Genomic DNA, 140,280 nt, shown 5'->3' with positions numbered 1-140,280 from the left:
ACTTGCACAACTAGTGGCTGACTAAATACTTTTTTGCCCCACTATATATATATATATATATATATAAAAATTGCAGCCATAATCTGCAATAAAAAATGATATATAGCTCTAGTAATATGGGTCACTGAAGGTTTTTAGAAATGTTTGCATTTTTTTTATTTATAAATTGAAATACCATTTACATAAGTATTAGGACCTTTTACTCAGTACTTTATTGAAGCACCTTTGGCAGCGATTACGGAGTCAAGTCTTCTTAGGTATGACGCTACAAGCTTGGCACACCTGTATTTGGGGAGTTTCTCCCATTCCTCTCTGCAGATCCTCTTAAGCTCTGTTAGGTTGGATGTGGAATATTGCTGCACAATATTGGGTACAAGTACAGGCTCGGGCTGGGCCACTCAAGGACCTTCAGAGAATTGTCCTGAAGCCACTCCTGCATTGTCTTGGCTGTGTGCTTAGGGTCATTGTCCTGTTGGAAGGTGAAGCTTCACCCCAGTCAGAGGTCCTGAGCAGGTTTTCATCAAGGATCTCTGCTCTGTTTATCTTCCCTTCGATCCTGACTAGTCTCCCAGTCCCTGCTGCTGACAAAAATCCCCACAGCATGATGCGGCCACCACCATGCCTGATTTGTGGAGTGCTGCAGAGATGCTTGTCCTTCCATCTCCACAGGGGAACTTGAGGTCTGTCACAGTGACCATCAGGTTCTTGGTCACCTCCCTTTTGGTGATTCCAAACATTTTCCATTTAAGAATGGAGGCCAATGTATTCTTGGGGACCTTCCATGCTGCAGACTTTTTTTGGGTAGCCTTCCCCAGATCTGTGCCTGGACACAATCATGTCTCGGTGCTCTACGGACAATTCCTTCGACCTCATGGCTTGTTTTTTTCCTCAGACCTGCACTGTCAACTGTGGGACCTTACAGATAGGTGTGTGCACCTTTATAAATCATGTCCAATAAATTGAGTTTACCACAGGTGTCTCCAAGTTGTAGAAACATCAAGCATGATCTAAATGGTTCTCTGATCCATGTCCCTACTTTTTTTAAAGGTATCTGTGGCCAACAGATGCATATCTGTATTTCCAGTCATGTGTAATCAATAGACTAGGGCCTAATTTATTTATTTAAATTGACTTATTTCCATATGAACTGTAACTCTGTCAAATCTTAAATTGTTGCGTGTATTTTAATACAGACTAACTCAAAACAATCTTTCAAAATGACAAATTCCCCAAGGGATCAAAAACATGTGCAGCTGCTCCGTTTGCTCAGGCACCTATGACTATGTCGACAATGCACCTTTTAAAAGGCAATGTTCCTGATATTTGAAGAGATCGCATTGACGGTAAATGCAGCAGATGTCATCTCAAAGGTATATTACCAAGAGCAATGTGCTTCTCTACAAGGTCCCTTGGAATGAATCCCTGACTTTAGTCCAAAACTGGCAGGAGATTTAACACTGCGTCAAAATAAGCATGTGGTCACCCAATTAGCATCGATTCTTGAAGTCGGGTAAACCAATCACAGAGACTGTTCTATCTCCAGAAGACAGTTCTGTGAAAGAGTACATTTTATTCCTCCCTGGTTCTATAAACTAAGGCACAAACACAAATTGACGTCCACAAAATGACAGAGTACTCAGAACCTTCGATATCTAAGGTGTTTAATGATGAAGCACTATGATCTTGGTTTACATAGTAGAATGCAGAGGGTGAGGTCCTTCAGACAGTGACTAGATCAGACACAGCAGATAACTTAAAAATAGAGCCATCGGGCTAGGTATAGAGGACCAGTCAGTCAAAGGACAGAGCAGCTAAGGATCCTGTCACTAACTGTCCCGTCACTAACGTAAAGGGAAGCAGCAGGGCAGGACTTCGCCTTCAGTTGACTGACCATAGAGGATTAGAGCAGAGACACAGCAGGTGTCAGGAACGTAGGCTGTATTAGTCAAGAGAGAACCAGCAGGTCAGAAGCAGCCAGGACCAGGGAGGTGATTATAGTTTGAGTTGTATAGAAAAATTGCAATTTTGTTTGTATATTATTTAGTTTCGGTTTTAGCTTTAGAGAGAGATAGAAAGCATGCGTGAGAGGCTAGGAGAGGGGGGGGGGGGTTAAGGTCTTGCCACTGGGGGGCAGTAATACAAAAGGAGATGGTCATTAGGTTGTTTAAATTATAAATGTGGTGCCAAAAATATAGTAGAAGGAAACCCTGTTGCACATGTTTACACCAATCCAATACTTTTCAACTTTAGTAGTACATTTAGATGTTTTCCTGATAACTAGTGATACACAAGCTAGGCCTATTTGAAATATCACCATCTTCTGGCAGCATTTACCCCCAAGATTCAGTAGCTTGAATCCCCCCTAAACCTTGAAAACCCAATTACATTTATGCAGAACATTAGGGGGAAAAACTCAAACTCATCATTCATGATGGCTTTTATTTTTAAGTCGTTTTGGAGTCAAGTATAGTTTTAATTTTTCAAACGGGTTTGTTAATTATATTTATTTCAATTTACTAAATCCTTTTTTCCCTGATTAGTTTTACTTTACTATATTAACCTTGAGAGAGAGGGGATGCATTAATAGAAGACACCAGGTGTTCCAACGACCTGTATTAGGACTCCTTTATTCCTACAGTCCTCTTGCTGTGTACCTGCCAGCTAGGGCTCGGGTATAGACGTCAACACACACCGATTAGATATAGTACCTTACTAGCCTCAGGCTCCCTCCACTACTTCCATGCCTCTGGTTATATCCTCCTCTCCATTTCTCATCACTCTCTCCCTCCTACATCACTTTGATCGGCAGTCCTCGGTAAGTGTGGTTGTTGTTGACAGGTAAAGCAGGGCATTATGTTCCAATGTAGGACCAGGAAGTCTCAGACCACTGGCCCCGCCTTCTGTCCGTCATCCTGGCTTCCTGATTGGTGGAGACAGGGGCTAGTAAGGCACGTGATTGGTGTGGCTACCTCCTCCATCTGTTAAGATACAGGAAATAGAGCGATTACTCTACTGACCACGAGAGAGATCGTGTGAGGTAGTGACCGTGAGAGAGGGACTTACATTCTGAGACACTTGTCTTTTCCTCCACTGACTACTCTCTGGCCATCAGGACTCCAGTCTACTGCAAACACCTGTGAGTGAGAGTGACAAACATGTGCATCTTCAATATGTACCCATCGTTTTTCTTTAGTTAATTTAACTATATGTCACAAGTAAAAGCCTTGGGTAGCAAGTTGATACAATTCCACGTCTGGAAGGTTATAACCACCCTCAGTTTTAGGAAATAAAATAAAAACATTTTAAAAAACTTCCCTTTTTAGTCTACACATTTTATCTGCCCATATAAAGTCTTATGACCAAGAATACTTTTTTAAAGGATCTACTCGGTGGGGTAATTGTTATTACCAAAAAAGTTGGGAGCCATGCAATTCTGAGTTATAATTTTTCTTACTGCCATTATTTCATAGATTTTAGAGTATTCTGAATTTTTTTTTTGCCAGGGGGGCATTGTGTTTTCAATATTGGTCAGGTATAACAGAAAACCTGTTAAATTTGTTTATATTCATGTTTACCAACACCTGTTACCTTTGGGTCCTGTCTAATTCTTTCTGCAAGTGGTTCATTTGCCAGTGCAAACAGGAGGGGGGAGAGGGTACATCCCTGTCATGTGCCGTTTAAAAAGGCAATCTATTGGTTTTTAAAACAATAACACTTAACAGAATTCCCAGTCAAATCCGATTGCATGGTATGACGAGTAGGGAGCAATGAAGTTCTAACACAGTCACACAATAGCTTGAATTTTGTACCGAAGTTGAAAATCACGTCGACTGTTGTTCCTTTAATTTGTTATGTGCATACGCGACTCAACAAAAAAAACAACCTAGCAAGTGATCACAGTTCTTTCCCTTAGTTACGGGTCTCACGCAATTTCGATCCGACTGCACCCAAGATCCCATTAGGCTTACAGAAATGATTGCCTATAAAAACATATCTAACTGATGGGATACACAAACAAAACTGTAGCAAAGCTACATTCCTTGCCAAATCACAACATTTGAATCACAAATACAAAATGGATTGGTTGATTAAAGTAGTGTTCCAACCATGAGCTGCAGCTTTGGAATAAATTAGTCTCATCTATTTTGTGTTTTTTTCCCAAACTGCTATAGTGTGCCATTTAGAGTAGGTTCCAACCCCCCACCCCCTAAACAGGTTCCAGAATGAAATATGAAACCAAAAACATTTGATGAAGAAAAATTGCATATACTAGTCTAGGTGTCTACTTTGTTTCATGTTTAACAAAAGCCTGCCCACCAAGTATTTGTTGAATTTTTCCCCTTCATAATGATGATTGGGATCCGTTAATGGTAGTTTTGTGATAAATGCACTGTGATAAAACATTTTAAATACTAAAATCGGTTAGTTTTTTCCCCTTTTAACGTTAAGGAATCAAAGTTTGTTTAAACCTTCACACCCCTATTTTACACCCTCTCACAAAGCAACTGTCTTGATTATGCAAAAGTTATTGATATTGCTCTTCACAAGTCCTCATTCTTAAGGGCTAGGCGATATTACCAACAATTTTTTTAAATATATATATATATATATATATATATATATATATATATATATATATATATATATATATATATATATATATATATATATATATATATATATATATATATATATTACTTGTAGGCGATTCACACAGAAGCTGTCATCATGCCAAAGGGTGGCTACTTTGAAGAATCACAAATACACATATTCTGATTTGTTAAAAACAATTTTTTAAATGGTTACTACATTATTTCATAGTTTATGCCTTCACTATTACAGTAACAGTAAAAATAAAGAAAAAAACCTTAGTTGTCCACACTTGACTGATACATCCACTTTTAAAAAGTTCCCTAAATAAGCTTAGTTGTACAATTAATTAAAAGCTAAAATACACTGCATTTCAAACCGTCAGCAATAATCTAATATATCCAGGGCTTGTGAAATTACACCTAGGCTAAATATAAGCCTTTCACAACCATAAGACCTACTAATAATTTAATTATATCAAAATAGTTTATCCTACTTTTTTGCAATAACGCCTGATCTGGGTTACAAAGTTGGTCAATGAAAATACCCTTTGTGACAAATTTAACCAGAACCATGCATAATGCACATTCACGAATGACTACCTTCTTGTAGCAGGGATAGAAAAGTAGGTCTCATTAACAATCTCTCAAGCACAAGACCACTTGCTAGTGAGCAGCCAGCTCATCTTTATATTTCAAGTTTAGCCAACTTGGATCTATTTGCAAGCTAACAATTGACAGTTGAATTGTTATGAAAAAAAAAAACTTCTGTCCGTCTCCCAACTATTTGAACAGCATGCTAGCCTGTCCACTTTGTTGTCCTCCACGATGAAAATCAGGGAGGGGACTGTGGATTGGTCTCCATCCGTAAGTACGTTAGTCACACACAATATCTCAGACACCACTGGCCCGTTTGTGACAAAACTTGGGTGAACGATGTGTCTTGCCATAGATATCTGGCATTTACACTGATTGGCCCAGGTGGGGCTCTGCATCATTCGTGGGGGACGACAGTTTACTGTTGCCTTGCTCAGATGTTAAATCAAGTGACCTACCTTATTTCTCAGAATGAGAATGAGTTGCCAATTCCTTATATAAAATTGTGTTTTATGCTTATTGTACATTTATAAAAACAGACTAGATAGCTAGTATAAGTCTTTGGTACATGGTACTGTAATGCTAGGCATACATTTTCCAGAATCACTGTTCATTGATACTCCCGTTTTAGTAGTGTCTGCTCTGGGCACAATTTGAAGAGTTGAGACATAAAAAGGGTATTGTTAGAAAAGTTTAAGGTCTCTCCTATTACAGTAAAATATTGTTTTTGTGTGTTTCGGTGAACATCGGAACGATTGTTGGAACAAACCTCAAATGCAAACAGCAAGTTGAAATCGCTTGTCAGAGAGGAAGAAGTGATCACTCATGTTGTTATGACCACTTCCGGAGGACGTCCTCCAACCAATCAAAGCTTTTGCAGTATGAACTGACACGTTGTCCATCCAATTGTAGAATTAGGATCAGAGAATTAACCTATTGAGCTGTATTGGGATTGTGCCACAGAGCGTTATGGGGTTTCTATGCATTGAGAAGTTTGGTGACATTGTTGGATAGAGACATACGCAATCACATTATTACACAACGATTTTACTCCTTGCTTGGACTGACTCATTCTTAGCTCTTTTGTCTAACTGTGTAGTGTGTTGTGTTATTGGTGGTCTTCCCAGTCAAATCCCGTTCTGCACTGGTCAAGCCTCTGAACACCTCAACTCATGCCTCATACCCTCATTCAATCACTGCTGTGATCCCTTTCCAACACTTAGTAGCCCTCTCGTTCCCATTCCCCATAATATGGTACTAGAAATGTCTATTAAACGCTTTAGGTTCAAATAACTAGTCTGCCGGTTTTTGAAACGCACTTTGACATCTCCGTGCGTTACGCGCCTATTCCGTGGGTCTCCCATCCTCCCCAATTTTTCAAGTCACCAGCCTCCACTGGTCTACTGATTTAATCAAAGTGTTGACAATGGAGTTGTCGACAGCTGCTTTCTGTGAAGCAAAGACCATGATTAACACCTGCTTCATTCTTCAATCATGTCTGTATTGCAGATAGCTGTGGAAGTCAACAGACTCTTACAAGATTCTTTAAGAAGAAATTAGTGGGTCAGTTGTTAAGTATTTTGTTTAAATAAATAACATACTGCAATTCACAAAGAGTTGCAAACACTTGTTGAAATTCTTTCACTCATTTAACTGATGGAGGTTCCATCACTTCTCTTAACACGTGTGGACCCAGAACTTAATTGAGCAGCTCTTCTTTTAATTTTAGAGCCCCATTTGTGGAAAACACCATCCCTCCCTCTCACCTCATCTGCGTGTCCAGGTAGATCAGTGTGTAGTTTGCCAGTCTTGATGTCCCAGACCTTCAGAGTGGAGTCACTGGAACCACTGACCATCAGTCTACTGTCTGCTGACCACGCCACCTGGTACACTGCTGCTACATGACCACGCAGGGACTGTAGGTACCTACACACACACACACAGTTAGAGTCCCACCCGGTGGAGAGCAGAACTACTACATACAGAGACAGTGTTTATGTAAGTTTACATATTGTACCAATGTTTTTATTCTCTGTAAACAGAACTGGTGCTTAGTGAATCAAATGTTCAGTGTGAATCAGAATAGAACAGAGATCTGGACTCTGTCATTATGCAAGCACAGTCGATAGAACATGGTGCTGGCAGCCCCAAGGCTTGTCGGCAAATTCCCGCTGGGGCCATCCGTATGTCAAAAAAAATATGCATGCATGTCCAAGTCGCCTTGGATAAAAGCGTCTGCTAAATGGCATGCATTATCGATTAGAATTCCCCCACTACTATACATACTTCCTAGCGCAGTTCCCCCACTACTATACATACTACCTAGCGCAGTTCCCCCACTACTATACATACTTCCTAGCGCAGTTCCCCCACTACTATACATACTTCCTAGCGCAGTTCCCCCACTACTATACATACTTCCTAGCGCAGTTCCCCCACTACTATACATACTTCCTAGCGCAGTTCCCCCACTACTATACATACTTCCTAGCGCAGTTCCCCCACTACTATACATACTTCCTAGCGCAGTTCCCCCACTACTATACATACTTCCTAGCGCAGTTCCCCCACTACCATACATACTACCTAGCGCAGTTCCACCACTACCATACATACTACCTAGCGCAGTTCCCCCACTACCATACATACTACCTAGCGCAGTTCCCCCACTACCATACATACTACCTAGCGCAGTTCCCCCACTACTATACATACTACCTAGCGCAGTTCCCCCACTACTATACATACTGCCTAGCGCAGTTCCCCCACTACTATACATACTTCCTAGCGCAGTTCCCCCACTACCATACATACTACCTAGCGCAGTTCCCCCACTACCATACATACTACCTAGCGCAGTTCCCCCACTACTATACATACTACCTAGCGCAGTTCCCCCACTACTATACATACTGCCTAGCGCAGTTCCCCCACTACTATACATACTTCCTAGCGCAGTTCCACCACTACTATACATACTACCTAGCGCAGTTCCCCCACTACTATACATACTGCCTAGCGCAGTTCCCCCACTACTATACATACTTCCTAGCGCAGTTCCACCACTACTATACATACTGCCTAGCGCAGTTCCCCCACTACTATACATACTTCCTAGCGCAGTTCCACCACTACTATACATACTGCCTAGCGCAGTTCCCCCACTACTATACATACTACCTAGCGCAGTTCCACCACTACTATACATACTACCTAGCGCAGTTCCACCACTACTATACATACTTCCTAGCGCAGTTCCCCCACTACTATACATACTACCTAGCGCAGTTCCACCACTACTATACATACTTCCTAGCGCAGTTCCCCCACTACTATACATACTTCCTAGCGCAGTTCCCCCACTACTATACATACTACCTAGCGCAGTTCCACCACTACTATACATACTACCTAGCGCAGTTCCACCACTACTATACATACTTCCTAGCGCAGTTCCACCACTACTATACATACTTCCTAGCGCAGTTCCACCACTACTATACATACTACCTAGCGCAGTTCCCCCACTACTATACATACTTCCTAGCGCAGTTCCACCACTACTATACATACTACCTAGCGCAGTTCCACCACTACTATACATACTACCTAGCGCAGTTCCCCCACTACTATACATACTTCCTAGCGCAGTTCCACCACTACTATACATACTGCCTAGCGCAGTTCCCCCACTACTATACATACTTCCTAGCGCAGTTCCACCACTACTATACATACTACCTAGCGCAGTTCCACCACTACTATACATACTGCCTAGCGCAGTTCCCCCACTACTATACATACTTCCTAGCGCAGTTCCACCACTACTATACATACTGCCTAGCGCAGTTCCCCCACTACTATACATACTTCCTAGCGCAGTTCCACCACTACTATACATACTTCCTAGCGCAGTTCCACCACTACTATACATACTACCTAGCGCAGTTCCACCACTACTATACATACTTCCTAGCGCAGTTCCCCCACTACTATACATACTACCTAGCACAGTTCCACCACTACTATACATACTACCTAGCACAGTTCCCCCACTACTATACATACTACCTAGCGCAGTTCCACCACTACTATACATACTACCTAGCGCAGTTCCACCACTACTATACATACTACCTAGCGCAGTTCCACCACTACTATACATACTTCCTAGCGCAGTTCCCCCACTACTATACATACTACCTAGCGCAGTTCCACCACTACTATACATACTACCTAGCGCAGTTCCACCACTACTATACATACTACCTAGCGCAGTTCCACCACTACTATACATACTACCTAGCGCAGTTCCACCACTACTATACATACTACCTAGCGCAGTTCCACCACTACTATACATACTTCCTAGCGCAGTTCCCCCACTACTATACATACTACCTAGCGCAGTTCCACCACTACTATACATACTACCTAGCGCAGTTCCACCACTACTATACATACTACCTAGCGCAGTTCCACCACTACTATACATACTACCTAGCGCAGTTCCACCACTACTATACATACTACCTAGCGCAGTTCCACCACTACTATACATACTTCCTAGCGCAGTTCCCCCACAACTATACATACTTCCTAGCGCAGTTCCCCCACTACTATACATACTACCTAGCGCAGTTCCACCACTACTATACATACTTCCTAGCGCAGTTCCACCACTACTATACATACTTCCTAGCGCAGTTCCCCCACTACTATACATACTACCTAGCGCAGTTCCACCACTACTAGACATACTACCTAGTGCAGTTCCCCCACTACTATACATACTACCTAGCGCAGTTCCACCACTACTATACATACTTTCCGGTGCGTCCGTCCCAGATCTTGATGGACTTGTCGAAGGAAGCAGAGGCAAGGAGGCGTGTGTCGGGGGAGAACAGGACCTCGTTGATCAGAGCGCTGTGACCCGTCAGTCTCGCCAGAGGCTTCTTATCCTCTGCTGGGTTCCAGAGGAACAAGGTGAAGTCATCAGAGCCCGACACAAGACGCTCCGGGGCCTCACCCTACACAAAGGGTAAGAGGTTCAGTGGACCCCAGGACCCCCTTGGTGGCAGCTAATGGGGATCCTAATAAATACACAGCAGAGACAGGAGACACTCACCCTGACTTTGTTGTATCTCTGCAAGGCTTTCTCTTTGAGTTCCTCAACTGTGGAGAGAACAGAGGTGTCAAAACTATGTTCAATATCACTACACCAAGAGTTGGGCAGAGACAGAGGTGTACGTATAAAGTCAGAAAGAGCAAATAGAGAGGCACAGAGGAAGGAGAGAGAGGCACAGAGGACAGGTGTACGTACATGTGCCAGTCTGGTCCTGGGGGTTGATGGTAGCGTCGGCGGGTTCAAAGGCGCCAGTCCGTAGCACATAGTCAGTACTGAGAGCCAGGGTGTTGACCCAGTGAGCATGGCCTTGAAGAGTCCTGCACTGGACCCCCTGAGGAGGGGGAAGAGGCGAGGGGTCAGATGAAGTAGAATGTCTGCCTCCCAAATGGTATCTTATTCCCTATATAGTGCACTACTTTTGACCAGGGTCTCACACACACACACACACACACTTACGTCTTTAGCTCTCCAGACTTTAATGGTCCTGTCCTGTGATGATGTGTATAGCAGTCCGTCTCCTCCCCACTTCACACAGGTAACAGACTGGGTGTGCCCCGTCAGGATCCTCTCACAGCGCCCCAACACAACGTCCCAAACCCTCACCGCCCCGTCCTTACTGCTGCTAGCCAGGTAACGGCACTCTGGGTTACTGAGAAGAGAGCGCACAAGATAGTTATATTAGAGAGAAAGGAGAAAAGAGAGCGAGATGAAAAGATAAATAGAAGAGTAAATCTTACAGGTGTAGAGGTTCCCAGGAGATCCATGTGATCCACTTGGTGTGTCCTGTCAGGGTCTTCCCCATCTGCTGTCCTGTCACTGGGTCCCATATACAGATCTACACAGAGAGACACTGGTTAACACACACACCTGAGACTGGGTCCCAGATACAGATCTGAGGAGAAACAGTGAGTGTGTGTGTCAATTCCAATGTCATTTCAATTCTGGAGTTGAAGCAAGAAGTGGAAAAATTACTTAGTATTTAAGATTGCTGCAATTCTATTTGGGGAATTGAATTATAATTTAGACTGTCTCAATTGGAATTGAAAAAGAAAGCCATCCTTGGAATGGAATTAGAATTTTAAAACTTGAAGTGTATTATAATTGTGCAAATTCCAAATTACTGGAGTTAATGCATTTAGCATTGAAATGGAATGAAACTTTGTTCTAAATCAAATAATTATATACATGAATGTGTATACATTATTTGTTACGTTTTCTAATGAGGAATTGACGTGCAATATATTTCCAGTTAGATCATTTTTTGTCCAATTAAAGTGATAGTTCAACTAAATTACACATTGGTTTCCTTACCCTTAAGCAGTCTGAACTATGCCATTGTCATTTTGTCATTTGGGTGAACTATCCCTTAAAGGGTAGGAAGCATGAGTTTTTACTCACCAAAGTAACAGTGTGGTCAAAGACAGTTGTAGTCACAATCTGGTTACATATAACTACAAACAGTTACGTTACGTTTTTTTATACATATTTATTAACTTATCTGCGAACATCTTCTAAACTACCCACAATGCAGCATTCTTCAACATCATATGGAACCCAATATACTGCCGTTACAAGAGCCATGCTCTACTGAGCTACAGAAGACTACAACATGTTGCATTGCTTACTTTTAACTTGGAACAATTCTGGTGTCAGGGGGCTGATTAACATGTTTCCCTGCATGCCGTTTGACTGGTCCATTATTTACAATTCTTTGTGTCGGTGTAGATTGATCGGTCTTTATATTATGCCGCACAAATATATATATGTATATTTTTAAATCTACTCCAATCCGTCAGCGGTTGGATTTACTGCACCCGTTGTTGAGATGGTGGAGCCAGTTCATATGGTTTAGGTTGTCTGGTCAACTTGCAATCAGTCGGAATGCAAAAGGTGGGCGATGAACGATCCTAAATACTGCAAATTCAACAATTGGTTGGATTTCAATGGGAAATAAACACCACCATTAAGGTTATCATGCATCTTCTGGTATTTGAATAAACTTACAATTGCATATTAATTTATGCAGCCCTTGATAAGAGGCTGGACATGCAAGTGAAGGCTACAAGGTTGATAAGAATTGAAGGCAACAACCATCACTAACAAAACAGTCATGATTGGTAATTCCAGTGTTCACTCTAAAGGCACACTGGGATATGCAAATATCTGCATATATCCCAGAGTGCCTGTTAGTGAACGTTGGAATCACCACTCATGACTGTGTTTGCTTGTGATGGTTGTTGCATTCAATTCTTATCAACCTTGTAGCCTTCAACAAATGAGCGCCTAAGCGAATATAGTATCCTTAAAAATACAACCCTTTGTGAAAATACATTACATATCACAAGGCTATACCGCAACAGTCTAGTTTTACACTAACACAGATACTGAAACAAACTATTTTTTTTTTTTTTTTTTTTTTAATCAACCTGCAATAAAGTATGCTGGAAAATATGATAATGATGGGTGTGGTTTTGAGTGTAACTTTACTTCTAAAGTAAAAAGACAATCACACTCAACTCAGTTATTAACACCTAGGGGTTATTTTACAACACTGAATGTTAATTTAACTCCTGAACGAATAAACCTCTCATCCATTTTTATTGGATTTCTGCTTTCATGAAAGGTGGAGATGGGAATTGAACCCTGGTCTCCGGTGGGGAAGCACTCATTTGCTTGTTGCTGGGAGTGTTGCACACATGACCACAGCTGGCTGCTGTGAACAAGCCTCTTATTTTTATCATGAATCTGGTTGTAAACTATGCATTTAAGCAATTAACATGTTTAAAAGGGTATATTACATAAATGGTTGTTTGAATAAAATAAATAAAAAGTGTAGCAAATGTGTTTTAGGCGTTGCCCATTCTCAAAAAATGGTTTAGCGATTGTAATAATTTATAGAGCATGGAGCTTTGTTCCCACACTGTGACAAATACATTGGGGAAAAAGCAGTATAACGAATACAGTAGCCTTTGCCGTGTGGAATAGAGTATTTCATGCTGTTCATATTAAACAGCTTTCATTTATCTAGAATAATGAATTAGGAATTGTATTTTTGAATAATTAGAATTCCAGATTAGTTGAATTAACTCAATTTAAGAACTACTCAAGAACTACTCAATTTAAGAATTTTGAATTGATGGGTTTTCTAGGGAGAGGGAACATAATTTGTGGAATTGACCCCAACCCTGGTGTAAGTGTGTCTCACCTGGCTGTTCTTGCAGCCAGAAGCCAGCTTCCTTCCGTCAGGTGACCAGGAAATAGTCAGCACCCAGTGGGAGTGGCCTAAAGGAGGAGAGGAGACAGTGAGTGTTCACAAGGGTCAGGTCGATCAATTCTACACATTGCTCTCTGTGTGTATGATGGCCCGATTATTTGAATATTCGAACGGACGTTAGTATTCGATTACCTGACAGAGTATTCATTTAAAAATAAATTATATGCTGTACAGGTATTCACAACCCTGACTTAGGACTTGGTTCCTAAGTCTCAGGACTTAAGACCCAGTTCACGAGCTCTATGGCTTCTTCTACATGTCGCCAGTCTTTAGGCATTGTTTCAGGCTTTTACTTAGGGAGATACAGCACTTTCAATGAGTGGACAGTGGACATTTCCAGCACCTGCTGGTTAGTCTGGCTAAAACACTTTTTTTGCTGTGGTATAGTTTTCGGTATCGTCATACTAAACCTGGTATCGAAGTAAAAATTCTGGTACGGTAACAACACTAGTGCGTGTACCTCTGGAGGTATGTTGTGGTGTCTCGGTGGTCAGGTCCCAGAACCTCACTGTAGTGTCTCCAGAACCACTGGCCAGGTACCTGAGGAACACACATTACAGCTAGCCCAGCGTGTGTGTATATATCTCTGTGTGTGTGTGTGTGTGTGTGTGTGTGTGTGTATACTTACTTCCCAGTAGGGCTGAATGCAGCAGAGATGACAGCCTCTGTGTGTCCCTGTAGTGAGGAGGTACAGCGAGCAACAGCCCTGACCCTGAACACCGCCTGGGGTTGGTACACTACGGGCAGAACCGTCTCAGTCTCCACCCCCAGGGCCTTCACACACACCCTCAGGCTCTCCACCACCTCCGCCTCGCCACGCACAAAAAACGCCAATGGTACCGGCTCCTCCTGGAGTGATATGGGAGAAGCGGCATTAGTCAAATCTAATGGGGATCCAAATAAACTATCACAACAGCCCAGGACAGAGTAGGGGGAAGGGAGTAAGAGGCAGGGTTAGAGAGATGGAAGTTAAGTGTGGATCATGGGGCTGTCCTTGGAGATTTAAAGCAATATGTTGCAGTGTGTGAGCGTTGTGTGTACCTTCTGTAGCAGTGCATTGCAGACCAGCTGTAGTTTGTCAGGTGTGATGTCCAGCGGGACATCAAAGGGAGAACCCAGCGGCTCCCCCGCTTCATCCTGAAACTGGATCAACAGCCGTTCCACATCACTGGACATCCTTTCTGCTCGGGGTTGGAGCTAGGGCTGGGACGACACGAAGCAGACCAAACTCATTGGACGGTAAAAAAAATTATACATGTCAAATAGCTTGTAGCATTGCATGGTATACCAACACTTCTGTACTTTTCCCCATACTAGACCATGAAAAACAGTCCAGTACTAGAATTTGTTACTTTCGGTACTTCTATCAAATGTGTCTCATGGATCAACTCGCATACTCATGTCTATCAGCGCAGCCGAGGTCCGTCCCCCTTATAGCGTGAGACAGGCACTGTGCCCTGCTCCAGTTACCCATTGCTAGCCTTCCCTGCACTGGGAGTCTGGGCTGCATCATAACTTCTGTGCAGCATGACTGGGGAGCTAACACACTAATCATGTCTACACGACATGTAAAACATTTTGAAACTCAATAACGAGGGATGCGTAAAATTGACAGTTCAGGTTCATGAGTCTGCGTTTAAAAAGCTGTAGTGTAGTCTACCCTAACAGACAAACACGCCATAATAAGGGGCCACATAACATTATATCTGAAAAGGGTAATTGATACAGGCTATACAAGCAACCTACTGTAATTTCATATTATGAGACAAAACACCCCCACAGCAACAAAAGACTAGCCAACCCCATACACGCAAGACTGGCCCAAAGATACTGTATCCCTGTGACACCGGTCCCATAAATGGCCTAAACTAGGATATTCTACACACACACACAACAGACCGAAGACTGAACACATCCAGTCATTAGAAAACAGCAGGCAGGCCAGGGAGAGAAAAGGGGCAGGCAGAACCGTGGGCATACACTACCGGTCAAAAGTTAAAACACCTACCCATTCAAGGGTTTCTCTTATTTTTACTATTTTCTACATTGTAGAACAATAGCGAAGACATCAAAACTATGAAATAGCACATATGGAATCAGGTAGTAAACAACAACAAAAAAAAGTGTTAAGTGAAAATATATTTAACATTTGAGATTCTTCAAATAGCCACCCTTGGCCCTGACAGCTTTGCACACTCTTGGCATTCGCTCAACCATATTCCTGAAATGCATTTCAATTGACAGGTGTGCCTTGTTAAAATAATTTATTTCCTTCTTAATGCGTTTGAGCCAATCAGTTGTGTTGTGACATGGTAGAGGTGGTATACATAAGATAGCCCTATTTGGTAAAAGACCAAGTCCATATTGTGGCAAGAACAGCTCAAATAAGCAAGGAGAAACGGTCCATCAATACTTCAAGACATGAAGGTCAGTCAAAATGGAACATTTCAAGAACTTAGAATGTTCCTTCCAGTGCAATCGCAAAAACCATCAAGCGCTATGATAAAACTGGCTCTCATGAGGACCGCCACAAGAATGGAAAAGCAGAGTTACCTCTGCTGCATAGGATACGTTCATTAGTTACCAGCCTCAAATTGCAGCCCAAATAAACACTTCACAGATTTCAAGACATCTCAACAGCAACTGTTCAGAGGAGACTGCGTTTATCAGGCCTTCATGGTCAAATTGCTACAAAGAAACCATTACTAGAGGACACCAATAAGAAGAGACTTGCTTGGGCCAAGAAACAAGCAATGGACATTAGACCGGTAGAAATGTGTCCTTTGGTCTGGAGACCAAATTTGAGATTTTTGGTTCCAACTGCCATGTCTTTGAGAGCCGGTGTGGGTGAACGGATGATCTCTGCATGTGTATTTCCCACCGTAAAGCATGGAGGTGTGATGGTGCTTTGCTGGTGACACGGTTTGTGATTTATTTAGAATTCAAGGCACACTTAACCAGCATGGCTACCACAATACACCATCCCATCTGGTTTGGGTTTAGTGGGACTATCATGTACCTGTCACCTGCAAAACAATTTAAATACCTGCCGACTTCAGTTAGTATGTATGCAACATGTGCACACATTTGCTCATGGACGAAGGCACGAGCACAATACAGAAGTACGTGCACACTAAGTGAAGTCAGCAGGCTTTTACATGGCTTTACGCACGTGTAACCGTTGTGAAATGGATAGCTAGTTAGCGGGGTGCGCGCTAATAGCGTTTCAATCGAGACCTTGAAGTTGTTGTTTCCCATACTCTGCAAGGGCCGAGGCTTTTGTGAAGCGCTAAGTAACGATGCTTCGAGGGTGTCAAATGTGTGCTGAGGGTACCTGGTTCGAGCCCAGCTAGGGGCGAGGAGAAGGACGAAAGCAATAATGTTACATGCACCAGGTAATATACATGTATTCTTCAGCACCGAACTCTAGAAAGTGGGTTAAACATTAAGTTACTTTTCTGTGGATTTTTTTGTCTCAAATTTCCTACATGTGAAGGCCAGACACCACAGACAACCGGTAGAGTAAGATCAAACGTAAATGTAAACATTCTGGCTTGGAAAAAACTTTTTCGAATTTGCAGTGTAGCTATCCCAAATAATTATGTATTAGAACCTGATTAATCAGACTAGGCGCTCGTAATCCACTAAAGTATGTGAAGCAACAGGGAGAGATGGCTTCCCATCTAACGTTATGCCAACAAACTAACGTAAATAATGATAATAATAGGAGAAGTCAATCAATTATCATATATTTGGTTCAAACAGTAGCCAGGCTAACATGATAGCTTGTTTCCCAGACATGTTATTGTGGCTAACTATGCCGGTTCTTGTCATTTGTTTCGGTTCCTCCAACAATCACATCCTCCTAACAGCAGCCGACAACTCAACCTTAAAACCAAACGATTTTACAACATCGAATCCGTAACGTTAAACACAAATAGATAAATACCTTTTCAGTGTTCCAACAACTTCTGAAATGCACGTGTGTAGGAAGTTCACGCAGCAGCAACGGAAGCTTCTCATACGTCACTAAAATGCGACTGACTTGGTTAGAAGTGAAAGGGAGAGGCTCCCGCTGGATAACAGAAGTCTGTGGCTTTATCGTACACATTCATGAACAAATATTAGCTTTAGGGTCTTAATTGAATTTTAGGTATAAGCTTAGTGTGGTTGAGGATAAGGTTAGGTTTCAAATCAGATTTTAAGAAGATAAATTGTAGAAAAAGGCGGGGTTTATGACTTTTGTGGCTGTGTTAACTAGTGACGACCGAAATGGAGAGGCTATACCAAAGAGTATCTATTATATTGACAAGATAGAACTGTCAGTCGACTAATTGTCCACAAAAGGCAGGCGGGAGGAGGCGAGATCAGGTGGGAACATTCTAGCCAATGAGTGGCTAGATTTGCGCGTGAACAGACAATTCCGATATAAAACGGTTTTAGTCAAAATCGCCAGAATGCCACGTGCGTCCATTTATAGCACTACATTTGTAGCCAGTAGATGTGGTGGGTACAATCACCGAGGAAGCCAAGCAAGTAAGAAGCCAGATTAAGTTGTTTACTTATAAACAATTCATTCATACACCACCATGATATACAATAAGGCAGTGACAACAAAAAGACAAGTCACATAGTGGCAGAATAAATTCATCTACACATACTTTTGTCAGGTGAAGTCCACAAAGGAAATATTGCATGAAACAAAACATTACATAACCTGCAGAATGGTCAAGGATGTAAATGTTTTCAACAGTTTACTAAAGAACTACTGATTTAGAACCACAGAGTTACGAAGTTACTGCAAGTCAGAACAAAGACAACTGGAGCACTGCCTCCACTATTCCAGCACCATATCAAGAAGGCTATATAGAGATAGATTACAAAAAGAATTACGTTCAATCAATGTTGCTCAATATTATGTTATGTATTATGTTTGTTTAAAACAAAAAATGTTGACTCACCCTACTTGTAGACTTGTTGAACGCCAATGCCATCCTCCTTGTTGGCAAAACGTTCTGACTATGGCTCGGTCATACAGTACACTTTTTTATTTTTGTTGTCATGGGCTACCGAGCTAAAATGCTAGCCTAAAATTCCTTGCATGGGCAACAATGAACCACAGAACCAGCAAAGTTATCTAGCTAACAAGTTAACACGAGCCTACTAGGCGACATATTGAACAATGGTCTCAGGCCAGTGGCACAACATATTAATTTATGGTTCGATCATAATCATTGGCGTATACAGAGAAAGTGAAAACCACAAATCCCCATCCATGGCTTAGGAAAGGGACAATTTAGCAAGCTAGCTAGTGCAGGACATCAACACAAGCAGACCAGAAACAGACGTTTTTCTGAAAATTAGTTTTTGCTTAGGATGCGATTTGATTGGTCTGAAGCCACATCCAAACTGGCCTCCCTTCAGCTGGGATTTGCTGCACCAAGACAACACACAGGGTGGCAGGTAGCCTAGTGGTTAGAGCGTTGGACGAATCCCTGAGCTGACAAGGTAAAAATCTGTTGTTCTGCTCCTGAACAAGGCAGTTAACCCATTTTTCCTAGGCTGTCATTGAAAATAAGAATTTGTTCTTAACTGACTTGCCTAGTTAAATAAAGGTAAAATAAAGAAGTTGAGCTCAGCTCAATGCTTATTGGCCAATTATTTTATAAAGAAAAATTGTATCAAGGGATGCCAAATTCTTGCTGGCATCAGTCAATCAAATGCTACATTGGCAACATGTTATACTTTTGGTCCAGGCAGCATCAGATACAATGGCTACACATACTGAGACAGAGGGGCGCAATTTCCCTCGTTCGGATGATTTCTCCAATGAGTATTGTTTACCCAACTTTTTGGAGAGCAGGTAGGTATTTTGTTCAGTTCAGCACCGAGGTAAAATTAGTTTTATACTGGATGTTCGGTTCTCTCTCATCAATAGCTATTGAACCAAGCATGCCATGAAAATGGTATATTCTGATTTGGGGGAGGATGGAGAACAATCAACACTTTTTTATTTAGGTTTTAATCTTACAAAAAATCTAAAAGAAAGTGTGTATTGTTCTCCATCCTTCCCTGATTCAAAATATACGCATTTTATTGTCATGGCATTCTTGAAGAGGAAGGGGCCCTGATGGGAGCCCGAATTGCTCTCAATACCTAGGTTTCCAACCAATGTCAACAGATTTAATAGAAATATTCTAAAATCTGCATAAAAACATGCACATTTTCCCACCAGAGATGTGTTTAGATCAAATCAACTTTTTTAGGATAAAAGGATGTGCGTGATGATGTAGAGTACATAAAAATACAATTTGCAGTTAAACTCCCATGTACCGAATAAAAACTACAAGTTAAATGGGTTTCCTTCACATTTTCAACTCTACTGATGGTTTTCCCACAAAAAAAGTGCGTTATTTAGCTCGTGAACCCACACTGGTATTGGCATGTGCTCTCTAGCCTGCTATAAAAAAAAGAGTCGCACACTCTATATGTAAAATGCATGCGGAAAATATTCAGACCCCTTGACTTTTTCCACATTTTGTTACGTTACAGCTTTATTCTAAAATTGTTTATAAATAGTTCCCCCCCCCCCCCAAAAGTTCCCGGTTGTCGTACTAAATTTGCCAAAATACGAAGTGGACACTATTTCCATACTTTAAAGGCCCATAATGCAATTCTACTGAAAATGGGCGTGGCTTCACAATGTTTTCAGATTTGAAGAAAAGGGTGGAAAATATGCAGCCGAAATCCGACGAGAGCAGATACAAATTCATTGCTTTAACTAATTATGACAAATGTTAAGAAAATGTTGAGCAATGTAATAAAGTAATGACTTTTCAAACAAGTTACATTACACGTTATGTTGGCTGACAGCTACGCTATCCTTATAAACCGCATAGCATTACAGCAGTATGTACCGGTATGTTAGCTAACGTTAGTTGGCTACTCGAACTTGCCAGGTAGTATTAACTATCTGCTATCTAACTAACTACTCAATGTTTATTGACTTGATTATTCACATCATTCGTAGCTAAGTGGTATAGTCGTTGTGTGTTTCAATGGACATTGTTCATTCGGTCTATCTGCTCCGATTTCAGAGCACTCTCTCACAGAACAACTGATGAATTTACAAATGCTCAACACCCGTTGAATATGGCCGGTGTCAGTAAACATGTGCAAAAAAAAAGCGTAATTAAATTGTTGCCAGCAGCACAGTTACAGTCACCAACGCTCTGGATATCATGAAAACAGCCTAACCAGCTCTGCTAGGCCGTGTAAAATGGTCAGAGTGAGGTGTTCTCTCATTTGTGTCTGGAAGTAGCTTGTGCGCTTGACTGCTGTTGAACACTTGGATCAACCCTACTCCTCGACCAAAGAGTCTGAATGCTCCGAGAGCGAATCACACTGAATTTACAAATTATGATCCAACAGAGCGCACTCTGGCACTCTAGAATGAATTTACGAACACACCCAAAATCGTAAAATGTTTAGCTAATCATTTGTTATGCTAACAAGCTAGCAAGAGGTTGCATAGCAACAGCATCAACTTCCGGTAGACAGGCAAAGCTCTAGTATGCTCAACTGAAACGATACGGTTAATTTACAGTATACTAAAATTATCTAATAGTAAGTAGTAAATACTCATTAAGTATGTAGTATATAGTATGTTAGTATGGGTATTCGAACACAGTTAAGATAAGCATTGAACTACAGAAATTCAGCCATGGCAATATATTCAATAGATATTCTGCCGGTTAAAGAAACTGGGGCATTAGTCCATATACTGAGGTCGGATTGAATTGATTTGTTGTTCTGTTATAGTTTCTGGCAATGGTTTTATCTAAGGAAGGAAATAATCTATTCCCAAATATTTCAAATGGGAAATTAATGGGATTCCATAAGTAGAGATGGAGTCCTCCGGCAGAAGGGCTGATTTGGTTAGATTTATTTTATAACTTGGAGCTTCATTTGTCTTTTATCTTCAAAGCTTTTGGGAGGGATTGAGATGCATTGTTTCGATAAAGTAACATATCGTCAGAATATAATGAGATGACGTGATCCGTAGAATTTAGAGATATCGGTGTCATTTCTTTCGATTGTCGAATTGCCTGGGCCAGGGGTTCCATAGATAGTAAAATCTAGATATAGAACTGCCCAAGGAGCTTTAGTTTCTGATTAAGTATGTACGATATTTAATAGACGGAGGTTATCTGAGGATAATAGTTTAACAAACTGCTTTGGTCCAGATGTATCAATTTAGGTAAGTAAGTTTTGAGACAGGACAACAACATTTGAGAAAACAGTTTAATATCTGTGTTAATTAAATATAGGGGTGATAATGAGAGCATTGGCTGGCATCCTTATCTTTTTTTAATAAAAAGCTAAATTAGTGCTGTATTTTTTTCCTAACTTGACCTATTTAACTAGGCAAGTCAGTTAAAACTTCTTAGGGCTGCAATCCCGTTAACGGGATTGATATGACAACAGCCAGTGAAAGTGCAGAGCACCAAATTCAAACAACAGAAATCTCATAATTAAAATTCCTCAAACATACATGTATTTTATACAATTTTAAAGGTAATCTAGTTGTTAATCCCACCAAAGTGTCCGATTTCGAATAGGCTTTACAGCAAAAGCACCACAAACTATTATGTAAGGTCACCACCAAGTCACAGAAAAATTCAGCCATTTTTCCAGCCAAAGAAAGTAGTCACAAAAAGCACAAATAGAGATAAAATTAATCCCTAACCTTTGATGATCTTCCTCAGATGACACTCATAGGACTTAATGTACATGTATGTTTTGTTCGATAAAGTGCAGAATTATATAAAAAAATCTCTGTATACATTGGCGCGTTATGTTCACTAGTTCCAAAAACATCCGGTGATATTGCAGAGAGCCACATCATTTTACATAAATAATTATAAATGTCAATGAAAATACTAGTGTTAGACATGGAAATATAGATACATTTCTCCTTAATGCAACCGCTGTGTCAGATTTCAAAAAAGCTTTACGGAAAAGCAATCCATGCAATAATCTGAGAACGGCACTCAGAAAACAAATAGAGATATCCGCCATGTTGAAGTCAACAGAAATCAGAAATAACATTATAAATATTCACTTACCTTTGACGATCTTCATCAGAATGCACTCCCAGGAATCCCAGTTCCACATTAAATGTTTGATTTGTTCGATAATGTCCATCATTTATGTCCAAAGAGCTACTTTTGTTAGCACGTTTGGTAAACAAATCCAAAGTCATGAAGCGCGTTCCCTAGTTGCAGACGAAATGTAAAAAAGTTCCATTACTGTCCGTAGAAACATGTCAAACGATGTATGGAATCAATCTTTAGGATGTTTTTAACATAAAACTTCAATAATATTCTAGCCGGAGAATTCCTATGTCTGTAGAAAAGCAATGGAACGAGAGCTAACTCTCTCATAAAAATCGACCAACCTCAGATTTCCCACTTTCTGTTTGGATTTCTTCTCAGGTTTTTGCCTGCCATATGAGTTCTGTTATACTCAGACATCATCCAAACAGTTTTAGAAACTTCATAGTGTTTTCTATCCAATACTAATAATAATATGCATATATTAGCAACTGGGACTGAGGAGCAGGCAGTTTACTCTGGGCATCTCTGGGCACCTTTTCATCCAAGCTACTCAATACTCCCCCTTTAGCCAAAATAAGTTATTAAGAACAAATTCTTATTTACAATGACGGCCTACCGGGAACAGTTAACTGCCTTGTTTAGGGGCAGAACAACTGATTTTTACCTTGTCAGCTCGGGGATTTGATCCTGCAAACTTTTCGGTTACTGGCCCAACACTAACCACTAGGCTACCTGCCGTATTTACAGCCCTTTCAAATGAACCTTTATGAACAGCTGTGTTAATAATTTCAAGTAATAGTGGACCCAATTGGTTCCAACATTTTAAATAGACCTCATTAGGAATATTGTCACAACCAGGTGATTTGCCTTTATTCATGTTATCCAATGCCCTTGAGTTCATGGAGAGAGAGTTGGGCTCCCAGCAAGCCGGCTTCCTCACTTGAGAGAAGACAAGTTAATATATCTTTTAAAAATTGATCTGGCTTGGTGTGGATTTACAATCAGATGTGTACAATTCTTTATAGAAACGGGATAATCTTTGGTTGATTCATTTAGGTTCTGATAGTAATTCACCTGATTCAGATTCAATAGTTGCAATATCTGCTAATTGATCCTTACTGCTAAGCGTGTTAGCCAGTAGTTGACTGGGTCGATTTCCATGGAAGCCATGGAAGTCTAATTCGATGGATGGCAAGTTCTGCTCTCTGTCTTATCAATAGATTTAGTTCTGTCTTGACTACCTGGTCTCAAAAAAGTGTTTATTGAGAATGCTCTAACATCGTTAATACCTTTTCCCATTCTGATATCTAATTGTGATTTATTCAGCCCAGATGCAAATGCAGTTGCATTGTTTTTAATAAAACATTTAATGGCGTCCCATGAAATCCGAGGATCATTGACAAAAATGTTGCTAATCATTATCAATTAATTAAATTCAGTTTCAAATTGTTCACATAAAGTAGGATTTTGTAGTGAGGAAATATTAAAGCACCATCTTGTGGCCCTTTTCAGGGGATTCTGAAATGTGTATTTGGCAGTATTTTGCATGATCTGCTCATATTTCTATTATCTTGATTAAAGAAAACAGAGGAGTAGATAATAGTACGAAATCGATTTGGGAGAATGTTTTTTGCCTGTTTGAATAGAAAGTGTAGTCTTTTGCTTCAGGGTTATGAACTCGCCAGGCATCGATGAGGTTGTAATCAGAGAGTATACTGTATGTTCGAGAGCCTTGGTTGCCTGTGGATTGTTGGGCTTATTGGATTTGTCCCGCATGTCCAGAATGACATTCATATCTGTCTCAATAACCAGTTGGAATTTAATTCATTCTAAATATGCTGTTCAAAGAAACGCAGGATCATATACATTTGGCGCATACACATTAACAAAGGCAATTGTCTTTCCATTAAGGAAAGTGATTCTGCCTTCTCGGTCTTCGCCTTTACCAAGGATGGTGATTTTGTTTCTTATGTATCATTATGATTACACCCTTAGTTTTGTTTGGGGCTCATGAAAAAGCAGCCAGTTTGTACAAATGGTTCTTTATTTTCTTGCTAGCATAACGGCGAGTGGCATTATATGTGAGATCTCTTAACCAGCATATTTAGGGTCTTTAGGTATAATAATAATAACATTTAAGTTAGCCGACTTGACGAGTAAGAGTGGGTAATGAAAAAACTATTATGAGAATGAAAACATAAAGAAGATATGACAGATATGCAAGCCTTAATACCTAAAGAGTCAGAAATAGGATAGCTGTAGGATCCATATACAGTGCATTCGAAAGTATTCAGACCCCTTGACTTTTTTCACATTTTATTATGTTACAGCCTTAATCTAAAATGGATGAAATAAAAAATCTGAAATCTACACTCAATATCCCGTAATGACAAAGCTAAAAAATAAAAGGTTTTTTGAAATGTTTGCAAATGTATTAAAAATTAAAAACAGAAATACCTTATGTGCATAAGTATTCAGCTCAAGTGCATCCTGTTTCAATTGATCATCCTTGAGTTTCTACAACATGATTAGGGTCCACCTGTGGTAAATTTAATTGATTGGACATGATTTGGAAAAGGCACACACACACCTGTCTAAAGTCCCACAGTTGACAATGCACGTCAGAGCAAAAACCAAGCCATGAGGTCGAAGGAACTGTCCGCGTTGAGACAGGATTGTGTCGAGGCACAGATCGGGAGAAGGGTACCAAAACATTTCTGCAGTATTGAAGGTCCGCAAGAACACAGTGGCCTCCATCATTCTTAAATTGATGAAGTTTAGAACCATCAAGACTCTTCCTGGAGCTGGCTGTCCATCCAAACCGAGAGATTGGGGGAGAAGGGAATTGGTCAGGGAGGTGACCAACATCCTTGTATACCATGGTTTATATTTGTACCTATGTTAGAAAATGTTTTAAACAAAAATACAGTTTAAAAGTCACACACAATATATAAATGTATAAACCATAGCAAAGGTTTATACAAAGATTTTAAAAAATGTAAATTTTATAACACATTTCATTCAATTCTACTCATTTTGCCATGGGGAACGGAGAACGTTTTTCTGTTTTAAGGCAAGTTTTCTGCAGTTCTACACACTTTGCCATGGGGTGGACAGAAGTTATTGCAGTTGTAAAGGGCAATTCCACCACTTTTCAATCTCATAGTCACAATCTCTGCTGCAAAACCCCCTGAAAAATCAGAATAAAATATTTGTAAAATATTGGGTGAATGTCAGTGACTGAAAAACAAGAGAAAAACTGCTGATGCACAACCACATTTTCAAACACCTTGTGTATTCTGCTATTCTAACAGTTGAGACCCCAACTGAGCCCTAGCTGCCGGGGTCCTGCTTTATGCCTGGAGCCGGCCCTGGACAATGTAAATGAGGCTAATCATTATACCAGATTTTGTACATTCCTTGTATGAAAATTGTTTAGTGCAAATCCATCTGGAAACAGGAGATGATGAGATCCTTAGCATACGCACAACTACCAGTACAAAGTTCAATGTCAGATACTTTTCTCCCAGAAGGCCTGAATGGCACTGTGCCACTGTGATAAATGAACATGGTTTGCATAAGACTACTACAACAATTTAAAATGTGTTTAAATTGTAAAATTAAATACAAATAATTGGACTATAAGAAATACATTGTATTTAATGGGTCAAGGCAAAGCAGAGATAACACACACACACACAATACTTTTCATTTCACACATACAACATAGTACAGAATGTTTACAATATCATAAACAATAGTCTTTTGCATGTTGTTCCAAATTACATTTCATTTATTAATGTGTACATAAATACATTACTGTGAAACTGTTTCTGTTTGATCAGCAGTTATTGATACACCCTTCATCCGGTTCAATGGGGCACTCTTGTCATGAAGACAAAGTGAAAGGTGCTCTCTACTCAAATGGCACAGCATCATCATTCAGATTCACAGCATATGACAACCATTTAGTCTACCTGAGGGATGTCTCCTTTTCATATCTGGAAAAGGTAGAAGCCGACTCTGCTGCAGCATTGCTCATCTTCACTGTGGGAATCCAGTCAACATGTGTGTCCTGATAGAGGTCAGCTAGTGAACCTACAGTACACAAACAACTGAAAAGCACACCTGATGTTAGAATATCACTTCTTCGGGTCACCTGTACCATCAGGGCTCTTAATTGTTCGGTTGTGTTTAATTAATTCAGGTGTTTTAGTGGCATATAAAGATTTGACCGATTGTTAGATTAAACACATCCGATTGTCCTATTCCGTTGAGGCCTTTGCCCTATGCTGTAATATCCGTACATTTTCCCTCCACTTTGTGAAACCAGTTTTTATTTTTGTATTTGTTTTTACAATGTCCTCCAGGCTGGATGGATGTCATTTATTGTACAATGTGCGTCTCCCCTTTTCAAAGGCATCGCTTTTAATGGTTGCATTCAAGACAAGGTTCTTGTTATTGATCTGTTTGTCGGTGTCAGCAGAATTGGCTACCCTGTGAGTTGTGATGTTAAAAAAGATTCTGCTAATGTCTCCAGCCATATAATGTGGAATAGAATTGCATGAAATGTGTTTATCAAAGGCCACATTTTTTTTTATCTCTGTGCACATGAAAGAGAAGTAATGTCTCTGGTATAGCCTCTAGGCCTATGCTACTATGAGCTCAGCCATACACAGTGATTAGATTGAGCTTTAATAGCCTAGATTATGACTATCCAATCCACCCATCACGTTAGGATTAACAGGCTTGCAGTAGTCTGCAAATGCGATGATAGATGCATGCAATGCTTTATTTATGAAGATGCATTCTTATGGTGAAAAAAATAGCCTCCCCAAAACTTAACCCACCTACCACCTATGAGAGAGACGCATGCTAATAGCTAGACTTCAAGCATCTAGCAAGCTAATGTTGACTAATTTAGTCTTGTTAACACTTGGCTAGCATGACAGCTAAACTCGAAATTGATCTGATTTACCAGTGATGAAATGATTGGAGCTGACTCTGTACTGACGGCTGTCAGTACAATATTATTTTGCTTTTCTGACCATTCATGCATCTTATCTCCTTGGTGTTTCATGATTTCACCATCTGGAAAGGCTGCTGGATGTTATAGGCACGATGTGTCAATAATAAAGGGGGCTCTTGTTTTTTTTACTGACTGGTTCTCAGCTATGTCTCTCACTCAAACACCCACATGGACTGTCACACACAACCTCTGAGTGCCACCCCCTTCCAATACAATGGTTTGATTTTCAAATCCAAACAATGTGAGGTCTCCCCCCCAGGAAAGAGTCAATCAAAGCTCAGTCCATTTCTGCGCGAATATTGCAGTAAAAATGGACTCCTGTTCAGACTAGTGTGTCACAGCTCTCCCTTGCTGTGTACCACGTCACGTAGCCCAGGCTGTAAAAGTAGTGCCATATTTGGAAAAGGGTGTAATATGAGATTTATATTATGTTGTTTTGATCAGGATGGTGGATGTGGGAGGTCAAAGGTCAAAGTGGAGGAAGTGGACCCACCATTTTGAGAGTTTCGTAAACATCATTTTCCTGGTGGCTCTCAGTGATTTATGACCAGGTTCTCTATGAGTGGGCCAACATGGTGAGCTCTTTCTCCCCGGTCACATAAAGTCACAGAATGATTTTGGGTACTGTAAAAACCCACTACTGGTACACAATTGTAGGCCTACGTTTACAATGAAACATTTGTACATACACTGTAAATATAATTGTTACATTAGCTTCATAATTAAGAAAATACAGACATTGTTTCTCTTTATGGAGTAGTAGAAGGCAGTTTAATATGTCATGACTACACAGAGACACATCTTATAGAGATCAATTACATACATATGTTTAGACATATAGTCGGTATAGATTAGCGTAAATGATTTAAGGACATTTGAAGGACCTGTTTGAGGACAGTTATAACATAAAGAAAGATGATTGGTCCAGCCGTTATGTTGCTGTAAATACACAGTGAACATAAACCAATGATATCACTGCCCAGGGAAGAGTGGTCAACACATCATTAATAAACTACACTCTTTATAGTCATAATACATATACTAGGCACAGTAGTCCATAGCGACAGTCCTATATGTCGACTAGTGGTATCAGACATGCATACATACATACATACATATATACATGGTCATGCAAACACACACACACACAAAGAAACAAATTATACAATGTCATTTTGAACATCCACTTGAACATAAGTTCTGCAATTTTTGTTTCATTCTTTAGACACACAAAGAAACAGCATCCTGGAGTCATCCTGATAGAGCAATGTTACAGACTGATAAGATAAAACACAGCATATTTCAAGGAAACTATTCATTGTAGTGTAGCTTTTTGCATGAATCCATTGTGCACTTTTGTGTGATGAGAGTACGGTACAGCTTTTGATTAAGATGTTGATTGTTTCAACACTGATACAACAAAAATGTCTATGGGGACGGCACTTGGTACTATCCCTGATTTGGAACCCCAATCACAAGCACACACCGTAACCAATCTCTCACACACACACACACAAACCATATTGTATTGTACTTTTACAGGACCTTCAGAAAGTATTCAGACCCCTTGACTTTTTCCACATTATGTTGTGTTACAGCCTGAATTTAAAATGGATTAAATTGAGATTTGTTGTCACTGGCCTACACACAATACCTCATAATGTCAAAGTGGAATGATGCATTTTCTAAAGTTTTACAAATGAATTCAAAATGTCTTGAGTCAATAACCCCTTTCAAGCCTAAAATAAGTTTGGGAGTAAAAATGTGCCTAACAAGTCACATAAGTTGCATGGACTCTGTCTGCAATAACAGTGTTTAACATGATTTTTGAATGATTACCTCATCTCTGTACCCCACACATACAATTATCTGTAAAGTCCATCAGTCGAGCAGTGAATTACAAACACAGATTCAACCACAAAGACCAGGGAGTGTCACGCCCTGGCCTTAGTTATCTTTGTTTTCTTTATTATTTTGGTAAGGTCAGGGTGTGACATGGGGGTTTATGTGTTTTGCCTGGTCTAGGGTTTTTTGTATGTTTATGGGGCTGTATCCTTTCTAGGTAGTTTGTAGGTCTATGGTTGCCTAGATTGGTTCTCAATTAGAGGCAGCTGTCTATCGTTTTCTCTGATTGGGAACCGTATTTAGGCAGCTATGGGTATTTTGTGGGTGATTGTCTTCTGTCTTTGTGTCTATGCACCAGATAGGACTGTTTCGGTTTTCACATTTGTTGTTTGGTATTTTGTAGTGTTCTCATTTATTGTCCTTATTAAAACATGTTGAACACTAACCAGGCTGCATTTTGGTCCTCCTCTCCTTCAACGGAAGAAAACCGTTACAGGGAGGTTTTCCAATGCCTCACAAAGAAGGGCACCTATTGGTAGATAGGTAAAAAACAAACAATGAATATCCCTTTGAGCATGGTGAAGTTATTAATTACACTTTGGATGGTGAATCAGTCACTATAATGATACAGGCATCCTTCTTAACTCAGTTGCCTGGGATGAAGGAAACCGCTCAGTGATTTCAACATAAGGCCAATGGTGACTCTAAATAAGTTACAGAATTTAAAACTTCTCAGGGCTAGGCGTCCCGTCAGCGGGACACCTGTCGACAACTTCCGGTGAAATTGGAGGGCGCGCAATTCAAATAAATAATCATAAAAAGTATTCTTGTTAATCTAACTGCATTGTCCGATTTACAATAGGCTTTAGAGCGAAAGCATGCCATGCGATTGTTTAAGGACAGCGCCACATCAAAATATTTTTCAACCAGCACAGGCTTCGTAAAAGAACAAATAGCAATTAAATATTCACTTACTTTTTTGAAAATCTTCCTCTGATTTGTAATCCCAAGGGTCCCAGCTACAACATGCATGGTTGTTTTGTTAGATAAAATCCTTCTTTATATCCCAAAAAGTCGGTTTAGTTGGCGCCATCGATTTGAGTAAACCACTCGTTCAACAGAAAGGAATCCAAAAAGCTATCGCTAAACTTTGTTAAAATAAGTCAAAATACTTTTCTACTCAATCTTCAGGTACCCTAAAATGTAATTAGACTATAATATTTCATACGGAAAGAAGTATGTTCAATAGAAAAGCTAAGCAAGTGCGCGTCCTCTTCGCCGCACACGCACAGACTGATTTCCAACTCTGACTACCTGTACCAAAACTCAAAATTCTTCCATGTTTGGGAAGAAACAAGCCTGGAACCTTGAACAAAGACTGAGCTGGAATTGCATAGGATCCATAGCTTTCCATTGAAAGAGCATGGGCTCTCAAAAAACAATATTTTCCGGTTGGTTTTTCTTTGGATTTTCTCCTACCATATCAATTGTGTTATAGTCTCATACATCATTTTAACATTTCTACAAACTGCAAAGTGTTTTCTATCCAATGGTACCAATTATAAGCGTATCCTGGCTTCTGGGCCTGAGTAACAGGCAGTTTACTTTGGGCATGTCAGTCAGACAGGAAGGGGAGAAAAATAGACCCTAGCCTGCGATATAGGCATCCTTCTTAACTCAGTTGCCGGAGATGAAGGAAACCGCTCAGGGATTTCACCATGAGGCCAATGGTGACTTTAAAATAGTTACAGAATTGAATAGCTGTAATAGGAGAAAACTGAGGATGGATCAACAACATCATAGTTACTCTAGAATACTAACCTAATTGACAGAGTCAAAAGAAATAAGCCTGTACAGAATAAAACATATTCCAAAACATGCATCCTGTTTGCAACACTACACTAAAGTAATACTGCAAAGAATGTGCCAAAGCAATGTAACTTTTTGTCCTGAATACAAAGTGTTATGTTTGGTGCAAATACAGCATATTACTGAGTACCACTCTCTATATTTTCAAGCATAGTTGTGACTGCATCATGTTATGGGTATGCTTCTAATCGTTAAGGACTGGGGGGCTAGGCACAGGCAAAATCCTAGAGGAAAACCTGGTTCATTCGGCTTTCCACCAGACACTGGGAGAATAATTCACGTTTCAGCAGGACAATAACCTAAAACACAAAGCCAAATCTACACTGGAGTTGCTAACCAAGAAGATAATGGTTGTGTAGCAATGATCAACAACCAATTTGACAGAGCTTGAATTTTTGAAAGATTAATGGGCAATCGAGGTGTGCAAAGCTCTTAGAGACTTACCCGGGAAGGACTCAGTCCAGACGCAGTAATTTCTGCCAAAGGTGATTGTAACATATATTGACTAGTGTGTGTGTGTGTGTGTGTGTGTGTGTGTGTGTGTGTGTGTGTGTGTGTGTGTGTGTGTGTGTGTGTGTGTGTGTGTGTGTGTGTGTGTGTGTGTGTGTGTGTGTGTGAATAGTTATGTAAATGAGATATTTCTGTATTTCATATTCAATAAATTTGCAAACATTTCTAAGAACATATTTCTACTTTGTCATTAATGGGTATTGTGTGCAGATAGGTGAATTCAGGCTGTAGCACAACAAAATGTGGAATAAGTCAAGGGGTATGAATACTTTCTGAATGCACTGTATGTATTGTAGTGGTGTAATGTGTACGCTGGGAGTCGGGAAGCAAGTTCAGGGAGTGTATTAAAAAAAATAATTGAACATAGACCAAAACAAGAAAACCAGGTAGCCTACAGCCATGAACACTTGAACAGAAACAATATCGCCTGGGGAAAGAACCAAAGGGAGTGACAGATATAGGGAAGGTAATCAGGCAGATGATGGAGTCCAGGTGAGTCTGATGAGGCGCTGGTGCGCTTAACGATGGTGACAGGTGTGCGTAATAATGAGCTGCTTGGTGACTTCGAGCACCGGAGAGGGAGTATGCGTGACAAGCGGTGCTGTGTGGCTTAGATAGTACACACATGTCACTAGCAACACCAGAGTAGTGGGTTCGATTCCCACTTGGTTCATGACTCACTGTCGTCACTTTGGAATAAACACCTGCTACGTAAGTGGTATGTATTACAGCATTGGCCAATCCAATTTCAGTAAAGCAGTGTGAAAAGACCCCAGCAACTTTATTTTGGATGCATGCATTACATGCAAGTACATCTCTGATCTTGTCAATATCAGACTTTGTTTCAACTTGCTGTGAAGTAAAATCACAATAGTTATGATAATTCATTACAGTAAATCATAATTTTATATATTTATGCAAACATCGATTCTCATTAAATGGTTCAAAATATGTTGTAGACAAACCCGTTTAAAATGTATAGGTTTACCAAAGGTTAAGTGATTATTGATTAAGAGAGGTCAGATTAAGTTATAGTAAAATGTATTTTAACAAATGAGAAGACAATCATATCAGAAATGATGTGAGCATTGCGAAAAGCAATTACTTTATATTAACGTGTATTGCAATGTGAAACATGTGTTTCTAGATAAAACACTCATTAAGTTTGGTTAAAGTGACTATGATTTGATGTGTTGTACTCAGTCAATTGAAGATGTACTTAGAGGTTTGTAACAACTGCCTTTTTGATGATCTGTTTTGAGTTTTGTGGTAAGCGTTGTGAAAAAGTACCACATACTTTTTTCAAATGGTACCAAAGCAGTTGAAAAAAACAACAACAATGTCAACGTTTAGTCGCTGCCACATTAGATTTACTGGTGAGAGCGACAGAATGTAACGCATGAATAGTTGTCTTTTTTTAGAGAGGGATTCATTCCCTGACTAACCCAAAAAGATTATCATGGACCCGTGAACCATTAGCATCTCTGCTATGTTATTCCTATTTTAAGTCGCGCATGTGATTATATTACCTTCCTGCAGTAGGGCAGCTAAACCTAACCAGATGTTTGTGTGTTTTGGGGTAGGTGTTTTTCATCTCACACTGTCTTCTAATGCTATGAGGTTGAGGCAATTACATCTGATGTCAGGGTCGTCTTCTCCCCTTCATTTCTCCCCATGACTCTGTTCACCGGATCCTTGACGGGATGGCAACAAGGTATAGGGGTCAGACGAAGAGTGTCAACATCTTTGATGCCCTATTTCAACTGGCCAGCTTTATTGTACTTCCCATTCTTTGTCTTGTGTTGTGTGTTTCTAATGGGCTCTTCTTCTTCGGTAATGCAATGAGCTTCCACTTGGGGGAAGTATCTGTAAAATAATGGAGCCTGACTGTTACAGACGGGGAAAGGGAAACGTCTGCACAGGTTCCACTGTCCTGTTTTAAGCAGTTATAGGCTAAGCTAATTTGCTAACATCTGTAACAGTGTCAATGCTCTTGTAACATAAACAGCTTTGTGGTCGAATGCACAATGCATGTTCACAGACCTCAACCGGCTGCAATCAGTCGTTTGTGTGGATGGATTCAGAGATAGATCATCTGTAAGCGCCTGCTGGAGAAGGCAATTAACTGTAGAGTCCACCAGGGAGTTGATGTGAAATGGGGAGCATTCATCCACTGTTTAAAAAAAAAATGCACCACGGGGACATGCTTGCTCATATCCAGCCAAGAAGCTATTTATCGTCAGCGTTCTAATTGGTTATTCATGAAGATGGCCGCAATCTCTCTCTGACATGTTTTTATAGAGACACACAGCTTTTTCCCAGCCTCATTAAGATTCTGCATGACTCGATCATTCTGATTGCCTTTGACACCAACATGATTAAGGTTGTAAAAAAGAGTATGCAAATTAAATGGTACGATCTTGGTAATCAGAGAATTGGCCAGAAATCAGGGTGAAATATGCAGAGCTGTGGCCAAAGCTGAGAATCTAATAAATATTTTTTTAGTTGCCCTAACATTTTTAGCTGCCCCAATAACTGCCCCAAACCTTTACTGATAAGAACATAAACTTGGTCCAAAATGTGTCTAGAAAAGGCATATTTCATAGTTCTAGTAAATGCTACTCTTTCAGCATGCTGTGAGCAAATGGGAGTAGAAGAGAGGGGGCAGGCAGGCAGGCAGAATTTTGCAGCCTTCTGAACTGAAAGGCTTTTGCTTGGGCCCGTTAACAGTAAGTTTCAGCCTGTGTTTGTGGCTAGTGACCTGCTACTTCATTCCAGCATGCATCACTAACCCCTCTGAGGGATAAAGAGAGTGAAAGACTTGCACAGATGGAGAGAAGAGGAATGAAAGAGAGGAAGAGATTATCTATAGCCCCATTTATACCTGCCGCTAACATGCGTCCTGATATTGTCCTGATCTTGTTCTTATCTTGTCTGTTAACAAAATAAGATATGACCTGTCTAAAATTGTGGGCACAGTCAGAATGTGGACAAGATCAGGACAAAGGACACACCAGGTTTAAACGGGGCTTTAGAGCAGGAGAGAGAAACATAATATGGTTATAATACTGTAGAGGATGGTAAGGAGAGTGAGACGTAATCAGTGACCAAGAACATTCGACTGAAACCTCTCATCAACTGGTCATGACCCTGCAACCAGTGGTCAGAGGGGTTCACGCGCACGCATGCACACGCACGCATATACACAGCCATACACACACACACAAACAAACACACACACACACACACACACACACACACACACACACTCCCTCCCTGCTCTATTCCAGTGCTGTTAGCTATAATTGGTGAACCATTAGTTACTTATTAGCAGAGAGAGTGGGTGGTGTAATTATTAAAGTAGCCAAGCATGGAATGTGGTCTGTAGCAACCAACTGAGATAGTGTCGCAAAGTGCCCCTGTCTTTTAAGAAGGTGCGTTAGCATAATGGAAAATTACTACTTTCACTCTACTACTCCAACAAGAAATGTCAAAGCTGTTAGATGAGATACATGCAGCAGTGGTGTTTTAGAGCCTCACAAAAAGCTAAATACACACTATGAACATTGCAACAGTACATAACTCTCATCCAATCCAAACAGACACGTTCAACCTGTTCTTCTAATGGATTATGCTCATCCAGTACAGTGCAGTATGTCTGCTGGTTTTGAGTAAATGATTATGGACATACTCTATTTAGAGTGAGCCATCACAAATGTGTTTTCCCCCTTTACCCTCTTTTCAAAGTGACGCTATGTAATGATGTTGTGTGTGTGACATCACATCCTCTTAAAATATTTTTGGGGGGTTAGACGTCAACCTTGGGCCTAAATGCTTTATTTAATAAAGAAGAAACGGCCACGTTTAACAGTATACAACACGAAGACACAGACAGCCAATCCATGTCAGGCTAACCTCCTGTAGCTATTGTGTTTATTTGGTGGCTTGTGGCCTCAGAGAAAAACAGCCCACATGGCTTACATTGACTGCAGACAAGAGGAATGACTGGCTTTCACATCCGCTTTTGATTAGACTCCTTCTCTGGGTTGGTCCTTTTTAAGTCAACATTAGAGTAAAAGGGGCCAGGTTTGGGTTTGGAGAGGGTTCAGCGAGGACTACAAATCACTGCAACTGATGTTGCTATAATAGATAGGCCCATGGGGGGCCATGGAACTAGCTAGGGCTTCAACCAGGATTCCTGGAAAAGCAGGGAACTTGTTGAACGTTCCTGGAATATTGCAACCCTAGGTCTAGCTATCATACTGTACATCCCAGTGTTGCAGTTGAGGATGCTTAATAAAGTTTATCATATTTACCTAATTCCATGTAGTTACTCTAGCCTATTTCATTGTGGTAATAAGAATGTAATTACTCAATATCACTTCTAGATACTTAACGTTATGGCAGTTAAATGGCACTCAACACCTCCCACAAGTGAATGCATTGCAATCAAATAGCATCCAGTTTAGTACTCATTCAGAAGATAGGACTGTTGTGGAAAAAAAAGATGAGGATGGAGTTGGTTGTTTGTCAGTGTGACCTCAAGTCTTAAAGGCCCACTGCAGTCCAAAATGTTATTGTCCTGTGTTATATATATATATATATATATATATTCACACTATGAGGTTGGAATAATACTCTGAAATTCTGAACATTTTGATAATGGCCTTTTAGTGTAAGAGCTGTTTGAAAAGACGGCCTGAAATTTCAGCCTGTTTTGGTGGGATGTTTTAGCCTGCCTGGTGACATCATTAATTGTCCAATAAGAAAAGAGTTCCAAACCTCTCTGCCAATAACAGCTAGTTTTCAGTTTTCAAATTCAGTCCTAGCTAAATTCTTGTTTGAGAAATACTCTTTGCTAAGAAGCGATTTTTGTTTATTTTTGACCATTATAATTAAAAACAATCATAGTAAGGTACATTGTTACCCAGAAATGATTTGATATTAAGATACAAATGGCTACATTGAACCTTTTTAAAGGTTTAAAACATGCAAGCAAAGGAAAGGACTTAAGCTCAATTATTTATATATATATACTAGATGACAGAAAGGGTGCGATGTTTTGAAGCCACCGGGCCTCCATCTTGACACTCCCCCACCTTCGTAAAAAATATTTTGTAAGCTATAGAAATGCAATTGTAAATATCTACATGAGTTTTTGCCACATATATTCTATTACAGACACCTACCTTCATGCATACTTTTACATTGCATTATGTGAGCTAAAAAATATATAAAACACTTCCTTAAAGTATAATTTTGTGAAAGTACTAATGTTACTGTCCCCACTGCAAAACAAAAAAAAAATGCCTTCAAAGCCTCTCATTGGCAAATTCATTGCATCAGAAATCCAGGGTTTATATACATCAGTGGTTAAGCCATAAGAAGGTAAATAAACTCACTGCACATGTATGCTTTGCGGGGGTGAATGATGTCTCTCCAAGCACCACTGGATACGTTTACAGTGATTCAGGTTTCACAGCACCTTAATGGTCTATCTTTTAAATGATACTGGACTGTCTTTTTATGAAATGAACACTGACTGTCACATTTGAGTGTTAATAAGTAGGCGAATTGTAGAAGAAACACACAGTTCACATTAAAAAGTGAACATTCAGTTGGAATACTTCTGTCTTAACGGTCCATAGTTTATAATGCACACTATTGTTTTGCTCTAGACACGTGCACAACGTACGTACACGTAAACACCCACATACACGCAGATGCACACAGACATCTTCTCTCTTCCCGTTTTCCCTCTCTCTCTCTCTCTCTCTCTCACACACGCACACACAGCTCTGTCTCTCTGCTGCCTTTGATGTTTCCCCTCATGCACTGTGGGTCCCATTTGATCGACAACATGAGAAATCTGGAGCGTCGCTCCATCTCACACACCTGTTTCCAATTCAGACTGCAGACAGAGACATTCGATTATTTCTCACAATCAGTTTTCGTTCCGATTCAGCCGCTATTAGTCATGTCTGGAGAGGGATAGTTTACCTGTGTGTTAAATATGATGGATTGATTCTAAAATGATTCAAGAACAATAATTAGTACAACTGTATGATTTCTGTCTGCAATTTGGACACCTAGCTTGCTTAAAAAGTTGATTTCAAATAGGTTCAATATGTTTGGGACTCCATGACATGAGTAATGTCTGGCTGTTAAGTTTATTTAAGCTGTGGAAAATACTAAGTATTTCATGTATGATGGTTGTCAGGATGGTGGGGTTAGTTTTAAAGCTGTCATGGTTGAAAAGACTGAAGAATCATATCATGTGATGCAGTCACATGGTGGAGGTGAGACTGTGTGCCGTCATTCAAATTTTTATCAAAGCCTCTATATCAGGACATACATTTTCTACATGAATGACATCTCAATCAATCTCAGTTCATCCCAAAAATCACACCTAGATGCTGACCCCCTCATGATTTTTTGGTACATATTTTTTTTTTTTAAAGCAAGAGGGAGAATCAACCTCTTACAAAATGTGTGAATTTTTATTTGGCTTTGAAAAAAACAAGAATACACTCATTGTTGTTCTACAATACATGTGAAGTCAAACAAATCACCAAGCATTGCATAGCGTAGTGAAAATAAAGCAGAAGTATTTCAGTGACCGACCGCTTTGCTGCCAAATCGCTGAAACACTTCATTGTGTCTAATTGTTTGGGGGACAGAACATGCACAAAGGCAATTAAGAATGCTATGCAGAGGCAGCACTTCCACAGGGCCAAGAGTATTGAGGCTAAATCACAACATACATTATGCAGTTAACAGATTGTTGCTACATAAAACCTGATTTGTGTGAATTATCAAATGTAAAAATGATAATAATCTGAGGATAAACTTTCCCTACACCATTTACATAAGTATATGTAATGAATACTACACTTATACTGTAGTTCCATGGTCACATAAATATTTGTAACATAATTCTATTGTTTGACATACATGTATCCTAGAAGCACAGTATTGACACAACTGTGATTGTTTTATCAAAAGAGGTTGAAGTACAATTCTGTTTATGAAGTAAGGTATTGTTTCCAATAGTATATCGATACATTTTTTCCCAATGTTACTCTACTATTATTTTAAGTGACATAAAATTCAGAATAAGTTATTGAAAATATGAAATAAAAATAACAGCTTGGTGAAAGTTAAATATAATACATTTTAAAATATTTAAATGCTCTTTTATCAAAATACTCTAATACACACGCATTGAAAGGCAACATTTCATATTCATGTGCAGGAAATTGATGGAATAAGATATATTATAATAAAAAGCATAACAAACATTATAAACACACACACATCATTCAGCTTACTTCATACAAAATAATTGGTCACTGCTCAACCAGCCGAAGTACTTCGAGCAACATCAGTACTTGTCATCCAAAAAAAATCAATGAATCAACAAAGTATCAGTCATAAGATACAAACAACATTAACATAACAAAAATGTTAACATTAGACAAAACACAACCTTCCATTTCAAAAAAGTTCCTCTACCTTGGAAGCACCTGTGACGTTAAGTGAGGTTCCAAATTTGCTCTGTAATTTGAAATTGTGCGAAACCATGTTTGTTTCTAAAACGTGTTGACAAAATGTGACAGAGTCAACAACAAAAAAGGTCCTCGTTTTGGATCACAACGCCACCCAGAGGATGGATATGTTAGTGCCTCCCTTGTGGGTGATCTGGTTAACACGACCACGTACGCAGTCCAGTGTCACATAGATGGCTGTACCATTTTGGACCTGGAAGGAGGCCCTCAGGCCCACGTTGGCCCACTCGCTGCCCTCAGGCATGTGCCCAGAAATCTGCTGGGACACGGGTGTAGCCTGTCCACCCTCCCCGCTGCCCCCCTGCCGGTGCAGAGTGAGCTTCACCACGTTACACGAATGGATCAGCTTCAGGTTGAGGGCCACGTTAGCTGTCCCATCCCCCCAGAAGACAAAGTTCTTTTGGGCGTTGGGTTCCCCAGAATGGGCCAGGCGCACTTGGTCTGATTCTGGGCTAACCTGCTGGAAGAGGAGGGCTTTGTTGCGGACGACTCCAGAGGGAAGGCCTGTCCTGGACACTGTGGCAGTCAGGGCAGAGGAGACAGCTGAGGGGATCCAGATGAGGCTCAGTATACTGATCCCAGTACTGTCTCCAAAGTAGCGGATATTACACTGGGATGGGGATAGGATCTCGAAACTAAGCGAGTGCCCACTATCCACCCTGACAGCCCCAGAAAGGGTGATGGATGTGTCCCTGTAGTTGACGCCCGACTTGAATGCCTGCATCAATTCCTGGTTGGTCCCGTTGCGGTTGGCGTAGGCCACCAGAGAGAAGCCCTCTCGGATGCAGGTGTGGCCCATGGAGTACAGCGCTTGCTGTAGGACAAATTTAACCACGCCACTCTCTGTGAAGCGCACCCCGCGGCTGTCGTGGGTCAACCCCACCATGTAAGGGTCAGAGACGGAGGTGATGCGGAAGGTTGGACGGTAGTTGGTCTGGTAGTGGGCTGACATTGACATCTGTGCGGTCATGGCCACGGCTCCAGTATCGTGGGACAGCCAGAGCATGCTGAAGGAAGGCCCGTTGAGTTCGTAGACATGAAGGTCCTTGCTCTGGTTGCAATGCTGGTTGGGACTCTTCAGGAACAGAGTCAGCATGTGGTTGGGCTCGACCTCTGCGATGCCACTAACACTAACTCCCTGGAAGTACTTCCCGTCTGGCTGCTCAATGCGGACCCCACTGAGGTCGTGGCCCTCCTCCTCTTGACTGCTGTTGAGCCGCATGCCCACCTGGAGGAAGTTCCTGCAATTGTGCTTTAGGGCAAAGTTATGGTCCAGCCACATCAAGCCGTGCTGCTGGAAGGATAGCCGGCCGGCGTGGTTGGACAGCAAGTCGCTGACTTCTTTGCTCTGGACATTGAGCTGGAGGCCAGGGAAGATGTGGCTGCCAGGGGCCATGGCTGGGGGCAAGGTCACGGTGGCACCCCAGGACTGGGACATCAGGTTGTCTGTGAAGGGTCCACAGACAGAATCACTGGTGGCTGTACAGTGGATTGCAATGGGTTCTCCATTGCAGTCAGAACAAGCCTGGCACTCCGGAAGCTCCTGGTTGTAGAAGTAGTCATGGCCACATACTCCAGCAGCAGCCTCCCTTTCCGACATGCCCAGGCACCTGAACCCTCCTGCTCAGCATCAAACAACAACAAAGAGTTGGGAGAAGGAGATCAGAAATATGAGCATGTGCCAAATTGCTTGATACTCTTAGTTGACTATTCAGTAAAAGGACTTCTGGAACCAGGATGGATATCATGTATAATTACAAATTAGAAATGTTATAAGCCTTACCTGGAGTGTTAAGGCACTTCACTCCCTGTCCACATAGGTTTGGTAATTCAAGGCATTCGTCTCTGTCCTGGCATATTCTGTCTGCATTGGGAGAGCACTGGGAGACCAGGAAGAAACCCGGTGGGCACATGGTACACTTCTCACACTGCGGCGGCTCCCTCTGGAAGTCACAGTAATCCTCCGGTCCACACGGGTTGCCACACCCCAGCAGGGGGTGCGGAAGGTGGGCTTCCCCGACCACATCCATCAACTTAGCATCTACATCCATGTGCATGTCCTTGCGAACGGCATAGGACTTCTGCAGGTGGCTCCGAGCCTGGCTCTGGAGGCCTGCCAGGTGGCTCTCGAAGTAGCTCTGGAGCTCCCCTTGGAGGCCTTGGAAGGACACCTGTTTGACAGTGTCAGAGAGCAGGCCATACTGTGCCTTGACCACGTCCATCTGCTCGTACATGCGGCGCTGCTGCTCCAGGATCTCCCGCTGCTGGGCCAACAGCGCCCCCTGCTGTTCGGCTAGCTTTTGCTGCAGGTCGCGTATGATCGTCTGCTGAGCCTGAAGGGCCTCTACCAGCTTCTCCTGCCCCTTAGCCAGTTGGAGGTGTAAGATGAGGGCATCCTCTGAAGGCACCTCATTCTCCCCTGTGAGATGGAATAGGGCAGGGTTTAACGTGTGGAGTAGTCAGAGATAGGATGTGGGACTATGTATAGCTAGCTATTAAACTGGAATCAAGTACTTATAATGTGCTCCTGTGCTCTAAGATGATTAGACTTCAAAACAGTTCAGCAAATCATTACTGAAATTGTGGTTAATGCTAAGTTAAATCTACTGTGAAATTATGATCATACAGTACATCACTTTTTGAGATTAAATACTTTTAAAAAAAATTGTTAAACTACTTTGGCACAAAATCTAAAAGTCCAGCATCAAGTAATGGAAGTTTCCTAGGCAGGCTTTTTATAGACATCAAAGCATGAAGTTTTCTTGACTGCCAAACATTTTTCTAGTTCAATTGGACTGCAGTCAATGCATGTATAATCTTGGGTCTCAAACACAAGAAGATGGTAGCAATGATGCCTAATGTTGCGTGTCAAATTAATCCCAAATAAATGTAAAGTAATTATAGGAATATTGTGTGATTTCCATGTCATTTCTAAACAAAAATCTATGTAGCCTACAAGACAAATAATCGCGATGAAAACCACTTGTTCTGGAATGAGACTACTTTGCTTATTTTGCATATGCATTGTGTAAAGGGGTTCCAAATTACGCACACATCCACGGAGTTCAATCTGGCACGAGTTGGAACCCCTTTTACACACTATGTATCTTCCCTTGTCTGTCAATTACATTCTTCTCAATAGACAGCCTACACTGTAAAGGTGTTACTGTGGATTTGACAGTAGATTACAGGCAGCTCGTGGCAAGTAAAACTCTGTATTTCATATTACAGTACACCTAATGTAATATAAATACGGCATCAAAGCAAGTACTGTGTAATTACACGAAGTACAATACCAAACAATGTACTGTATTATACTGTAAAAAGCATGTTGGCTGCTAGGTAAAGTGTTTACACATTATAGTACATTAATTCATATTTGGGTATTTATATCACTTGCACTTCTAGAGGTCTTACCAAAGGCTTCCAAACTGGCATCGACTACAGGGCAAAACAGTAGTGATGTTACGTTGAATGCTGGAGCTCCGAGGCATGCATTGAAATTGCGAAGCAGTGTGCCGATGACTGTATCACTTCATCAGAAGCATGTGATCAATGATGTCTGAAGCTTTGCTGAACAACCACCTAATTGGTTTGGTATTTATTTGGCAGAAGATAAAGGCTACACTACGCTCAAGCTATGGGACATCGTCTATAGTAATTTGGCAGCTCTAAATTATTTTGACCAGCAGGTGCCACTAGTGTATACTGTGTTGATCAAAGCCTTGAATGATGAACTGATTTTCAACACAATTGGATGGAAAATCTCAATGCGTCAGGAAGCTTTGTACTCCCATCACTACAAAACAGACCAAAAGGACATGGTAAAGGTTTAATAGTTGCTGCCCATCCAAATTGATGGGGCACTATAACCACAGAGTACAGCATTCTCACTCAAGGGTGCTACAAATATAGCCTACTACAAGCCCAACCCTCAAAATATGTTAATGAACCAAAAACAACAATACCATGCACCCACTAGTGGTCAAACGGTTATTAGCGCACCAAAGATATGGTATGGTATTATATTCTGTGGGGTGGAATGACAGTACCATACGAAATACCTCAATGTTTTGCTATGCCCAAAATATTTTCCCACAATGCACCATAATGTACAGTATGATGCAGTAAAATGTTTTAGAGTATTTGACTGTTTATAATACCCCAAATGACCATAATGTACAGTTTTCTGTTACTGTGTAGTATTTTAAGGCATTATAACACTTTTAATAATATATTTCATATTACAATTGATGTGTGGGTATATACTAACCTGGTTTAATGTCACATGTGAGCTGCACTCCCAAAGGCGCACTGCCAAGTTCAGATGCAGGATATCCAAACTCTGGAAATTCTCCCAGAAACTGAGCAGCTCTGTCCGGCATATGGACAGGGAAAGGCTGGCTGGAAGCTGCGGCATCATCAGCCAGACAGCCCTCTCCCACACAATCTTTTGGACGGGGCTTTGGCCGTATCCTTAGTGGTAATTTACATTCGATTCCTTTGCAGTCTCTGGTGTCGTTAAAAGCGTGGAGTTGTTTCTGAGGAGTAACGCAATCCGCTCCAGTACACCCTGAACCGAAAACTTCAGACGTTTGCATCCTTGCGCTTTCTCTAACGCTGTCAATGTGCCTACCGCGCTGTGGTTGAACAACATACGTGTCTGTTGTGTCTCCTCTTGACTGAGAGCTGTGGTACACATGGTGCTGGCTGGGGACTGCCTGTCCCGATCTGCCCTGTGTTGTTGGATTATATTGCCGCGGTGGTCTGGATGATCTACCCCCCAGGCATTGGGCTCCGACGCACGGTCTGGGATCCCCAGTCTCGCCACCGTGGCAGTGAGTCCCCCGGCATATCTCTGCGACACCTCTTACTGTGTCATGTAGTGATAACGAGTACACCAATAACAACAGCACTGTTCTGGACAATGCCATTTTGCATTTGTTTATCTCCCTGGAGAAAATGAAAACGATTTAAATTTCAGCACACCAGTGCGCAAAAATGTCACATTTTGGATAGATATCCTTATTTGATTAAATTAGATTTGGTTTAGTCTGGATTCCCCCGTGTGTATTTTCTTGTTTAACTATAACAGTTAAAGTAGGCTACCTGAAATCCAAATATGACAAAGTAAACTCCAACAGACAAAACAATAGGGAACATTACCTGTGGCTCTGGTATTTGGTGTGGATGCCCTTTTTGAATGTCGTCAATAAGATAAGAAAACAATTTGAAACGTGCATCGCTCCCCTCACTCCATGTCTGACCCACTCTGAAGGCTTCTGGAATAGAATGCTAGTATGTGACATTCCAAAGACTTAATTAGCATCAGGTTTCCAGAGCCGCAAATTAACCCTTCCCCTTCCTATTCTTCCTTCCTATCGGGACACACTAAAAACAAATGGTTCTATATAGTGCCAAATACGGGTTATTGGGCTTGTAAGAATAGCAGAATCGTTTCTGGTACTTTACACTCTTCAAATCAAATCCAGCTTCATTATATAGCACATTTCAGACATGGAATGCAAGCAATGTGCTTTACAGAAAGAAAAACAACAACAAAAAACTTTGACAATAAAAACTGAAATATTTACTACACAACAAACAAATGGATATAAAACAAAAATAATAACGCAAACTGAATGAAGGAAAAACAAAGCTAAAAATGTGTGTTTCAAGATCTCTTTTAAATATGTCCACAGTTTCTGCCCCCCTCAGGTTCTCTAGAAGGCTATTCCAGGGGCATAGTAACTAAAGCCTGTCTCTCCATGCCTCTTGGTCCTTGACTTTGGGATAGTTAAAAGGCCAGTGCCAGAAGACCTGAGGGACCTACTGGGTACATAACTTAAAAGCATGTCTGACATGTATTGGGGAGCACAATCATGGATTGATTTAAAAACCAATAGAAGCATCATTCTAAAACTCAGGCAGCCAGTGCAGAGACATTAAAACCGGTGTAATATGTGCTCTCCTTCTGGTCTTGGTCAGTACCCGTGCTGCAGCATTCTGTATGTTTTGCAGTTGACTAATGGCTTTCGTGGGTAGACCAGCTAGGAGAGCATTACAGTAGTCAAGCCTGCTTGTAATAAAAGCATGGATGAGTCTCTCTGGATCAGCCTAAGAGAGAATTAGTGGTGACTCGAGGAAACCTGGAGATCCTCAAGGAACCCATGGAGGTCCTCAAGGAACCATTGCTAGTCAATGGTTCATGTTTGCACCTTTGGTTAGTTGAGGGGTTTTTGAGGAACCTTTTAATGGTTCAATGTAGCAATGGGTTATTGGCGGAACCCTGGAGTTTAGGTGTGGCTTAGTAGGGGCGTGGCTTTAAGATATATATTTGTTTTTGGCAACCTGTTAGAGTCAAAATCATTGCTGTTAATCTGTTCAGTTGTATTATTTTATCAATGAGAAGTAGTGCTCTTCAAATGGACCTAGATTTTTTTTGTCTTGTTCATTTAAAATAATGAATCCTATGACTAATTTTGTTAATTTGAGTCAGTAATCCTTAGAACACACAGGACCCCCTAACGGCCAACGATGGACTGAAATCTTGACAGAGTCATGATTCTACAAGTTTCTCGTTCACATGTTGTTCACCAGCTTTTTGGAGCTGTCATTGGTGACTGGGGCTTGTAGACGTGTGCTTTAAACAACGTACATTTGTTGATTGCTAGGCATATAAGTATGATTATTTCTTGATACATTTGAAACCTATCCAAATGGTATTTGTCACATGCGCCGAATACAACAGGTGTAGACATTACAGTGAAACGCTTACTTATAAGCCCTTAAGAAAAACATGTTAATTAACTAAAAAATAGATAGGGAAAAAATTTAAAATAAAAGTAACAAATCATTTAACAGCAGCAGTAAAATAACAATTGTGAGGCTATATACCAGGGGTACCGGTATAGAGTCAATGTGCGGGGCACCGGTTCGTCAAGGTAATTGAGGTAATATGTACAGCTGAAGTCGGAAGTTTACATACACCTTAGCAAAATACTTTTAAACTCATTTTTTTCACAATTCCTGACATTTAATCCTAATAAAAATTCCCTGTCTTAGGTCAGTTAGGATCACCACTTTGTTTTAAGAATGTGAAATTTCATAATAATAGTAGAGAGAATGGTTTCTTTCAGCTTTTATTTCTTTCATCACATTCTCAGTGGGTCAGAAGTTTACATACACTCAATTAGTATTTGGTAGCATTGCCTTTAAATTGTTTAAGTTGGGTCAAACGTTTCCGATAGCCTCCCAGAAGCTTCCCACAATAAGTTGGGTGAGTTTTGGCCCATTCATCCTGACAGAGCTGGTGTAACTGAGTCAAGTTTGTAGGCCTCCTTGCTTTCACACGCTTTTCCAGTTCTGCCCACAATTTTTCTATAGAATTGAGGTCAGGGCTTTGTGATGGCCACTCCAATACCTTGACCTTGTTGTCCTTAAGCCATTTTGCTACAACTTTGGAAGTATGCTTGGGGTCATTGTCAATTTGGAAGACCTATTTGCGACCAAGCTTTAACCTCCTGACTGATGTCTTGAGAAGTTGCTTCAATATATCCACATAATTTTCCTGCCTCATGATGCCATCTATTTTGTGAAGTGCACCAGTCCCTCCTGCAGCAAAGCACCCACACAACATGATGCTGCCACCCCCGTGCTTCACGGTTGGGATGGTGTTCTTCGGCTTGCAAGCCTCCCCCTTTTTCCTTCTTTTAATTACGGTCTTGGAGCAGTGGCTTCTTCATTGCTGAGCGTCCTTTCAGGTTATGTCAATATAGGACTCGTTTTACTGTGGATATACACTGCTCAAAAAAATAAATGGAACACTAAAATAACACGTCCTAGATCTGAATGAATGAAATATCCTTATTAAATACTTTTTTCTTTACATAGTTGAATGTAAATGATGTCAATTAGCCCATCAGAAACTTCTAAAGCCATGACATAATTTTCTGGAATTCTCCAAGCTGTTCAAAGGTGCAGACAACTTAATGTATGTAAACATCTGACCCACTGGAATTGTGATACAGTGAATTGTCTGTAAACAATTGTTGGAAAAATGACTTGTGTCATGCACAAAGTAGATGTCCTAACCGACTTCCAAAAACTATAGTTTGTTCACAAGAAATTTGTGGAGTGGTTGAAAAACAAGTTTTAATGGCTCCAACCTAAGTGTATGTAAACTTCCAACTTCAGCTGTATATATTGTTTTTTCTCACAATGTAGTGCAGATATTTTGTCTGCATTAGTTCTTCATTTGTTGATGAGTATTTTGACAGTTTTGGTGAAAACTGTTATTATTAAACTTCTGTACACGCGACCATGCATTGATAATAAACAGAGGGCACTATGCATAAATATTGAAGGAACTTTTTAATTTGCAGTATACATACTTAAGATGATGAACAGGAATGACATTTACGCTGACAGCTGACCAGAAATAACCATCTGAAAGCCACGCCTCCAATCTGATAGGCTGCCACCTGTACAATATATTATTAAAAACTTTCACAATTGAACCCCTCCCATCACAAAAAGATTCTGGTTTTAACCTTTACACAGGGGTTCTTCGAAGATCCTGTTCAGAGGGGTTCCTCAAGGAACCTTTTCAACTGGAAAGGTTCCGCCAGTGTGGCTGAACCATTACTTCTAAGAACATGAAGAGGTTCTAAATGGAACTTGTAAGGTTCTATAAAGAACCATAAAAAAATATTTTCTATAGCACCAAAAAAAAGGGTTCCGCTATGGTTACATCCATTTTTGGGGCTATATAAAACCCTTTTTTATGGTTCTTGATAGAACCTTTAAGGAGAATGGTTCTATAAAGAAGCTTTCTCAATCTCAATCTCAATCTCTCAATTTGTAGAACCCTGTGTTACAGGGTGTTTTTTTTCTGGTTTAATAGTCATATTATGTTGTTCAAATTTCATTGATTTTATTATTGTGTTTATCAACAAGTTGAATCATGTGTAGCTTTGGAACGACTGGGTCGAGGAAAGGAAAGACTGGAAAGAATGAGGAAAGACTAAAGAAATACTGACTTAATTAATCATCCTCAAGCGAGTAGATAAAATGGAATGACACTCTCACTCAGAGTTGCACAAAAAGAGCTGTGAAAAAAACACCCCCCAAAATATTCGATTGATGTTTTAACTGCAAAGAACTCAGTTTTTTGGGTCAGTATGGTTCCACATTGAACCATCATTTTTGATTATCCTTTGATGTCACTTTTTAAATTTAATTTTACCCCATTTTCTCCCTAATTTCATGGTATCCAATTGTTAGTAATTGTTAGACTATCTTGTCTCATCGCTACAACGGGCTCAGGAGAGACGAAGGTCATGTGTCCCCCGAAACACAACCCGCACTGCTTCTTAACACAGCGCTCATCCAACCCGAAAGCCAGCCGCACCAATGTATTGGAGGAAACACCGTGCACCTGGCAACCATGCACTGCGGCCGGCCCGCCACAGGAGTCACTGGTGTGCCATGAGACAAGACTTACCGGCCAACATTGATTTTGTTAAAAATAATGTACTAGCTATTATGCAAATACATAACGAAGAGGAAATTAAATGTCTGAGCCTTTACCAACATCAATTTATAGCCAAGGCTACTAACTCTTATTGCACAGTTCCATAGAAGCTGAAAGTATTTCTAGAACAGCTTACCCTTTATTGACTGGCATGTCTCATTTGTCCTGAATGAACTCTCTGATGACCTTGTCATCAACAGTGTTGTCCGAGGTGTCAGTAGGTTTTTGCTCTGGACATCTTTATTGTTGAGACAGCTGTTGCCCTTCCAATGTCTGTCACGTCAAACTCACCATGTCTAGGGTGGTGACTAGGGTAGTCAGGAAATGTCTATCTTTTGTTGAGGAGACCTTAGGTGAAAGTCAGGAATGTGAAACATTAATATTGGACTTTCTCCCAATCTCATTAGTTAATTAGACTACAACTCTTGGGACTGGCTTGCATATCATGTAGTCATTAATATCTGATTTGAGGGAATATTTGAGACATTTTGTAGTACTGCCTATCAATAATTTTTACATAACCTTTACTTAACTAGGCAAGTCAGTTAAGAACAAATTCTTATTTACAACAAAGGCCAATCCCGGACGACGCTGGGCCAATTGTGCGCCACCCAATCACATCCGGGTGTGATACAGCCTGGATTTGAACCAGTGATGCCTCTTGCCTTAGACCACTGCGCCACTCGGGAGCACCCTAATAAAGACATACAGTACACACAGCTATAAATATATATTATTTGAGTGTTGTTTGCTCTTTTGATTGCTAATGAAATCTTGTTAGAATAGCTATTTTCCACATAAACTCAGCAAAAAAAGAAACGCCCCCTTTTCAGGACCCTGTCTTTCAAAGATAATTAGTAAAAGTCCAAATAACTTCACAGATCTTCATTGTAAAGGGTTTAAACACTGTCTTCCATGCTTGTTCAATGAAACATAAACAATTAATGAACATGCACCTGTGGAACGGTCGTTAAGACACTAACAGCTTACAGACGGTAGGCAATTAAGGTCACAGTTATGAAAACTTAGGACACTAAAGAGGTCTTTCTACTGACTCTGAAAAACACCAAAAGAAAGATGCCCAGGGTCCCTGCTCATCTGTGTGAACATGCCTTAGGCATGCTGCAAGGAGGCATGAGGACTGTAGATGTGGCCAGGGCATTCAATTGTAATGTCCGTACTGTGAGACGCCTAAGACAGAGCTACAGGGAGACAGAACGGACAGTTGATCGTCCTCGCAGTGGCAGACCACGTGTAACAACACCTGCACAGGATCGGTACATCCGAACATCATACCTGCAGGACAGGTATACGCTGGCAACAACAACTGCCTGAGTTGCACCGGAAACACACAATCCCTCCATCAGTGCTCAGACTGTCCGCAATAGGCTGAGAGAGCCTGGACTGAGGGCTTGTAGGCCTGTTGTAAGGCAGGTCCTCACCAGACTTCACCGGCAACAAAGTCTCCTATGGGCACAAATCCACCGTCGCTGTACCAGACAGGACTAGCAAAATGTGCTCTTCACTGACGAGTTGCGGTTTTGTCTCACCAGGGGTGATGGTTGGATTTGCGTTTATCGTCGAAGGAATGAGCGTTACACTGAAGCCTGTACTCTGGAGCAGGATCGATTTGGAGGTGGTGGGTCCATCATGGTTTGGGGCGGTGTGTCACAGCAACATTGGACTGAGCTTGTTGCCATTGCAGGCATTCTCAATGCTGTGTGTTACAGGGAAGACTCCTCTTCCCTCATGTGGTACCCTTCCTGCAGGCTCATCCTGACATGACCCTCCAGCATGACAATGCCACCTGCCATACTGCTGGTTCTGTGTGTGGTTTCCAGCAAGACAGGAATGTCAGTGTTCTGCCATGGCCAGCGAAGAGCCCAGACCTCAATCCCATTGAGCACGTCTGGGACCTGTTGGATCAGAGGGTAAGGGCAAGGGCCATTCCCCCCCAAAATGTCCTGGAACTTGCAGGTTTCTTGGTGGAAGAGTGGAGTGACACCTCACAGCAAGAGGTTTGTGGGGCGGCAGGGTAGCCTAGTGGTTAGAGCGTTGGACTCCTACCCAGAAGGGTGCAAGTTCAAATCCCCAAGGTGCAAATCTGTCATTTTGCCCCTGAACAGGCAGTTAACCTAGGCTACCCTGCCTAGGTTCCTAGGCTGTCATTGCAAATTAGAATTTGTTTTTAACTGACTTGCCTAGGTAAATAAATAAAGAACTGGCAACTCTGGTGCAGTCCATGTGGAGGAGCTGCACTGCTGTACTTAATGCAGCTGGTACGGACTGTTACACCAGATACGAACTGTTACTTTTGATTTTGACCCCCCCTCCCTTTGTTCAGGGACACATTCTTCAATTTCTGTTATTCACATGTCTGTGGAACTTGTTCAGTTTATGTCTCAGTTGTTGAATCTTGTTATGTTCATACAAATATTTACACATGTTAAGTTTGCTGAAAATAAAAGCAGTTGAAAGTGAGAGGACGTTTCTTTTTTTGCTGAGTTGAGTTATTTTGCCACAACACGATGAAAGGAAAAAATAGTCAGTCAATAGAGCAAAGTGATCAAAACCCTCAATGTTTCTGCCCTGACACTTTTAAACTTCTGCTCCTGCTGCTCCCCAATAAATGTACTCCTGTAAACATTTTAAGTGTTCAGACTTATCAGTCTTAAGAAAGGTTCAAGGTTGGTGGCATTGCCTACCCTCACACCACCCACCAAGTTCAGTAGCAATTAATATGAGACCAAAGGAAAGCTAATGTTACCACGCAGTAGAGGGCGCTACTGTACACCTGGAAAACATATTTGTGTATGCATAACTTGATAAAACACTGACCTGGGTCTTTGTGTTGAATTACATTTTTACAGACACTTTATTGTATTTCAATGAATGTTTCAGGGTTTTCGAACTGCTTTTACGATTATCACACAGCACTTTGGTTTGGAAGGGCATTACTTGGAAAGCCAATGTGAGGTGTGGACTAGCACATAGCTTAAGAGAAATAACACGCCGGAGACATAATAATAATGGTTTTAAAGTATGCCATCTTACCTTGCCTTTCATGTACGCCACAACCCTCACACCTTACCATCTGGCCTTTTGCAGTTATTTGAAACCTGGCATGGATTTTCACAACCGCTTTCCTGTACTGAAGGCAAGACTGATCTTTGTCAAAGAGAGCTTTGTCAACGTCCATTTTTCTATTCAAACTGCCATTTCACTGTATCAAATACTGCCTCCATTAAATGTGTGTTTAAGTTTGCTGTTGAAGCTGCACAGGCAATGGTCAGAAGTTAAGTTGTTTCATCTTCTTACATCACAGAAGCGTTATCTCAAACGTCTTCCTATTAGTCAGCTATGGATAAACAGAGTCAATGGTGCGGAAAGCCTGCTATTGTCAAGTGCTTTTAAATAGATCCTTAAAGCAATAGGTGAAACAACGCCAGCCACCCCAGGGGCATTTATTCTTGAATTTGTTCCAAGGAAATGAGTATTCAACATTATGTAAAAAAAATATATACCTAAAAGGCATGCTAAGGTATACAGAAAAACATACATATTTTTTTACATGAAATTAAGCATAATGATAATGGCTGTAGATTGCAGGAAATATCCGTTTCAGCTGTTTGAAAAAGTCTACATTCTCTAGCTCCCCCCCCCCAGCTATCCTCACATACTTTGTGCCCCCTCAGATTTTTGGGGTGCATGACACCACTGTGTGCATTGGAGGAAAAAACAATTTGAAAATTATTTTTGTTGTTTTGATATTGTGTAAACTGATGTGGCAGTTTCACAGCTATGGATTCCAGCTTTAAAACACATGGTATGGGGATGCTATAGCAGGAACATAGCTCCCTCATCGTAGGGTTTATGGATGGAGCTGAAATCTGATGGATGGCTGACATCAACCATATACCGGCGAGGGTGACAACACAGTTTTTATTTACCCTCTCCGCTGACCACCTCCACCCAGTCAATGAAAGGTGGACGGACAGGAAAGGAAAGGCACAATAAACATAGCTTCTTAACTCAACAATGGTGATCTTTCATTCAGTGAATTTATTTGGATAGGGCTCAGGAATAAGTAACATAAGAGGTCGATTAGGGCCCCATGCCGCTAGGGGGGTCCCGACCACACAAAAAAACCCTCAAAAAAACAACAACTGTCTTTATGGACTTTAGTAAACTTACTGGAAGTCGGTAGTGTGGTTGTGCATCAACAATATTTCTGTTGTTATGTCAGTCACACCGTCAATCAATTAGCCATGTCACCAAAATGGGTAGAATTGCAGGAAATCTTGCTTTGGGCCCCCAAAAGGCTAGAGCTGGCCCTGATAGAGCTCTCCAAAATATGACTGTGAGCCTTTACGCTATCATATAGAGTTAATAGGGGCAGCAAAGGCAGCCTATGGCTACCATCTGTTCTTCAACCCCTGGGATAGGAAATAAGAGTGGGTGGAGCACATGCTTTCCCCAAGTGTTTATTTAATACATCACATCTGATGAAAGGCTCTAGACTCATTCAGAGCTATTTTGTTTCCCCCCATGGAGTTCAACCACACAACATGTTGACAGCCTCTCGTCACAGAGAGAGAGGGTGGTCTGTGTTTCCCATTGGAGCCAAAGGCCCCCAAGAGAAAATAGGTTAAAACATTACAGCTCCAGTGCTAGTAATGGCTGAATAATGGACAGAAAATATGGGAAGCTGGCTGCTATTTTTCCACTTTTAGTGAAGTTCTTTCCACTGTTGGTTGCCAAGGTGGGGATGGGGGTCAGTTCCCTTTTAGTTAGGCTCATTAAGGGAAATACCCTAAATCCAGTTCACGTTGAAAATGGACTAAGATTCCCTATGAGGTTTTTCATCATTTTATAGCATTTTAATGTGACTGGCCAGAAATGAATCCTAACCATCTTGCTTTTAACTACAGTTACTCAAAGGAAGTCTCGCTTTTTTATGATCACTGATAATATCTGGCACATAAGTCATGATGGGTCAAGATTTTATTTTGTAACTAATGTGTTCTGTCTTCTTGGCCAGGCTTACTTGACAAAGATATTTTGAATCTTAATATAACCTTCATCAATTATATATTTGGATAAATATAAATGTCTGCGTGTCTGCTTTACTAGATAATGGCCCTGAGTATATTCATAGCTTTTACAGTCCCGGTCCCTGACTTTACCCTGCACAAATCTGAACTCACACCACAATACACTGTATATATACACCAATATTCAAACAGCTTAAGAAAACAAAAATAGTTGTTGGTATATTAGTATGTTTAGTCATCTTTCAGAGTTCAGAGTTTTTGTGCTCCCTTTCAGTAACGTCTTTTTCTTTCGCATTTTTATTTTCATTAATGTTTTTAGAATAAACCTGTCCAATGACAATCTCACTTTTAAAAGTGAATAGTCTGTTAACTCGTGGCCAAATAATGTTGTACTTGTATTTGTGGCTAAAGCATCCATTGGATAAAAAAAAAACTTAAAAAACCTCAAACTGATATCTCAAACAGAGATCTATTTCTGTTTTGCGATCGGTGTCCCTTCCACGGGACGGTTGAGCTAACGTAGGCTACTGCGATTAGCATGAGGTTGTAAGTAACAATAAACTTTCCCAGGACATAGACATATCTGATATTGTTAGAAAGCTTAAAATCTTGTTAATCTAATTGTACAGTCCAATTTACAGTAGCTATTACAGTGAAATAATACCATGCTATTGTTTTAGGAGAGTGCACAATTTTGAACAGGAAAAGTTATTAATAAACAAATTAGGCACATTTGGGCAGTCTTGATACACATTTTTGAACAGAAATACAATGGTTTATTGGATCAATCTAAAACTTTGCACATACACTGCTGCCATCTAGTGGCCAAAATCTAAATTGCACCCGGGCTGGAATAATACATTATGGCCTTTCTCTTGCATTTCAAAGATAATGGTACAAAAAAAGTACAAAAGAACAGTTGTTTTTTCTTTGTGTTATCTTTTACCAGATCTATTGTGTTTTATTCTCTTACATTCCTTTCACATTTCCACAAACTTCAAAGTGTTTCCTTTCAAATGGTACCAAGAATATGCATATCCTTGCTTCAGGGCCTGAGCTACAGGCAGTTAGATTTGGGTATGTCATTCTAGGCAAAAATTGAAAAAAAAGGGGCAGATCCTTAAGAGGTTTAAAAACTGCTTGCTATTTCCTCATAGAGAACGATGTCATCCTGCCTCATTGGCTAAACTGGCCAATCAGTGGTCTACTCGCATTAATATTTGTTGGGGTATGCCCACACAATTGCGACAAAGAAAATCTGCTTTTTCAGCATATTTAAATACGATTTTTGTGGAAGTTAAAGTATTTTACTCATATTGTAATTAATTACAGGTCATATTTAAAAGACATTTGGAAGCACTGGACAGTTACTTTAAATGTGTTCTACATCATTTGGCTCCATTGGCACCATGTAATATAGAATTCTGGTCAAATTGAGCCAAAGGCAACTCCCCATTATAAACCCTAAGGTTTACATGTCATAGCATACACCCACTCATCTGTTAATCACTTTCAAAGGACAAAATTGTTTCTGAACCTAAACACCTCAACAATGCTTCTACCTTCTCTCTTTCTATTTCCCTCTCCAGACACTCCTTTCCCAGTATCAACTTTAATGAACCTCAAGTGTCTCATTGACACGCATTGTTTTCAAATTTAGATCTGCACTACACGAAAAATAAAAGAGACTATTCTCTAACTTTTAATGCTAAATCACACCTATCATTAATGTACATACTCACCATTACTTTACAGTTAAGCAAGTGGATATGCGAACTTTGGCACTGCCCAGAGCTTAGTGTTGTAAAAGTTTTCAGCTCTGCTCTGGATGGAATGCACTGACAGGTCTAGACCTGAACTTCCGCATAGACCAGGAAACTAAAGTAACAGTTGTTGAGTCAGATACAGTCCAACTCCACACACCCAACCCTTCATGAGTTGTGGTGTTTGTTCAGTGTTATTAGAGAGAAAACTAGACATAATTGACGTCCAATAACCTGTTATTATTCTATCAATACGTGAAAAGGGATTACACAGGTATCAAAGGTGAGTTCCATTTCTGTTATTGTTGGGATCCACTCGATCCACTGAAGAAACTATATAACTAACCATTGTCTTCCAATGCTGCTTGCGTTCACAGTAAGTACTGAAAGAGTACCTCTACTAACAATAGGATCATCTCCTCATTTGTCAATGTCAATCATGTTCGTTATTTCTCTACATCAGGCTTAAGCAAATTATTTTTTTGTCTTTATCTAAATGTCAGATACCATCAATGTGAAAATCATGTACTTTCCATAGACATGTCAGATTACGTATGTCTGTGTTGTCAAGTTTTCCTCAGTGATACATAGCATTGATATCAGATTAAAAGAGGGCAGAATTGCAGAGTGGTCAGTTTATTAGGTACACCCATCATGTACTTTCCATAGACATGTCAGATTACGTATGTCTGTGTTGTCAAGTTTTCCTGAGTGATACATCCTATTGATATCAGATTAAAAGAGGGCAGAGTTGCAGAGAGTGGCAAGTTTATTAGGTACACCCATCTAGTATTGGATCGGACCCCCCTTTTCCTACACAACAGCCTGAATTCTTCGAGGCATAGATTCTACAAGGTGTGGCGTTCAAACGTTGCTCAATTTGTATCAAGGGACCTAACGTGTGCCAGGAAAACATTCCCCACACTAATACACCGTTTCCCCGGTAGAGTGTGTTTAGAGTGTCTGCTCTGAGATTGGAAGGATGGGAGTTCCATCTCCAGCCGAGTCATACCAGAGTCATAAAATGGGACCCGATGCGTCTCTGCTTGGCACTCAGCATTAAGGAGAGAGATTGGGGTTAAGGCCCTGCGATAGACTAGCGTCTTGTCCAGGGGGTGTACTTGTACATCAAGCTGCCTCATGCTACAGAAACAGGAGATCTTCTCCTATGAGCCATTCTGGATCGTGCCAGTTCTTGTGTGTTTTATCTCTCCAACTAGGGTTGACCATTAACTAAATATAGGCTGATGTATGACTCAGGAGCCAGGCTAGAAGAACTTGGTTAGCCTCTAATTCCACCAGGAAGGCCAGTAGAGTAGTTATTTTCTCCCTATTGGTGTTCAGAAAGTTGGCTCCTGGCAGCTGAAATTCCTGCTGAGATGACAACCAATGACTGCAGACACTATTACAGAGAGAAGCAAATCACTTGTGAAATATCTCTCTCAATACTTTCCAATGAGAAAGGGAAGGAGTGAGCAGAGGGAAAACCAATTTCAGAAGGTCAGGCGTATTTGAACTTTCATAAGTATGCGGAAGGAAGTAGGCAGAATTTTTCTTGACTGAATGTTGGAAGACTGACATAGATTGCATTTCTCTCAAATTGAAATCAGTCTGGTCTGTTTGACATCTTGAGTTGTTTTCATGCAAGTAACTGTCATATTATTACACTATTTTGAAGTGCCAGTTTTTCAAGATGGAATATGTGGGTCCATATTTTAGTTGTCTACATAGTTTTACAATGTAGATATCAGGGTTGGGGTCAATTCCAATTTAATTTCAAATGCCAAATTCCATTCTGGTATTCAAGCAGGAGGTGGAGAATTGAATAGGAATTGTAAAAGAAAATTATCCCTGAAATGGAATTGGATTTGAATTGGAATGTAGACTGTCTGAATTGGAATTGATCATGAACCTCCTTTGGAATTGAATCGGAATTTAGACAGTCTGAATATTAATTGAATTGGAATTGAAGAAGAAATCCATCCTTGGAATTGAATTTGAATTTAATTGGAATTTAGACTGTCTGCGTTAGAATTTATTTTGAATTAGAAAAGAAAACATCCTTGGAATGGAATTCCATCCTTGAATTGTATTATAATTGTGCAAATTAAAGTTACTGAGTTAATGCATTTAGAATTGAAATGTTATGCAAATTTAGTTTTAAATCAAATAATTATAATTATATACATTACTTATATGCAGCATGTTTTGTAGCTTGTCTAGAGTAGTTAAAATGCATTTTTTTTCCATTTAGGTTATTTTGTTCCAATTCAAGTGATAGTTCACCAAAAATGACCTTACCCGTAAAGCTGCAATATGTAACTTTTTGGTAGACCTGACCAAACTCACATGGAAATGTGTGTTATTGATCTGTCATTATCATTGAAAGCAAGTCTAAGAAACGGTAGATATGTTCTATGTGGGGGCCTCCCGAGTGGCGCAGTGGTATAAGGCATCACAGAGCCAGCTGTGCCACTAGAGATTCTGGGTTTGAGTCCAGGCTCTGTCACAGCTGGCCGTGACTGGGAGACCCATGTGGTGGCGCACAATTGACCCAGCATCGTCTGGGTTAGGGGTGGGTTTGCCCGGCAGGGATGTCCCATTGTGCACTAGCGACTCCTGTGGTGGGCTGGGCACAGTGCATGCTGACATGGTCGCTAGGTGTATGGTGTTTCCTCCGACAAATTGGTGCAGCTGGCTTCCAGGTTAAGTGAGCATTGTGTCAAGAAGCAGTGCAGCTTGGTTGGGTTGTGTTTCAGAGGACCCATGCCTCTCTCAAGTCTGTATGGGATTTGCAGTGATGAGACAAGACTGTAACTACCAATTGGATACCATGAAATTGGGGTAAAATAAAGATATGTTCTGTGTGTGCTATTTCTATGCTTCATGTTCTTAAGTTTCCTTTTTAAATCTTTCACTGACAATACAATATTCTTTTGGTTATGGAAAATATATTTAACAGCGGTTTAGATGGTATAATGATTCTCTACACGATACTTGCTTGTTTTGTCACATAAACTGAAATTAGGCAAACTATTAGAATTTTTGAAACCAGGAAATGGCAGAGCCATTTCTGCATAGCGCATCTTTAAGAAGTCTATGAACTACGACATTGTCATTTTGTAATTTGGGTGAACGATCCCTTAAGGATGCCTTTTATATGGATGCATAATTCTAATTCCACTAAGTATTGTTTATTAAATTATTATGTATTGATTTATAATTCCACAACATATGCCATATAGCAGACACTTTTCTATTGCTTACTTTTAGCCTTGGAGAAATACATTTTAAATGGTGTCAGAGGGCTGATTAACATACAGTGCCTTCAGAAACCATTCACACCCCTTGACTTTTTGCACATTTTGTTGTGTTACAGCCTGAATTTAAAGTGGATTAAATTTAGATTTTGTGTCACTGGCCTACACACAATACCCCATAACGTCAACGTGGAATAATGTTTTACATTTTATTTTTTAATTTTTTTTTTTTACAAATGAATAAAAAATGAAAGCTAAATGTTTTGAGTCAATATTCAACCCCCTTGTTAAGCTCAGGATTAAAAATATGCTTAACAAGTCACATAAATTGCATGGGCTCACCCTGTGTGCAATAATAGTGTTTAACATGAGTTTTGAATGACTACCTCATCTCTGTACCCAACACATACAATTATCTGTAAATAAAAAAAGCACACATTGAATATCCCTTTGAGCATGGTAACTTTATTGATTACACTTTGGATGGTGTATCAATACACACAATCACTACAAAGATACAGGCTTCCTGCCTAACTCAGTTGCTGAAGAGGTAGGAAACCACTCAGGGATTTCACCATGAGGCCAATGGTCACTTCAAAACAATTACAGAGTTTAATAGCTGTGCTAGGAGAAAACTGAGGATGGATCAACAACACTGTAGTTACTGCACAAAACTAACCTAATTGACAGAGTGTAAAGAAGGAAGCCTGTACGGAATACAAATATTCCAATCATGCATCCAGTTTGCAATAAGGAACTAAAGTAAAACTGCAAAAAATGTGGCAAAGAAATGTAACTTTATGTCGTCAATACAAAGCGTAATGTTTGGGGCAAATCCAACACATATCACGCTTCATACTTTCAAGTGTGGTTGTGGCTGCATAATGTTATGGGTATGCTTGTCATTTGCAAGGACTAGGGAGCTCCTTTTTATGATAGAAAGAAACAGAATAGTACTAAGAATAGGCACAATCCTAGAGGAAAATCTGGTTGTCTGCTTTCCAACACACAATCACCTTGAACACCAGGCCAAATATACTGTTCAGTCGTGGCCAAAAGTTTTGAGAATGACACAAATATTAATTTTCACAAAGTCTGCTGCCTCAGTTTGTATGATGGCAATCTGCATATACTCCAGAATGTTATGAAGAGTCCACCTTTGCCATGCAAATGAGCTGTATCCACCCAAAAAACATTTCCACTGAATTTCAGCCCTGCAACAAAAGGACCAGCTGACATCATGTCAGTGATTCTCTCGTTAACACAGGTGTGAGTGTTGACGAGGACAAGACTGGAGATCACTCTGTCATGCTGATTGAGTTCGAATAACAGACTGGAAGCTTCAAAAGGAGGGTGGTGCTTGGAATCATTGTTCTTCCTCTGTCAAACATGGTTACCTGCAAGGAAACATGTGCCGTCATCAAAAGGGCTTCACAGGCAAGGATATTGCTGCCAGTAAGATTGCACCTAAATCAACCATTTATCGAATCATCAAGAACTTTAAGAAGAGCGGATCAATTGTTGTGAAGAAGGCTTCAGGGCACCCAAGAAAGTCCAGCATTTGCCAGGACATCTCCTAAAGTTGATTCATCTGCTAGGATCAAGGCAGCACCACTACAAAGCTTGCTCAGGAATGGCAGCAGGCAGGTGTGAGTGCATCTGCACACACAGGGAGGCAAAGACTTTTGGAGGATGGCCTGGTGTCAAGAAGGGCAGCAAAGAAGCCACTTCTCTCCAGGAAAACATCAGGGACAGACTGATATTCTGCAAAAGGTACAGGGATTGGACTGCTGAGGACTGGGGTAAAGTCATTTTCTCTCATGAGTCCCCTTTCTGAATGTTTGGGGCATCTGGAAAAAAGCTTGCTCCGGAGAAGACAATGTGAGCGCTACCATCAGTCCTGTGTCATGCCAATAGTAAAGCATCCTGAGACCATTCATGTGTGGGGTTGCTTCTCAGCCAAGGGAGTGGGCTCACTCACAATTTTGCCTAAGAACACAGCCATGAATAAAGAATGGTACTAACACATCCTCCGAGAGCAACTTCTCCCAACCATCCAGGAACAGTTTGGTGACGAACTATGCCTCCAGCATGATGGAGCACCTTGTCCTAAGGCAAAAGTGATAACTAATTGGCTTGGGAAACAAAACATCGATATTTTGGGTCCATGGCCAGGAAACTCCCCAGACCTTAATCCCATTGAGAACTTGTGGTCAATCCTCAAGAGGCGGGTGGACAAGCAAAAACACACAAATTCTGACAAACTCCATGCATTGATTATGCAAGAATGGGCTGCCATCTGTCAGGATGTGGCCCAGAAGTTAATTGGCAGCTTGCCAGGGCAGATTGCAGAGGTCTTGAAAAAGACCAACTTCATGTAATTGTCAATAAAAGCCTTTGACACTTATGAAATGCTTGGAATTATACTTCAGTATTCCATAGTAACATCTGACAAAACATATCTAAAGACACTGAAGCAGCAAACTTTGTGGAAATTAATATTTGTGACATTCTCAAAACTTTTGGCCACGACTGTACACTGGAGTTGCTCACGGAGACAACATTGAATGTTCTTGAGTGGCCTAGTTACAGTTTTGACTTAAATCGGCTTGAAAATCTATGGCAAGACTTGAAAATGTCTTTGTAGCAATGATCAACAACCAACTCGAAAGAGCTTGAAGAATTGTACAATTATAACGTATTGTACAATTCAGATGTGCAAATAATTTACCTAGAAAGACTCACAGCTGTTATCGCTGTCAAAGGTGATTCTAACATGTATTGACTCAGGGGGTTGAATACTTACATAATCAAGATATATTAGTGTTTTAAGTTTCATATATATTTTTTACTAACGTTTGAATTTTTGTTCCACTTCGACATTACAGACTATTTGATGGAGCTCATTACCAAAAATTAAAATCAAGACATGTTAATCCCACTTTGTAACACAACAATGTAAAGAGGTGGGACATTTTTTTTGAAGATAAAGACTAACCATGCAAGTGAATGGAATGAATTCATCTCTATCACTAACAAACACAGTCAGGGGTGGTATTTCCAACTTTCACTCTAAAGGCACACTGCGATATATGCTAATGTAGGTAAATATCTGCATAGATCCCAGAGTGCCTGTCAGTGAATGTTGGAATTACCACCCATGAATGTGTTTGCTAGTGATAGAAATGTGTTTGTTGCATTCAACTCAGCATATGTATGTGTGTCTTTTGGAAGGGATAGGATAAAGTGAAGGGTCAAATTTTGGTTGAACCCTGTGTACAAGTATTCTGTACAGGCTTCCTTCTTTTCATTGTCATTTAGGTTAGTATTGTGGAGTAACTGCAATGTTGTTGATCCATCCTCAGTTTTCTCCTATCACAGCCATTCAACTCTGGAACTGTTTGAAAGTCACCATTGGCCTCCAAAGTGTAATTAGTAACTTCTCAATGTTCAAAGGGATATTCAATATCTGCTTTTAAAATGTTTACCCATCCACCAATAGATGCCCTTCTTTGCGAGGCATTGGAAAACCTTCCTGCTCTTTGTTTGAAATTCACTGCTGAAACAAAATGTGGAAACAAAAATGTGGAGAAAAAAAAAGTCAATGGGTGTGAATACATTCTGAAGGCACTGTACAAGTGTCACGTCCTGACCTTAGTTCCTTTTTTATGTCTCTATTTTAGTTTGGTCAGGGCGTGAGTTGGGGTGGGCATTCTATGTTTTGTAGTCTAGGTTTTGTGTTTGGCCTGGTATGGTTCCCAATCAGAGGCAGCTGCCTATCGTTGTCTCTGATTGAGAACCATACTTAGGTAGCCTGTTCCCACCTGGTGTTTGTGGGAAGTTTTTTTCTGTTTAGTGTGTTTTGCACCTGACGGAGCTGTGTCTTTTGTTGTTTTGTTAATCAGTGTTCAGTTTCATTAATAAAAGGACGAACACGTGCTGCGCTTTGGTCCTCACCTTCTTCCACCAACGGCCGTTACAACAAGCTTCAAGTCTGCTCAGTATTTTGATGAGGAAAAAAGCTACACAAACAAGTTATAGAAAATGATACCAAAAGGAATTGAGAACAACATTTCTACTTTTGTGTTGTCGATAAAATGTGAAATTCATCATAATTCACTCTACCTACCCAGAGGTCCTGCAATGGCTTGAGTTGGTCTGCCTCTGGCAACCATGTCCAATTGACATGGAAAACAGGTCAAGATTCGGGAACACATTATCCCACTGCCTTGACACTGTGAAAACATACACAGCTTTGGTCATGCTGGTCGACCTCAATTCCAAACACGAAGCACTTCTATTCTCACTGCAGACCTTCTGTATATTTGGCCTAAAACACAGGATGTTTCTTACCTGTACTTTTTTGTTGATGATCGCTGAACAGAAGAAGTAAACTGACAGAGATGTCATGCCTGTGGGCACAGGGGCACGTGCCCCTTCAGATTTGTCCTGTTTTTAAAAAAAGACAGTATTACAATTTATCTGTAATACTACGAACCACCTAGCAATTATATGGAGTTGGCTTTCGCTAGCCCAGATTGGTTCTCAATCTCCCAACCTTTAGAAAAGCAAGCAAACATGAAATGTACTGAATAAGACTCACATTCCTTTCAATATTTGATCTAGATTGTAGCAGAGATACAGAGAAGCATATTTTGTTTCTTAAAAAAAAAAAAACACCAGTCAGGAGGATACAGACAGCTGAAGAGACATTGCTTAGATATGCATAAAAAAAAATGATTTTTTTAAAACATAGAATTGCAGGAAAAAGCTGTTTTGAATGTTCTCCAATTCTCCAACTTCCAGACTGTCAAACCACCCCGAGCCATCTTCACGTACTTCGTGCACCTTCAGATTTTTGGGATGGATGACGCCCCTGAGAATGCATGCACTTTTCATCTGAGTCTACAAACCTACAAAATCGACCATGTCGATAAGATCACACTACATTTCAAGAAAAATGTCTTCCTCATACACACAGTTTGAATTGCAGCTCAGTTCAAGTTGATGCGATGGTTGAATGACCTAGTAGTTTTGTGTTTACACAAACTGTCATTGTAACAAATGCTGTGTCTGTCTTGCTCAACATTTCATGTAGCAGGACGATGGGTGTTAACTCACAACTAAGATAGATGTTAGTGGTTTTGCTGACATCACTTTGCAGCTTACAACTCAACTGTTTGTTTTTAATAGTTGTTTGTTTGTCTACATCCTGTGTTCAAGTCCATGTCTTGACATGGGTGGAGGTCATGAGCAAAATTAAGCTATGAGGTTTGACACGCATCTTCCAGTAACATGGCTTTCTGGGCTTCTATGTAGAGGGGTGGGGTCACAGATTATCTTGACAGCAATAGGTTATTGCACCAATCAGATAATAGAGTCTTGAACATAAACTAGGTCACTGCTGCCAACGGATTTCTGTTGAATATCTTCTACCATGTTTGCTCAGGGTGGAATATAACCACTAACCAGAGCCGACGGATTGAGTATTGTACCTGGCTTCTCTCAATCCGTGCTCTCTGGCGAGGTGGAATTTGTATTTATGGAGGATCCCCATCAGACCTTCCTGGGGTGGAAACCAAATAATATATATGATATAATATGCCGTAAAGATAGTTGTAGGTGTTGTTAGGTCGCGTTTCACCCATTCTCTAGCTACTGACACTGGCCTCTCATTCAGGCTAAGGGTGTTAGTTACCACTATGATTTAGAGGGGTTCAGGTTAAATGCAGAAGACATTTCAGTTGAATGCATTCAGTTGTGCAACTGACTAGGTATCCTTTTCCCTTTCCCTGTTCTGACCGTTTGCTGAAAAGTCAACCCCTTAGAGATTTTTCAGTCACTTCAGAGAGGCAATGTTGAGATTTGGCACTGTGCACTTTAGTATCCTCTTCAAAATGATGCTTTTAAACACAGCTGGCTGGATCTAAATGACCGATACACTAATCCTTTCCTCCTGTGACGTCCAAGCACAAATGGCAACTGACATCAGCTACTCAATGGGTTTGTATGTTTTGTAGATTGCAGACATTTCCAGAAATCACCAAGAGATGGCTATTGTATGATATTCTGGGGTTGACATAACACAAAGCAAAACAGAAACCCAATGCAGAGTGGAAAACAACTACAGAGCATAGAAGTGGGGGAAACCTAGTAAGAAAGGATGCTCTGTCTGATTTTCTCCTTGTTTCATCTGCTGTCTTAAACAGTTGTAACCACACAAACCCCTGCTACTGGGCTGCAACCTGGTCTCAGAGCATTTCGTATTATTCTGTACGTAAATCCGAGGCACTCCATTTAGTAACACATAATACGGTTTGTAATTCGTAATATATGTATGGTATGTAATAATTAGTGGATGTCCATGACCATATATTACAAATTACAAATTACAAACCGTATGATATGTTATGAGTTCTAGCTAGGTGGCTAATGTTAGCGACCTGGCTAACATTAGCTAGGCTAGGGGTTAGTGTTAGGGGTTAGGGTTAAGTTTAGGAGTTTGGTTAAAGGGTTAAGGTTAGGATTAGTGGAAGGGGATAGCTAAAAGTGTATTATGTGTTACGCATTTCTAAATATACAACATGTTATGAATTTGCAATATTTACTATATGTTTTGCATTTGAAAAGTGTATAATATGTTACGAACAGGTGGCTAACGTTAGCTAGCTGGCTAACGTTAGCTAGGCTAGGGGTTAGGAGTTAGAGTTAAGTTGAGGAGTTGGGTTAAAGGGTTAAGGTTAGGGTTAGGGGAAGGGAATCACTAAAGGTGTTAAGGTTAGGTGAAGGGTTAGCTAAAAAGGTTAAGGTTAGGGATAGGGGAAGTGTTAGCCAACATCAACCTTACGTAACCATACCAAACGTAACATGTCTTACTAATTTTAGTGTCCTGGATTTATGTTTACTATATTACGTCTATGAGACCAGGCTGGCTACATCTGAGGGGCAGAAGGAACTTTGTTTACATTTGGCTGTATTGTCGTGAATTTGCTCACGTTCATTACTGAATATAGGATGTTCAACTGTTCGCCCATAATCAGATTTTGAGTGAAATAAGAGTCATGTGTTCTGACAAGATATGATCATGTTAACCTCATGGGGTATTTAGAGAGGACCAAATACATCAGGCGTATAAAGTTGCAGCGCTTGCAAAAGACATTGCATGCTACCATCTCCTGCAACCTTCACAAATACTTTCAACATCACGAGAAGCAAGAGGAAGTTGCCCTGTAACCACTTCCCTCTGTTTTGGGACACACCGGACATTCTAGCAAGGGTGGGGGAGCAACACACGTACCCACACACACAGGTGTTATCTGTACAAACAAGTGCTCAATCTGTTATGGGTTAAAATAGTTTTAGAGAAACTTGATATCACTAACGTTACTGTATATAATGATGCCTGCAATGAAGCAGTGAATCACATTTTTCCTTGAGAAGTTAACGTTCGTCAAATGCCAGTCTAGCTGGTCGTAGATTACATCTTGACAAAACATTTTATTTGCAATGGTTTGTTTTGATATGAATTATGGATTTGACATGAATTGTATGTGAATTACGGATGAGTATATTTAATTACATATCCTATACAACTCACCAATCCTACATCACTACTAAATTAGCCATATTCTACGATAGAAAAACACGATTTGTGTTTTGACTGCACAGTCCGGCACACCGTAACATTTGTTCTACTACAGATAATGGGGCTTAACATATTGTGTGTGAGAAAGAGACAGCATAATGTACATCATGACTACGGTAGCTCTCGATATGGCACCCAATCGTTTTTTTTTACGTTGACTTAAGTCAATAAAAATGGATTGCTTCTCGTGATGTTGAAAGTAGGTGTCCCCATGATAAATTAAGCCTACACACTCATGCCAACAATAGTACCATGGGAGTCATAGTATGACAACTGAGGATCTGATCATGTCTGTTAAAAGTGGGTCTGGATTTTCCTTCTTGATGAGTAATTTGATAAGCAACTAATTCAGGGGTGGCAGGGTAGCATAGTGGTTAGAGCGTTGGACTAGTAACCGAAAGGTTGCAAATTCAAATCCCCAAGCTGACAAGGTAAAAATCTATTATTCTGCCCCTGAACAAGGCAGTTAACCCACTGTTCCTAAGCCGTCATTGAAAATAAGAATTTGTTCTTAACTGACTTGCCTAGTTAAATAAAGGTAAAAAAAAATGATTGTATTGTGATTGAGTAATAATTTGTGGTATAACTTACTCATTCAACCTTTATCCTCAGTTAATTTAATGATTTACCGGGCATACCAAAATTATACTATTTTAACTTAATTTACCATATCATCCACATTATTTTCCTGAGTTTAAGAAACTAAAAGGTGGTCTTGAATGTAATCAAGGCAATGACATTTTAAAAGTATCGAAGGGGAAGAAATCACTGTCTGCATTTCAAATGCATAAAAGCCTCAGCCCTAATCTAAGATATCAACGTACTGTACATACTCTATCAGTGATGTACAGTAGGTGTAGCATTTCTGGGCAAGGGGAAGGTCTGTTTGAAAGTTTGTTTGTTTTTTTGTTTGGCCTAACCAGGAAGTGAATTCCAGTATCTGATTGATTGACTTTCTATAAATCCACATTATTGGATTATCAACCAAACAACGTAAGAAACAAGTAATGAACTATCTTTCATAATTTATTGTACTCAAGCAGTTCCCCAAAAAGGAGCTTTGAAAGGCACTGCATGTCTTGACAAGGAATGAATGCCTGGAGTTAAACATACCATGCTTTACTTCCTGGAGTCTATGTTGGGGAGGTTGAGCAAGAACATTTGGCCCTTGGCTACATATTACGAATGAAAACATTCTATAGTGCATTGATCTCCTACAGTTGGCGGTTCAACACAGAAATGGAGAAATGCGGTGTGTGTGTCGAAGTTAGTGTGCACTCCTTCAAAGGTGACACGGTATGTTTGCGCATGACAATCTTAAATATAATGTCAAACTCATTCCTAACATTCTCCGGTTGGAAATTGCTTTCTTGTGCTGAGATGTAATGTATCAGTCTCAATCTACGACTTTACCTATTGCCAATGTGGTAGGTTCTAGGTCCTTCCTCGCTCATCCCTTGACTTGTCTTCAACAGATGGACGACATAGACGCTATGTTTAGTGACTTGTTGGGGGAGATGGATCTCCTCACACAGGTGAGTTCAGTCCACACACAACAGCAATGCCTTGGGCATTTGTAACTCACCCTTTGTAAACACTGTATTAACAACTACCCTGAATAAGCCTTTATACATTCTTATAAATGTCAGAAATGCCTGTGAATTGTAACGTTTGTCATGCTGCATGTTTAAACATCTTCACAACGGATGCCAGCAGTCACACAGGACAGACATGTCCAGATAAAATCCCCAACAACTGTTGATAAAAGGATCTAATATACCGTACACAATACATGTCCCTAAGTTTCAAACTGACAGTAGTCATGACTGTTGTGCTTTCGCTCACCAGGGAAGATAGCATTCATCTCTCTTCATTTCTTCAAGGTGATCCCCCAAATGCCAGCTGCTGTTGACTAGTATGCAAACCCGCAAGAAAAACATGTATACGTTATTCATACACACAGATCTGCAATACAATATGGTCAGTATTATGGACCCCGTCTTCCTGTAAGGATGCATATGTTACTCCTCATTCCGTTGAAGAGTTGCTAGTAACATAATAACAATGATATTCTGTGGGCAACACAGTAGCGACGTTTCGGATTGTTCCCTGTCTATTTGGACCGAAACCACGGGTAAATAAAGCACTGCTTATGAGAAACAGGACAGTAACACTAAAGCACACGATCAACGATCAACAAGACACTTCAGACTGCCAGGCAGCCGCGAAACAGCGAGAGAACCACCGTTTCTTTTTAAAAACACAGCCACACTCCCCTTTAAGAAAGGGGGTAAAATGTTAAACTCATAAGCAGGGTGGACATTAGCATAACTGTTTGAAGAAACGTATGATCACTTGATACTTTCACACTCACTTTCTGTTTTCTATTAAAACTCCATGTTGCCTGAGATACCTAATACTGAACGTCATTTCTCATTTGATTTCATGAATTTGACATTAGTCCTTCAACTGTTCTCTATGCAAGACAATGGATTTAGAAATCCAGATGGCTACATGGGGACTGGAGTTGTTGTCTTTGGTTTATTGTTAAACTCTTTTGCTCTTCGTTTTTCCCTGCAGAGTCTTGGGGTTGAAACGCTGCCCCCAGAGCCACCTTCTAGCTCAAGCAAAGAAAATAACTTCTCCATGGGCTTTGCTGATATGAACGGTAAATCACAAGCCTAATGATGGCCCTACCAAACACTGCCAGTGTTAAAAATAGTGTTCAAATGTCTCAGATATCAGTTTAAAAATCCCAGAGGCCAACGTCGGCCTTTTCTAACTTTGGTACAGTATGACGCCTATTATTTCTCCAGTGGGTCACTTTTCTTGGGGAAGAATGACATCAATTACCTAGAAAATTACCAGAAATTAAGATTGAACCAATGACGCAGAGAGGTAGAAATAGAGTTACTAATCATACCTCTGGAATATGTCTGGCTACTGTTCAGGCTCTAATTTCAGACAGAGATTAAGATCCAGCCGACACACCAATTATAGCTGTAGGCCTCCGGCTTTCACTCAGTGCAAAACAAGCAGTATTTGTCTGGAGCTTGTGTCATAGCAAGGTCAAAATGTCCTTTGTTATTATACCGTAGCTTGAGCTTCATTTTGTTTTTCCTCTTTTCTACACAGTCGAATCCCTGAATGAATTGGAGGAAAATGACTTGGACGCACTAATGGCTGATTTGATGGCCGACCTCAATGATACAGAGGAGAAGCTGGCGGCGGAGCTAGGAGGGCAGAAAGAGGCTGAAGCGCCGCACCCGGACCTACCTCCCGCTTCGCATGGGCTCAGCTTCTACCCAGAGTCCTCACTCTCCACCCCCACCTCACCTGAGAGAGGCCCCAACACCTTTAGCGCCCCACTAGCTGACTCCCCCGCACCCATTCTCTCGCCACCTACACTTCCACAGCATGCTAAGCTCTCTATGGTGAGTCAGCTCAGGTTCGACACCTAGGCCAGCACTAAAGGCCTTTAGCTGAGCACAGAGGAAGTGAACAAGCTACACTCTACCATCGTTTTAAAGCCTGTCAGCCACGTCTCATCCTGACAGAGACAGCACAGACTCATTTGATTATATCCACATTTTTCCACTTTACTCTAGCAGACACTCTTTTCTAGTGTGACTACAACAAAGGAATTGGAAATTGGAATTTAGATCAACGCAAACTCATTGTTTACATTAGGTGCTTGAAACAGATACTTGCAAGATAGAGGGCCTTTATAATGAAGCTAGTACATGTACTTGAAGTCAGGGAAGGATGGTATTGTATTTACCACCTTCTCACAGTGAAGTCATAGTGAGATTGTTTCCTGGCCCAGGCCACTGGGGCATCTATTACAATACCTCAGAGTGAAAAGCAGGTATTCTGTCTGTAATGGACCAAACACACACATAGATAGGGAGGAAAGAGTAACAGGATCGATAGAGGGGTTAGTGTGAGAGATTTGATTCATTTAACAGTCCTTCTGACTGCCGCCGACGGAGGTGAAAAACACCAGGTATCCATCACAGTCACACATAACACTACCCACAATACTGTCCATCGTCACTCAGCTCCTGCTTTGCTATTGGTCCATTCAGAGACATATACTGCATGGAGATGTATGTATCCAGTATATGGCTCTGGGTCCATCATTATCTGACCTCATTCAATAGCCATCCGGCATCATCCATTTTTCATAACCTATGCTACGTAACATATGACTAATGTACATTATATACAGTAGCAAGGATTTGTTGTGTGTTATAAGCTGGTTGGTTTGAGCCCTGAATGCTGATTGGCTGACAGCCGTGGTATGTCAGACCGTATACCACGTGTATGACAAAACATTTATTTTTACTACTCTAATTTCATTGGTAACCAGTTTATAATAGCAATAAGACACCTCGGGGGTTTGTGATAAAAGGCCAATATACCACTCCGCAATGCGTTGTACCTAAGAACAGCCCTTAGCCCTGGTATATTAGCCATATGCCACATCCCCTCGGGCCTTATTGCTTAATTATAAACCTACTGTGCTCTATGTCACATTTTCCTTCAGGAAGAAATAGAGGCACAGATGAAAGCAGACAAAATCAAACTGGCATTGGAGAAGCTGAAAGAGGCCAAAGTCAAAAAGGTAAGTAGCATGACAGAGGATGAAACACTATACAAAATCCAATACATTGTCCACCAACCAAAAGAGGCATTTCGGGGAGAAGGAAAGAAAACCCTGAACAGCAGTCAAGCTGAATGATCATTCTCTTTTCTGTTTCCATTCATCCTGATAATTGATGTCTGCCTTACATAGGACAAAATGGTTTCCTTCTCTGTGTGATTTGTGGACACTTCCACATCTTCAAAGCAGCCGTCTGCTAAATCACTGACACATGTGGCCTTTCAGGCACTACTGCTAGCAAGAGAGAAAATAGCTTGGTTTGTGAAATCTACAATTTTACCCAGATTCACCGCAATAATGCTTTTGAAAATAAACCATCATTAATATTATATAATAGATGTAATAAGCTGTCATAACAGCATCATAACATGACATTGGAACATGTCAAACATTGTCACTCAGTAGCGGATTGGCAGCTTTTCAGGCAATTGCAAAATAGATGCACTTCTTCAATTAAGAAAGGTAAAATCAAGCCACACTCTAAGTTCTATCTTAGACTGCTGGTGATCTCTCTTAATTTTGGAAAACAGTTCAACTGCTCTTCCGTCTCCCAGCCTCTAGTTTACTCAAAGAAAGATCTGTCAACTTCTAGTCAATCTTTGTTTTCATTTCAACTAGACGCCTGGCTTGATTCTTTTTTTAAATTAAAATGCACTGGGGCTGATCTGCTTGATCCTTTCTTGTTGCAGCTTTATGTTCCCCTGATTGCAGAATCATTGACACATACTTTTAACCTGACGATTATCTCTGGTGCTAACTCCAGGGTTTGGAAGGTTGCCCATGTGCTTCCTCTCCACAAAGCTGGTGACCCCTCCGACCTACATATTTATTGCCCGATCTCTAAACTGTCTTGCCTATCAACTTTCCGTTTATGTCTTCCCTAGCTAAGAAACTAATTCTAAGTGCTTATCAATCTGGTTTAAGGTCAAATCATAGCACCATCTCTGCTGAATCACTGGTTTTAAATGATGTGGTAAATTGTAGGAAACTCTGGAAACTCTGTGCTGCCCTCTTCATTAATCTGTCAAAAGTGTTTGATATCGTTGACCACTTTCTACTAATTCAAAGACTGTCTGAAGTTGGCCTGGATCAGGCATCATGTAATTGGTTTAAAAACTACCTTACAGAAAGGACACAATGTGTATTCTCTGATGGTGTTAAGTCAAGTTTCCTTGATAATGCGAAAGGTGTCCCACAGGGGTCGATTTTAGGTCCTGTACTTTTTACTCTCTATAAAAACAATATTGGTCTCTCTGCAAGAAATTTGAACATACACCTGTATGCAGATAACACAGTTGTGTATGCCATTGCCCCACAGTTGACAGGGCTCTTTCAGAGCTACAATCTGCCTTTATTCCATTGCAGAAAGGCTTTGTTGAACTGAAATTGGTACTTAATGCAGGTAAAACCAAGTCTATGTTATTTTTCAAAACACTTAAAATGGTATATGATGATTTATGCATAAGAATATTGGATGGTGGCAACATTGATTGTGTCCTTGCTTATACAGTGCCTTCAGAAAGTATTCACACCCCTTGACTTTTTACACATTTTGTTGTATTACAATCTGAATTAAAATTTGATTAAATTGAGATTTTTGGTCACTGGCCTAAACACAATACCCCATTATGTCACAATGGAATTATGTTTTTCAGAATATTTACAAATGAATAAAAAATGAAAAGCTGAAAGGTCTTGAGTCAAGAAGTTTTCAAACCCTTTGTTATGGCAAGCATAAATATGTTCAGTAGTAAAAAAATTACTTAACAAGTATAAGTTGCATGGACTCACTCTGTGTGCAATTATAGGGTTTAAAATATATATTTTTTAGAACTACCTCATCTCTGTAAACTTCACATACAATTATCTGCAAGGTCCCTCACTCAAGCAGTGAATTTCAAACACAGATTCAACCACAAAGAACAGGGACGTTTACCAATGTCTCGCAAAGAAGGGCATTTATTGGTAGATGCTAAAAAACAGACATTGAATATACCTTTGAGCATGGCGAAGTTATTAATTACACTTTGGATGGTGTATACCCCTCAATACCCCTAGTCATTACAAAGACACGAGCCTTCTTCCTAACTCAGTTGCCGGAGAGGAAGGAATCCGCTCAGGGATTTCACCATGAGTCCAATGGTGAATTTAGTTTAATGGCTGTCATAGCAGAAAACTGAGGATGGATCAACAACATTGTAGTTACACCATAATACTAAACTAAGTGACAAAGCGAAAAGAAGGAAGCCTATACATAAATAAAATATTCCAAAACTTGCATCCTGTTTGCAACAAGACACTAAAGTAATACTGTAAAATATGTGGCAAACCAATTAACTTTTTGCCCCGAATACAAAGTGTCATTTTTGGGGCAAATCACATTACTGAGTACCACTCTACATATTCCAAGCATAGTGGTGGCTGCATCATGTTATGGGTATGCTTGTAATTGTTAAGGAATGTTTTCAGGATACAAAATAAACAGAATAGAGTTAATCACAGTCAAAATCCAAGAGGAAAACCTGGTTCAGTAAGCTTTCCATTAGACACTGGGAAATGAATTCACCTTTCAGAAAGATAATAACAAAAAAAGTCTAACTCTACTCTTGAGTAGCTTACCAAGAAGACAGTGAATGTTCCGGAGTGGCCGAGTTACAGTTTTGACTTAAATCGGCTTGAAAATCTATGGCAAGACCTGGAAATGGTTATCAACAACCAATATGCAGCTACCAATACATTGAAACCATTGGATGTATGCACTGTAGTTTATCACAGAGCATTGCGCTTTATTACGGGCAATAGGCTTAGTGCACATCACTGCATTCTGTATCAGAAAGTAGGTTGGCCCTCTTTTCTCTCTTTTTTTTAATAAAGCTATTTTACAAAAACGTCCGCTTTAGACATACGCATTACCATGCCGGTCTCAGGGATGGCTAACTCTGGAAATTCCTTCGGTGTCTACAGAGTTAGGTAAATCAGCTTACTTGTGGAATAATCTCCAAAACTTTCTAAAATTGGGTGAATTGGTGCATCTAGGGCATTTCAGACAGCTGATTGAGGACCTTTTTAATGAAGAATGTGCTTGTTTTCCATGACTGTGTATTGCATCTCTGTTTTGTTTTCATATTGTATTGATGTGTATATGCTTGTAATTACAGGGCTCATCTGTAAAAGAGACCTTGGTCTCATCCTGACTCCATGTCAAAATAAAGGTTAAATGCATTTTTTTATAAATGCCTGAAGCAGTGTGTAAGGTAACTAGATTAGGTGACATTGCAGTCATGTAGGCCTATGTGCCTAATGGCAATATAAAATGACACTAATGAAGGTTCAGGAAACAGACTTTCTGCGGTCTCTGGCCGGTTTCATAGAAACACCTGTCCTGAGCAGAGAGGCGTTTCATTTCTCTGTGGTCTGCAGTGTCGTTCTCTGTGGTCAAACGCCAATGAGGCCTTTTCCTTTACGTGCTCTAAAGGTTAAAGCCAAGGTTCCAGAATGAGCACATTTCATTTGAGAATCCACTTGTTTGAAGACACCTAGTTCTATAAGTGATCCATTACACACACACTACTTAACCATATGGTGCACATCCATCCATTATTCTTCGTAGGAGATGGGGGAAAAAACCTGACCCAAAACGACAAATCCTCTATGACGCTATCGTCTTCGAAAGACACATTTTTATGACACAACTTGGCTGACCTCTGGATGGTCTGCGAAGCTTCTCTGCTTCCTAAGTTGGGATCTGTTGCCAGACGACAGGAAGTTCAAGGACACATGAGCCAGGATGTGTGAGCTTAATTCCAGTCTATTTTGGGCTTTATTTCTGGGGCGATAGCAAGACCACGACCACCATAGCTCCATAGAGGCTAATGATCATTCAATGCTCCCCTGAGACTGCTCAGCAAGCGCCAATGCTAGCTGTAGCGGCTAGCTCTTTGAGGACTGTTATACAACGGTCAGCTGGAATCAAGACAACCCCCCCCCTGCCCCCACACCTGTACTGTTTTCTCATCAACATCGTACTGGAAACACACTCTGGGCTATAAAGCTGTCACATACATTAAAGCCTATGAAATGACTGATGGAATGAGCTCTGCATAAGCGTTCATGAAAGAATTATGAAGCTATATGGAGAGGAATATGAAGCTATCAACTGTTTTATCCATACATTACCCATGTACTCTACAGCTTTATCATGCAAGTGAGAAGTCATGAATAGGACACACCAGGTGTCGTGAGTCATGATTAATGAAAAGCTCACATCTCGTTCTGTAACACATAAATAAACCATGAAACGACAACCTGAACAGTGTCCTACTGTCATTACAAGTATTACTCGGATTTAGTACACAATACATACTTTCCAATGCCGGCAACATTTAAATGCTCATCTCTGTAAATGTCTCGTATCTCTATGCAGCTGGTGGTGAAAGTGGTGATGCATGACGGTAGCTCCAAGACACTGATGGTGGATGAGAGACAGACAGTGAGGGATGTTCTGGACAACCTGTTTGAGAAGACCCACTGTGACTGCAACGTGGACTGGAGCCTGTCAGAGACCAACCCCGAGCTGCAGCTTGGTGAGCCTGATCCTCTCGCCAAACACACACAGACCCACGCAGGCACGCACACACAATATATACTGTTCTGTGGTTTCAATGCGCTCACTCTATACCACACATACAGAGGGTGATATACCAGGTGGGATTTTATTCAGGTCCAGATGATGGACTGTGTTTTCATTGGCACGATGACAGCCTTGCTGTGGTGAGCACACAATAAGGCGTTGATGTAACCCACCACACACACGCACACACACACACACACACACACACACACACACACACACACACACACACACACACACACACAGGTGGGTTTCATTTCCTGCATTGAGCACGGTCAGTCATCCTCCCTGTTTTGCGGAAATATAGTCCTCATGACCTCAATCCTCCATTTCTCTACCTCAGCAACTGTTGGACTTTATAGGCAACATGTTTGTTCAGTCAGCTCATTACCATGTCTTCGGTTTGCTCTGGAGAAAAACATGCAAATCATGATTTACCTGATGTAATACATTTCTGATCATCTGTAATCCTTTCTGGTTTCCTATAACGCTAAGCTCATTCCTCTAATTGCAGTCAGTTTATGGAGAGTCAAGACAAACCTTCAAACCATTGCCCATATTCTATAACGGTGGATCACAACTTGACTTCATGATAATCTTTGAATTCCTGTTAGTGCAATTTGAATACAGTGGTGCATTTGCATGTATTTTAAAACCCAATGGAAATGAGTGGAAAAAGGAACTTCCCATTGGTTAACACTTGGTTTATTTTTTGTCATGAGGGCTATTTGAAGACCAATGTCAGCCACCTCACCCACATGACATTTTGGACTGTTATCTCTTAAGACTATATTCCATGACAGGGTGTTGCTCTTGAACTGTTACTCTTGAACAAACCAGAAGTACTGCTGATATGACTCTATGCTCAATGCTACATTCCTGTCTATGACACAGATACGCGTCACTCGCAACAAAACTTATTTTTGTTTCAAGGCATACAGTACGTCTGCTTCTATAAAACCTCAAAACATATCTGATCGATTGGAAATTAAATGGATTTTGATCTGCGTCCTAAAACATCCTTGTGAACATAATGTTTTACTGTACATGTTACATGGTGCAAATGTTCTGGAAAATTGTCAAATGTACACTCATAGCTTACCACTGTTGGCATTGTCAAATTAAAGCTGAAGTCTACCCCCTTAAAGTGCCATTTACTTAATCAGATAGCTGATGTTCTGAAAGAGCTGCAAAATCTGGACCCGTACAAATCAGCAGGGCAAGACAATCTGGACCCTCTCTTCCTAAAATTATCACCGAAATGGTTGCAACCCCTATTACTAGCTTGTTCAACATCTCTTTCGTATCGTCTGAGATCCCCAAAGATTGGAAAGCTGCCGCGGTCATCCCCCTCTTCAAAGGGGGAGACACTCTAGACCCAAACTGCTACAGACCTATATCTATCCTACCCTGCCTTTCTAAGGTCTTCGAAAGCCAAGTTAACAAATAGATCAACGACCATTTCAAATCCCACCTTATCTTCTCCGCTATGCAATCTGGTTTCCGAGCTGGTCACGGGTGCACCTCAGCCACGCTCAAGGTCCTAAACGATATCATAACTGCCATCAATAAGAGACAATACTGTGCAGCTGTATTCATCAACCTGGCCAAGGCTTTCGACTTTGTCAATCACCACATTCTTATCGGCAGACTCAACAGCCTTGGTTTCTCAAATGACTGCTGTGCCTGGTTCACCAACTACTTCTCTGAAAGAGTTCAGTGTGTCAAATCAGAGGGCCTGTTGTCCAGACTTCTGGCAGTCTCTATGGGGGTGCCACAGGGTTCAAACTTCGGGCCGACTCTTTTCTTTGTATGCATCAATGATGTCGCTCTTGCTGCTGGTGATTCTCTGATCCACCTCTATGCAGACAACGTCATTCTGTATACCTCTGGCCCTTCTTTGGACACTGTGTTAACTAACCTCCAGACGAGCTTCAATGGCATACAACTCTCCTTCCGTGGCCTCCAACTGCTCTTAAATGAAAGCAAAACGAAATGCATGCTCTTCAACCGATCGCTGCCCACACCTACCCACCTGTCCAGCATCACTACTCTGGACGGTTCTGACTTAGAATATGTGGACAATTACAAATACCTAGGTGTCTTGTTAGACTGTAAACTCTCCTTCCAGACTCACATTAAGCATCTTCAATCCAAAATTAAATGTAGAATCGGCTTCCTATTTCACAACAAAGCATCCTTCACTCATGCTGCCAAACATTCCCTAGTAAAACTGACTATCCTACCGATCCTTGACTTCAGCGATGTCATTTACAAAATAGCCTCCAACACTCTACTCAGCAAATTGGATGCAGTCTATCACAGTGCCATCTGTTTTGTCACCAAAGCCCCACCACTGCGACCTGTATGCTCTCATTGTCTGGCCCTCGCTTCATATCCATCGCTAAACCCACTGGCTCCAGGTCATCTATAAGTTGTTGCTTGGTAAAGCCCCGCCTTATCTCAGCTCACTGGTCACCATAGCAGCACCCACCCGTAGCACGCGCTCCAGCATGTATATTTCACTGGTCACCGACAAAGCCAATTCATCCTTCTGCCGCCTTTCCTTCCAGTTCTCTGCTGCCAATGACTGGAACGAACTGCAAAAATCACTGAAGCTGAAGCTCCCTCACTAACTTTAACCACCAGCTGTCAGAGCAGCTCACAGATCACTGCACATAACCAATCTGTAAATAGCCCATCCAACTACCTTATCACCATATTGTTATTTATTTTGCTAATTTGCACCCCAGTACCGCTACTTGCACACTCATATTTTGCACATCTATCACCCCAGTGTTTAATTTGCCATACTGTAATAATTTCGCCACTATGGCCTATTTAGTGCCTCACCCTCCTCATCCTACCTCATTTGCACACACTGTGCATAGACTTTCTCTATTGTATTATTGACTGTATGTTTGATTATTCCATGTGTAACTCTGTGTTGTTGTTTGTGTCGCACTGCTTTGCTTTATCTTGGCCAGGTCGCAGTTGTAAATGAGAACTTGCTCTCAACTGGCCTACCTGGTTAAATAAAGGTGAAATATAGGTGAAATAAAAATAATATTTTTTATTTCCGTGAGACATCCATGTGTTCACCATACACAGCATCCTGCACTGCAACATACCACGATGATACAGTAATGTCGTTCAATGGGATTTTAACCAGTAACCACCCCCTATGGGACTCCTTTAGGAGCAAAGTCTCACACCCTCACCAGCCATTTAATGGCAGTAATAGGCCTGGCCACAGACTACAGCCCTGAAAGCGATTGGCTAATGCTTAAAGCCTGTCTCTGTTTTAATTAGTACTAGTAGCCTGTCATTGAGAAACATGGTGAAACCACAGTGAAACTCCCAGACATGATGATGAAACACCAGAGTGTGGGTGGGCAACGTAGTGGGAAGAAGCAGAATGTTCTCTTAATAGTTCTCTTAATGTGTTGTAATGCCACTTTAAATCTGTAAGCAAATGAGGGACTTGTCTTTTATTGGGCCCATTTTAAGCGCAATACCATTCTGCGTAGAACTGTAAAATGGAGAATTGTATGTTAGTGAAATCTACTTCAAACCGTGTGTGTCCATGTGCTCGATACATTGGTCTCGTAAACTATATTTGGTGATATGCTAGAATTGTTTAGAAAAATAACAGTACCTTACAAAACTAAATGAATGTGTGCAGTGAAGAATGTACATTTTCATAGCTGTGTTTGACGTTTTATCAGGGTTAGGGTCACCATTATATTCTACAGCATATTTTTTCGGTGAAAAAAAGGTGTTGCAATAATGATATTGATCAAACTATCAATAATCTCGGACAACATAAGTAAATGTAAAAAGGAGGACATGTTGGCAGGCCAAAGACTCCATCTTATCATTATTTGACTGATCCCTGATATATTATTTTCTAAGGACTAACATAATAACACATTATAATAGATGAATAACAGGTTATTGTGTGAGCTCTGTGTGCCTTTGTATTGACAGAAAGGGGGTTTGAAGATCACGAGAACCTAGTAGACCCACTGTCTGCATGGACAAGGGACAGTGAAAACAAAGTTCTCTTCCAAGAGAGACCAGACAAATACGAAGTCTTCAAAAACCCTCAGGTGAGTTTTTCACCTTGCTTTCTCAAATGGCAATCCCTTTCTAAGGGTATAATTTGTGCTGAGTAAACATAGAACAAATACACATCCTGCATAGTTATCATCAGAAATGCCTGTTCCGTAAGAAGAATTGACAAAAGGTTTTGCCGACTGCCCCGATTTCAAATAGAGTGAGGTGGTCTGGTCATGATATCCCGGCAGCTCAATACTCAGCAGACCATTTTTCTTGGCCTCTCTGTTTTTGCAAATCAATCTCTCCATTATTTCAAACCTGGTTACTTTCAAGTGTTTGCTCAATCATGAGATATCCTTTCAGAAACAGACAGACCCCTTTATGTCATCTTCACATTGATGCATCAAACAAAATGTCCGCCAGTGAAAGACATGGCAATTTAATAATGTTGAAACAATGTTTATTGTTCCAACAGAGCCCTTTGTAATGTATTAATGCGTTTTGGCTGTTGGCAGTGAGAGGCTGTCGTATCATATGCAGGCCTGAAGTGTATGGAAAAATGTGTGAGGGATTGTCTCATTTCCAAAATACTACATTGTGTATTCTCACAATTATTAAGTGCTTTTATTCTTCCGTGGAAACATGATTACCGTGTAAATCCTTGTGAATATAAGACAATATGATTTCACTTAAATCCCTCTTGAATAGCATGGCTACTATTGCTATCTAAACTCTTCACATCAGTTAAGATAAAGGTTGAAGTACCATGTGTGATTTTTGTTGTTGTTGTAAAATGTATATTTTAACAGGCATGGTAACGCTAATATTTTTCTCACCATAGAACTTTTATCTGTGGAAGAAGGACAAGAAAACTATCAAAGACATGAAAGACAGAGACAAGGAGTTACTCGTGGAGGTAAACAACACAAACACCACCACGTAGACTAGACCGTTGAAAAGATGTGAGACTTCATGTTGAGTGGCAGTTTCCAATGATGTGACCCTTCTGTGACTTCTTGCTCCCTTCCTGCCTCCTCCCCATACAGGAGAACTTCTGTGGGACCTCCATCATCGTGCCTGACTTAGAGGGGGTGCTCTATCTCAGGGAGGATGGCAAGAAGTCGTGGAAACAGCGCCTCTTCCTGCTGCGGGCCTCTGGAATTTATTATGTGCCCAAAGGGAAGAGCAAGGTCAGCAGATCAAAGTTCAGAGGTCAAAAAGGGACATCTTGGGCTACAACCCAGATAAAGAAAACACATCCACTGAATATATGGCCTAGTCAGCCTCAGTTTAGTGTGAACAGAACACTGTACACTCCCAGCTAACCCAACATACATACACAGTTGCTATGTGATCAGAAGTAACCCTTTTCCCCGCAACAACAACAAAAAAGGTAAGAGAAAAAAGAAGTCTGAAACTCTCAATGTCAACTGAGACATAATGAAACGGCTGGGAGGTTCTTTACTCTTGGACTACAAAGTTATAGTACTTAGTACTTTTTGCCGTATCAACCCCTTATTCTCTTCAAGCCGCTCTAAAAATACAACTGGAGTATTTGCACCTCATTGGCTACCTATATTCACTTACATCTTTCATCTTGTGGCAACAGTTATTCATACACACGCCATTCGTACATGACATCCTTACATTTTAGGTGCTACTGTAAGGCTACAGTGGCTACTGGCTCTTGTTGCAAGGCATTGATTAAGTGATCACATTATTTTGAAGTTGGGCTGTAGTGTTCGAACACAATACTGTCATTCAAGATTCAAGTTTGACAACCTTTTTCCCCCCCCCCCACAGACATCTCGTGACCTGGTGTGTTTCGTCCAGTTCGACAATGTAAATGTGTACTATGGAAAAGAGTTCAAAAACAAATACAAGGCCCCAACAGATTTCTGTTTTGTTCTGAAGGTGAGTGAACAGTTGAAAGCACTTTTTTTTTGGAAGGACGACCCCATTTTAGTCTCACAGCTTAAGAGTCACAGTTAGTGCAAGGTAGATAAAGAGAGAAACTACACGAGTGCATCTCTTCCCCAATATTATCTTCAATTGCTACGTACATGTATTGACTTTTAAATTAATCATGTATGCCCATTGATTCTTGATCGATGCCTCATTAGCTTCGTTCAACTGTCGTACCCCATCGGAACGCAGAATATGAGCTTGTTTCACTCCTTTGTTTGTAAACAGTGTAATTCTAAACAAAACACTGTATCGTCTCAAAAAAAATGGTTAAGACTATAATTTTGGGATCAATGGTCAGTCCTTGCATCCAGAGCTCTGTCTATGAATTTGAGAGTGGTTACATTTTCTCCAGCCCCATCCCACAAGCGTTTCACTATTAACAGCAGTGTCCTCTTTGTTATTGTTTGAACTGCAGATTGCTCCTTTAAACCGAGCTTAACTCTTCCACTATGAGCTACTGTAATAGTCTAAATATTGAATAGCTTTATTTGGAAAGGTACAGTATCTCATATGCTGCAAGTGTAAGTACTATGCATGTACATATTAAATAAGCATGCAGTGAGGGTTTTGTTTATTATAATTGTAAATAACTCGGGTATATTTTTATGTCACTCTACAGACTGGTACTGTGGTCAACCCAACAGCTGCCTCGCTGGAATTGAGAACTTCAATATATAGTGACAGTTCATTACTTTCAGGAAGTGAAAAGTCCCCCCTTTTTACAGGCCATTGAATTTACAAGTGAGTTAGATCAAATGAATGGCATGAGGAACACTGTAAATGTCGGCAAAAAAATGGTTATTTGGTTTGTAACACGTTAGTCATAATAGAGTGTTTGTCTTGGTGAAAACCCTTTACTTGGAGGCAATATAGTGGGCTCACTTCAGTTGGCTCGGTTTCACATTGTATCTTTCAATAAGATCCGCACTTCTTCTCAGAACACTGATTTGAAAAAACGAGAATTGGATGGGTTGGTGGTTATAGTCTTTTAAGGATCTGAAACTGTTCTTTCTTTTCTTCCCTCCTATTGGAAACACTTGAATCAGCAACAACCATTATTCTCTAGGCCTAGGAGGTGTTGGGAATCAAAGCCAAAGAGCTTAGAGAGGGAAGGAGAATTACATTTCACTGAGAGATATCCCCCCCAAGGCCAGAGGGTTGAAGAAGTGAGGCTGAAGGAAGATGATCTCAGTCAATGCAGCAGACAGGTTGGAACCCTGGGCAAGTTTAGCAAAGGTCTCTAATATCTAGCTCTGCATTGGGTTATCAATGCTCATACTGCAATCCTGAAGGAGTGTAACGGAGCTAGGCATTTGGACTCAGATGTTACAGAGAGCAATAGTAATGGCATCTTTCTGTAGGCACTAGTGGAGACTAACTCCACCATGGCTCGTTGGCCAAAGCTAATGGGGAAATGAATGCGGGTTTTTGTAGGGTTTTTCCGATAAACGCTGAAAATAAGGTCTGTGGTAAACACAGGAACCAGAGGTAGAACATGCTAACTCGTTTTAGTTTTTTGGGACTACAAGCTGGACAGTTCTATGATCTTACTATAGTGTGACACAACCCATGTTTACTGGGTTCAACACTCCAAAGTTTCAATCACAGTATATTACCCAGACAGTAGTGGTTACATCTGCCCAGTGGTGAGCTTTACAACACTGAGAGACCAAAACAAAGACCAAAACAAAATGCACTGGCCCACAATTTTAAACAGACTGTGACCCCTAGTGGCACTACCAGGCACATTCCGCTTCACAGTGGAAAACACTGAATCATACCAATCAGTGTGTGGTAATGGCCCTACAACAAAGTCAAGACATTTTCTCTCAGATAGACAATGATCTCATACAAACTGCTGTGTTTGAACAACGGCAAGGGGAGCTTCACCAGCTTTTCAGTGACGCATTCAATATGGAGGAGGAGTTCACTATCTTAAATCTCACCACTGTCATCAGTCTGTAACCCTTAATTCTGCTAATGTGGATATCTGATATTTTCATGCAATCTACATTAGAGGACTTCAGAGATCATATGGCTGGAATCACCCCCCAAAAAAAACACATTGGAAGCTCATACAGGGTAGTGATACAAAAAACCTGCGTTGGAGGTGACGCGATCGTTTTGTCCCACTGATTCGCTACCCTAAAGATGTGTCCTTTCTCTCCATCCCCATCCCTAACTTCAGCACCCCCAGATCCAGAAAGAGTCTCAGTATATTAAGTATCTGTGCTGTGATGACGCCTGGACCATGAATCTCTGGGTGACGGGGATACGCATCGCAAAGGTGAGCGCAGACAGCTCAACAGCCCGTATATCTAAGGCATAAACACAAACAGTGACGTGTTAGACAGACAGGGTTTGGTGGTCTTGCATGTATTGTAACGGTTGGTGTTTGTCCCTCTCAGTATGGGAAGTCTCTGTACGAAAACTACAAAACTTCGATGAAGAAGGCTGCAATCACCACTGCATGGACCAACCGTACTGCCGGTACAACGTCCATTCCGTCAACACCTTCCCCTACCACCAAAGGTTAGTAAACCCCTTTTCTGCTGGTAGAGATTAGCTGTGAGCAAAACATATTATCAATGGATAGATCATCGTTGTTTTACTATACTGGGTGTACAATGTCAAGAACCCTTCAAATCAAAATTGAATTAATGACTGTATTGATAAGATGAAAGATCTTATTTATTGCTTGTCTGTTTCTCTCTGCTCTTCTCCCAGCCAAAGCTTCTGGTCAGGCCAATGGACATGCTCCCCAGCCCCCTGCAGAACCTGTGGCCAAGGTTGGCAATGCACCGCCTCCACCACCACCCATGTTACCTACACAGATCCTACCCCCGCCACCCCCTGACCCAGTGCTGCCCCCACCACCACCGCCCCAGGCTACCAAGAAAAGCCCACCAGCAACCTCTGTCCCACGACAACTGCCCAGCCTGCCCACCAGCTTCCCTCCATTACCGACATCCATGGCCAACCTCCCTCCACCACCTCCATCTCTCTCCCAGGACGACAGCTCTGAGTCACCTCCAGACTTCCTCCCTCCCCCACCTCCAACTCTTGGATTCGGTCCAGGTGCCGGCTCTTTACCCCCTCCACCTCCAGTCAGCTTCCTACCACCACCACCACCGGACCCAGGTTTTCCCCTACCACCTCCACCACCTGATCCTGCCTTCTGCCCTGTGACCAACAGGGATTCCTTACCAGCACCTCCGCCTCGCCAGTCCAATATAGGGGCTGGAGCACCCCCGCCTCCACCTCCTCCCCCATCTGCCTCGGCAGGGTTACAATCGACCCCGTCGGTGAGGAGAACAGGCCCCCCTCCACCCAAGAGGACTACACCACCGCTAGCAGCGCCCGGGGGCGGGGACTTCATGTCAGAACTAGCCAAGGCTATGGCTAAGAAACGTGGCAATCAGTAAACAGGGATTGGTGCACACACTCATCCCTTACATTCAGGAAAATCAACCACCGGTGATAGTAGTTGATACAGACTTTTAAAGCAAAGAGTATTACAGATCTGATTTAAGAACAGCAACTACTTTATGTTTACTGAACTGTAAGTGATAAATTAGTTGGGAAGTTATTTGTTTGTGAATCGGAGAGGCTTTTACATCAAATAGATTTATTAGACTACTGTGTAAAGTGGGGTCACTTGCAAGATTCAAAAATATTCATGTTAATCACCAACTGAGGGACAGAAGGAGGCTCAAGGTTAGAGAAGCCGGCCAGTAAGTGTTTTGCCGGTTCGAATCCGTTGGCCGACAAGGGAAATCTGGCAGGAGTCGGCAACCAGTTGGAGTTGATCTTGACAAAGTTTGTTGCAGTTGATCCAATGACTTTATGCATTGTACATACTGTAACTAGTTCTGCATTTCGGTGGAGGCTTATGTTTAAATAATGTATAAATACACATTTCTCAATAAGATCATTTTACTCCGAAAACAGACATGTTTCCAATCTTCTCTTGTCTGAATAAATATATTATACAGAACTGCAAATTAATATTCTGTCCTCATTTCTTGAAACCTAACATCCGTACAGATTGTGTGGGTAACAAAACCTACTCTAAGAGACTTTCTTTGAACGATTGGAGGGAATGATGAACTTTGTCTCCTTTAAAAAGGAGAGTGCACCTGCTGCCATTAGCTGGCTGTATGTGACATATGTAACATGCAGCCTCAACCTATCGGTTGCAATTCATCTTTCATAATGAACCAGTGTTAGATCCCCTCATGCATAATCCCCAACCAATACTCCACACTGTATAGTTGAGATTCCGGGCAACATTTAAGGGAGATAATGTTCTCTAGGCTAGAGAGTATTACTGTTCTTGTGTTTCAATGTCTGTTGGAGACGAGAGAGACCCGATGACGTTTTGTTTTCGAAAGCATGAAAGGATAAATTAGCTCATTGCACGTTTCTGTATTCAAAAGGACATTTCATTTAATTCATTACACATTTATTACGACGTCACAGTGTTTCCAAAACAGCTTCTGATTGTTCCCTTTCCTTTCTCATCTTGAATTACATGAAGTCAGCAAACAGGGTTACGTTCATGGTCATCCAACAGTTGCGTGAACATGTATACGTGCAAGTACTGAACTAACTGTATAGTTGCAGATTCATTCCACCATGATGGCTATGTAGATGTGAACTGCAGTCAAAAGATGCTGAACAATGTTGAAACTGGTGCTGAATAATTTTTTTGTGATCCTGAACACACCTAAAATATTATGTTATGATGAGTCCCGTCATATTGAGGCAGAGGCGTCACTCAGGAGGAACAGCTGACCTTTAACCCCTGGGCCCACCATTGGGGTTGTGCTGCATACCCCGCCTCGGGAGAATTGACAATAGGAAAAGGAGGACCGAGCACTCCCCCATTCTCATCGATGAGGCTGTAATGGAGCAGGTTGAGAGCTTCAAGTTCCTTGGTGTCCACATCAACATCAAACTATCATGGCCCAAACACACCAAGACAGTCGTGAAGAGGGCACGACAAAGCCTATTCGCCCTCAGGAGACTGAAAAGATTTGGATGGGTCCTCAGATCCTCAAAAAGTTCTACATCTACACCAACAAGAGCATCCTGACCGGTTGCATCACTGCCTGGCATGGCAACTGCTCGGCCTCCGACTGCAAGGCACTACAGAGGGTAGCCCAGCCCAGTACATCACTGGGGCCAAGCTTTCTGCCATCCAGGACCTCTATACCAGGCGGTGTCAGAGGAAAGCCCTAAGAATTGTCAAAGACTCCAGTCACCATAGTCATAGAATGTTCTCTCTGCTACCGCATGGCAAGCGGTACCGGAGCACCAAGTCTAGGTCCAAAAGGCTTCTAAATATCTTCTACCCCCAAGCCATAAGACTCCTGAATAGCTAATCAAACGGCTACCTAGATTATTTGCATTGCCACCCCACCTCTTTTACGCTGCTGCTACTCTCTGTTTATTATCTAGGAGTAGTCACTTTAGCTCTACCTACATGTACATATTACCTCAATTACCTCGACTAACCTTTGCCCCCACACATTGACTCGTTGTACCGGTACCCCCCTGCATATAGCCTCATTACTGTTATTTTACTGCTGCTCTTTAATTATTATTATATTTAAAATGTCATGTATTGTCATGTTGTGTCTTGTTTCTGTCCTTTCTCTTCACCCTGTCTCCCTCTGCTGGTCGTACTAGGTTACCTTTTCTTCCCCTCTTTCCCCCAGCTGTCCCTTGTCTTCTCTAACTACCTCGTTCACCCCTTTTCCCACCTGTTCCCTTTTTCCCTCTGATTAGGTCTCTATATCTCTCTCTCTTTCTGCTTCTGTCTTTGTCGGATTCTTGTTTGTGTTATTCATGCCTGAACCAGACTATCGTCATGTTTGCTGCAACCTTGTCCTGTCCTGTCGGAATCTGCCGGTCCATCTGAGCCTACGTTTGTTTTGTTATTAAAGAAGCTCTGTTTACGTTAATTCGCTTTTGGGTCCTCATTCACGCACCGTAACAGAAGAATCCGACCAAGAATGGACCCAGCGACTTCGGATCCTCTCCACTCAGCCGTCGAGATGCAGGGAGCGATGCTAGGCAGACACGAGCAGGAATTGTCTGCTGCTCGACATGCCGTTGATACCCTGGCCACCCAAGTCTCCAACCTCACTGAACAGGTTCACCATCTCCGCCTCGATCCACCGGCCACTTCCAGGGCTTTCGAATCTCCGGAGCCCAGAATCAATAACCCGCCGTGTTACTCTGGGGAGCCCACTGAATGCCGCTCGTTCCTCACCCAGTGTGATATTGTGTTTTCTCTCCAGCCCAACACTTACTCCAGGAGCACTGCTCGTGTCGCCTACGTCATATCTCTCCTTATTGGACGGGCTCGTGAGTGGGGCACGGCAATCTGGGAGGCAAGGGCTGAGTGTACTAACCAGTATCAGGACTTTAAGGAGGAGATGATACGGGTTTTTGATCGATCTGTTTTTGGGGAGGAGGCTTCCAGGGTCCTGTCTTCCCTATGTCAAGGTAATCGATCCATAACAGACTACTCTATTGAGTTTCGCACTCTTGCTGCCTCCAGTGGCTGGAACGAGCCGGCTTTGCTCGCTCGTTTTCTGGAGGGTCTCCGCGCAGAGGTAAAGGATGAGATTCTCTCCCGGGAGGTTCCTTCCAGCGTGGATTCCTTGATTGAACTCGCTATTCGCATTGAGCGACGGGTTGATCTTCGTCACCGAGCTCGTGGAAAGGAGCTCGCGTTCTCCGTTGCCCCCCTCTCCGCATCACTACCATCTTCCTCTGCCGGCTCGGGTGCTGAGCCTATGCAGCTGGGAGGTATCCGCATCTCGACTAAGGAGAGGGAACGGAGAATCACCAACCGCCTCTGTCTCTATTGCGGTTCTGCTGGTCATTTTGTCACTTCATGTCCAGTAAAAGCCAGAGCTCATCAGTAAGCGGAGGGCTACTGGTGAGCGCTACTACTCCTGTCTCTCCTTCAAGATCCTGCACTACCTTGTCGGTCCATCTACGCTGGACCGGTTCGTCAGCTTCCTGCAGTGCCTTAATAGACTCTGGGGCGGAGGGCTGTTTTATGGACGAGACCTGGGCTCGGGAACATGACATTCCTCTCAGACAGTTAAAGGAGCCCACGGCCTTGTTCGCCCTGGATGGTAGTCCTCTCCCCAGGATTCAGCGTGAGACGCTACCTTTAACCCTCACTGTTTCTGGTAATCATAGTGAAACCATTTCTTTTTTAATTTTTCGTTCACCTTTTACACCTGTTGTTTTGGGCCATCCCTGGCTAGTTTGTCATAATCCTTCCATTAATTGGTCTAGTAATTCTATCTTCTCCTGGAACGTCTCTTGTCATGTGAAATGTTTAATGTCTGCTATCCCTCCTGTTTCCTCTGTCTCTTCTTCACAGGAGGAGCCTGGTGATTTGACAGGGGTGCCGGAGGAATATCACGATCTGCGCACAGTGTTCAGTCGGTCCAGGGCCACCTCTCTTCGTCCACACCGGTCGTATGATTGTAGTATTGATCTCCTTCCGGGAACCACTCCCCCCCGGGGTAGACTATACTCTCTGTCGGCTCCCGAACGTAAGGCTCTCGAAGATTATTTGTCTGTAGCTCTTGCCGCCGGTACCATAGTCCCCTCCTCCTCTCCCGCCGGAGCGGGGTTTTTTTTGTTAAGAAGAAGGACGGGTCCCTGCGCCCCTGCATAGATTATCGAGGGCTGAATGACATAACAGTGAAGAATCGTTATCCGCTTCCTCTTATGTCTTCAGCCTTCGAGATCCTGCAGGGAGCCAGGTTTTTCACTAAGTTGGACCTTCGTAACGCTTACCATCTCGTGCGCATCAGGGAGGGGGACGAGTGGAAGACGGCGTTTAACACTCCGTTAGGGCACTTTGAATACCGGGTTCTTCCTTTCGGCCTCGCTAACGCTCCAGCTGTCTTTCAGGCATTAGTCAATGATGTCCTGAGAGACATGCTGAACATCTTTGTTTTCGTTTACCTTGACGATATCCTGATTTTTTCACCGTCACTCCAGATTCATGTTCAGCACGTTCGACGTGTCCTCCAGCGCCTTTTAGAGAATTGTCTTTTTGTGAAGGCTGAGAAGTGCTCTTTTCATGCCTCCTCCGTCACATTTCTCGGTTCTGTTATTTCCGCTGAAGGCATTAAGATGGATCCCGCTAAGGTCCAAGCTGTCATTGATTGGCCCGTCCCTAGGTCACGCGTCGAGCTGCAGCGCTTTCTCGGCTTCGCGAACTTCTATCGTCGTTTCATCCGTAATTTCGGTCAGGTGGCAGCCCCTCTCACAGCCCTTACTTCTGTCAAGACGTGCTTTAAGTGGTCCGTTTCCGCCCAGGGAGCTTTTGATCTCCTCAAGAATCGTTTTACATCCGCACCTATCCTTGTTACACCTGACGTCACTAGACAGTTCGTTGTCGAGGTTGACGCGTCAGAGGTGGGCGTGGGAGCCATTCTTTCTCAGCGCTCCCTCTCTGACGACAAGGTCCACCCTTGCGCGTATTTTTCTCATCGCCTGTCGCCGTCGGAACGTAACTATGATGTGGGAAACTGCGAACTGCTCGCCATCCGCTTAGCCCTAGGCGAATGGCGACAGTGGTTGGAGGGGGCGACCGTTCCTTTTGTCGTTTGGACTGACCATAGGAACCTTCTTTTCGTTCCCGTTCCTACTCGTCTGGCCGTTCTTCAGTGGGCTCACTCTGCCAAGTTAGCCGGCCACCCTGGCGTTCGGGGTACGCTTGCTTCCATTCGCCAGCGTTTTTGGTGGCCCACCCGGGAGCATGACACGCGTCGCTTCGTGGCTGCTTGTTCGGTCTGCGCGCAGACTAAGTCCGGTAACTCCCCTCCTGCCGGCCGTCTCAGGCCGCTTCCCATTCCCTCTCGACCGTGGTCTCACATTGCCTTAGATTTTGTCACCGGACTGCCTTCGTCAGCGGGGAAGACTGTTATTCTTACGGTTGTCGACAGGTTCTCTAAGGCGGCTCATTTTATTCCCCTTGCTAAGCTTCCTTCTGCTAAAGAGACGGCACAAATCATCATCGAGAATGTTTTCAGAATTCATGGCCTTCCGTCAGACGTCGTTTCGGACAGAGGTCCGCAATTCACGTCTCAATTTTGGAGGGAGTTTTGCCGTTTGATTGGGGCTTCCGTCAGTCTCTCTTCCGGCTTTCACCCCCAGTCTAACGGTCAAGCAGAACGGGCCAATCAGACTATTGGTCGCATCTTACGCAGTCTTTCTTTTCGCAACCCTGCGTCTTGGTCAGAACAGCTCCCCTGGGCAGAATACGCCCACAACTCGCTTCCTTCGTCTGCGACCGGGCTATCTCCTTTTCAGAGTAGCCTCGGGTACCAGCCTCCGCTGTTCTCATCTCAGTTCGCCGAGTCCAGCGTCCCCTCCGCTCAGGCTTTTGTCCAACGTTGTGAGCGCACCTGGAAGAGGGTCAGGTCTGCACTTTGCCGTTATAGGGCGCAGACTGTGAGGGCTGCTAATAAGCGTAGAACTAAGAGTCCTAGATATTGTCGCGGTCAGAGAGTTTGGCTCTCCACTCAGAACCTTCCCCTTAAGACCGCTTCTCGCAAGTTGACCCCGCGGTTCATTGGTCCGTTCCGTATTTCTCAAATCATTAATCCTGTCGCAGTTCGACTTCTTCTTCCGCGATATCTTCGTCGCGTCCACCCGGTCTTCCATGTCTCCTGTATCAAGCCCGTTCTTCGCGCCCCCGCTCGTCTCCCCCCCCCCCCCCCCCCCCCATCCTTGTCGAGGGCGCACCCATCTACAGGGTCCGTAGGATTTTGGACATGCGTCCTCGGGGCCGTGGTCATCAGTACCTAGTAGATTGGGAGGGGTACGGTCCTGAGGAGAGGAGTTGGGTTCCCTCTCGGGACGTGCTGGACCGTGCGCTGATCGAGGATTTCCTCCGTTGCCGCCAGGTTTCCTCCTCGAGTGCGCCAGGAGGCGCTCGGTGAGTGGGGGGGTACTGTCATGTATTGTCATGTTGTGTCTTGTTTCTGTCCTTTCTCTTCACCCTGTCTCCCTCTGCTGGTCGTACTAGGTTACCTTTTCTTCCCCTCTTTCCCCCAGCTGTCCCTTGTCTTCTCTAACTACCTCGTTCACCCCTTTTCCCACCTGTTCCCTTTTTCCCTCTGATTAGGTCTCTATATCTCTCTCTCTTTCTGCTTCTGTCTTTGTCGGATTCTTGTTTGTGTTATTCATGCCTGAACCAGACTATCGTCATGTTTGCTGCAACCTTGTCCTGTCCTGTCGGAATCTGCCGGTCCATCTGAGCCTACGTTTGTTTTGTTATTAAAGAAGCTCTGTTTACGTTAATTCGCTTTTGGGTCCTCATTCACGCACCGTAACATAAAAAATGTACTTATCTGTTTTTTACTGAACACTTATTTGTCTTAAAACTGCATTGTTGATTGAGGGCTTGGAAGTAAGCATTTCACTAATGTAACATTACTTTAATGTTAACTAGATAACCTGTGCATGAAAATGGGATACAGTGTGCAGTTGGAGTCACCAAAATACAGCATTGACTAACTATAATCCGAAACCCAACCAAAACAAACTGCAATTCTTTTATATTTTATTTCACCTTTATTTAACCAGGTATGACAGTTGAGAACAAGTTCTCATTTACAACTGCGACCTGGCCAAGATAAAGCAAAGCAGTGTGACACAAACAACAACACAGAGTTACACATAAACAAACATACAGTCAATAACGCAATATAAAAAAATCGATATACAGTGTGTGCAAATGAGGTACGATTAGGGAGATAAGGCAATAAATAGGTCGTAGTGGTGAAGTAAATACAATTGAGCAATTAAACACCTGAGTGATGTTGCTGTAACGTGTTACTCGTCATGCATGTCTGTTTTCTGCTTTCCCACGACCCACCCGCCCCAGCCTCCACCTGTTTTGCCTCTGCTTTTGTTTCAGACAGAGGGATTTGTACAGCGTACCTTTCTCACTGCCTGTAATTATTATTATCTTAACGTGATGCATCTCTGGCAGTGAGCTACCCCGAAGGAGCAGAGCTCGATGTCAGGACTAATATATTGCTTTATTGTCATCTTTTTCCAATAAATTGTTAAACGAATGTGTGGCGTTTCCTGTCTGAACGATCGTCTCTACGGTGTATTGGATTATTTTATCATATTCTCCTGTTGCTCCCCAGAAGAGCATGGGAAAACATGTTTGTATGGTGGCGTGTCAGCATGTGCCCATGCAGTGCAACTTTCCGTACAGGAACTGAGTGAGCGTTGGGGTGAAGGTGACAGAACGAGATCCTCCAGATCCTCCAGCACAATCCCCATCTCTCACTCTACTTTATCTCTCCCCCCCTCTCTCTCTTTCTCTCTCCCCCCCTCTCTGTTTCTCTCTCCTCCCCCTCTCTCTTTCTCTCTCCCCCCACTCTCTCTTTCTCTCCCCCCCTCTCTCTTTCTCTCTCCCCCCCTCTCTCTTTATCTCCCCCCCTCTCTCTTTCTCTCTCCCCCCTCTCTCCTTCTCTCTCTCCCCCCCTCTCTCTTTCTCTCCCCCCCTCTCTCTTTCTCTCTCTTCTCCTCTAAGTGGACACGCTTATTCCCTTGCCGCGTTTATTTGCCTTTTGAAGGTGTTGGTCACAGAAGTAAGAGAAATGTTGGACACATTTAGCTGCTGTTGTATTGTCCAGGAGGAGTGAGGGAAAAAAAAAGGGAGATTCTGCAACATACACACATACAAAAACTCTTTCCTTGATCTTATCTTACCATCTGCTTCTGACACACTCAAACACAGTCTACTCAACCAATACACTAAAACAAAGGCTCATATATACTGAAACAAAGTCTATATTTTACTGTCAGTACTGTCGGCATCTCTAATCTCTTTCCTCTATCTTACCTTACCATCTTCGGTTGACACTCAAACACAGTCTACTAAAGTCTCAGTGGGTTACACTCCTACTCAAACAGGCCACTCAAAGCAGTCTGCAATTACTCAATTGCAGTCACAGAAGTTTTATCATCTACATTCCACGCATATAAACCACATGACATAACGACAATAATACCTTAGGCATGTCCTAATAGCCTACTAGAATTGCAACTGAAAACACAACTTCTCTTAAATAAGCGACAGCGTGGGGTCTTGGCTTGGGTCCATCCTCTGGGTAAGAAAAAGAACTGCACACAAATACAAGCCTCATCCTCAGGTAGACTACTTTTTGCCTACCTGGCCTGTACTGATCAATAGGTTACAGTGCCTAGTGGTTAGAGTGTTGGACTAGTAACCGGAAGGTTGCAAGTTCAAATCCCCCAGCTGACAAGGTACAAAATCTGTCGTTTTGCCCCTGAACAGGCAGTTAACCCACTGTTCCTAGGCCGTCATTGAAAATAAGAATTTGTTCTTAACTGACTTGCCTAGTTAAACAAAGGTAAAATGTAAAAGTATTAGATGTGCCTTTTAGTTCATACCACTAGGGGGTGGTATCCTCCTTTATGCTGAAAACTACCACATTCATCAATTAAGCAACCCATAAGGAGGAGGGTGAATTTACCCCTAGAGTGAATCTCAATTGTATTTCTTTGATTCCTCATGTCCTAGCTCCTCCCCTCCTTCTCAACCATATTGGAGGAGAAGGTCCAAAGTCCCTACCCTCTGACCTTCCAATACGTTTTGAGAAGAAGGCGAGGAGAGAGGATGGAATAAATTGAGGAAGGATGAATTGAGAGAGAGCCAAGGAGTAGGGTGAACATGCCTCTAGGTCAGTTTGGTATTTTCTCCACTCATTGTTTAGGTAAAGATTTGGGGAGGCTAAACCGATCCTAGATCAGTGCCTGTGGGTAGCAGAGACACCTTCATGTTCTCTCATTAGCACATCATAATATAGAGTGCATTCCAAATAGCACCCTATTCTCTATGAATTCAGTACTTTGACCAGGGCCCATAAGGTGCCATTTGGGACGCATTATAGATTATGTAGATGATATACATTTTTTGGTGAATCAGCAGGACTAGACCACAGGAGGTTGGTCGCACCTTAATTGGGGAGGACGGGCTCGTGGTAACGGCTGGAGCGGAATCTGTGGAATGGTATCAAATTCATCAAACACATGATTTGATGCCATTCCATTTGCGCCGTTCCAGCGATTATTGTGAGCCATTCTCCCATCGGCAGCCTCCACTGGACTAGACAGAATCTGTGGGGAATGTTGTTTAATCAATAACGCCACAGTCTGTCTGCATATCTAATCAATAAGTAATAAAACTGCAACTGTTCATGTTTTATACCAGTGTTTGGTTTGATTTCTTTCCATATTTGTGTTGTAAACCCTGCATGTGTACGTATATGACATGTCGGGATACGTGTGTTAGTGTGTGTGTGTGCATGTGTGTCTGTTTGTTTGCGTGTGCGTGTGTGTGCGTGCCTGTGTGTGTGTGCGCATGTGTTTGTGTAGGTCAGCCACAACTTTAGTCTCTGCTGGCGTGGGACAGCGGCTATACAGAGTGCTTAGCCAATGGCAACGCCAGAGATCACAAAGATGCCAAATTCCTGGGCTGTGATTGGCAATGTCTAGTGATTATAACCAAAGCCCCTGGTGGCCAGCTTTAGGGGCCAGCAGAGCCCTGTTAACACTAACAGTAGAGGAGTCAGGCCAAGACCCCAAACTGATGCTTATTTAAACAAATCAAAATATAATTTATATTTGAGAGATTTTTCAAAGTAGCCACCCTTAGCCTTGATGACAGCTTTGCACGTTCTTGGCATTCTCTCAACCAGCTTCACCTGGAATGCTTTCCCAACCGTCTTGAAGGACTTCCCCATATGCGGAGCACTTGTTGGCTGCTTTTGCTTCACTCTGCGGTCCAACTCATCCCAAACCATCTCAATTGGATTGAGGTCGGGTGATTGTGGACGCCAGGTCATCTGACGCAGCACTCCATCATTCTCATTTGTCAAATAGCCCTTACACAGCCTGGCGGTGTGTTTTGGGTCATTTTCCTGCTGAAAAAAATGTATACTCCCACTAAAAAAATTATAGTCCTCCATGCTTTACAGTGGGAAATACACATGCGGAGATCATCCGTTCACCCACACCGCGTCTCACAAGGACACGACGGTTGGACCCCAAAATCTCAAATTTGGACTCATCAGACCAAAGGATAGATTTCCACCAGTCTAATGTCCATTGCTCGTGTTTCTTGGCCCAAGCAAGTCTCTTCTTCTTATTGGTGTCCTTTAGTAGTGGTTTCTTTGCAGCAATTTGACAATGAAGGCCTGATTCACGCAGTCTCCTCTGAACAGTTGATGTTGAGATGTGTCTGTTACTTGGACTCTGTGAAGCATTTATTTGGGCTGAAATCTGAGGTGCAGTTAACTCTAATGAACTTATCCTTTGCAGCAGAGGTAAATCTGGCTCTTCCGTTTCATCATAGCGCTGGATGTTTTTTTGACTGCACTTGAAGAACCTTTCAAAGTTCATGAAATGTTCAGCATTGACTGACCTTCATGTCTTAAAGTAATGATGGATTGTCGTTTCTCTGTGCTTATTTGAGCTGTTCTTGCCATAATATGGACTTGTCTTTTACCAAATAGGTCTATCTCCTGTATACCACCCCTACCTTGTCACAACACAACTGATTGGCTCAAATGCATTAAGAAGGAAAGAAATTCCACAAATAAATTTTTAACAAGGCACACTTGTTAATTGAAATGCATTCCAGGTGACTACCTCATGAAGCTGGTTAAGAGGATGCCAAGAGAGTGCAAAGCTGTCATCAAAGCAAAGGGTGGCTACTTTGAAGACTCTCAAATATAAAATATATTTTGATTTGTTTAACACTTTTTTGGTTACTACATGATTCTATATGTGTTATTTCATAGTTGTGATGTCTTCACTATTATTCTACTATGTAGAAAATAGTAAAATATAATACAAATAGGAAAAACCCTTGAATGAGTAGGTGTGTCCAATCTTTTGACTGGTACTGTACCTAAGCTATCATTATTATTGTCATTATGTGATAAATATGTGTGGAATGTAGAAACAACTTGTTTCAGTAATACAGAGAGGTTGGATAAATCTGTTTAAACTGAGATATCCAACGGGGAACAGAATAGAGACTTAAAACCCATCTAGCAGGACAACAATTTCTCATTAGTAGTTTTATATACTGTCAATAGATTTTAAGTGATGCTGTTTTATTGGATACAACAAACTCTACAGAGCAAATAATAACAAACAAGACAAACATATAGACAATTATAGTAGAGTTGAAAAGGGGAATAATGTCTTCTCAAGTCATTTAAACGATACATTTTTGGATGAAAACATTTTTTGTTGACAATGCCCTCATTGGCTTACATGCGTTTCGAACTAGGGCTTGTCCGAGACTGGTCAGACTATATGCTATGCAATTGACGTTGTTTTACATCATATTTCCGGATACCGTCTCCTAATCTTTTGAATTGGCTTGACGAGAATATAATCAAATCTCTTAAAACGCAGTAATTCAAGATATATATACAGTTACGTATATTCGTGCTTGTGGATGAATTTACTTCTGACTGATTATTTTTATTACGTTTTTTCTGCGCTGAAGACCATTGCACTACATTTTTGACTATTGAAGACCATTCAAAACGTCTGTAAAAGTAACTTTAGCAAATAGCGATGACAGTTGCTATCCAAAGTGGCGCTGTGATAAATTGCCCTAAATTCTGGGCTGTGGTTTAGCGAAGGGTCAATTGAAGATGGCTCATGCTACATAGGTCCATACAGGAAAGCAGAGTTTGACGAAAATCACATGAACGCACCAATCTTTCCCCATTGAAAGCAGTTCAAAGAAGCATGAATTCAAGCATTAAAGACACACAAATTAAAACATTTTGTTTGCATTATAACCAGATTATAGCTCCCGTCAAAATGTCTTAAATTATATATATTAAGGTCACAGTCACCAGTCAGCTCCTTAGATCTGTGTTTATTGTTGTGAATTGTTAGATATTACTGCACTGCTGGAGCTAGGAACACCACTAGTATTTACAAGATTGATTATTTTTAATTCCTCTTTATTAACACAGAAATCATAATAGATTGTTTTATATTTTGTGTGTAGCTAGTTGCTTGACAAAGTCCTAAAGTTTCAGAAGGATACAAAAAAAGATGACATTTTTTACCGCTTGGGGTCAAAATTGTCCCCTGTTGTCCCCTCTTAAAGGGTCATGAACAGTCAAAATCATGTTTTTTATGAAATTGGATGATATTTATATGAAACCAGATCAAAGTATGATGACTAATGCATGACTGTTACATTGATAAAGTTTGATCATAAAGTTACTGGTCCCCTCCCCCACATCCCTGGGTCTCTCTTCTTTTCAGTTCGCTGCAGCAAGCGACTGGAACGAGCTGCATCTCTTCTTTCAAAGACTCAATCACAGACACACTTACTGACAGTTGTGGCTGCTTCATGTGATGTATTGTTGTGTCTATTTTCTTGGCCTTTGTGCTGCTGTCTGTGCCCAATAATGTTTGTACCATGTTTTGTGCTGCTACCATGTCGTTCTGCTGCCATGTTGTGTTGCTACCATGTTGTTGCCATGTTGTGTTGCTACCATGCTGTCTTTTCATTTGTTGCTGCCATATTATGTTGTCTTAGGTCTCTTTTTATATAGTGTTGTGGTGTCTCTCTTGTGATGATGTGTGTTTTGTCCTATATTTTTTATTTTATTTTAAAAAGGAGGCCTTTTTACCTTTTGGTAGGCCGTCATTGTAAATAAAAATGTGTTCCTATTTGACATGCCTACTTAAATAATGGTAAAATATTTTTTTTAATAAAAATATCAAACACTTCGATTCTTTATTAATATTCTTTATTAAGGGGACAGGGTGACATCACCCTACCTCTCATTTTAATACACCAATGGTAACATGATATTCTCTTAACTAATTTAAATAAGTACCGCCTTGTAACCAGAAGGCGTGTTTACAGAGAGGTGTGATTTCTATAGCTAGATAGCTACTCTACTGGTGGCACAATTTGACTGTAGGGTGTCAGCAAATATAATTAAAAGTTTACTTATATATTTCCCCTTACATCTGTGTCTGCTGTTAGCTAGTTACTGCCAAGCTATGTCTTCAGCCAGCATGGAACAAAAGAGGGGAAGGGTCATTCAAAACTCTGACGCAGTTGTCAAGTCAACAAATCTGTCAGTGCTGCGGTGACCCACATCACAACAGATATGCCAAACGGGAGATGTACATATATTTCAAAAGAAATTGACATCATTGATGCAATGTCAATGTTTAAGTTGCTTTGGGTATGACCAAATTCACTTGAGACGATTTTACTGCAACACGGCTTACTGCATCTAGGTTTCCTGACAGGCATTTCAAAGAGCTGTCAGTCAAGGCAAGATTATGAATATAAGCTCCCCGCCCACTCAGCCTGTCTTTTCAAACTTCCTGGTAGTTAGCCATGAGAGAAAATGTACTTTTTCTAAAATGTTGAGCATTTCTTTCTAAAACAAATATTATGGGTGAAATTTTAGTCACTCAAAGGGATATTTTGCATGGGAATCAGAATGACTGTTAAGAATGACCTTTAAGAGAATGAAAGGGATTTAACAAGGTGACCATGGGCTAATTTGAATGGGCGCCAACAGCAGATTAGGATTTTTTTTTTTACATCCGTACCCCAGTGCGACCCACGACCACAGTGAAATGTCACAATGAGGGAGTACAAGTTCTTCCATAAATTCTTTCTCAAATGTTTCCGTAGACGTTTGTAATTCATAGAGTTTACATGCAATGCTTTTCTCGATGCCTTCCCAGTTAATACAACCTAACATGCTGTTGGGCTCTTTATAGTCATTGTATTGGTATTCTGACCCTGGGTGCATATAAGATATCTAGACACTTCTCATCTTACTCACTTCTGTCTTCGGGTCGTCCTGTGCCTCTCACAGGTTTGAATGCGTTTCTCTCGTCTGCAGTCTTTTGTGCTTTGGTATTCTCCTTTCTGCTCTTCTCCAGTTTCAACTGTTCCGCCATGTTCCTAGTCAGGCACAGTAGCCAGTCTGTTGATCCGGAAGCTTCTGTCTGTGACTACACTCAGGAGAGTATTAGAGGAGTCCAGTGTCCGTGGTTCTCTTGAAGGCATCTCTTGCAGAAGATGTGCTGGCGGCTGAGAGACACAGGGTCAGTATAGAGCTCAGTACAGATGGGGCAGAAGGTGGTCTGACAGGGCAAAGGAAGACGTAGCCATACTGAGTATGTCGTGTTCCCTGTTCACAGAAGGAGCGAGAGAGAGAGAGAGAGAGAGAGAAGTGTGTGCTTTAAATACACTGTCAACTTAATGTGAGTTAATCCATTTACCTGATGGTGTGGCAGGAAGGACATTTTGCTGCCAAACAAGAGGTTGGGAGTTCAAGTCCCAGGAAGGTCTGAGTCCCAAATGTGCTCACAGCAGAGAATGGCTTTTAATTGTGAAGTATTTTTACATGTTTAATTATCATCAGAAAGCTTCTATTCCTGGCATCCCGGCTTCCTTTAAGTTACTGTAAAATGTAGTGATGCGGAAACTAAGCTCCTTATTAAGCATTGATGCTTTCCAGCCAGTTGTGTAGAAAATAGGTTCATTACTCAAGGCTTTGATCAACACAGTGTATACTAGTGGCACCTGCTGTTTAAATAAATTTAGAGCAGACAAATTCATATAGATGACTGTCCCACACACTTTAGCGCTTGCGCAGAGTAGCCTTTTAATCCCTCTACCGAAACCAATACCATACCAATCCGGTGCTTCAATCCCAAATGGCACCCTATTCCCTATATGGTGCACTACTTATGACCAGGGCACATAGGATGCACTATATAGCAAATAGGGTGCAATTTGGGATGTAGACCTAGATACACATACAACCCTTAAAGACCCTTAAAGACCTCCTTAGAGGAAAGCAATTCTCTAAAGCATCACCACCCTGGATGGTTCCGACCTTGAATATGTGGACATCTATAAGTACCTAGATGTGTGGCTAGACTGTAAACTCTCCTTCCAGACTCATATCAAACATCTCCAATCGAAAATCAAATCTAGAGTCGGCTTTCTATTCCGCAACAAAGCCTCCTTCACTCACGCCGCCAAACTTACCCTAGTAAAACTGACTATCCTACCGATCCTCGACTTCGGTGATGTCATCTACAAAATTGCTTCCAACACTCTACTCAGCAAACTGGATGCAGTTTATCACAGTGCCATCCGTTTTGTCACTAAAGCACCTTATACCACCCACCACTGCGACCTGTATGCTCTAGTCGGCTGGCCCTCGCTACATATTCGTCGCCAGACCCACTGGCTCCAGGTCATCTACAAGTCCATGCTAGGTAAAGCTCCGCCTTATCTCAGTTCACTGGTCACGATGGCAACACCCACCCGTAGCACGCGCTCCAGCAGGTGTATCTCACTGATCATCCCTAAAGCCAACACCTCATTTGGCCGCCTTTCGTTCCAGTTCTCTGCTGCCTGTGACTGGAACGAATTGCAAAAATCGCTGAAGTTGGAGACTTTTATCTCCCTCACCAACTTCAAACATCTGCTATCTGAGCAGCTAACCGATCGCTGCAGCTGTACATAGTCTATCGGTAAATAGCCCACCCATTTTTACCTACCTCATCCCCATACTGTTTTTATTTATTTACTTTTCTTCTCTTTTGCACACCAATATCTCTACCTGTACATGACCATCTGATCATTTATCACTCCAGTGTTAATCTGCAAAATTGTAATTATTCGCCTACCTCCTCATGCCTTTTGCACACAATGTATATAGACTCTCTTTTTTCTCTACTGTGTTATTGACTTGTTAATTGTTTACTCCATGTGTAACTCTGTGTTGTCTGTTCACACTGCTATGCTTTATCTTGGCCAGGACGCAGTTGTAAATGAGAACTTGTTCTCAACTAGCCTACCTGGTTAAATAAAGGTGAAATAAAAATAAAATAAATAAAAAAAGGTTAATATACTCTTGAAGCAATAGAGCAGCTTGTATGTGTTTCTGTGGAATTGACTGAGTCTAAACGTCATGCAATGATAGAGAGAGCAACAAGCCTGTTATTGAAACAGAGCAGCAAAAACAAGCAGACAATGTTCCATGTCCTTGGGTAAAACAATATGGTGACAGAGGCAAAACAAGCATGTCTGGTTTGAATTCATTAGCTAATCAGCTAATGGCTGTCTCTTGAGCTCTGTTCAGTCCTTTGTTGTACTGTAGGTTTATTATGGTTTATTATTATGATCCACCTTTCATTTTTGTTTTGTCTTGTTTTCCCACACACCTGGTTTACATTCCCTCATTACTTGTCGTGTATTTAACCCTCTGTCCCCCCCATTTAGCTAGCCCAGATAGATTCCCAATCGTCCAATCTCATAACTAGCTACCAAGAAGCCATGGAATATGCCTTACATCGTTTTCACCATTCAGTGACCTCTCGTGCCCTGTGGACGGGGACATTGTCATTTTTTTATTTGTTTTATTTCACCTTTATTTTACCAGGTAGCCTAGTTGAGAACAAGTTCTAATTTACAACTGCGACCTGGCCAAGATAAAGCAAAGCAGTGCGACACAAACAACAACACAGAGTTACACATGGAATAAACAAACATACAGTATGACACAATAGAAAAAAAAGTCTATATACAGTGTGTGCAAATAAGGTAGGATAAGGGAGGTAAGGCAATAAATAGGCCATAGTGGTGAAATAATTACAATATAGCAATTAAACACTGGAGTGATAGATGTGCAGATGATGAGTGTGCATCATAAATCAACTAAATAACAGTATGGGGACGTGGTAGTTGGATGGGCTATTTACAGATGGACTATGCACAGGTGCAGTGATCTGTGAGCTGCTCTGACAGCTGGTGCTTAAAGTTAGTGAGGGACACATGAGTCTCCAGCTTCAGTGATTTTTGCAGTTTGTTCCAGTCACTGGCAGCAGAGAACTGGAAGGAAAGGCGGCCGAAGGAGGAATTGGCTTTGGGGGTGACCAGTGAACTATACCTGCTGGAGCGCGTGCTACGGGTGGGTGCTGCTATGTTGACCAGTAAGCTGAGATAAGGCGGGCCTTTACCTAGCAAAGACTTATACATGACCTGGAGCCAGTGGGTTTGGCAACGAATATGAAGCGAGAGCCAGCTGACTAGAGCATACAGGTCGCAGTGGTGGGTAGTATATGGGGCTTTGGTGACAAAACTGATGGCATTGTGATAGACTGCATCCAATTTAATGAGTAAAGTGTTGGAGGCTATTTTGAAAGTGGCATCGCCAAAGTCAAGGATCGGTAGGATAGTCAGTGTTACAAGGGTATGTTTGTCAGCATGAGTGAAGGATAATTTGTTCTGAAATAGGAAGCCAATTCTACATTTCATTTTTGATTGGAGATGCTTAATGTGAGTCTGGAAAGAGAGTTTACAGTCTAACCAGACACCTAGGTATTTGTAATTGTCCACATATTCTAGGTCAGAACCGTCCAGAGTAGTGATGCTGGACGGGCGCACAGGTGTGGGCAGCGATCGGTTGAAGGGCATGCATTTAGTTTTACTTGCATTTCAGAGCAGTTGGAGGCCATGGAAGGAGAGTTGTATATGGCATTGAAGCTTGTCTGGAGGTTAGTTAACACGGTGTCCAAAGAAGTGCCAGAAGTATACAGAATGGTTTCGTCTGCGTAGAGGTGGATCAGAGAATCACCAGCAGCAAGAGCTACATCATTGATGTATACAGAGAAAAGAGTCGGCCCGAGGTTTGAACCCTGTAGCACCCCCATAGAGACTACCAGAGGTCTAGACAACAGGCCCTCAAATTTGACACACTGAACTGTCTGAGAAGTAGTTGGTGAACCAGGCGAGGCAGTCATTTGAGAAACCATCTCCCGATAAGAATGTGGTGATTGACAGAGTCGAAAGCCTTGGCCAGGTCGAGGAACACAGCTGCACAGTACTGTCTCTTGTCCATGGCGGTTATGATATCGTTTAGGACCTTGAGCGTGGCTGAGGTGCACCCATGACCAGCTCGGAAACCAGATTGCATAGCGGAGAAGGTACGGTGGGATGTGAACTGGCCGGTGATCTGTTTGCTAACTTGGCTTTTGAAGACCTTAGAAATGCAGGCATAGCCATGGTAGCCATAATAATGGCATGCCCAGCATTTTTATACATGACCCTAAGCATGATTGGATGTTAATTGCTTAATTAACTCAGGAACCATGTTTGGAAGCACCTGCTTTCAATATACTTTGTATCCCTCATTTACTTGTGTTTCCATTATTTTGGCAGTTACCTGTATCTTAGCTGTCATTCCTGCTGGCAAGGTTGGTAGACATTAGAAAAGCAAGCAAAATCTAAGTGTACTGAATAAGACTTACTGTCACGTTCGTTGAAAGGATCGGACCAAAGCGCAGCGTGGTATGCGTACATTCTCTTTATTAAAAGAACTAACAAACAAACCGTGAATTAAACAATATAGTGCTGACAGGCAACTACACATAGTCAAGATCCCACACCAGAAAGTGGGAAAAAAGGCTGCCTAAATATGATCCCCAATCAGAGACAACAATAAACAGCTGTCTCTGATTAGAAACCAAGAGGCACAGGACGTACTGGACTGTGGATGCGCACCGGTCCCACGCACCACCTGATGCGTGGGACCGGTACAGGTGGCACCGGGCTGATGACACGCACCTCAGGGCGAGTGCGGGGAAGAGGCACAGGACGTACTGGACTGTGGAGGCGCACTGGAGACCTGGGGCGTAGAGCTGGCACAATGACCAGTTTGGCTTTTTTATGGCGGTTTTGGAGCAGTGGCTTCTTCCTTACTGAGCGGCCTTTCAGGTTATGTCAATATAGGACTCGGTTTACTGTGGATATACTGTAGATACCTTTGTACCTGTTTCCTCCAGCATCTTCACAAGGTCCTTTGCTGTTGTTCTGGGATTGATTTGCACTTTTCGCACCAAAGCACGTTCATCTCTAGGAGACAGAACGCGTCTCCTTCCTGAGTGGTGTGATGGCTGCGTGGTCCCATGGTGTTTATACTTGCGTACTTATGTTTGTACAGATTGGCGTTTGGAATTTGCTCCCAAGGTTGAACCAGACTTGTGAAGGTATAAAAAAAATTAGGAGGTCTTGGCTGATTTCTTTTGATTTTCCCATGATATCAAGCAAAGAGGCACTGAGTTTGAAGGTAGGCATTGAAATACATCCACAGGTACACCTCCAATTGACTCAAATTATGTCAATTAGCCTATCAGAAGCTTCTAAAAGCCATGACATCATTTTCTGGAATTTGCCAAGCTGTTTAAAGGCACAGTCAACCTAGTGTATTAAACTTCTGACCCACTGGAATTGTGATACAGTGAATTATGTGAAATAATCTGTCTGTAAACAATTGTTGGAAAAATGACTTGTGTCATGCACAAAGTAGATGTCCTAACTGACTTGCCAAAACTATAGTTTGTTAAATAAGAAATTTGAATTTGTGGAGTGGTTGAAAAACGAGTTTTAATGACTCCAACCTAAGTTTATGTAAACCTCCGACTTCAACTGTAGGTAGAGTTATTAATGTGACTATGCATAGATAATAACGGAGATGCTTGGATATGCAAGCCCGTCTCCGGACCACCCCCCAGCCATCCTCATGTACTTTGTGCCCCCTCAGATGTCTGGGGTGCATGACACCCCTGATTATAGTAGGTGTACTGTAATAAGACATACATAATTGTACTTGCCACAGAGCTGCCTTTAAGATACTGTCAAATTCATGGCCACTTTACAGGGCTTTACAGGGTTTTTAACAGAGTACCCCTGCTCTAGGTTATTTGAAGGTGGGGGCTAATAGTTATATTAATGCTCCAGTGTGTTTACCTATCTAGGCTAATTAATAAGAAAGCTAATAAGGTTTTGAATAAAACATAGGCTACTTAAATACGTTTTACCTTATAGAGAGCATTATGCGAGAAAACATATTTGATATATATGGAGAAAACTACAGCAGCAAACAACAAACGCAATGCTTTAAAATTAATTCACATACATTGAGTTTACAAGCTGCATAGCATTTGAATTGAAAGTATTCCTTACTTTCAATTCAAATGCCATGCAACTTCTGGATAAGTGGCTGCAGTAAGGTTTTTTCCCCCAAGAATAGAGGCGATTGTGCAAATAGCCAATTCATTCCCGCAGTCAAACCCCGGTGGGGTCAACGAGGGTCCCAGCTGTCGATTATAATGCTGTGTTCTGAATGAGCTGAGCGGCTGACCAATCATTTTGGAACTTTGTGTCTCACTGTCCACATAATCGATTACATTTATAGCGAAACATCCATCATCTTTTCTGACGCTCCGTGTGTCGTTTTCACGACAATCCGAGTAGGCTAGAGCAGACAATCACCACTTGTTTCTCATGTTTGGAGAGAACGTAAGGGAAATTAAGGGAGAGCATGGCGATGGAAGGACTACAAATCCCGGTCGCTTGCGTGAAAAATGATTCGCCCCTTTACATTAGCCTATTCCCCCACACCACCCGCAATCTCATTCACTGAGTGGCAGCGTTGGAGACAACAGCCTACTTCCGTCTCTCGGTCCTGCGCGAGGATTCGAGCCTCAATACGGTAAACGATGGCATCTTACGGTCGCTTTTCTCTTTACATTGTCTGGAAGTTTGGTGTCAACATAACAGTTAAGTTCAAGAACGGTTACAGCTGTATGTCTGAATAGTTACTTGAATCATGTAGCCTATATTTTCTGAAAGGGTAACCAGTGGTGTTTTTCATTGTTCTCTGAATTAATCGCTTGACAGAACGGGAGATTTGCTATGGCAGGTTTTTAATTTCGACTCAATTATGTTGATTTGTTTTGTAAGAAATTACTGTTTCTTGTTGACCGTTATTCATCGAATATGTAACCTATATCGTATGACTTGTTTAAAAAATGACACAATGTTGCCAGTGGGATATAGGAAAGACGAACCACGATGGAGATGTAACACATGTAACAACCTTGTACACATGGAGAATAGCCTATTTGTCAATCAATCAAATGTATTTATAAAGCCCTTCTTACACCAGTTTATGTCACAAAGTGCTGTCAGGTGAATGCTTTTGTGGTTAATTGTCTCCGCTGTCATTTCTCTGTAGGATTCTGCTCAGCTGTTTGAGAGAGAAACAAGCTTCCCCACGAGGACTTAATGCAGTGACAACTAAACAAAGAGCGATCAAATCACCACTGACCAGAAAAACGAAAAACAGGACAAAAAAAAAAAAAAACTATACAAAGGATCTATTATCTTCTCCAAATCCAAACATCTCAGATAGCTTACATAGTTCCCTTAGTGTTTTGCTTGCTTGTTGCCTGTCAACAGAATTACTTCATATAAATAACGGTCGGGCTGGCTCGCTGGAATCACACAGTTGAAAAACGTTATGTTTTTCTATCCAACCCAGATAGCGCTGTTTAGTTGTTTGTGAGATATTTTTCTTGATTTATTTTAGCCCAAATGAGGAGCATACATAGTATGTTTGTGATATAAGCAAAGCAGCATTGCTCTGCTAAGTGCAAACAGCAATGCAGCTGAATCATGTCCATTGCTAGAGAGTCCCACCAGCACCAACACAGGTCTCCATATCTACTGTCAGGGCAGTGTACTTTCTACTGCTGTCTGCCCAGAAGTATTAGTAGTCACACTAGTACTGTGTGCTAATGTGGCTCTAGCTATCCACTCTGAGACACTGGCCCCCAGAAAGAGTAGTTGCTGCCTGAGCAACAGCTAATGGGGATCCAAATAAGCTAAGCTGAGATACAGTGATACTCAAGCCTTAGTTATCTTCAGTAGCCCAACAAACACAATGATGTCATCAGACAACGACGAGACGGGCTCCGACCTATCAGATTCCCTGGAGGTCCGTGAGGTCCTACAGTTCCAGAACCAGTATCAGTACATGACCCATGACACAGGGAGCTGCTTCAAGTCCAAGAGTCTCCCCATCCTGAATGGGCCCTGTCTGTCAGGCTGTGATGAGCCTCTGCTGGGGGAACCACGTTTGGTCCATACCACCCAAACCTCCATGGCCACAGCAGCCACCGACCACCACAGCAGCCAGCTCCATCGCCAAACCCCCACTGACCCTGACTCTAGCCAGGCAGAGTCTCCCTCCTTTCTGACAGACTTCAAGCTCCAGTCCCCCTCGGCCTCCAGCCTGATGGGGCTGAGAAGCTCCATGGCCACTGGAGCCAGGGATAAGAAACTAGGCTTCTCTTTAACCCGCTTCCTCCGTATCCCCGCCAGCAAGTATGTGCAAGCCATCCTGGCCGACTCGCGCTGCTTCCTGTTCTGCATGTGCTACCTGACGTTCATCCAGTCGCTGATGGTATCGGGCTACCTGAGTAGCGTCATCACCACCATCGAGAAGCGTTACAGCCTCCGCAGCTCCGAGTCCGGCCTTCTTGTCAGCTGCTTTGACATCGGCTCTCTCTTCGTCGTCGTCTTCATCTCCTACTTTGGAGGCAGGGGTCAGAGGCCGCGTTGGCTGGCGGTAGGAGGGGTGTTCATAGCCGTAGGAGCGGCTCTGTTCTCCTTGCCACACTTCATCTCACCACCCTACCAGATCCAGGAGCTCAACTCGTCCACGGGCCACGAGGGTCTGTGCCAGAGCGGGAACGGCAGCGGGCGGGATGCCTTGGACGTGGCGTCGTGCCCCCGAGACCAGGAGGGTAACGAACACAACCTGTACGTGGCGCTATTTATCTGTGCACAGATCCTGGTGGGTATGGGGTCGACGCCCATCTATACCCTGGGACCCACCTACCTGGACGACAACGTCAAGAAGGAGAATGCCTCCCTCTACCTCGGTAAGACACCTTTGATTAATCGTTATATATCTGTTATAACAATCTAATTTCTAAAGGTTTTTACTGGCCCCCTTTGCTGAGTAAATTGGGCTACTGACTGTTTCAGGTGTTATTAAACGTATGTAGCTTGTGCATACAATACAGTATATATATATCCCTGGAAAGTGGAATTTCGCGGATCATGAGGTTCACATCAAGTTCTCATAGTCCTGTCATATGTTCTCATCAGAGTTGGGGTCAATTCCAATTCAATTAGAAATTCTTGAATTCACTCATGAAGTGGAGAATGTATGTTCACATTAACATTGACATTTGAGTCATTTAGCAGACACTCTTACCCAGAGTGACTTAGTTAGTGCATTCATCTTAAGAATGCTAGGTTGGGAGAACCATATCACAGTCATAATAAGTACATTTTTCCACAATAAAGTAGCTATCAGCAAAGTTAGAGCTAGTAAGGTGGGAAGAAAAGTAAAGTGGAAGTGTTAGTTCACAAAATACTTTTTGGGGGGTGGAGGTGAGGTTGTGCAGTGGAATTATTTAAGGTCGAATAAAAAAAAAAAAAGAATTTCAACAATCTTTAGGTTATGGGATTGGAATTGAATTGGAATTAAACGTTTTGTATTGGAATTGTAAAAACATTTCATCTTTGGAATTGAATTGAATTAGAATTCAATATATGTACATTTCACAGTTATGTAATGGAGTTAATGCACTTAGTATAAAACATTGACTGCAGGATTTTAAAATAATAATTTAAACTTGTATTTCTATATTTCAAGTATAACTAGTATAGTGACATAATCATTCTGAGGAATTGCAATTGAATTGAATTTACAGTCAGAGGGAATTTAATTAGAATTTAATTAGTGGAATTAACCCCAACCCTGGTTCTCATATTGTACGTTCTCCAATGCGTTCTGTTTAGCATAGAGGTCGGGGGATGAACAGGGACGGGAACAGACATTCCTCTCAGAGCTCTCGGGACACACAATTAGCCGTCGCTAACAGAATTAGTCTCAATTAGCTTTGCTGATTGGGTTCCGTTATAAATGTGGCTAGACCGGCACATGTGGAGGTTACGGTGAGGGATGGTCTTCCATATCTCTCTACCGTATCTCTACTCGACTAGTCTAGCCCCCTGTAGAACCCAGGTTCCTAAAATGTCTCCTTATGACTAGAGCCTTTCCTCTGTAGTTCACCTCACATCTTCATGGAACTCTAACAAAGGCAAGCTGTCAGCAGTTTGTACACAATTATGTCAATTATGAGCAGACTAATGATGTGATAAATAATGTAAACACAGAGTGGTGGGTTGGACTCTTAAGGGCAGGATCTAGAGGGCAGTCTGCCCATACCCCCCAGCTGGGTAATTGGGGCAAAGGGGACAACCCTCAGTCTGGGGTAACAGCTGCTTAATGTCCCAACACTGGCAGAGACAGGGTGTTACGTCAGTGTTTCCCCTATACTGCTAAATCGTGGCTGCCACTGCATTTAAAATGCCTGAATTTAAAATGGATCAAATTGAGATTTTGTGTCACTGATCTACACACAACATCCCATAATATTCAAGTGGAATTATGTTTTTAGAAATGTTTACAAATTAAAAATGAAAAGCTGAAATGTCTTGAGTCAATAAGTATTCAACCCCTTTGTTATGGCAAGCCTAAATAAGTTCAGGAGTAAAAATGTGCTTAACAAGTCACATAATAAGTTGTGTGGACTCACCCTGTGTGCAATAATAGTGTTTAACATGATTTTTGAATGACTACCTCATATCTGTACACTACACACACAGTGGTTCGTCCTTTAAAAGTTGCAGCGTACTGCAGCACAGCTTGCGTGGTGCCGCAGAATTCTATGGCACGTTATTTAATTTCCAACCACTGGTACCATTAATGCTAGTTAGTGCTAGTTTGACCACCAGAGGGCATCTTTGAGAAGTGTTTCATAGCCTTCAATAGTGGCTGTGTTCGAGAATTTAAAACCTTTTTTTGTAAAAACATAATATATGGGACTGATTTTAAGAAATGTTGCTTAATTAATTTGATTAATATTATGGTGTTTCCGTTGGGATGGAACGTAAAATATGGCACTGTACAACGTGATGGGCGGGAGTAGGATACAGTGCTTGGCTATTTAGCTAAAGAATCCCTGTGTTGTGCAGGCACGTGGGAGACCAGGGTTCAATTCCCAGATGGGGAGGAAGGAGTAGGCTGTCCTTGTAAATAAAAATGTGTTCTTAACTGACTTGAATAGTTAAATAAAGGATACACTAAGAGCATAACATTTCTACACCCTAACTGTGTCATTTTCATCTAACCAATACCCAAACGAAGATTCAGTGAAAATAAAAATCTCATTGATTTATCAAGACCAGTCCCCATGCTTTTCTCAGAATAGAGCAAAATGGTGCTAAAATAGTTGTAGGCTATTGATTCAAATCCTATTGCTAACTTCAATATGCCCTTTAAATAAATAAAACCTACACCACTTTTAACAGCACATTACTCAACGCTAGTGAGACTCATAGGCCTACAGTATATCGACAAATGTGACGTGACTCTCCGCCAATAATTAGATATAGAGGATTGGAGGATTCTAAATTAAAACCAAAAGCCGCCTCATGGGTCTCCCGGTGGCGCCCAACATGAGTATCTGTAGCAACTAATTTTGCATTGTGATGCGGTGACCTAGACAGCGACGCCAATGGGGAGGCCCCATCCACAAACTATCAAAATACAGAGAGGTTTTGGTCAAGGTATATTGTCCTGCTAACAGCCCATAATGGGCTATGATAATACTGTACATGGTGTCCAGGTCAGGATAACCAAAACATGTCTTAATTAAAGACCGGGCTACACTACTACAGTAAGTGCAAAATCATCCAAATAAAAGAATAAAAACCTTAGTGTAACAACAGTTTTAGTAAGTCATACTGAAGCTGTGCACAATTATCAGTTTCTATTTAGGTTTATGTCGCCCATTCATTGTCAATTAGAGACACATTATAGAACCCAAAAGCATCATCAGGACTCTAACTTCCCCTTGCACTGGTCTGGAGCAATGAAGTGGTGACGCAGGGTACCGTACTAAACCACAAAGGACCTCTAAGTACCGCAGCATAATCACTAAACTTTTAGTGGAGCAACCACTGTACAATTATCTGTAAGGTCCCTCAGTCGAGCAGTGAATTTGAAACGCAGATTCAACCAGAAACACCAGGGAGGTTTCCCAATTCCTCACAATGAAAATAAAAATCAGACATTGAATATTCCTTTGAGCATGGTAGTTATTAATTACACTTTGGATGGTGTATCAATACACCCAGTCACTACAAAGACCTCAATCCTATAGAACATGTGAGGGCAGAACTTAAAAAGCGTGTGCGAGCAAGGAGGCCTACAAACCTGACTCAGTTACACCAACTCTGCCAGGAGGAATGGGACAAAATTCACCCAACTTATTGTGGGAAGCTTGTGGAAGGCTACCCGAAACATTGACCCAAGTTAAACAATTTAAAGGCAATGCTAACAAATACTAATTGTATGTGTGTGAACTTCTGTTCCACTGGGAATGTGATGAAATAAATAAAAGCTGAAATAAATCATCCTCTCTACTATTATTCTGACATTTCACATTCTTAAAATAAAGTGTTGATTCTAATTGACCCGAGACAGGGAATTTGTACTAGGATTAAATGTCAGGAATTGTGAAAAAACTGAGTTTAAATGTATTTAGCTTAGGTGTATGTAAACTTCCAACTTCAACTGTATTTAAATTAAATATATATGTAATTTTCAATCAACTTTTTCAATAAACTAAATACATGTTTTCACTTTGTCATTATGGGGTATTGTGTGTAGATGGGTGAAAAAAACAAATATTGGATCTATTTTTAATTCAGGCTGTAACACAACAAAAGTAAGTCGAGGGGGATGAATCATTTCTGAAGGCACTGCATGCATTAGTAAGCGTGCCTGCATGTGTCCTGGTTTGTGTGTATGTGTTTGTGTAAGAGAGAGAGAGAGCAAGAGAGAGAGAGAGATGAATGGAGGGTTGAAGGTTGAGCTGACAAGGCCCCTCACATCATTACCTACCCTACGGAGCATGCTTAGCAGAGTCCACCTACACTACACACAAACTGCCTGCAGGACCAATAATTGACCGTCCCTTACGACACAAGACTCCAGCGGTGGCTGGGACTGCACTGGGAGAAAAACATGGCTGTGATATTAGCCTTCTTTAACCCTGGCTTTAACAGGATGCTCTGGGCAAACACATCACCCCTGTAAGGCTGATTAGAGGCAGCATTCGTAGAGATAGTGGCCCAAATTGCACCATATTCCCTATCTTGCATTACTTTTGACCAGAGCGTATAGGAATAGGGTTCCATTTGGGATACAGTCTGTGACAGAGGCACCAGTCGCTAGGCTAGCGTTCCGTTGACCGTGTTGGCTTTGTTCAGTCCGTCACTCAACGTTGATGATAGTCTGTTTCATTTCAACAGTAGTGTTGTTGGTGATTACAAGGACTTGAGACTTGTCTGTGCATGTCAACTTACTGTGAATAGGAGATGAGCAGATAAAAAATCCTTTGGCTCTTCTAAGGTATGTGCGTGCGTGAGTGAGGGTGTGTTGACTTCTACATAAGGTCATTAACGATAGTGACAGATATCCACAGGGTTTATTCTGCGTGTGTTTTTTTGGTCCGCCTATTTCCAAACAGTAAAAAAAAATGTTTCAGTGTTAACTTAAACGACTAAAAGCAGATAGAAAGTATGTAGAAAAGATCATGGACCTAAATATTTTTAAATGAAATGATCTTTGAGAACCAATAATCATCAAAATAAAAGCTAGACAGTCAGGGGAAGTATTTTTGTCATGGCATGGTGCCCCCATTTATTTTGTTATAACATTTGAGTCACTCAGATAGCATAAGCCATGGCAAAATGCGTAGAACACAAAATTAGCTTTAAAACTGCAACATTTTCTCTCCGCAACATGTAAAAAGGTGTAGAATTGCAAGAAATTTGCTTTAAAACAGCTACATTTTGGCCTGCGGCCAACAGGAGGGCACCAGTTACCACAACCCCACCATGACCACCACCTCAGCTCCTTTTTGACCCAGAATAAACCCTGATACAGTTATTTTTAAAAATTGGATTGCCTTTGTCTTTAAATTGTTTGTGTGTCTGTGTGTCTCTGTATGTGTGTGTGTGTGTGTGTGTGTGTGTGTGTGTGTGTGGTACATGGGGTGTGTATCCTTCTTCATCTGTTCAAGCCTTAACTCCCTTATCTTACCTCATTTGCACATAGACCTTTTGTTCTACTGTATGTTTTGTTTATTCCATGTGTAACTCTGTGTTGTTGTATGTGTCGAATTGCTACGCTTTATCTTGGCCAGGTTGCAGTTGCAAATGAGAACTTGTTCTCAACTAGCCTATCTGGTTAAATAAATGTGAAATAAAATAAATAAATAAAGTGTGTGCGAGCGAAGGTATTCCTCAAAAGTGGCTCCCCATACCCATAAAATGTTGACCTTATCACTATGGAAACAGCAGAGGTATGGGGGTGACTTTTACCTCTTCTCTTCCTCTCTCTCTCCTCACACTCCCACTCTTCTGTCCCTGGCTGTGTCCCAAATGGCTCTTTATTCCCCATGGACCCTGGTCAAAAGTAGTGCACTATAAAGGGAATAGGGAGCCATTTGGGATGGAACAAGACTCTCTTCACAGTCCCCACCCCTCTCTCCCTCTTGCCTTTTAAAACATATGTGTACTCACATTGATATACCCCTATCTATCCATCTACTGTAGTTCAGATTAGAGGTTGACCGATTAATCGGAATGGCCGATTTCAGGTTTTCATAACAATCGGAAATCGATATTTTTGGACACCGATTTGGCCGATTTAAAATATATATATATATATATATATATATATATATATATTTTTTTTCACCTTTATTTTACTAGGCAAGTCAGTTAAGAACGCATTCTTATTTTCAATGACGGCCTAGGAACGGTGGGTTAACTGCCTTGTTCTGGGGCAGAACTACAGATTTTTACCTTGTCAGCTCAGGGATTCAATCTTGCAACCTTGCGGTTAACTAGTCCAACGCTCTAACCACCTGCCTCTCATTGCTCTCCACGAGGAGCCTGCCTGTTACGCGAATGCAGTAAGCCAAGGTAAGTTGCTAGCTAGCATTAAACCTATCTTATAAAAAACAATCAATCAATCAATCATAATCACTAGTTAACTACACATGGTTGGTGATATTAGTAGTTTATCTAGCGTGTCCTGCGTTGCATATAATCGATGTGGTGCGTATCGTTGCTCCAATGTGTACCTAACCATAAACATCAATGTCTTTCTTAAAATCAATACACAGAAGTATATATTTTTAAACCTGCATATTTAGCTGAAAGAAATCCAGGTTAGCAGGCAATATTAACCAGGTGAAATTGTGTCACTTCTCTTGCGTTCATTGCACACAGAGTCAGTGTATGGGCCAACTAATTTGCCAGCATTTTACGTAATTATGACATAACATTGAAGGTTGTGCAATGTAACAGCAATATTTAGACTTATGGATGCCACCCGTTAGATAAAATACGGAACGGTTCCGTATTTCACTGAAAGAATAAACGTCTTGTTTTCGAGATGATAGTTTCTGGATTCGAACCATATTAATGACCTAAGGCTCATATTTCTGTGTGTTATTATGTTTTAATTAAGTCTATGATAGAGCAGTCTGACTGAGCGATGGTAGGCAGCAGCAGGCTCATAAGCATTCATTTAAAGAGCACTTTTGTGTGTTTGCCAGCAGCTGTTTATGACTTCAAACCTATCAACTCCCGAGATTAGGCTGGTGTAACCAATGTGAAATGGCTAGCTAGTTAGCGAGGTGCGCACTAATAGCATTTCAAACATCACTCGCTCTGAGACTTGGAGTAGTTGTTCCCCTTGCTCTGCATGGGTAACGCTGCTTCGAGCCCAGGTAGGAGCGAGGAGAGGGATGGAAGCTATACTGTTACACTGGCAATAATAAAGTGCCTATAAGAACATCCAATAGTCAAAGATTAATGAAATACAAATGGTATAGAGAGAAATAGTCCTATAATTCCTATAATAACTACAACCTAAACCTGGGAATATTGAAGACTCATGTTAAAAGGAACCACCAGCTTTCATATGTTGTCACATTCTGAGCAAGGAATTTAAACGTTAGCTTTTTTCCATGGCACATATTGCACTTTTACTTTCTTCTCCAACACTTTGTTTTTGCATTATTTAAACCAAATTGAACATGTTTGATTATTTATTTGAGGCTACATTTATTTTATTGATGTATTATATTAAGTTAAAATAAGTGTTCATTCAGTATTGTTGTAATTGTCATTATTTCAAATACATGTATTTTTAAATTGGCCGATTAATCGGTATCGGCTTTTTTTGGTCCTCCAATAATCGGTATCGGTATCAGCGTTGAAAAATCTTTATCGGTCAACCTCTAGTTCAGATTGCACTACTTTTGTCTTTCCAGGATTCTCTGGTTAGGAGTGTTGTTGGTGATGGCTTTTGACCTGTCTCTGGACTGGTCTCCTTTTTAACCACAAATCAAATGGTTCAGTCCCTCCATGCACTCCTCGCCCCCCTCAGTGATACCAGAGCAGTGAAGTAGTGCTCTAAAGAATTAGCTCGAAACATTTATAAACTAATAATAATTCGAGAGCTCTTCTTGACAATTGATGGCCTGATAAAGCCTACCCCTGCAAACCTATGTGAACTTTCCTCCAAATGTGATGAGTTTGCAGTATATTTGAGAGATAAGATAACAAACTTTAGGCTGGGTATCAGTCAAGCAAGACCTGATGAGGAGTTTGATGATATACTGTACGTGCCGAAGACTACCATGCAGAGCCACTACGGATTTATTTTCCCTGGTTGACACAGACATGCTCAGGAAAGTAATATCACAACTTAGGCCTTCTACCTGTCTATCCCCACCACCTTCTTCAAAACAGGTTTTAATTGCATATCTGAAGAAGTGCAAGCTATTGTTAATCACTCCCTGTCCACGGGCACTTTCCCCACCACACTAAAAACTGCTGTGGTGAAATGCCTTCTGAAGAAAAGTGATCTAGATTCTTCAGCTTTTAGCCATTTTCAGCCAATCTCTAACCTTCCATTATTAAGCAAAATTCTGGAGAAATTGGTGTTCTAAAAGCAAAATGATTTTCTAACTGCCAACTATATGTAAAAAGAAAAAATCCAATCTGGTTTTCGGGCCCACCACAACACAGAGACGGCCTTAGTTAAAGTGGTAAATTATCTTAGAGCCAACACAGGTACCAAACAGCTCTCTGTCTTGGATTTAAGTTCCGCATTCAACACTGTTGACCATGACGTCCTTCTGGATAGACTGGAGAGGTGGGTTGGCTTCTCCAGTCCAGTTCTAAATTGGGACCTTTTGTCACCCTTGGTGAACATAACTCATAGAAAATACATATCACATGTGGCATTCCACAAGGTTTGATTTTGGGTTCGGTACTGTTCAGTTTATATATGTTCCCCCTTGGCAGCGTTATCAGAAAGCACAGCATTTATTTAGACTGTTCCGTGGACAATACACAACTTTACATTTCTGTGTCACCAGAGGATTTTAGCTGCACAAATAAATGATTAGAATATATTAGTGATTTAAATACTTCGATGGCTCACAACTTCCTTCAGCTAAATCAAAACAAGACTGAGGTACACTACATGACCAAAAGTATGTGGACACCTGCTTGTCGAACATCCCATTCCAAAATTATGGGCATTAATATAGAGTTGGTCCCCCCTTTACTGCTATAACAGCCTCCACTCTTCTGGGAAAGCTTTCCACTAGATGTTGGAACATTGCTGCGGGATTGCTTCCATTCAGCCACAAGAACATCAGTGAGGTGAGGTCGGGGCACTGATGTTGGGCAATTAGGCCTGGCTTACAGTCAGCGATCCAATTCATCCCAAAGGTGTTCGATGGGGTTCAGGTCAGGGCTCTGTGCAGGCCAGTCAAGTTCTTCCACACCGATCTCGACAAACCATTTCTTTATGGACCTCGCTTTGTACACAGGGGCATTGTCATTCTGTGACAGGAAGGCCTTCCCCAAACTGTTGCCATGAAGTTTGAAGCACAGAATCATCTATAATGTAATTGTATGCTGTAGCGTTAAGATTTCCCTTCACTGGAACTAAGGGGCCTAGCCCTAACCATGAAAACAGCCAATATTCCTCCTCTACATAACTTTACGGTTAGCGCTATGCATTTGGGCAGGTAGTGTACTCCTGACATCCGCCAAAACCCAGATTTGTCCGTCGGACTGACAGATGGTGAAGCGTGATTCATCACTCCAGAGAATTTGTTTCCTCTGTTCCAGAGTCAGCAGGTAGCCTAGTGGTTAGAGCATTAACTGAAAAGTTGATAGATCAAATCCCTGAGCAGACAAGGTAAAAATCTGTCATTCTGCCCCAGAGCAAGGCAGTTAACCCACTGTTCCCTGGGTGCTGAAGATGTGGATGTTGATTAAGGCAGCCCCCTGCACCTCTATGATTCAGAGGGGTTGGGTTAAATGTGGAAGACACATTTCAGTTGAATACATTCAGTTGTACAACTGACTAGGTATCCCCCTTTCCCCCAATAGCAGCAAGCTTTACACCACTGAAGTCAACACTTGGCATTGCCCATAGTGATCTTAGGCTTGTGGAAACCCATTTTCATGAAGCTCGCGACGAACAGTTCTTGTGCTGACGTTGCTTCCAGAGGCAGTTTGGAACTCAGTAGTGAGTGTTGCAACCGAGGACAGACGATTTTTATGTGCTACTCGCTTCAGCACTCGGCGGTCCCGTTCTGTGAGCTTGTGTGGCCTACCACTTTGCGGCTGAGCCATTGTTGCTCCTAGACGTTTTCCACTTCACAATAACAACATTTACAGTTAGTGATGCACCGATATTACATACCGATATCCAATATTTTCATTGCCAAAAAAAACGATACAGATAACCGATATTACTTTTTTTTGTGGCCTTTCAAGCATTCTAGAACAGTTAAATAGTTCACACACACACACACACACACTCACACACGCAGCGGTCTAAGGCACTGCATTTCAGTGAAGAGGCGTCACTACAGTCCCTGGTTCAAATCCAGGCTGTATCACTTCCGGCTGTGATTGGGAGTAACTGTTTCTTGTCTGCATCAAAGTAGCTGTCCTTGTACCTAGCATCGAACACGGTGGTGACACAGTAAAGAGAGAATGCTATCGAATCGCTTGTTCACAGCCTGTGTCGGCAGTTTTGTTGAGCAGGCTTTTCAGTGCCGTGACCGAGGGTATCACGTCTGCTACAGGCGCAGTTGATGAGCTTATTTCTCGAGTCAGTTGTTCGAATGGAGCTAGGAGTGTGTTCATGTTTCCGAGTTTCAAACATGTTCTCAAATGACATTGAAATGGCAGCATCGGTATGACAACCAGCACATTCTTGAGCATGCAATACAGCTTTCCTCAGTACGAAATCATCGTCGACCCACTGTGCTGTCAGACTCAGCATGCTCATGGGGCTGACATCGCTGGTCCAAATGTCAGTCATGAAGCTAATAGCAGTGACGCTATTACTGTGTAACTCCGGGAGGGCAACATCTGAAAAATAGTGTGTAGTGTGTACTGCTGCTCGACCAGTCGGTGAAAGCCAACATCACCTACGACAGAGAACGGTTGATTGTCAAGGGCAATGAATTCCATTATCTTGGCTTTAATGGATTTCACCTTTAAGTCGTCTCGCTGAAATTGTCTTACTCTTTCAAATGACTGCTTGACTTGTTGACTGCTCGATCCAAGCAGCAGACATTGTGGGCTAAGTTAGGAATGCTGTATTTCAAGTGGCGTCATTACGTCATGTACCCACGTTATATAGCTATGCACGTCAGCTTTGACATCGATTTTGCACATCGGCGTTAATCTAGACTTTGGGCCGATGCCGATGTTGGCATTTTTAGCTAATATCGACTGTTTCCAATAAGTTCACCGATATATCGTGCATCCCTACTTACAGTTTACCGGGGCAGCTTTATCAGGGCAGAAATTTGACAAACTGCCACGTTGAAAGTCACTGAGCTCTACAGTAAGGCCATTCTACTGCCAATGTTTGTCTATGGAGATTGCATGGCTGTGTGCTCGATTTTATACACCTGTCAGCAATGGTTGTGGCCGAAATAGCAGAATCCTCTAATTTAAAGGGGTGTCCACATACTTTTGTATATATTGTGCTTATTGTTCGTGCCAAAGCACAGAGAGCGAATCTGTCCACACATTGTAATTCACGGCAATAAAGATAAAACACCAGGTAAAAAACCTAGCTTTTATTTTAGATTCTGAACTCAATTTCGAATCACACATGAGGAATGTGACCAAAATAGCTTTTTACCACCTGAGGAACATTGCCAAGGTGTGGCCGTTTCTCTCTTAGTCTGATACAGAGAGACTCATCCATGCTTTTATTACAAGCAGGGCTGGAACTGTGGTCATTTTAAAAAGAGATCTTAAAATACATATTTTTAGCTTTGCTTTACCTTTGGGTGCTTTTTAGTCGTTCAGTTTTTATTGTTTTTCTTTTGTTTTTAATCCTCTTATGTTTGTTGTGTAGTAAACATTTCACAAAAACACATCGTTTTTGTTCGTTTTTTTTCTCCTGTGAAGCACATTGATTCCATGTCTGAAATGTGCTGTATAAATAAAGCTTGATTTGATTTGATGCCTGCATTGACTGCAGTCAGCTGAAAGGACTGGTTTGTTTGGACTGGTTTGTTTCTTTGTCTTAACAGTGCATACGAACTCCTGTAAGATCTCACTGTCTTTATCTTTGAGCATAAACTGTTCTGCTACTGTGGCAAGCAGAGCTCATGTGTGTGTCCAGTGTGTGTCCCCGTACACACACACACACACACACACACACACACACACACACACACAGAGTGCTCTCCTCTCTGCTCTCCTCCGATAAATTTCGAAAGAGAAGAGCTGCTCAGAGTCTTAGTCCCCCCCATGCTCGCTCCCCCTGTGTGAGTGAGTACCGGAGTGCGTGTGTGGATGGAGTGTGCTTTGTGTGTGATATTGCAACCCCACATGTACCTTATGTTGTGTTCTGAGAGTAAGGACAGAAGGTTTAGCACATCTGTCTTCTTCTGCTTTTCAGTCACTCAGGGGATATCTGTAGTGGTCTCAGTCTATGGCTCTCTCTCTCTCTCTCTCTCTCTCTCTCTCTCTCTCTCTCTCTCTCTCTCTCTCTCTCTCTCTCTCTCTCTCTCTCTCTCTCTCTCTCTCTCTCTCTCTCTCTCTCTCTCTCTCTCTCTCTCTCTCTCTCTCTCTCTCTCTCTCTCTCTCTCTCTCTCTCTCTCTCTCTCTCTCTCTCTCTCTCTCTCTCTCTCTCTCTCTCTCTCTCTCTCTCTCTCTCTTTCTGCTCGCTTAGTCAATTGACCTATATACAGTATCCTGTCCTGATTAGAAACAACCAAAGGTAGACACACACACACTCACTCACACACACACACACTGTCCCTCTGGTCTGGTAGATCATGTTTCGGGTGCAAACAGGGCACACGTTTGCCCTTCTCACAGACATATCCCTGTCCTGCTCTTTCAAAGTCCTATCTCTCTCTCTCTTTCGCTCTCTCTCGCTCTCTCTCTTCAATTCAATTCTCGCGGCTTTATTGGCATTGGAAACATATGTTAACATTGCCAAAGCAAGTGAAGTGGATCATTTACAAAAGTGAAATAAACAATACAAATGAACAGTAAACATTACCCTCACAGAAGTTCCAAAAGAACATTACAAATGTCATATTATGTACAGTGGCTTGCGAAAGTATTCACCTCCCTTGGCATTTTTCCTATTTTGTTGCCTTACAACTTGGAATTAAAATTTGTATCATTTGATTTACACAACATGCCTACCACTTTGAAGATGCAATTTCTTTCATTATTGTGAAACAAACAAGAAATAAGACAAAAAAACTAAAAACTTGAGCGTGTATAACTATTCACCACCCCCAAAGTCAATACTTTGTAGAGCTACCTTTTGCAGCAATTACAGCTGCAAGTCTCTTGGGGTATGTCTCTATAAGCTTGGCACATCTAGCCACTGGGATTTTTGCCCCATTTTTCAAGGTAAACTGCTCTAGCTCCTTCAAGTTGGATGGGTTCTGCTGGTGTACAGCAATCTTTAAGTCATACCACAGATTCTCAATTGGATTGAGGTCTGGTCTTTGACTAGGCCATTCCAAGACATTTAAATGTTTCCCCTTAAACCACTTGAGTGTTGCTTTAGCAGTATTCTTATGGTCATTGTCCTGCTGGAAGGTGAACCTCTGTCTCAGTCTCAAATCTCTGGAAGACCGAAACAAGTTTCCCTCAAGAATTTCCCTGTATTTTGCCCCATCCATCATTCCTTCAATTCTGACCAGTTTCCCAGTCCCTGCGGATGAAAATCATCCCCACAGCATGATGCTGCCACCACCATGCTTCATTGTGGGATGGTGTTCTTGGGCTGATGAGAAGTGTTGGGTTTGCGCCAGACATAGCATTTTCCTTGATGGCCAAAAAGCTCAATTTTCGTCTCATCTGACCAGAGTACTTTCTTCCATATGTTTGGGGAGTCTCCCACATGCCTTTTGGCGAACACCAAACATGTTTGCTTATTTTTTTCTTTAAGCAATGGCTTTTTTCTGGTCACTCTTCCTTAAAACCCAGCTCTGTGGAGTGTACGGCTTGAAGTGGTCCTATGGACAGATACTCCAATCTCAGCTGTGGAGCTTTGCAGCTCCTTCAGGGTTATCTTTGGTCTCTTTGTTGCCTCATCTCTTGGCAGGTTTGTTGGCAGGTTTGTTGTGGTGCCATATTCTTTCCATTTTTTAATAATGGATTTAATGGTGCTCCGTGGGATGTTCAAAGTTTCTGATATTTTTTTATAAACCAACACTGATCTGTACTTCTCCACAACTTTGTCCCTGATCTGTTTGGAGAGCTCCTTGGTATTCATGGTGCTGCTTGCTTGGTGGTGCCCCTTGCTTGGTGGTGTTGCAGACTCTGGGGCCTTTCAGAATATATACCGAAAGGCCCCTGATATATACATTATATATATGTGACACTTAGATTGCACGCAGGTGGACTTTATTTAACTAATTATGTGACTTCTGACGGTAATTGGTTGCACCACATCTAAATTTAGGGGCTTCGTAGCAAAGAGGGTGAATACATATGCACGCACCACTTTTCCGTTTTTTTATTTTTCATACATTTTTTGAAACAAGTAATGTTTTTCATTTTTCTTCACCAATTTGGACTATTTTGTGTATGTCCATTACATGAAATCCAAATAAAAACCTATTTAAATTATAGGTTGTAATGCAACAAAATAGGAAAAATGCCAAGGGGGATGAATACTTTTGCAAGGCACTGTATATGTACAGTGTTGTAACAATGTATAAATGGTTAAAGTACAAAAGAGAAAATAATTAAGCATAAATATGGGTTGTATTTACAATGGTGTTCTTCATTGGTTGACTTTTTCTTGTGGCAACAGGTCACAAATCTTGCTGCTGTGATGGCACACTGTGATATTTCACCCAGTAGATATGTTAGTTTATCAAAATCTTTTGGGGATTCTTTGTGGATCTGTGTAATCTGAGGCAAATATGTGTCTCTAATATGGTAATACATTTGGCAGGAGGGTAGTAAGTGCAGGTCAGTTTCCACCACATTTTGTGGGCAGTGTGCACATAGCCTGTCTTTCTTAATAGCAAGGCTATGCTCACTGAGTCTGTACATAGTCAAAGCTTTCCTTAAGTTTGGGTCAGTCAGATTGGTCAGGTATTCTGCCACTGTGTACTCTCTGTTTAGGGCCAAATAGCATTCTAGTTTGCTCTGTTATTTTGTTAATTCTTTCCAATGTGTCAAGTCATTTGTTTGGGTCTAGTTGTGTTGCTGTCCTGGGGCTCTGTGGGGTGTGTTTGTGTTTGTGAACAGAGCCCCAGGACCAGCTTGCTTAGGGGACTCTTCTCCAGGTTCATCTCCCTGTAGGTGATGACTTTATTATGGAAGGTTTGGGAATCACTTCCTTTTAGGTGGTTGTAGAATTCGCACCTCTCTCTCTGTGTGTGTCTCTATCTCTCTCTCGCTCTCTCTGTGTGTGTGTTTATCTCGCTCTGTGTTTATCTCGCTCTGTGTGTCTCTCTCTCTGTGTGTGTCTCTCTCTCTCTCTCTGTGTGTGTCTCTCTCTCTCTGTGTGTGTCTCTCTCTCTGTGTGTGTCTCTCTCGCTCTGTGTGTCTCTCGCTCTGTGTGTGTTTATCTCGCTCTCCCTCTCCCTCTCTCTCTCTCTCTCTCTCTCTCTCTCTCTCTCTCTCTCTCTCTCTCTCTCTCTCTCTGTGTCTCTCGCTCTCTGTGTGTGTCTCTCTCTCTGTGTGTGTCTCTCTCGCTCTGTGTGTCTCTCGCTCTGTGTGTGTTTATCTCGCTCTCCCTCTCTCTCTCTCTCTCTCTCTCTCTCTCTCTCTCTCTCTCTCTCTCTCTCACCACTGCGTCCTGTTTCAGAGGGTTACTCAGCAGAAGAGTATTTTTATAACCTTGCTGCCACAAGGTTACTACAGTCCATGACTCTATAACTTCTCCACTGAGTGGTCTTTACTACCCACTGTCACTACTATACTGAGTAGGTTTTACTACTGACTGTCACTACTATACTGAGTAGGTTTTACTACTGACTGTCACTACTATACTGAGTAGGTTTTACTACTGACTGTCACTACTATACTGAGTAGGTTCTACTACTGACTGTCACTACTATACTGAGTAGGTTTTACTACTGACTGTCACTACTATACTGAGTAGGTTTTACTACTGACTGTCACTACTATACTGAGTAGGTTTTACTACTGACTGTCACTACTATACTGAGTAGGTTTTACTACTGACTGTCACTACTATACTGAGTAGGTTTTACTACTGACTGTCACTACTATACTGAGTAGGTTTTACTACTGACTGTCACTACTATACTGAGTAGATTTTACTACTGACTGTCACTACTATACTGAGTAAGCTTAGTTTACTACTGACTGTCACTACTATACTGAGTAAGCTTAGTTTACTACTGACTGTCACTACTATACTGAGTAAGCTTAGTTTACTACTGATTGTTACCACTGTACTGAGTAAACTTACTACTGACTGTCACTACTATACTGAGTAAGCTTAATACTGACTGTCACCACTAAACTGAGTAAGCTTAATACTGACTGTCACCACTATACTGAGTAAGCTTAATACTGACTGTCACCACTATACTGAGTAAGCTTAGTTTGCTACTGACTGTCACCACTATACTGAGTAAGCTTAGTTTACTACTGACTGTCACTACTTTACTGAGTAAGCTTTCTACCATCACTACACGTACTTTTCCCCTGCTATTTACTACACACTAAAAACATCTGGATTCCTCAAGGGTTCTTTGGGAAGGGTGATGCAGTTCAAAAAAGGGTTATTTCCTTTTAGTGATAATTCAAATTTATGGATGGCGGTTCATTAGAATATTTTGGGGCGTGGTTTGCGCACAGCTCTTTTTGTGCAACCGTGAGTGAGAGTGTCATTCCAATTTATCTGTTGTGTTATGCGATTATATTTTAAATATGACTATGACTGCTGATGGTGTCTTATGAAAGACTTGTGAATGACCTTGTGCCACCTTCAGCCAGCTCAGACCCCATCCCTTTCCCTCCCTCCCCAAAGCTACAAACACACCGTCAACCACCCCACCAGACCAATCATGACTGATTGACTGGCTAATGTAATGCATTTTGGAATAACCAAATAAATTGAATCAGTAGTTCTCTGTTCTCTCCTCAGTGACCCCCAATCTTTCCAGAGCTAGCACACCTGAATCGACTTGTTAATAAACACAATAATAGAACCTATGGAATTTTAACAATATAGTATGGCTATAAATCCAGAATAAAAAACCCTGTATGGTTCTACAAATAACCTTTTTGGTTCTATGTGTAACCATTTTTTAAGTTTCTATAAAGAACATAAAAAAGCGTATATATAGCACAAAGAAAGGGGTTCCGCTATGGTTATAACCATTTTTGGGGCTATTTAGAATACTTTTTTTTTTGTTCTTTGTAGAACCTTAGGAAAGGGTTCTTTATTGCACCATACAAGTTCCATTTAGAACCTTATTCAATGTTTCTTTATAGAAGCTTAAAAAAAAGGTTCCATATAGCACCAAAAATTTTCCACTATGGTTACAATAACTATTTGTTTTCCAACCAATTAGTAAATGTACTGTACTCATTCTAACCAATAAGCAAACGTATGACTTTCCCAAAGGATCTATATTAAGCTAGTGTAGTAGCTTCTCATTGCCAACTGATAGGCTATGTGGAACTATTTCCATGCTTTTTACTTTTACTGAGTGCTTAGGGGGTAGTGGCTAGGGGTAGTGGCTTGGGTTAGTGGCCTAGATTGTAGTGGCTAGGGGTCAAGTACGAAGTAAGCATTCCAGAGCCCAGCCAATGTTTTGACAACAATACCATGGGCCAGGAGGAAATGTCCGGACAGATTTGTGTGGGGAAGTTAATTGGGTACGTAGACAAGCCTTTGTTTTGAGCCGTGTAGACAACTATGCAGACAAGCCTCGGTTTTGAGCCGTGTAGACAACTATGCTGACAAGCCTCGGTTTTGAGCCGCGTAGACAACTATGCAGACAAGCCTCGGTTTTGAGCCGTGTAGACAACTATGCAGACAAGCCTCGGTTTTGAGCCGTGTAGACAACTATGCAGACAAGCCTCGGTTTTGAGCCGCGTAGACAACTATGCAGACAAGCCTCGGTTTTGAGCCGTGTAGACAACTATGCTGACAAGCCTCGGTTTTGAGCCGTGTAGACAACTATGCAGACAAGCCTCGGTTTTGAGCCGTGTAGACAACAATGTAGACATTTCTTTGTCTGATCCGTGTTAAAGAATACAAGTGATGTTGTTTCTTGTTTATGCTGGCTTTTTACCTGCATTTGTGATGTCACTCCTGGAATACGCTTTCATCTTTGGCTCCCAACAAAAAGTAATGATCACCTTGTCACCTTGTTGAAATAGGCTCTCCATTTCAAGGTGTTCATTTCCAGAGAAATAGGTGGCCCATAGGGCTGTGGTCAAAACTAGTGCTCTGTAAACGGAATAGTGACGCAGTCAAAATATGATCCACAACCCCCTTCTTTTCCAGACAGTAATCTGTCATGTGGAACCTGTATGTTGATGCTAATAGGACTTGATGGCTGAGTGCTACATAGCAGACCTGCCTGTGCCAGTCCACTTAATGAGACCCGGACCCTCCTGTACCCCCCCCCCCCTCCCCCCGCCCACACACACACACACACACACACACACACACAGCACATGGTTAATTAGGCTCTCTTCAGACTATGAACACTAATTACGATCATCTTCACAGACAGGGATTACATGAACATTGTCAATATGGTTTGTCTTTAATTGGATTATTCACCAGCTAAACATATTCAGATTTAATTTAAGAGCCGTGTGGATAGTTTAAAGGGACATTTCACCTCTGCTCTATTTGACTATATATGTCCATTAATATGTTATTAACATTATATCTGTCCTAACATTTTTGAATTTCCTCACTACACGCAAATACAAGCGTTTTGCATCTCACCGGTAGAAATGGGCTCGCTGCATTTCCTGGTTGTAAGCAAACCATAATATCTAGCATTTTCAGCCAGAGGATTTCGAAACAGAACTGAAGTTTCAACTGATGGGGTTGCCATGTCGTTAAACGTTGAAAAGTGATGCTATTCCTTTGATTTTAGCCTTCACTTCAAAGGAAGGTATCCGATCAGCCAACATCAGCACAGCAGAAAATATGTCAAGCTGAGGTAACTTAGCTAACGTCACCTAGCTTGCGAACTACATTTGTTTATCTAAACTCAAACCTAGCTAGCTAGCTTTTATAATATGTTGGGTAAACATTCCAAAGCATATCAATATCAATGTAATTAGCCAGCTGCTATCTGGCAATGGGATTTGTAACTTTGCAAGCTAAGGTTAGCTTCGTTAGGTTACGTTAGTTAGCTAGCTAACTAACTACCGCAGAGGCTAATATCTGATCCCATCAACATCTGCAGATGCATCAACATCAAGCTCAGGACCAGGAACTAGTGTAAGTCACCTTCTAAAATCGTACTAAAATATACTAAATCTTTCCATGATGAGCAAATAAATGGAGCATGGTCTGTGTCTTGTTGTTGGTGCGTTTACAAGTAGGCTACAACTTCTACTGTATTTTTCTCTGTATTATGGAGGCTTAGTTGATTGTTCATGCAAGGCTTGAAGTCTAAATTGGAGGAAAGGAGGTATTAGGAAGGAGGGGATGGTGTGGGTGACTGACTTTAGACTTTTGGGGGTGGGAATTGTGTGTGAAGGTTAGTGTGCATGATCTATTGACATGAGGAGGGTGGATGGATATAGTACCTTGTTGGAGTGTGTATTGATGGGGACAAAGTAGTCAAATGTTGGCTAATCAATGACTACGGTGTGTCCTACAGACTAATCCTGCTGCTGATGAAGATGACCTTGACCCCAGCTTTAGCAGTACAGAGCCTGTAGACCCATTGGATAAAGGCTTTCAGCCTGGAATAAACTTGAGCACCGCAGAATATGACTTTGAAACAAGCCAGGACAACCAAATGTATTTATGAAACCACAATACCCTCTTGCAAAAAAACCCCAATATCACCAAAACACTAAACTGTCTACAAGACAAGTGCTCCTCAAAGTTTTCACACCCTTCCAGTCAGTTCTTTGGCATGGGGGGGAGGGGCTGTTAGTATACTCATCTAGCCTATTCACTCGATTGTAGTAGGTGCTTATATACAACAATACACCACTAGACTGTCTACAAGTCAAGCCCCCCTCAAGCGTTTCATATCTTTGCTGACAGACCATTTCAATGACCCATTATTGACTGTGAGTGTAACAAAACAAACCAGTTTACAGATGAACATGGTTTATTGTATGGTAACACATCCTGATGATCAGTCTTCATGTTTTACACATCCTCATTATCAGTCTTCATGTATTTCCAGGAGACTTGCAGTACATCAAAATCTTCTGTTGTCAATACCAGTCTCAAAGTCAACAGTGAAGAAGCGACTCTGGGATACTGGCCTTCTAGGCAGAGTTCCTCTGTCCAGTGTCTGTGTTCTTTTGCCCATCTAAATATTTTATTTTTATTGGCCAGTCTGAGATATTACTTTTTCTTTGCAACTCTGCCTAGAAGGCCAGCATCCCGGGAGTCGCTGCCAGTTAATGAAGCTGCCAATTGAGGATTTGTGAGGCATCTGTTTCTCAAACTAGATACTCTAATGTACTTGTCCTCTTGCTCAGTTGTGCACTGGGGCCTCCCACTTTCTATTCTGGTTAGAGACACTTTGCACTGTTCTGTGAAGGGAGTAGTACACAGTGTTGTACGAGATCTCCAGTTTCTTGGCAATTTCTTGCATGGAGTAGCCTTTATTTCTCAGAACAAGAATAGACTGACAATTTTCAGAAGAAAGTTATTTGTTTCTGGCCATTTTGAGCCCATAATCAAACCCACAAATGCTGATGCTCCAGATACTCAACTAGTCTAAAGAAGGCCAGTTTTATTGCTTCTTTAATCAGAACAACAGTTTTCAGCTGTGCTAACATAATTTCAAAAGGGTTTTCTAATGATCAATTAGCCTTTTAAAATGATAAACTTGGATTAGCTAACAAAACGTGCCATTGGAACACAGGAGTGATGGTTGCTGATAATGGGCCTCTGTATGCCTATGTAGATATTCCATAAAACATCTGCCGTTTCCAGCTACAATAGCCATTTACAACATTAACAATGTCTACACTGCATTTCTGATCAATTTGATGTTATTTTAATGGACAAAGAATGTGTTTCCCCCCCCTCAAAAACAAGGACATTTCTAAGTGACTCCAAACTTTTGAACGGTAGTGTATGTAGCAATCTCGGATAGACAGTGCATGGTAACATAGCTCCGGTGAACTTGTAAACTAGTACCACCCCTGTTTTGAAAAGCCTTTCTTTGAGGGTGGGTACAAGTAAGTAGGGCTCCTGTTAAGCTGTAGTCTTTTCAAAGCCAGGGAAAATGAGTCAAACTAGATGTCCTGCAATGTCCTGGCAGATAGGAACATCGTTGAGACAAGTCCAGGGACTCGAATATTGAATATAGTTGTAATCCTAGATTCCGATAATTCAGGCGAGAAAAAACATCACCCAGATAGGCCAGTCGTTTTAGAAACTTGTCATCATGCAAGCGGTCAAACAAGTGAAAATGATGGTCAGTAAAGAAAACTTTAAGCTCGTCTCTCAATTTAAAAAAACGTGTCAATAGTTTGCCCCTTGATAACCAGCACACTTCTGTAAGTTGTAAAAGCGTTACATGGTCGCTGTCCATATCATTGCATATTGCAGAAAATACACAAGAGTTCAGGGGCCTTGCTTTAATAAAGTTAACCATTTTCACTGTAGTGTCCAAACCGTCTTTCAAGCTGTCAGGCATTCTCTTGGCATCAAGAGCCTCTCGGTGGATGCTGCAGTGTACCCAAGTGGCGTCGGGAGCAACTGCTTGCACGCACGTTTCCACTATGTTTCCCTGTCATGGCTTTTGCGCCATCAGTACAGATACCAACACGAGTAGCAGCTACGTTTGGCTACATACGGACCGTTAGTGGAATTCCCACGAGAGAGTAACGGTTAATGTGATTAGATGTTAATTATTTGACTAGGCTACCTGTATTTGATGTTGTGTTGTTATTTCGCTGAACACTAGATTGTTGAATTTTATTTTTGGCCCTGAAATGAGGCTACTCAGGCGAGAGAAAAAAACTCACCCATTGGAAAATATAAATCTGTTTGAAAATGTGAAGACATTTTTTTTTCTCCCAAACATGTAAATATATATTTAAAAAATAAATGTGAATCACCATTTTATTTGGCGTACCCCTGACGGTATTGCGCATGTACCCCAGTTTGTGAATGCCTCGTCTACATCAAAGAATGTAATTTTGGCCAAACAAATGCTGTCATTTAAGTTATAGGAATGAATATTTTACACAATTTGAGAGGTTTTTGACACCTAAAAGACATCTGGGCCTTGTTACAGATAAAAGCACATGCAGTCAGAATGGCATAAGATATCGCTCCATTTTCAAGGCACATGTTGACAAGATTTTAGGGAATCACTGGAGGGGAATATTGACCAGCTGAGCATCTTTGCATAGTCACCTCAGTGTACAGCTCAACAAACAAACTAGGCGGTTTGTTATATTTCAGTCTTCTGTGACATAGATAAAGTGTAATTTTGGGATGCAAACTCAAACTTGAATACATTTCAAGTTTGTACACCTTACATGTGTGTGAGGTGTACACTTTTGTCTCAAAGTAGATTTGTTTAAAACTACCAAGAAACGCTCTGTGTAAACCCCTGTTTAAACCCACCGCGTTGAAATGAATGAACCAGACAATCTACAGTTATTTCTGGTTGTTCATCAAAGTTACCTTGCTATCTCAGTGATCCTGCTTTGTAGTAAACCGCCCAGGGCCCATAGGGTGAAAAGTAGTACAACAGGGTTCCATTTGGGACGCAGACATGCACGTCCCTGTGTTTGCTTGTTGTCTGGTAGGAAATAATCTGTTTTGTGTAATTCAGCTGTGGTTACTGTATGGTACAGAACACTGTACCCTTGATCCCTATCTGACAGTTACAACCAGTCTGCCAGGGTGGGAGTTGCCTGGGTGGCAGGTAGCCTAGCAGTTAAAGTGTTGGGGCAATAACCAAAAGGTCTGTAAGGGGTCCGTACTGGCGGCAGAGAAGTCAGACGCAGGAGAGCAAAAACTGTGTTTCCAAACAGCGCAGTTTAGTAACAAAAAACCCCACCGGAAAACAGAACAATCAAATAATGGGTACATAACCTGCCGCACACCAGAACAGACGTGCACAAGCACTTACAATAAACAATACCGACAAGGACCTGAGGGGGAACAGAAGGTTAAATACACAACATGTAATTGATGGGATTGGAACCAAGTGTGATGGAAGACAAAACCAATGGAAAATGAAAAGAGGATTAGCGATGGCTAGAAGGAAGACCGCCGAATGCCGCCCGAACAAGGAGAGGGACCAACTTCGGCGGAAGTCGTGACAAGGTCGCTGGTTTGAATACCCAAGATGTCAAATCTGTCAATGTTCCCTTTGAGCAAGGCGCATTCCAGGGGTTCTGTACTACTATGGCTAACCCTGTAAAACAACACATTTCAGATTATACAACATATTGTTTTTGTTCTTTTTTTGCCTGGTCCCACATTGTCTGAGTCGGAGTTGGCAAGAAAGTGGAAACAGATCTGGAACTTGGCTAAGGAGTGATGTTTACCCCACCAGCCCCCTCTATCTATCTATGATGTTTACCTCACCAACCCCCTCTATCTATGATGTTTACCCCACCAACCCCCTCTATCTATGATGTGTACCCCACCAGCCCCCCCTCTCTTTCTATGATGTGTACCCCACCAGCCCCCCTCTCTATCTATGATGTTTACCCCACCAACCCCCTCTATCTATGATGTTTACCCCACCAACCCCCTCCCTATCTATGATGTGTACCCCACTAGCCCCCTCTCTATCTATGATGTGTACCCCACCAGCCCCCCCTCTCTATCTATGATGTGTACCCCACCAGCCCCCCTCTCTATCTATGATGTGTACCCCATCAGCCCCCTCTATCTAACTATGATGTTAACCCCACAAACCCCCTCTCTCTATCTATGATGTTTACCCCACCAACCTCCTCTATCTATGATGTTTACCCCACCAACCCTCTCTCTCTCTATCTATGACATTTACCCCACCAACCCCCTCTCTCTATCTATGATGTTTACCCCACCAACCTCCTCTATCTATGATGTTTACCCCACCAACCTCCTCTATCTATGATGTTTACCCCACCAACCCTCTCTCTCTCTATCTATGACATTTACCCCACCAACCCCCTCTCTCTATCTATGACATTTACCCCACCAACCCCCTCTCTCTATCTATGATGTTTACCCCACCAATCCTCTCTCTCTCATGAACCATCACTTGTGTGTCCCAAACGTCACTTTAGCTTTGGTCTTTCAACAAGATGCGGGAGGAAACTGCACAATATCCACTTTAACTGCAATGTCAAAAGGCTATATTCAGTGACCTATATCCCCGGTATAGTACCCGTCACCCCTAATCTGCATCGGGTGCGCTCATAAATTTGCTGCTACTCACAAAATGTTTCAGAAATATCAAGCTATGGTACTGCGTGCGTTTCATCAAATGATCGCAGTCAAACAACCAATAATACTGTACGCCTCTTGTTGTTTTCCTCACCTGCAGCGAACCCCACCTCAGAATCAATGGAATCGGACCGAGACCACCCTTTTTGAACGAAGCAAGGTGCGTTGTTTAGTGTGCAGATAGTGTTCACACTAGTCCAAACGAACCCAACTAAGGGTGAAAACGCGCCCCTGTTTTCAGAAGAAGAAAGATCGCTCAAAAACAATTTGGTGTGAAAGCCCCCTGAGTCATCACTAGATTTTCTTACTCCCTTTCTCACCACCAAGCTGAAAACACACAGGACAAAAAAATAAAGGTTTGGTTATAAGCTACACGTCCTTGTCTGACTGTAGGAGACTTGTTCTGTGTTCTCCTCTGTTCTTCTATGTCCAGAGGATCTCTCATAACCTGCATCCCAAATGGCACCCTAACCCCTGTGGGGACTGGTCAAAAGCAGCACACTATAAAGGAAATAGAGTTCCATTTGGGACACAAAGCCAAACTTAGTATAGCCTTGGGATGAATCTAAGGGAGGCTGATGGTTTGGATTGATGGTGGTTGAATTTTTGTTCCAGTACTCCAGTATTCTCCCTTGGAGCTGTTCTGTTACAGTATTGTTCTCCTTGACCCTAGTGAGAAAGGGGGAGGAAGAGAGAGGGAGGTGCATAGGGTGCAGGGAAGGAGAGAGAAAGAAAGAAAGCAAGATGGAGAGGTGGGCAGTGAGAGAGGGATGGAGAGAGAGGGGGAGGGATGGAGAGAGAGAGGGTATTTACAGTCTTCGGGCTACATAAACAGTAGAAGTTGGCTATATAGGCTAAATTACACATTCTGTTAACATATGGCCCCAAGGTGATCTGTTCTTGCAATTTGTAGTCTATGACATTTGAGGTGTACATATGAAAATTTTTCACAAAGTAGTTTGGGCATAGTACACTACATTTAGTGTAGCTTAACTTCTTCCAGTCTGAAGTAATTGGTAGCTTGGTGAACTATATTTTCAGAGCAAATTCACCAAGAATGGTGTGGTGTGGTGTGGTGTGTGTGTGTGTGTGTGTGTGTGTGTGTGTGTTATGGCATGTTATACAACGGGTGGGTCTAATCCTGGATGCTGATTGGTTAAAACCGCATTCCAGCCAGTGTCTATTCCAAAAGTTACCACCGGCTAAATCTCTAACGATAAAATGCCTGTTTACCCTGTTCCATCTGACTGCCCAATCCACTGTCTCATCAGCCTAGCCAGGCAATGTATATACTAGATCTCCACTGTAAAAAGCATCTAGACATCGTCTCCCATTCTTTTAGACTAGCATTCGGTTTTCAACAGCGGAGATTTGTATAAACGTTGCTGTCTGTCTCTCCGACATTTGCAACATTGTTTCAATATGGAAATTCGATCTCCCGCTGTGCTATGGTAATGAATGTGTCGAGACGATACAGACAGGCTGGCAGCTTTTCACAGCCAGTCGAAATCGTACATTTTTATGGTTATATATACAAAGAAATGTCACTAGAAAAACAAGAAAGTGATTGTGAGATGAAATGAAAATGAAGTGATTGTGTTAGCTGTGTAGTTGGCTAGCTCCACTGAACAGTGTCCTGGCGAGAAAGCAAATGTTCTATGCCAGGCAAAATCGCACATCATTAGCTCATTGTTATGGATGTATCGAAATAAATACCACTAGAAAACAACTTATGCAAACACAAATGCTGCACTTTGCTGTTATTCTGGATGCACTGTTTGACGTGACTGTGTTTGCCGAAGTTGGCTAGCTAGCAAGCAAGGGATAAGAACGTTGCTAGCCATGACGGAAATGGAACATTTAGAACAAAAAGACTTAACGACTGGGTCGCGTCTCTGGCAACCTAACCGATAGAAAGAACGACCAGCCAGCTTGGGTAGCAACCCTAGATTTGTGTTGGGACTATATCTCGTGGAAGGAAGAAATAATATGAATAAATTAATCAAAATAAAGTTTTTCATGAAAATATGTCAATCATTATTTGAATATGTTGGCAACCCTTTGTATAAAAGTGATAATGCCCTTGTTGCCCATGTTGACTAGGGGAAGAATAAGCTTAATTAGCTGAAATCACTGGAATCAATTTTTCTCGTTCACTCTTTCCATGCACCTTTCTTTCTTTCTTTCTTTCTTTCTTTCTTTCTTTCTTTCTTTCTTTCTTTCTTTCTTTCTTTCTTTCTTTCTTTCTTTCTTTCTTTCTTTCTTTCTTTCTTTCTTTCTTTCTTTCTTTCTTTCTTTTGTGTTCTTGGTTTATGGCCGAAGCATCCTGAGAGTAGGGGGAAAACAGCTGTTGAGGAAAGCTGGCAGAGGGCTTGTACCTTGTGTGTGCATTCGTGCGAGGCTCATAACTCAAGCGTGTGTAAGAGAGAGTGGGGATAGGGGTCCTGACTGTGAGGTGTGTGTATGTGTAGGGTTAGTAGAGCTTCCGTTGGCCTCCAAGCCCGCAGTGGTATTTGTGCATCAGGGCCTCTATGGATACTGCTGAGAGACCTGTGTGTAAGACCTATTGACTGAACAGTGGCTGTGGATACACACACACACACACACACACACACACACACACACACACACACACACACACACACCCCTGTTTTAGCCTGCAGGTAAAATACAACAGGGAGAGGAGACAACATAGCTGTCTGCAGATTTGCCTAAATAAATAAATACGTAGTAAGACCACATTTTGCATCATGTTTTCCACAGTAGAGATTATTGAACTACAATCTGAGTGCCAAATAACACACTATTCTCTATGGAGTGCACTACTTTGGGCTCCGGTCAGTAGAGTGGCACTCTGGGTCAGATTGTTGTGCCATGTCTGTGTGTGTGTGTTTTGTGTGTGAGTGAGAGAGGTGGCACAGCAATCTGGCCCCTAGAGCAACTCTCTCACTCACACACAAAACACACACACACAGACATGGCACAGCAATCTGGCCCCTAGTGCAAGTCAGTCAATAGGAGGTGGAGAGGCTGCAGGTGCTAGCTAGTGTGAGAATGACAAAGCACACTGATGGAGAACGTTAAGACGCTGTGTACCAACGCCCATCACACACACACGCACGCACTTTTCACGGTGGGGAGGAGGATTTGATGGTTCACGGTGTAGAAGGCAGTGGATAGATCTACAAGGGTGAGAATAGAGGAGAGAGAGAGTCAGCTTTGTCTAAGCGGAGAGCCTCCGTGACGCAGAGGAGAGCGGTCTCGGTTGAGTGACCCGTCTTGAAGCCTGACTGGTTAGGGTCAAGAAGATCATTCTGAGAGAGAGATAGCAAGAGAGTTGATCAGAGACAGCACGCTCAAAGTGTTTTGGAAAGAAAAGTCTACCGTTTTTGACGTTAGAGGGGTTGAGTGTTGGTTTCTTGAGGAGGGGTTTAACTCTGGCCATCTTGAAGTCAGAGGGGATGCAGCCTGTGGTCAGGGGTGAGTTGATGAGGGAAGTGAGGAAGGGGAAAAGGTCTCCAGAGATGTTCTAGAGAAGGGAGGTAGGGACAGGGTCGAGCGAGCAGGTTGTCGGGTGGCCGGACATCACTAGTCGCAGGATTTCATCAGGATAGAGAGGGGAGAAGAGGTCAAAGCTTGGGACCAGTTCAGTTCAATGTGAGTGGGACCAGCAGACTCAATAGGCTGAGTGAAGGAGGAGCGGATGTCGTCAACGTGCATGTCGAAGTGGTTGACAAAGTCGTCCGCAGAGGGAGGAGGAGGAGGAGGAGGAGGAGGAGGAGGAGGAGGAGGAGGAGGATTAAGGGGAAGGAGAAGGTGGAAAAGAGTTTCCCAGGATTCGAGGCAGAAGCTTGAAATGTAGTGATTGAAAGTGGCTTCAGGAGCGTGTACAGAGGAAGAGAAGGTAGAGAAGAGGGAGTGAAATATGATACAGTATGTCCTTCTCATTCGCACTACGGAAACACAGAGAAAAAACCCAGAGTCACTGTTCTGTACTGTAGGGTTGCATTATTCCCAGGTTTTCAGAAATCCCAACTGGAAATTCCCAGAATCCGGAGGGAATAAGCAGGAAATTCAGAATCCTCCGACCAGAATGTCCTTCTCAATATCTTTATCTGTCTTTCCCATCCAGTCTCAACTGTCCTTCCATTTAGATGCAGACTTTACTACCTCCTAATCACTCAGTGTGCATCCCAAATAGCACCCTATTCACTATGGGCTCTGGTCAAAAGAAGTGCACTATATAGGGAATGGAGTGCCATTTGGGACATAGACTCAGCTGTAATCAGTTGTGGTAGGGTGGACTGAGATGAACTCCTATTACCTCTTACTGAAGCCCTGACTCATTTCATCCCTGCTCCCTTCCTCCCATCCCTCCATCCCTCTGTTTGTAGTATGAACCTAGGCGACCCAAAGAAAGGGGGAGGAAACTCCACCAGTATAGGGTGATTAGGGAATTAAGGGGAGATAAAGTATGTACTGCCGTCGGCATGGCAGCCCTGAGAAAGAGAGAGAGACAGAAAGAGAGAGACAGGAGGAGAAGAAAGGGAGATGAAGAGAGACGGAGTGATTTACTTATTGAGTGAGGGGGAGGGCTAGAGAGGGAGAGCAAGGCAGTACAAAGGGATTAATACATTTCTCCAAGGCTGTGCTTTTTAATGGCATTCCAGCACTAAGCCAGTTAGGGAGTGCCGCCGTGCTTAGATCCCACATCACGTTGAGCGAGCGAGAGAGAGAGACATGACCGTCTGAGTCTGTGAGGAAGACTACCCTCAAGGCATGTTGGGAAGATTAAAGGAGCTCCCCATTCTATTTATCTCTCAACCCGTCAAACTGGAGTCCCATTGGGCTCCTGAAAACACTGGATTCAAACTTTGAGTTTCGCTGCAATGGTTTCAGATGGGCTGAAGCACAGTAAATTAATGGTCTATCAGGTGCACCAGAGGGTGTCAAGTCAACAGAGATTCTCTCTCCCAAATGGCTCCCTAGTCCCTATATAGTGCACTATTTTTGACCAGGGACCATTTAAAAAAAATGTATTTAACTAGGCAAGTCAGTTAAGAAAAATTATTATTTACAATGATAGCCCAGCAACGCTGGGCCAATTGTGCGCCACCCAATGGGACTCCCAATCACGGCCGGTTGTGATACAGCCTGGAATAAAACCAGGGTCTGTAGTGACACCTCTGGCACTGAGATGCAGTGCCTTAGACCACTGCGCCACTCAGGAGCCCCTGCATATGAACGCGATACACAAGGTTTGTACGGTCACGAAAATCCTGGAAAAGTCATGGAATTTTAAAATGCTGTTTTCCAGGCCTGGAAGTTTTGGAAAATTATAAATTCCAAAAAGTGTTGGAAAAGTAATGGAAATTAACAACATTTGTTAATGTCATTTATTTAGGCTTAGTGTTAAAATATTTTAACAATCAAATTCAGCATATCAGCCAGGCTCGGAGTGACACTTTAGAGTCTGTTTGCGCGCATCACCTGCAGGTGCGCAACGAGTGGGCCGTTGCTCAAGGAGAGAGAGGCGGACAACTAGGTAGGTAGACAATTCAAACATATCTTGTACCCTCTAGTTAACTGTTAAGCTATAAATATTTTCGTCATGTCATGGATGTCCCCAAAAACTTTGCACCGACACTCGCGAATAAGGTCATAAAAAGTTGATAAACTTTTTTGAACAATTCATATGATTTATTTTAACAATTATTTTTGATGAAACAAACAATTCACTTTTCCATTGTATTAGTTGGGATTCGGTTCAATCGCGTTGAATCGGTTCGATCATGTGAATCAAAATAATAATTAGTGAATCGTGAACATTAATTTTAGGAAAAATGATTAGATGTAGTTTTTCTTTTGGATTATGTGGATTCATAACTTATTTTGTAGATACTTCCAGTTGATTTGGGCATCCAATGTACAATGTAGCATTGTAACGCAATACAATCAGCTTTCTAAGGTAGCTAAATATGACAAAAAAAATTGTGGGCTTGTTTCAGCAAAATTTGTGGGCTTGCTTCAGCAAAATAAAAAGATGTGTAGCCTACCATAGCCATTTGATCTTTAATATATTGAATGAGCAAATTATTTCAAAAAAGCATAAGCGTATTTGGTTGTAATGTTGCAATGTTTTACATCAAGGGTGGTCAACCATCCTCCAGGAGAGCCAATGGGTGTGCCGGCTTTTATTCCAGTCCCCCTCTAACAAACCACATTTTAGAAATGAGCTGTTCAACCGACCTTGATAAACTGGCTCTGACGGGTTTGAGCAGGGCTTGATCAAAAGCCTGCACATCCAGTAGCTCTCCAGACTGAGGGTTGACAACATGTGTTTTATACAGTTGCCTAACAGGTATTCTACTTTGTGGGAGGTTAAGGGCCTTGCTCAACAACAGGACATGGAATCAGAGGACATGGAATCAGAGAGCAGCCTCCCAGTGTCGATACCACATTACGCTTACTTTTTTGTAAGAGATGCCGCCAATTGTTGGTCATTGAAATTAGGTTCAAAGTAATGGAAAAGTCATGAAATTCCATCTGTCAAAATGTGTATAAACCAAAAAATATCTGCGGGTGATAGCTGCGGGACCAAAACAAGCACAAACGTTTCGCCTCGCAAACGTCACAGTATTGTTGTGAAAATCAGCCTGATATTGCTGTTCACTTTGTGCATTGCTGAATCTACCCTCAAAAGCACAGACGTCAACAACAGGTGTTACAGCTTTGGAATTTTCAATGGAGTGTGTTTGTGCCTGTAGATTTTCAGCCCATTCAGCTGAATAGGCTACCTCAACCCCCTTGGTGATGAATACCAGTTGGCAGCAGAGCAAA

General features: G+C 41.7%; 4 protein-coding genes across 7 annotated transcripts in view; 2 read left to right on the top strand and 2 right to left on the bottom strand.

Moving 5' to 3' along the window:
* Positions 1–1,644: 1,644 nt before the first annotated feature.
* On the bottom strand, positions 1,645–17,689 carry nle1 (notchless homolog 1 (Drosophila)). Its single transcript, XM_021562787.2, has 13 exons — positions 17,538–17,689; positions 14,630–14,791; positions 14,217–14,437; positions 14,049–14,128; positions 13,520–13,596; positions 11,052–11,149; positions 10,771–10,963; positions 10,510–10,645; positions 10,315–10,361; positions 10,014–10,216; positions 6,953–7,112; positions 3,064–3,134; positions 1,645–2,978 (listed from the first exon to the last, which is right to left on the bottom strand). Exons 2-13 carry the CDS (start codon positions 14,762–14,764, stop codon positions 2,966–2,968), a joined length of 1,434 nt encoding a protein of 477 aa, XP_021418462.1. The 5' UTR covers positions 14,765–14,791; positions 17,538–17,689; the 3' UTR covers positions 1,645–2,965.
* A 20,752-nt stretch (positions 17,690–38,441) lies between these two features.
* si:ch211-37e10.2 lies at positions 38,442–44,889 on the bottom strand. The gene is made up of 4 exons (XM_021562786.2): positions 44,695–44,889; positions 43,802–44,481; positions 41,312–41,947; positions 38,442–41,148 (listed from the first exon to the last, which is right to left on the bottom strand). The coding sequence occupies exons 1-4, from the start codon at positions 44,835–44,837 to the stop codon at positions 39,611–39,613; spliced, it is 2,997 nt and encodes a 998-aa protein (XP_021418461.2). The 5' UTR covers positions 44,838–44,889; the 3' UTR covers positions 38,442–39,610.
* Positions 44,890–55,977: 11,088 nt separating this feature from the next.
* LOC110489842 (amyloid beta (A4) precursor protein-binding, family B, member 1 interacting protein) lies at positions 55,978–86,115 on the top strand. Of its 3 annotated transcripts, none has more exons than XM_036944112.1 (13): positions 55,978–56,163; positions 68,217–68,320; positions 69,366–69,453; positions 69,921–70,219; positions 71,335–71,412; positions 75,875–76,034; positions 80,072–80,193; positions 80,985–81,059; positions 81,190–81,333; positions 81,947–82,057; positions 84,300–84,398; positions 84,520–84,643; positions 84,839–86,115. In XM_036944112.1, the coding sequence occupies exons 2-13, from the start codon at positions 68,261–68,263 to the stop codon at positions 85,534–85,536; spliced, it is 2,058 nt and encodes a 685-aa protein (XP_036800007.1). In that variant the 5' UTR covers positions 55,978–56,163; positions 68,217–68,260; the 3' UTR covers positions 85,537–86,115. The 3 variants fall into 3 exon arrangements, with proteins under 3 accessions (XP_036800007.1, XP_021418460.1, XP_036800006.1); XM_021562785.2 differs by having other exon boundaries at positions 55,979–56,163; positions 68,261–68,320; XM_036944111.1 differs by lacking the exon at positions 55,978–56,163 and adding an exon at positions 68,060–68,081 and having other exon boundaries at positions 68,261–68,320.
* A 20,563-nt stretch (positions 86,116–106,678) lies between these two features.
* LOC110489841 (solute carrier organic anion transporter family member 5A1) overlaps positions 106,679–140,280 on the top strand; it is a 95,879-nt gene continuing 62,277 nt past the window's right edge. Inside the window, exons 1-2 of one of the 2 annotated variants that reach the window (XM_021562783.2) lie at positions 106,679–106,785; positions 107,311–109,021. In XM_021562783.2, coding sequence (XP_021418458.2) covers positions 108,019–109,021 — 1,003 coding nt within the window. In that variant the 5' untranslated portion in view covers positions 106,679–106,785; positions 107,311–108,018. Of the gene's footprint in view, positions 106,853–107,310; positions 109,022–140,280 lie in introns of both variants that reach the window. The other variant, XM_021562784.2, reaches the window with a different exon arrangement.

This window comes from Oncorhynchus mykiss, chromosome 15 (genome assembly GCF_013265735.2).
Source record: "Oncorhynchus mykiss isolate Arlee chromosome 15, USDA_OmykA_1.1, whole genome shotgun sequence".
Taxonomy (NCBI): Eukaryota; Metazoa; Chordata; class Actinopteri; order Salmoniformes; family Salmonidae; genus Oncorhynchus; species Oncorhynchus mykiss.
Note: the sequence above shows the minus strand (reverse complement) of the source record. Positions and strands in the feature narration are given on the sequence as shown.

What these genes read in the sequence shown, in the direction of transcription:
- nle1 (XM_021562787.2), bottom strand. Translation starts at nt 14,764, where the DNA reads ATGTCCAGTGATGTGGAACGGCTGTTGATCCAGTTTCAGGATGAAGCG. An exon ending in CCAGGACCAGACTGGCACAT is followed by an intron (nt 10,362 to 10,509) that starts GTACGTACACCT and finishes TTCTCTCCACAG; the next exon opens with TTGAGGAACTCAAAGAGAAA. An exon ending in TGGGACGGACGCACCGGAAA is followed by an intron (nt 7,113 to 10,013) that starts GTATGTATAGTA and finishes GTGTGTGTGTAG; the next exon opens with GTACCTACAGTCCCTGCGTG.
- si:ch211-37e10.2 (XM_021562786.2), bottom strand. Translation starts at nt 44,837, where the DNA reads ATGTCACATACTAGCATTCTATTCCAGAAGCCTTCAGAGTGGGTCAGA. An exon ending in CACATGTGACATTAAACCAG is followed by an intron (nt 41,948 to 43,801) that starts GTTAGTATATAC and finishes TCCATCTCACAG; the next exon opens with GGGAGAATGAGGTGCCTTCA. An exon ending in GAAGTGCCTTAACACTCCAG is followed by an intron (nt 41,149 to 41,311) that starts GTAAGGCTTATA and finishes GATGCTGAGCAG; the next exon opens with GAGGGTTCAGGTGCCTGGGC.
- LOC110489842 (XM_036944112.1), top strand. Translation starts at nt 68,261, where the DNA reads ATGGACGACATAGACGCTATGTTTAGTGACTTGTTGGGGGAGATGGAT. An exon ending in AGCATGCTAAGCTCTCTATG is followed by an intron (nt 70,220 to 71,334) that starts GTGAGTCAGCTC and finishes ATTTTCCTTCAG; the next exon opens with GAAGAAATAGAGGCACAGAT. An exon ending in ATTTCTGTTTTGTTCTGAAG is followed by an intron (nt 82,058 to 84,299) that starts GTGAGTGAACAG and finishes CCCTAACTTCAG; the next exon opens with CACCCCCAGATCCAGAAAGA.